The 144,179-nt window shown below is 46.7% G+C and overlaps 2 protein-coding genes across 2 annotated transcripts; one reads left to right on the forward strand and one right to left on the reverse strand.

Annotated features, from left to right (window-relative positions):
* Positions 1–28,233: 28,233 nt before the first annotated feature.
* HS2ST1 (heparan sulfate 2-O-sulfotransferase 1) lies at positions 28,234–86,978 on the reverse strand. The gene is made up of 7 exons (XM_078865546.1): positions 86,503–86,978; positions 43,864–44,114; positions 40,260–40,345; positions 38,974–39,112; positions 33,857–33,954; positions 31,850–32,007; positions 28,234–31,363 (listed from the first exon to the last, which is right to left on the reverse strand). Exons 1-7 carry the CDS (start codon positions 86,621–86,623, stop codon positions 31,137–31,139), a joined length of 1,080 nt encoding a protein of 359 aa, XP_078721672.1. The 5' UTR covers positions 86,624–86,978; the 3' UTR covers positions 28,234–31,136.
* A 2,099-nt stretch (positions 86,979–89,077) lies between these two features.
* On the forward strand, positions 89,078–103,616 carry SELENOF (selenoprotein F). Its single transcript, XM_078865547.1, has 5 exons — positions 89,078–89,184; positions 91,679–91,846; positions 96,676–96,739; positions 102,091–102,140; positions 102,728–103,616. Exons 1-5 carry the CDS (start codon positions 89,140–89,142, stop codon positions 102,857–102,859), a joined length of 459 nt encoding a protein of 152 aa, XP_078721673.1. The 5' UTR covers positions 89,078–89,139; the 3' UTR covers positions 102,860–103,616.
* Positions 103,617–144,179: the final 40,563 nt, after the last annotated feature.

Below are 144,179 nucleotides of genomic sequence, written 5' to 3' on the forward strand. Positions count from 1 at the left end.
AGACACGCGGGTACACAACAACAACAACCGCCACTCATCACTAAGTGGCGGTGATGTCACCACGACGCTTGTGCCAGGCTAGGTGCACGTTGAGGCCACGTGAAGTGTCGAACGTCCGCTGGCAGGAGGTCACGGGACAGACCCAGCGGGTTGCCACGGGTCGACTGACTGAGATGACTGAGATGACTGGCTGATGCACCACCTGTGCCCCCTACTGTTCCAACTTGCTGTGCTTTATTCACCCGGCGCTCCGCTCGTTGTTGTGAGGGTCGCTCAATGCAGTTATCACCAAATGATTTGTTTAAACAAAAAATAACAAACTTAGATGCAATGTTAGAACTAAAGTCGTAGGCCGCTGGGGTTTATTTATCTTGTGGCTGGGAAGGGTTTGACGTGCTCTCGTAGGCCATGTCACGCCATGAGTTAAACATTCCCCGGTTGTGCGAGACACCTTCACCCGGAGCGATATTCGGGTGACTAACAAAAACTCCCTGCTGTGTATATACTGTAATGTATGACTCCGTTAAGAAATTATAATTAAAGAATTTAACCTTATGTCGGGACCCCGGGGTCCCGAATAAACGGAAGTCAAAATCGAAATGAATTTATTTATTTTTGGCGACTCCATCCCACCGCGCACATAAACGCCGCGACCCGCCTGGCGCAGATCATTCTGTTGTCATGTCATGACCAAGCGCAGCAGCGAGGACGAATGCGCAGAATAAACAAAACTTTTAAACTTTGATGAGCGCATCGTGTAGAGCTCGTCGAGAGGAATAGATCGCCGTGTCGTTCGCAACGCAGTTCATGCGAGAGCCAGGGGCTTATGGGACCCCGGGGTCCCGCCATAAGGTTCAGTTATGGGTTGATTAATGCTCAGCGCGTCCTTCTCTCTCAGCGGGTCGTTGGTGCCAATGGAGCAGTGACTTTGGCCCGGTGGGAGGTAGGGCCTTCGATGCGTGTTGTAGAGGCTCACGGTTCGAATCCCCCGGGCCACCCTGGTTATCACTGCAGGTGTCTTAATCGAAAAAATGTTTTTAACACTCCGCCTGCTTCCCAGTGGGATTTTAAAATCCCGTGATGTCATTCAAAAAGAGGAGGCCGTTACGTGTGCTGGCGTCATAGTCCAAACTTGCCAAATATGATTCAAACATTTTACACGGAAAAAAATACTTAATTTGAATTCCACGTAGCAACATCGCCCTCCCCCCACCACCGCCTCTACTGCGAAACTTCTGCTGACTGTGCCTATGAAATATAGTGGCTTCATTCGTCGCAATGGGCCATGCACTGCAATAATGATAGCCCCTAATGTACCAAGAAGATCATTACGAGCAACATTCTCGTAGATCGTAGTATCTCTTCGTGCTACGATCCAACTCAAACGGAACTCCTCTCTATAAATAACCCACCACCCACTTTGATTATGAAAAGACACGAAAAGCTACGTAATATGATTAATCGATCAAGAACAACAGTGCAAAGGAATAGACAGTGAAGCACCATTATCTAATGATTGCATCTGCACCCGCACTCTGGCACTCACCACCATCTAAATGTAAATGTCTGCGGCATTTATTTTTTTCAAATATTTAGATTGAAAATATTTTCCGCTCAGTTTTATTCCGATTGCGCAATGAGCATCGTTTGGCTAGGCGAAGAATCCACGTGGAAATCTCGCAGAGCAGTGGAGCCTTTCCTGTTGGAGAATCAGAAGGGCGAGATGCTATGTGCCTCACCTGGTACGCAGGAGGTCGTGAGTTCGATCCCACATCCTGACGATGCCCGGACTGTCTCTTTGGAGTCTGCGTGTTCTCTCTCCGTGGTCGACGCGTGGATTTTTCTCCAGGTCCTCCGGTTTTGTTCTCCATATTTAGAGGAAGAAGCAGAAGAAACACACGCGTTTAGATTATTTGCTACTGATATAAATTCTCACGTCTGATGATGATGATGATATTAAGCCACTTTGATGAACTAGCATGTGTGGCCAGGTGGCCTCTGAGGAAATGGCTATAAGCTTAGTGGGCTTTACCCGGGTAAATAAAATGGTTTAGTTTAGTTTGGATAATGGGCTCACGGAAGCGGCTTATCGCAGGTTTCAATCTCGGCACCTGCCTGGATTTCAAGCCAGAGGGTGTCAGCGCTGCGAGCCTCAATGTTCTGACCTCCGAGCCACTGGGGCCACCTCTGTCCACACGACATTTCCTAAATCTGCAGAAATAAAAAAAAATCTATCACAAAAAAGCATCTACTACAATCTCTGATCCTGTCGTTACATTCCACGTGAACCACGTGCTGCTCAGTTTTCGTGAGGAAGGATAAGGTGCAGGCACTGCGGTGAGGGTGATTTTTGCGGTGATGACTTCAGCATCGCATTATCCCCAATATTGACCAGCGTGGTTGAAGTATCGTCAAACCCCGACTGTGATCGACGCTGTGTGGGGGGAGGTCTTTATCCAGCAGTGGATTGGCAAAGAGATTTGCATTCGTCTGCTTCTTCTTATTTATTCTTTAACTAAAACTAAACGAGGTGTTTCTTTTACCAGGTAAGGCCTACTGAGCTATATAGCTCGTTTTCAGAAGCGGCCTGGCCACAAATGATCGCTCAACGAAGTGGCTTATCACGTGGAAATGTATAGCAGCCAAATACTGGAAACGCATGATGATACATTTACGAGGGAAAAAAACGGAGGTCCCGGAGAAAAATTCCACGTGACCACGGGGAGAGAGACATGCAAACTCCAAATATACAGTTCGTCAGAGTCAGGATTGAATCCACGACCTCCTGTATACCAAGCGAGGTATTTAACATCTCGCCATCGTGGCGCCCCAAGTCGAATGTTACAGTCAGCTCTGTGAGTCCCATACGAGTGCCAGTGGATTCGCAGCGTGGATTCAGTTCTCCTGCTGTTGACTCGCATTGCGCTCATGGGCTCGTAGAATATACATATAATTGGGCAGCTTCGTGTCCTAAAACATCGCGTCTGTAATAACGACATCAGATGACAAGGAAGGCTACATCTCCTTCTGTGCTTTACCACGCGGCGCATTGCGATGTTCACAATGAACCCGGCTACCCTGAACCCAGCTACCACTCAATTGCAACCCACGGCTAACATCAATGGCATGTGATACGTAAACGTGAACCCGTGCTGGGTCCACCACCAACCCGCAGTGACCGGTACGGTGAAGTATGGGGAAAAGTAAAGCACGTGGCTATAACACGCCATAGGGGGTCATCGTCATAGGCTATCCCTCGCAATCGGGGGATGATTGTATGTTGTCCACGTCTCAGATCCGTGCAGTGAGGTAGAGATCACGACTGCTTGATAAACCACCTTCTTGGTTTTGGACCTGATGTCACGTTCCTCAAACACCCTTTTCCTCAGCCGACCAAATGCTGCACTTGCACATTTCAGGCGATTTTTGATTTCTTTGTCGACGTCAGCATTCTTCAAAAGAAGGCTTTCGTGGTGTGGGAAATGCTCAACACTTTCCAGAGTTTCACCGTGGATGTAAATTGTCGGAGCTGGGGGGCTGCTCATTGAGAACTGGTTGATGGAGGACCAGAGTCTTAAAAAATATTAAGCGTCAGTCCCATTTTCTCATATGCCTCGGCAAAAGTGTTGACGATTGCCTGAAGATCTGCATCTGAGTGGACACACGACAACATCGTCAGCACACTGGCGCTCAACAACTGCTTTCGGGATGGCCTTAGTGTTCGATCGAAGTTGGTTGAAGTTGAACAGCTTCACGATCCATCCGGTAGTTTAGCTACACTCGAAGCTTACCAGTAGTTAGCTGCAGCATCGCGGCAAGGGATATTGAGAAGAGTGTTGGGGCGATGACACATCCTTGTTTGACTCCAGCCTTAACTTTAAAGTGGTCTGAGATGGATCCATTACTAATAATGACTGATAATTGTTTTTTTACCCTTCTATCTGGCAACAAAACTGACACCTTTTTACAAGGAGTCATGTTTGCATAGACCACAATACCTGCAGTCATAATGCGCCTTTTGGCGTCATCTGTCCAACCCATGTGAGACTAGGCTCTAAGGAAAGCTGTCTCGGGTGTGGACCAATCAACTTCAAGGACAGTGCATACATTATCAGAGTTGTGTTTTTTTTTGCATTATGACTGCAGGTATTGTGGTCTATGCAAACATGACTCCTTGTAAAAAGGTGTCAGTTTTATTGCCAGATAGAAGGGTAAAAAAACAATTATCATATTTTTGCTGGCAAATGAGGTTCCAATGGTTATAATGACTGCTCGCATACCATCACGCAGCAGGCGAAAAATATTGACAAATATCCATTCTTTTGCAGGATGCTCCACAGTGCGTCTCGGTTGACAGAAGCAAAGGCTTTTGTGAGGTCAAAGAAGGCAATAGAGAGGTTTATGTTGTTCCTAATATGTTTCCTGCAGTTGTGCCTCAACCCACACGGGGATTCTGGGAGGAGTTCATCAGCAAGTGGCAGAAGATGGTTCAGGTGAGTTCTTGCAATTATCTTTCCAGCAGTGGACAGTACGGTGCCCCCCCCCCTGCAATTCCCACGATCGGCTTGATCTCCTTTCTTAAAGATTGTCACAATCATGGCATCCCTGAGGTCCTTTGGGGTTTCCTCGTATTTCCAATTCTTCAAGATGAGCGCTTGGAGCAGTGACGTGAGCTCCCCACCCCCCCCTTGTTTGAAGATTTCAGCAGAGATTCCATCTGCTCCAGATGCCGTATTGTTATTCACCTGCTTGATGGCTTTCCTCGCTTCATCAAGGGTCGGGGGGAGTCGAAGCTCATTTTCGATTGGGTGCTGTGGGATGGAGCGGAAAACCCTGTCATCGACGAACGAGTCTCTATTGAGAAGATTTTCAAATTCTCCTTCCAGCGAATGTTGACAGCTTCCCTCTCCTTGCTCATATCTCCTCCATTCGTAGGCCTCAGTGGGGTTGGTCCCTGAGTGCTTTGACCATAGGCGGTTCTGGTGGTACTGAAGAAGCCACGCAAATTATGGATGTCGGCAAAATGTTGGGTCTCTTTCGCCTTGTCTTACCACCTTCTGTGTTTCATATCGCAGGTCCTCCTCTGGACCGCTGATTTAGCTTGTAGGTAATTCAACTTATTTTGCTTGGAATTGGTGTCATTTTGCGAAGCACAAAAAAGCCTTGCATTTGTGATCGATCAATTCTTGGATCTTCTAATAATTTTCATCAAACCAGGTATCAATGATGGTGGGCTTAAGGACATCATAGGGGTGGCATTAAACATGCAGTGGATTAAAAAAAGGAATAATAATAAGTATTAGTATTATCAGATATGGAATCGTGGGGTGGTTGGGGATCTTTGGAAATTAAAACCATGATGGTGATAGTGTCAAGGTCACCGCAAGGCCGGGTACTTAGAGACACAGGGCTGTGCGAGTTAGGATACTGCCGGTCACACGTGCAGCTCCAGAGTGTTTTGCAAGCCGCTGATTAAAAATGACAAAGGCAGACGCTGACACCGAGAGAATTTGTCTAATTTTGCGGGAATTGCTTTCACAGCCGCCTGCCGCGTTTGCTTGCTGCGAATAAACACATTTATTGAATGTAGAATGCCCGCGCGTCGTCATTCGCTCCATTAAACCTGCGCCGTGCGTGCCGAGTTCGTCGCCTAAACGAGCAAATAAAAAAAACACAAAAAAATAACCAACCAACCAAACCAACCTCCCACCCCTCCACTATTACCTCCTAACCATCAGCGTGAACTGCCTCCATGTAACTATGGTGACCACATCTCCAATATGCGCAATGTGTAATCACCAGCAATAGACGCTGATCCGGTAAAATAAAGGACACCAATCATCCGCATTAACTCACAGTGTCAGAGTTAATTGTATTTTCTTATTTTGCATTTGTCAGCTCATGGGGAGGTTCACAAAGTGCGGCTTTGTGAAGATTGTCTGATTCGCCCACAGATAATCTAATACTGTATAATTCTAGATTTGAAGCTTTCGTGACTGCAAGGATTCATATTCTTAGGTGTTTTCGGTAAAGTCACGTAGGTAAAACATTAAAATTAATAAAAGTAAAATAAAATAAAACGTCGTGCTTTTTATTTTATTTTACTTTTATGAATTTTAATGTTTTACCTACGTGACTTTACCGAAAACACCTAAGAATATAATACTGTATATACAACCAAACTGTATTGCATTACTGCGCGTGCTTTTGCTGTCAGTCCATGAATAACTAATTGGCATATGCCATCAAAGGGCCTCTTTTCCCACGCACTTAATTAATTCTTTGCAATTATTTAACACAGGGTGAGTGCCCTTCCGAGACCAGAAGTCGCTTCACGAAGGGACATCTGGGCCACAACGAATACATGGGAACCGCGAAGTCTGCTACTGCCAAAAAAACATAATCAGACTCACAGATTGCAACAAAAAGCAAATTCCAGTCCGGACAAATTAAACACACACGGTTTAACATATCTTGACAGCAAACATTGAAATAGCAAGCCAGTTCTATCGCACCACGCATTAAAGTCTCAGCATAACCTTTAGATAGCCGCTTCTCTCCTGCGGGTGCAGCACTTTCATCGCAATGAATTTATTTGAGGAATAAAAATAAAAATCCATATTTATTATAGGTTCCTGGCTTAGTTCATTTTGGCCGTGGCACAACGGTTAGAGCACCGCCATGAGAACCCGGCCCTTTTGTCTTCAATCCCTGGTGACGGTGAACATCAGTGACGAGTGATATCTGAACCAGTCATGCGCAGCAGCGGAACGAGCGTGGGGGCAGGTGGTGCCTTGTTCCCCCACCTCGCCTCCCCTCCCCCGGTGGCCAAATCTACGAGTTGGGGCCCCCTTGACAACAACCGTGAGATGTGTTTTCAACAACGGCGTCAAAGAACAACAAAGTTATGTGATGGTGCGATTCGGCAAGAGGAGCCGCGATGTATAGCACCCAAGGTGCGACCGTGTGAGACAAATCAAATATTGGGGCCCCACTTGACCGATTGCCACTGGTCTTGCCCCTTAGCCATGCCTTGCCCAACCCGCACTGACCAGCGTGGTGAAGTATGGTGAAGCAAGGCCAAAGGCCCCCCCCACGGCCAACGCAGCGTGGAGAGTCCTTCATCCAGCAGTGGGACTCGACGAAGGGAGATGTGAAAGAGCTAATACTGGTAGGAACCTCCTGGTTACACCAGCCCACAGGGGATTATTGTGCCCGTCCGTCGTGCAGGGAGGGGCTAGGTGGGGAGGGAGGGGCTGGGTGGGGAGGGGAGGGTGGGGAGGGGCTGGGTGGGGAGGGTGGGGCTGGGTGGGAAGGGGAGGGTGGGGAGGGTGGGGCTGGGTGGGGAGGGTGGGGCTGGGTGGGAAGGGGAGGGTGGGGAGGGGCTGGGTGGGGAGGGTGGGGCTGGGTGGGAAGGGGAGGGTGGGGAGGGGCTGGGTGGGGAGGGTGAGGAGGGGCTGGGTGGGGAGGTTGGAGAGGGGCTGGGTGGAGGGTGGGAGGGGTGGGGCTGGGTGGGGAGGGGCTGGTCACCCCGTGGTGCCCTTATAAAACTCAACGTTTAACCTACTCACGCCGGCTTGTGCCCGCCTGCGGAATACACCACGCTGCCGTTGACCCTGGCCATTGACCGAGCAACCCAACGTTCCTACCAGCTCCCTCCGCAGGACTATGTTCGCCTGTGCACGGTGCAGTTGATAAACACATCAAAGAACAAAAACGCACGTCAACAAAGACTAAATTTTGACTTAAAACGTTCGTGACTGCAGGAATTCATATTATTTTGGTTCTTTCGGTAAAGTCACGTAGATAGAAGAAAAAATAATAATGAAAATAAAGTGAATAAAAATGTCACGACGTTTCGATCGCAACACGAGCGGTCGTCATCAGGCGGAGAGAAAATAAGGGGGGGGGGTAAGCCCCTAAATGCAACTTTTATAAAGATTTTAAATGGGCATAGCCCAAGTGTCAGAAGGAGTGGGGGGACAAGATTCGCGGAGCAGCATGAACGAACGAGCTTGTGCTGAGCGGCACAAGCACCGCACCGCGCCGCACCGCGCCCCCGGCTAGCCGACGATCATATCGAGTTCACCACTCCCCGCGCAGTGGCCCCTGCTGCTAACGCTGCCGCCGCTGACTGTCAGGCACACGCGGTGAAACTTTCCTCCCGTGCCAAATGCCACCGACACGAGACGCACGGTGCACGTGACGCAAGAGCCCCGTTGCATTACATAATCATCGGTCGAATTCATCGACCGTAATTGCCAAGGCCCATGGTGCAGTGGAAAACACCGCTGTGATCTACACTTTGCAAATGACATTTGTTACGCGTGACGGGGTGGCCGGGTGGTGGATTACAGATGACGTAACCATCCCTTCCATAACACTGGTCAACACACTTTTTTCTGGCATAAGGTATTCCAACGGGTTTAAGATAATTTTGGGGTGCTGATTCCAAATCTGGCATCAGTTACTGTCTATCACATCAGGTTTTTGAGATATCAAATATTGCATTTTCAATAAAAACTGCAGAAGAAAAATATTAAATAAATCTGGATATCTACATAAAATGATATTATAAACACACTATCCTAAAAATACAGCACCATGTTTTAACACTAAAGCAGTCACTAATTCGCAACAACTTGCAATCATAAGTGACAGAGTTAATTTCGGGTAAAATCAATGAAAATGGTGTATGCCGATAGCATAAAAATGAGATGTGATAGAGCAAATCTGAGATCAGATTTGGAATCAGCACCCTGAAATTAGTCTAAAACAGCTGCAAAAGTCCAGGCCAGAATTTTTTTTGTTGACCAGTGTTATAGATTAACACGTAGGCTTTCGTGACCAATATTATTCATGATAAAGGTTTTTGGGTTAGAGCCCGTAAGTATAAATGTGTCGTAACCCTCCACCACCCGACACAGCCAATTAGTGAGGGATTTGACACGTGAACAAAACGCCAATTAGTTACTACTCCAGCCCACTGGTGTGTTGGAGAGTAATTCCACAACATTTACTATTTGAGTGTTACGACGTTTCGCTGGTAATTACATCCAGCATCATCGGGCGATTTTCAAGAAGAGTCAAGCCATCCACCTGCTTCCGGTCTTAAATAGAGCAACACGACGTCATCACTGAACCCAATCATAATACATGGAGATGCTCAAATGTGGTGCTCTTCATTTGAACTTTCTTCACCACCGCCATTCTCTATCCACCGCTCAATGGAAGGGTCTCCCCTCCCCGCGTGCTGGCACCATCGTCGTCTCAAGCGCCAAAGCATCCGATTGCCCAGTTCCATGTCCACGCTTTACGATGTGGCGCGTGTTTACGAATGTAACGAGGCGAACGGGATGTCGATGGATGGCGACCTCTTGCCGTGGCTTACATTGCAAGTCAGCCCGCTGCTGCGTCTTCTTCTGTGTTGCTGTTGCTGTAAAACTAAAGCTATTTTTTTTATTGGACCAGGTATGGGCCACCGAGCTATGTAGCTATCTTTCAGAAGCGACCTCGCCACAAATGATAGCTCGAAGAAGTGGCTTATCATGTAGAAATGTATAGCAGCCAAATACTTGAAACGCACGTTGATTCTAAATGTGGTAGGGAAAACCCGGAGGACTCGGATAAAAAAAATTAACGCGACCACGGGGAGAGTGGACGTGCAAACTCCAAATATATCGACTGGAAATCTGTGAAAATGAGCATTATAGCTCATCGGATTCCTCCAGTAAAAAAATAATATTTTGATACAACAAGGCATCAGGGTCCGGGTCGAAATCCACGACCTCCTGCATACCAAGCGAGGTTTTTGACGTCGTTTGTGATTTCCCCACTCACTGTAACCGCTGGGAACATTAAAGAACTAAAATAGAGCATGACAGACACACGGCCGCGTCAAGAATCAAGAGGGCACGCGACCTCGCTTGCAGCGCACGCCAATTAGCGGGGTACAGCGAAAGAGAGGCACACGAGGAATCATCATCCCTGGCAGGGAAACGATACAAAAACAATACATTGAATCAACTTGAGCTCCAAAAAATAATAATAACAATCAAGACAAAAACCACTTCGCCCTCCCACTGGCTCATCAGAGCTATTACTGACGCGGGGGTTGATGCAGGAGAGGTCTTGACACCCGTGGCTCATAACCAGAGCATCATCAGTGTGACACTTCCATATTAATCTGCGAAACGAGCGTGCGAGCGTGCGGTGCCACTGACCCACATCCCTGCCCTAGCCACCTCGCTAAGCCCTCCCCAGTGCCCCCTCCCAGGCTGTGGGGGGGGAGGAAGAGCGAGGAGGAGAAGGGTAAGAGATGGGGGGGGGGTGCTGGCAGGAGGTGGAGGGGGCAGGACAGAAAGGAGACGCAGAGCGATGCATCGATTGGCGAGCGGTGGCCTTGTCACAGCCAAACCCGGTGCTAAATTAATAGCCCGTCACGGCGAGACTGGCAGCAGGCGTCTCTGCAGCACGCCGGTCGATTCATCCCGATCGCTCTGCTGCTACTGCACGCCCTGGGTTTAACCCTTCCCTCGCCAGCTCGTCGCTCTGTCTGCCCATTCATTCCCTGGGTTAATCCTTCCCTCGCCAGCTGGTCGCTCTATCTGCCCATTCATTCCCTGGTTTAACCCTTCCCTCGTCAGCTCCTCGCTCTGTCTGCCCATTCATTCCCTGGTTTAACCCTTCCCTCGACAGCTCGTCGCTCTATCTGCTCATTCATTCCCTGGTTTAACCCTTCCCTCGTCAGCTCGTCGCTCTATCTGCTCATTCATTCCCTGGTTTAACCCTTCCCTCGTCAGCTCCTCGCTCTATCTGCCCATTCATTCCCTGGTTTAATCCTTCCCTCGCCAGCTGGTCGCTCTATCTGCTCATTCATTCCCTGGTTTAACCCTTCCCTCGCCAGCTCCTCGCTCTATCTGCCCATTCATTCCCCTGGTTTAACCCTTCCCTCGTCAGCTCCTTGCTCTATCTGCTCATTCATTCCCTGGTTTAACCCTTCCCTCGCCAGCTCCTCGCTCTATCTGCTCATTCATTCCCTGGTTTAACCCTTCCCTCGCCAGCTCCTCGTTCTATCTGCTCATTCATTCCCTGGTTTGACCCTTCCCTCGTCAGCTGGTCGCTGTATCTGCCCATTCATTCCCTGGTTTAACCCTTCCCTCGCCAGCTCCTCGTTCTATCTGCTCATTCATTCCCTGGTTTAACCCTTCCCTCGTCAGCTCCTCGCTCTATCTGCTCATTCATTCCCTGGTTTAACCCTTCCCTCGTCAGCTGGTCGCTTTATCTGCCCATTCATTCCCTGGTTTAACCCTTCCCTCGCCAGCTCCTCGTTCTATCTGCTCATTCATTCCCTGGTTTAACCCTTCCCTCGTCAGCTCCTCGCTCTATCTGCTCATTCATTCCCTGGTTTGACCCTTCCCTCGTCAGCTGGTCGCTCTATCTGTCCATTCATTCCCTGGTTTAACCCTTCCCTCGCCAGCTCCTAGTTCTATCTGCTCATTCATTCCCTGGTTTGACCCTTCCCTCGTCAGCTGGTCGCTGTATCTGCCCATTCATTCCCTGGTTTAACCCTTCCCTCGCCAGCTCCTAGTTCTATCTGCTCATTCATTCCCTGGTTTGACCCTTCCCTCGTCAGCTGGTCGTTCTATCTGCTCATTCATTCCCTGGTTTAACCCTTCCCTCGCCAGCTCCTAGTTCTATCTGCTCATTCATTCCCTGGTTTGACCCTTCCCTCGTCAGCTGGTCGCTTTATCTGCCCATTCATTCCCTGGTTTAACCCTTCCCTCGCCAGCTCCTCGTTCTATCTGCTCATTCATTCCCTGGTTTGACCCTTCCATCGTCAGCTGGTCGCTCTATCTGCCCATTCATTCCCTGGTTTAACCCTTCCCTCGCCAGCTCCTAGTTCTATCTGCTCATTCATTCCCTGGTTTAACCCTTCCCTCGTCAGCTCGTCACTCTATCTGCCCATTCATTCCCTGGTTTAACCCTTCCCTCGCCAGCTCTTCGCTCTATCTGCCCATTCATTCCCTGGTTTAACCCTTCCCTCGCCAGCTCCTAGTTCTATCTGCTCATTCATTCCCTGGTTTAACCCTTCCCTCGTCAGCTCGTCACTCTATCTGCCCATTCATTCCCTGGTTTAACCCTTCCCTCGCCAGCTCTTCGCTCTATCTGCCCATTCATTCCCTGGTTTAACCCTTCCCTCGCCAGCTCTTCGCTCTATCTGCCCATTCATTCCCTGGTTTAACTCTTTCCTTGCCAGATCGCCCGCCGCTTTGCCTATAATTCACGCCAATATTTATTCATTCTCAGTAGGAGACAATGGTTCTATTCCAAGTCATCACATGAGGCCCGTTACCCTGCTGAGCGAGCAGTGGAGTGTTATTTGAAGAGAGAAGCATGACGCTATGAAAACGCAACGTAAATCACCTGATTGCTACAATTAAGAAGACACGCTCATTTCGATATTGACCTAAACGAGTGACGCTAGAAGGAGAAAACGGCATTGTTGTAATAACTTTTACCTCTCTCTGTTCTCTTAATGTACTGTGAAGAGGGCCATTGCCCGAAACGTCACCTATGACATGCTTGGTATTTATTGACGAATGTATGTAATTGTTAAACGCGGCTTAACTCCATGCATTTTTACATGGACATTTTCTTTGTTGTTTTGTTTGTGTCAAATGTTCATCTGATCTTGCAATTGCTGTTGGTATTTTTTTTTATTGCTGTGGCAACTGCCCACCTGTATTCCATTGCGTTGTTTTCGTCGGTTTTTGGTTTCGTGGTCCCAGCTGGGCTCTTCACTCTCAGTGGCTTCTCGCCTGGGTTTATAAATAAACGCGACTTTTTTCTCAAAGGTCTCGGGCTTAACCAAGCGATAGCGTTGTCCCGTAACCTTGCGACGGCCGTTCCCAGCCCCATTGATACCACATTTGTCAATAATCGCTCAATTTCCGTAAGAAAGCAGAGGCTGACACTCTCGTTCACCAATGTCTCTATTTATATACAGTATCGGGATTTGTAAATGTAGATAACATTCAAGGGTTCGGATGAGCCTTGACACACCGATACAGCGTGGCCATCTCGTAGGGGGTCTTTGAGTTGTGATTCATAGCGGGGAGCGTGCTTCGTTGGTGCCCCGCAGCGCCATCCAGCAGCGGGCAGGATTTTGAAAGATCGCTTCCCATCTGCCAACCACGGCAGCGGCAGACGGGCGGGCTTGCCGAGCGGGGCTGCAGTTTGTTAACAGTCCAACGATCGGCATTTGAGAATTGTAACCGAGGCAAGTTGCCCTTTTGCCGAAAAAGCTCCACACCGCTACCCCCTCTACTCCCCCACTCATTCATCACGGTCACAAGATCGACTGGATAAAACCGGCAAACACGGGGAAGAGTTCCATCATCCATTAGTTGTCCACCAACTCTACACCCAGAGCAACACACAAGAGATCCCATCTGACCTCTGCCTACCCACAGATTTCATTTGACGGGGGCGGGTTATGTATGTCATGCTCATGACAGTGCCATTATCAATCAACAAGAAGACTTAATGATAGGACTGCAAACTCCTACCATTTCATTCGCAGAATATAGAAGTTTACATATCATATCCGCGAAAAGTACGCATACGCAAACCAATCTTTATAAGGGTTTTTTCACCATCCTTAAACAATTAAATCTCGATGTCACGCACAACTGCGATTACGTTGGGGTCGTCCAAGGTTTCGCTCGCGTTGGAGGTCACAGTTGCCATTGTCGATTAATTCAACATCGATATTTTTATTTGTTTGCCGTCGTGTCGTCAGATGTCAAGTCAGAGCCATCGCCCCGGGGCCAATTTGATAAGACAGCGCCTGGTCGCAAAATGACAACACGCGAACATCCATCCATTGCCAAACACGCAGTGGCGTGGGGGTGACGCGCATCTGTCGAGGAGGGCTTGAGCCACTGGTGGCATTTCCACATTCCCACGACGAGTGCCAGTCTCCGCATTGCCAATGCTCATCAGCATCGGCCGTTGTCTACTCACTGCTGGCTGGAGGAAGGTCTGCCCCGCGCTGTCGCCAATCCGTCACGGTCCGGCGATGCCAATGCCCTGCCACTGTGCTTCTCAACCTGCGGAAACGATAAATAATAACATCCTCACCAAGGAAATGAACAGTTTGAAATCACTACGAGTAAGCACGTGGTGGTCCGCGAAATGTTTGGAGGTGTAAAAAAGGGGTCCGCACACTCGAAAGGATTGGGAACCGCCGCTCTATCATCAACACGCCTGTGCGTGAACACGGTGGCGAGAAGTTAACGGCTCTCGCCTGATATACAGGAGGTCGTGGGTTTGATCCTGACCCTCACGCCAGCTGCATATTTAGAGTTTGCATGTTCTTCCCGTGGTTCCGTGGATTATACTCCGGGTCCTCTGGTTTTTCCCTTCACATTGAGCTATCATTTGTGAAAGCCAGGTCGTTTCTCAAAAAGAGCTGTATAGGTAAGTGGGCCTCACCTGGTAAAATAAAAGTATATAGTTTTTAGTTGATCTCATTGCTCCATCTGTGTGTCGGTCGTTCCACAGTCGACACGTTCTGGCTCATCCACAACAATAAATATGCAATGCCGCATTTTATAATATCGGCTGTACAGAACATGCACAGGGGTATGAAGCACATTTGAAAAAAAAAAACTAATAACATTCAACATACTAAAAAAAACTATTTTAAATTCCCGCTCAGAGTAGCTCGATGAGAAATAAAAGATGGAAAACTGAAAATTTCTGAAGCTTTGCAATAACTCGGTGTTTCTTTTTTTTTTCAAAGAAGTTTGTGTTTTTATTGAAAATCCTCAGGATGCATTGACGAGGTCTCATATCTCCCTGCACCCGACACGCGCCGCATAATTAGCGCACGCGCAGCAGTCGTCACACATCTCGCCGCACGGGAAGCAAGGCGTGTCTCATTTGGCGAGTGTTTATCAAAGCGCTGTCACGTCTGATTGAGACCGATGGATTCTGCCGGGCAGCCAGCCTCTACGGCCGCTTAAAACTAAACGATAAACTATGTTTTTTTTATTTGACCATCTAGGGCCCTCTTTTTCAGAAGCGACCTGGCAATCACAAATGATAGCTCCACAAAGTTGTGTACCGTGTGTACATGCATAGCAGCCAAATACTCTGAATGCACGGTTCTAAATGTGGAGGGAAAAACCCAGAGGACCCGGAGGAAAAATCTGCACGATCACTGGGAGAGAGACACGCAAACTCCAAATAGACAGCAGGCGTCAGGGTCGGGAGATCGAACCCACGATCTCTTGTATACCTGGCGAGGTAGTTAACATCTCCTAGCCACCGTGACTTCGTCTGGCCTTGCGCACGCCGCTGAAGGCGTCCCAACTCCACCCTTAATAGCAGCAGCAGCTGCAGTTTCAGAGCGGGATTACTTGGATACACGGCGCAGGGTATGTTAAGTGGACGATCGCTGCATCAATCTTGAAAATGTAACAACATACCGCGTTGAGCAAATGCTGATTTATGGAGATGCGTGCGCCTGCCTGTGTCTGTGTGTGTGTCTGTCTGTGTGTGTGTGTCTGTGTGTGTGTCTGTGTGTGTGCTTCAGGCCACGCAGTGCATCTCGCTTTGTTAGCGCATTACTGTTTGGGAGATAGGTAGGGGGGGGGGGATGCAACGTGAAAGAGAATTCTATATCAGTAAAACGCACAGACACGCACCGTCCGTCACAACTCGATAGCAGAAACTCACCGCCCCCCGGCAGCGGTACACCCAGCGGACAGATTCAGAGGAGATGCGTCGTTTCGGAGGGTGCAAGTAATTTGGGGAAACTACATTATTGTCATTGCATACGAATTGAGTTCTGCATCGTATAATGTTCGTGGTGATTAACACTACAAATACATCAAGTGCGCTCCGTGGTTTGTGTTGGGGTTTTTTTTTCTTTCAAACTCGCATTCATGAAGACACTGCCTGATGCCAGAGCAAGCACTGCGTTGGGCGTTGTGCACCCGCTGCCGACGCAGTAGCACAAGTGTCAAACAAAGAATTCTAACCTTGTAAAAGCTTTCAGTTTTGTGTTTTAACAATTCAATACCTGTTTTGTTGCCAGAAAAAAGGCGAAACCCTATTCTCATATTATGGTGCTGGCAAAAGAGGTCTCATGATGAAAAATTATTCTAAATTGTACCACCTGCAAGGGCACCGTCTAAACATTTGAGACCGGGTTCAACTGCCCCCCCCCATCTCGCCCTTGACCCCACCTCCCCCCATCTCCCCCTGCTCCCCCCCCTCATCCCCCCCATCTCCCCCTGCTCCCCCTCCTCCCACCTCCTCCCACCTCCCCCCATCTCCCCCTGCTCCCCCCCCACCTCCCCCCATTTCCCCTGCTCCCCCTCCTCCAACTTCCCCCCATCTCCCTCTGCTCCCCCCTCCCACCTCCCCCCCCTCCCACCTCCCCCCTGGCATCCCTCCTGAAGTATGGAAGAACGGAGGCCCAGCACTGCACACCAAACTCCATGAATTCTTCGTCTGCTGCTGGGAGCAGGGTAAACTCCCTCAAAATCTCAAAGATGCAGTCATCATCACCCTGTACAAGAACAAAGGGGAGAAATCAGACTGTTCCAATTATCGTGGCATAACACTTCTGTCCGTCGCCGGCAAAATCCTCGCAAGAGTACTGCTGAATAGACTGGTACCCGCAATAGCTGAAGATCACCTCCCAGAGACCCAGTGTGGCTTTAGAGCCAACCGGGGAACCACAGACATGGTGTTTGTCCTGAGGCAGATTCAGGAAAGGTGCCGGGAGCAAAACAAAGCGCTGTACGTCACCTTTGTGGACCTGACAAAAGCGTTTGACACCGTGAGCAGGCAGGGACTTTGGAAAATCCTGGACAAGCTAGGCTGCCCACCGAAGTTCCTCACCATGATCGTCCAGCTTCATGAAGACCAGCTTGGACAAGTCAGACATAGCAACAATCTCTCGCAGCCCTTCCCTATTGCAAACGGCGTGAAACAGGGCTGTGTTCTTGTTCCCACGCTGTTCACCATTTTGTTCAGCATGATGCTCCAGCAGGTCACAGAGGACCTCGACGACGCTGATGGCATATACATCCGTTTTCGTCTCGACGGGAGCGTGTTCAACCTGAGGCGTTTGCAGGCCCACACAAAGACCATGGAGCAACTGATCAGGGAGCTGCTTTTTGCTGACGATGCCGCCCTCCTTGCTCACACAGAGGCAGCTATGCAGCGAATTACGTCCTGTTTCGCGAAAGCAGCTCAGATCTTCGGCCTTGAAGTCAGCCTGAGGAAGACTGACGTTCTTCATCAGTCCGCACCCCATGAGGAGCACCATCCACCAAGCATCTTCATTGAACAAACAGAACTGAAAGCTGTCCACCAGTTCAGCTACTTGGGGTGCGTGATCTCGTCTGACGCCAAGATCGACAACGAAGTCGACAACAGGCTGGCCAAGGCAAACAGTGCATTTGGCAGACTATACAAACGTGTCTGGAACAACAGAAACCTTAAAAGAGCCACAAAGGTCAACGTCTACAAAGCTGTTGTGCTGACCACTCTCCTGTATGGCGCTGAGTCCTGGGTCACGGTCACGTACCGTCGTCACCTGAGTCTCCTCGAGCGTTTCCATCAGCGCTGCCTCCGCACAATCTTCAACCTTCACTGGAGTGACTTCGTCGCCAACACTGAAGTCCTCAAGTCAGCGAAGGTCATCAGCATCGAGGCCATGGTCCTCAAGACACAGCTTCGTTGGGCAGGGCACATCGCCAGGATGGAGAACCACCGCTTACCTAAGATTGTGCTGTATGGGGAACTGTCCTCTGGCCATCGCGACATAGGGGCACCACGAAAGCGATATAAAGACTCCCTGAAGAAGTCCCTCACTGCTTGCTGCATCGATCACCGTCAGTGGGCAACACAAGCAGCTGATCGCAACTCCTGGTGGCACACAGTCCACCATGCCACCTCCTTCTTCGAAGATACCCGCAGGGCCCGTATGGAGGACAAAAGGAGAAGGAGGAAGAACCATGATCCCTCAGCACCCATCCCAGATGAGACCTATACTTGCAGCTGTTGTGGCAAGACCTGATTGTCCCGCATAAGCCTCTTCAGCCACCAGCGTGCCTGCAGAAGACGTGGATGTCCTTCCTAGATCTTCGTTCGCGAAGCCAAGCCATGATGGTGATGGACCTGTTTTGTTGCCAGAAAAAAGGCGAAACCCTATTCTCATATTATGGTGCTGGCAAAAGAGGTCTCATGATGAAAAATTATTCTAAATTGTACCACCTGCAAGGGCACCGTCTAAACATTTGAGACCGGGTTCAACTGCCCCCCCCCCATCTCGCCCTTGACCCCACCTCCCCCCATCTCCCCCTGCTCCCCCCCCCTCATCCCCCCATCTCCCCCTGCTCCCCCTCCTCCCACCTCCTCCCACCTCCCCCCATCTTCCCCTGCTCCCCCCCCCCCCACATCCCCCCATCTCCCCCTGCTCCCCCCCCCTCATCCCCCCATCTCCCCCTGCTCCCCTCCTCCCACCTCCTCCCACCTCCCCCCATCTCCCCCTGCTCCCCCACACCTCCCCCCATTTCCCCTGCTCCCCCTCCTCCAACCTCCCCCCATCTCCCCTGCTCCCCCTCCTCCAACTTCCCCCCATCTCCCTCTGCTCCCCCCTCCCACCTCCCCCCCCTCCCACCTCCCCCTGCTCCCCCCCCTCTCCCCACCTCCCCCTGCTCCCCCCCCTCTCCCCATCTCCCCCTGCTCCCCCCTCCCACCTCCCACGTGAGTGCGCATCTGCATTCCAACCTACGTCGCAATCAATATTTTAAACCCACGTTCATACGGAAGAAAATGCACGACCTTGGGCACGGGCATTCAGAATCGCTCGGCCTCTTCCTGGGTGGCGAGATGTTAACGACCTCGCCGAGTATAGAGGAGGTCGTGGGCTCTCAATCCCGAGCCTGGTGACGGCTGCTGAATAATTGGAATTTGCGCGTCTCTCTCTCCCCGCGGTCGCGTCGATTTTTCTCCGGGGGCTCCGGTTTCCCCCCTCCACATTTAGAATCAACATCACGCGTTTCGAGTATTTGGCTGCTTTACATGTTCACGCGATAAGCCACTTCGTTGAGTTATCATTTGTGGCCAGGTCGCTTCTCGAAAAAAAATGCTACATAGCTCAGTGAGCCTTACCTGGTAAAGTAAAAACTCTGTCTAGTTGACTAACCCTAAGCCAGGCGAGTAGTGGTTTGTAGATCGAGTGGGCAGGGAGACACTTGACCCAGGTTAGCGCTCTCCGTCAATCGCCCGTGATTGGGGTTGCTGCGACCCAGTAAACACGGAATGTTGGTTCAAAGCGTCAATCCGCAAGCCAACGTCGACGCAACCTCGCACGCTTACTGGGGATGTGGCGATACTGCTACGACGCAATCGTCCACATTGCAAATATGGTTCTCTATCATGACAAATAAAACATAACCTAGAGTTTTCCTTCTCCTGTGCGGGCGTGACAGACCGCTCAACGCCCTCCCCAGATGTCGGCGTATGCCGGCATGGCCTCAACGAGGCCTCTCCTGTTCTATTTCGAATGTGTATATAGCGCCCTTTCCAGATGCAGTCCGACGACGTTCAGTGAGGAAGGCCGTGGAATGGATGGAGGGACAGGGGCTGGCAATGGAGTTGATGTTGCAGAGGTAGGTAAGGCAGAATTAGGTGGAATGTGATGGTGAGTGAGGATGTCTGATGGGTGCAGCGTGGATGAGAGGGGAAACGTCCGGCCAGCAGCCTGGGCATCTTCCGCGCTCTGGTCGGAGTCAGGGTGTGTGGGCTGGAGTTCCGCCATGCGCGGCTGACCCGCCCCGTGCCAGCCTTCAAGGAGCAGTGGGCGATGGAGGAGGCCGTGTGCTCGGTGGCAGATGACGGGGAGCTCTGCATGCTGATATGAGCTACCCGTCGGAGGCCGTCGGACTGCGAGAAGGGCTGCGTGCAGAACGAGAGAGAGCGAGAGAGAGAGCGAGAGAGTGAGCGAGAGGTGGGGGTTTGCATAAAGCAAAGTTATATAAAAAAAAAATTACGAAATGATGAACGAAGCAAAGTGCCGAATACACCGAGCATCTTCTTGTTTCCACTGATCGTAAAACAAAGAGAGACAGTGGGGTATGGGGCACATGCGTTAAGTTGTGAAATTGGCATGGGTGAGGATAGGTGGAGGGGTGGTATGGGCAGAGAGGTCTGGCTGCCGGACAGTTGAGCCGATGGAGGAGCACAAATGTGCTCATAGAGAGCGAGACGTCGGAGCCGGGTCAGAAATTAGGGTCGTCGGAGGAAGATGACGGGGCGGGGGGCTAGAATTGTGTTTGCTCCCCCACCCCTCACCCCTCACTGCGCTACTGCTGTTGCTTCATCAAAGCCAGACAAGCCGTGGCGTTCGAACGGAAAAAAAAACTTGGCCACAACACCAGCATCCAGCGGGAAAGCCAGGAGCCACCCTCATTAGCCGTTTATTAATTGCACACCCAAGGCATCTATGAATTACACTGACCGTGGGTGATTACGGCGAAGTCATTAACTGGTTGAGTCAATAGCCCTTCATTAACCCACTCACTCCAGCCAGCCGCAGGCCACACAGGTACGGACTCAAAGCCGTTCAATGAACGGCAGCAAACTCGCGCACGTTTCGTGCTGCTCCCGTGTAAGAATGTGCACCTGACGACGAGGCACTAGTTTGAAATGAATTTGCCTTTGTGGAAAACATGTACAGAGTAAGCATTTCTTAAAGAGGTGATATTTGAACGAAAACACTCTCCCCCCCCCCCCCACCTTATATTTTTTTATTTGGAGATGCAGAATGATCGCCGGCTGATTTTCATGAAAGCAATATTTTTGGTTTGATGGCAGGTGGGTGTCGAGCAATGCGACGTTCAACGGCGGCCGCTGCCGATTTCTATTTGTGCTGCACACGCGGCGACACTGGCCTTGTTAAACGGAATTAATGACACTCATTAGGCAAATGCAAGAGAAGGCATGCGGAATTCACGCCAATTTTTCGTTGTTGTTGTTGTTGCTGCTGCATAGATTGTACATTAAGTTAACATAATAAGCCAGAGAGACGATGAAGTGAGAGGGGTATGGACTTATAATGAGAATGAATCCCGGCAGATAATCAGAAGCAAGCGCGATGCGAGAAAAAGCATCGGCAAAATGCAGCGTCAGAAGCAGATATTGCCTCGCTCGTGTGTCCTTTATTTTTAACCGTGACATTGTCGATCCATTCTTTCTTTTTTTAACCGCAACCTGGGAAACACATGTTGGCGGGTGTCTGCACGAGCAGATGACCACTGAGCAAAACGATATAACTGAAATGTTTCGTCGTTGAAGCATCAACAAAGTTCAGCGAGGGGGCGGTGCCTCGTTTGAATGCAGTCGACCAGTGTCCTTCACTAATTTTCAGAGGGGGCCCACTTTCGCCATCAGTGCGAGGGCCGCCACACATTTGAAACCATTGGGGGTTGGACGGCAGAACGACGATGCCGGGGCGCGTCAGAGGGCCTCACTGAAGGCCATCAGGGGCCGCCGGTCGCCCGCGGGCCTTGCTCATGAAGAACGCTGCAGTCGACGTCGTTCCAGTCATTTGCCGCCCATCATTGATAAGTTCACTGACACGTTCGTACATTCTGATGTCTCGTACTGGTAGGAACCTACTGGTTCCACAAGCCCACAGGGAATTATTGTGTCCGTCCGTCCGTCGTGCAGGGAAGGGGCTGGGTGGGGAGGGGCTGGGTGGGGAGGGGCTGGGTGTGGAGGGTGGGGCTGGGTGGGGGTGGGAGGGGTGGGGCTGGGTGGGGAGGGGCTGGTCACCCCGTGGTGCCCTTATAAAACTCAACGTTTAACCTACTCACGCCGGCTTGTGCCCGCCCTCACAGTCGGGCATATTTGCGGAATACACCACGCCGCCGTTGACCCTAGCCATTGACCGAGCAACCCAACGTTTCTACCAGCTCCCTCCGCAGGAATGTGTTTAAACTAAAACACTGTGAGCATTGAAAACACTCGTTTGGGGAGTTGCTGGTCCACCCCTGAGCGTTGCTATACTTACACACATACACCGGAACTGCAACCCACTCGAACGCCTCAATTTTTGTCTCACTGCCTTCTTGGTTTGCCCAATTCCTTGAGTTAGAACGTCTCCGGATTCACTTCGAAGGGTCAATGGATGTCGCTTGATAGACCCTACATCAACGGTCATCGAAAACATCACAAGGCAATTTACGACGTATTAGTAGGAGCATGAGTGTCTCACTTTGTGCGGGAAGTCAACCATGGGTGGCCTATGGATGGGCATGCTCCTGTAATCAGAAATGCGGAATTTACACAAATGGCTCAGGGCTGCAATGGATGAGATGAGGCAAGGCCGTAATGGCCGTATGAGCTGGAAATCTCTCTTTGAACATCGTGTATCGATTAAGAATCTTTCCTTAGTACCAACAAGGACCTGGACTTGCTCCTAATTCTGCATCGTGTCCTCGTCCCGCAACGTCGCTGGATGTGTCGTCGTAAGTCACTTTGACTACATTTCTTTGGTTGTGATGGGATACCTAAAAAAAAACTCTCCGGAAAGAATAATCTCTTAGTTGGCAACGCTGATTACCTTTCCACTCTGCTGGTTTCTGTGTACCGGTTTTTTTTTTATAAATGGGATTACCCTTGTGATCACGTGGTGCGTTGTGAGAGTCCATTCGACTCTCGATTATCCGCGCAAATGACGGGGAGGATGGCCGCGGATAATTCAAAATCGCGGATAATAAAACAAATATGTAACCCTTTCCCGCGGATCTCTATGCCACAAACCCCACTCATTTCGGTATTAATTACATTTAAGTTTCTGTGCCATCGCACAGTTTCGTCAATTAATACTCACAAAATAAATGATCGGACAAATCACTTTAAATGAAGCACGAACGACGATTTTCATTGTTACGCTTTCGATTTCCGATTGATGCCACGTGCTCAGTGACAATGACACTTTCCTGCTCCCACGCAGAAGACTCGGCCCACTAAGTGGATAGCAGCAGAGCCACGCCTTTCAACATCAATCAAACTCCGCCCACTGTTGTAAAGATATGCAACTCCTGAACTGTAGAGGCAATCACGTAGATTTCGGATTAACCGGAGCAACATATTTGTTCGGTTTAAGCGCGCGACTTGTAATAAACATTTTCAAGAATAATAATGCAAAACTATAAACCCAAACACAGGTATCCCAGCGACCTCGCGGGTGCTACAGGTGGCGTCTCTGCAATTGTAGAGTCACCCAACCGTGACTGGGCAACAGTCTGGTAGAATCCTGAAGGTCCTCCGGACACTTTTACCGTCGACCAGCGGCCCGCAACGAGCATATTGCCTTGATGATGTGGGCGCCGCTTTATGCGAGATGTTAACTCGCTCGCCTGGTATGAAGGAAGTCGTCGATTTGATCACGACCCTGACGACGCCTGCATATTTGGAGTTTGCGTGTCTCTCTCCCTGTGGTTGCATGGACTCTTTCTCTGGGTCTTGCGGTTTTTCCCTCCACATTTAGAATCGACATCACGCGCTTAGAGTATTTGGCTGCCTTAAGATAAACCACTTCGTTGAGCTATCATTTGGCCAGGTCGCGTCTGACAAAGCGCTATATAGCTCAGTGGGGCCTTACCTGGTAAAATGAAAAAATAAAATAGAGATACACAGTAGACCAGCACCCGAATGCCACTCACGCAAGAAGGCGAGTTCGAAAGCAGTTTGATGAAAAACCCTGAGAGTCGTCGGAGCGACCGACCGCGGTGAAGAACAGAGAGACCCTTGGCAATGTTGTTACCTCGAGCCGTGTGCATCAGGGCTGGCGGAACAACGCGGCTCAGTCCTAGGTCAGTCACATTAGCTTTGGGGAGCGATTTAAACCCAAAGAGACAGACTGGGGGGGGGGATAAGTGGCGAGGTAAGGGAGACGGAAACAAATAGAAGAGGGATGAAAATACAAAGTGAGCAGGGGGTGACGAGAGACAAATGAAAAGACAGAGATGGACTCAAGAGATGGAAAGAGACTGGATGGATAATTAGAAACGTGGACACGGGGGACAAAGAGATGCAGGCAGACAAGGCGAGGAGATGGGTACACGCACAGATTTACCCCTGAGCTGTACAGATACAGAATGAAATGCAGAACATGTTCCGACATCTTCTGAAAAGCGCATGGGGCACAAATTAGTTTAATCTCATGGGGACATATTTAACGAGCTGTGAGGGCCGTCACCGTGACCGCTGTTGTCAGTGATTGAATTACAAAAAAACGACCAACATTAGCACATTTTACAAGCGCAGATACATCATTGTTGCATTGTAGTGATGTTCTTTATTCAATCAAAGGCCTGCAGCATTATCTTTTAAGTTGGTTTAACACGGAGGCTTTCGCGATAAATATTATCCATAAGATGTTGGTGTTGGGGTAGATGGCGTAAATATAAATGTGTCGTTAAACCCACCACCATCCGGCCCAGGCTGCCGCCTGATGAGGCTGGTTGTAATTACGGGCGAAACGTCGTACTCGAATTGTAAATGTTGTGGGTTTACTCTCTAACGCACCGGTGTGCTGTACTAGTAACGAATTGGCATGTTTTGTTTACGTGACAAACCTCACTAATTGGCTGTGCCAGGTAGTGGCGGGTTTAATGACACATTTATATTTACGCAATCGAACCCCAAAAAACCCTCTATTATGGATATTTTAAGATAGTGCTCTTCATTGCAAGGCCCGCAGGCGACTGTGGCCCCTGGTGGCCTTTAGTGTGGCCCCTGACGTGTCGCATGCAACAACACACGATACGTGGAAACACCCCCCACCCACCCCCAACATCATCATCGTGCTGCTGTCAAACCCCAAAGATTTCAAAGGTGTGGCGACCCACACACCGATGATGTCTTAACGGCGAAAGTGGGTCCCCCTCTGAAAATGAGTGAAGAACACTTTTAAGAGAGCAACGTGGGTACTTATTTGTCTTTAACAGCCTGCTGATGTTGTAGCCTTCGCTGCTTTCACCTTGGCTTCCCATTGTCTCATTTGAGCCCAATGCTCGCTCCTGGCGGGTGTATGTATGTTGTGAACTTCTTTTGCACCGTACGTAGTCAGTGGTTCATGTACCAGCACGAAGGTCACTTGGACCACGCGTTCACCTGCTCACCGTCGCGCAGACAAACCCAGCTTCTGGTGGTGTCAAGATTCCCACCAGCCCACCCACCCACACCCCCCCTGTCGATTTAATTCCGATGCAAGGCCACGATTCGACTAATAAATTGGTTCTATTGTCAACATTGCGGAAAAGGTAGCAGACTCCATTAGCAACTACAGGGGCCACGCGAACCCCATCGTTGAGCGCACGTACATGAACCGAACATCAGGGATTATCGCACCCGATGCGCGTGTCGCGAGCTTGACGTTTGAATTGACAAAGTCACCACCGAGCGAGCTCTGTTTGAATCGGAACAAGAAAAAAATATTACTGGTAGTAACCTCCTGGTTACACCAGCCCACAGGGGATTATTGTGTCCGTCCGTCGTGCAGGGAGGGGCTGGGTGGGGATGGAGGGGCTGGGTAGGGGTGGGGCTTGGTGGGGAGGGGCTGGTCACCCCGTGGTGCCCTTATGCAACTCAACGTTTAACCTACTCACGCCGGCTTGTGCCCGCCCTCGCAGTCGGGCATATTTGCGGAATACACCACGCCGCCGTTGACTCTGGCCATTGACCGAGCAACCCAACGTTCCTACCAGCTCCCTCCGCAGCAGGAATGTGTTCCCAGCGCAAAAAGCCGTCACTGCGTTGCACCGATGCCGACCTCGGCGTGCCACGTGCCGGGCTGTAGCACCTCGTGAGGACAATCCGCTTGCTCGTGCTTCCAGCGACTCGATGGAAAGGATGCAGCGATGCCCAAAACCCTCTCGCGTTTTAATTTCGATTTAAAGCTTTCGTGACTGCAGGGATTCATCTTCTTTCAGACGGTGTCTCCCCGACAGACCTGGTCTTCACCTGAAGACGGCTGCTTGCGTTGTGGCCGAAACGTCGTGAGAATTATTTAATTATGTTTTATTATTATTATTTTATTATTTCCCTTCTACGTGACTTTACCGAAAGAACCAAGAAGACCCTCTCGATTTCTCAGCGATAGGTGATCGCGCTGCGCCGGTGGCTTCTCTTTACAGCACGGCCAGCAAGATGCCCTCCTGCTTTCAAAGTATATTCTCAGCTAGATTCCACTCGGGTTCCTGCTGCGTGAGAATTGAATGAAGAATTCGTTTAACCCACTGGGTTAGGACGAGTGTATAGAGCAGAGAGTTAACTGGCACGCCAAGATTAGCACAACCCATCAAGGATCTGCTTCAAGCATCGAGTTAACCACACACTCTTAGCTACGTATTTGCACAATTGGTAACAGGATTGGGGATTAATAGCACCTAATCAGCACTGACTCATTTGCACTGCATTACTACTGCATCTCATCAGAGTGCATGATGAGTAGTGTTATTATTCTAATACCGGTGTCACAAGGGACCATCAACCTCGCAGGGACGAACGAGTCGAGAGGCGAGGAGTCGGCTCCCAACTCAGCGCTAATATCATGACGGGCGTGGAGGAGACTGGCATTATATACTCGTAGGCTTTTTCGGTAAAGTCACGTAGGTAAAAAAAATTAATAGAAGTAATAATAGAAATAAAATAATAAATCACGTTTCAGAATTTTACTTATTTTATTTTTATAATTTTTTACCTACGTGACTTTACCGAAAAGCAGAAGAGTATGAATCCTTGCAGCCACGAAAGCTTCAAATCTAGGAGACTGGCATTCACTGGGAGTCGGCCACAGCCGGCAACATCGGGTACTCGTCACCACCATAACGCCTCGTAGCCGTATAAGCAGCGCGGTGGGTTTTAATTGTTAGCTGGGTCAGCTCTCCTGCAAATATTTCGGCATCCATCGCATCACATCTTGGGATGTCACTTGGTGGACTAATTGCTCTTGCTGGTGTGAGGAGCTAAACCTTTGCACAGTTCCATACAGATGCGCATCTGCGGCCGCCTGGAATGCTCTTGCCTTTCGATATGAGCAAGCCACTGGAGGTATGCGCTTCTACAGCTCGATTGACAACTCATTTGTTTCGAGCTGAATTTCGATTTAAAGCTTTCCTGACTGCAGGAATTCATCTTCTTGGTTCTTTCGGTAAAGTCACGTAGAAGGAAAAAATAATTAATAAAAATAAAACATGTGAGAAATGTATTTTATTATGTTTTATTTTTATTATTTCCCTTCTACGTGACTTTACCGAAAGAACCAAGATGTTCAGAGCTGCTTTTTGTGTTTAGTTTGTCCTTCCCCCGCACCTCAACATTAGCACGGTTGGCTGCGTAGTGCGAAACAAATTCAACATACATAGATAATATTCTTTACCTCTGTTTTGATAACTTTTTGTTGTTGTTTGTGCCTTTTGTTTGCATGCCATTTCTTGATTTGTTCATTCATGTTTTATTTTCTGGAGGGTTACATTTACTTAATATTGGCTATGGATAGGATTTAGCCCTTCATGTGTTTATGCATGTGCGTTGAACTGTTTAATTATTGCAACAGCGTTGCGAGATGCAATTAGCACGAATGACGCTACAGTATATACAACTGCAATCATTATGAAGTTATTATCACGTACACCCCTCGCTGTGGCTGCAGAGATACTCGTCACGTGCCACCAACTTCGGTAGACCAGCGAGCTGGAGAAGATTCAGTGAGAAACGGAGCCGTGTGTAGAGGGGTGCCTGGCATGTGTCACTCACGGAGGCGCTCACGGAGGAGCTCACCGAGGAGCTCCACGGAGGAGCTCCACGGAGGAGCTCACTGAGGAACTCACCGAGGAGCTTACGGAGGAGCTCCACGGAGGAGCTCACCGAGGAACTCACCGAGGAGCTTACGGAGGAGCTCCACGGAGCTCACTGAGGAGCTCCACGGAGGAGCTCACTGAGGAACTCACAGAGGAGCTTACGGAGAAGCTCCACGGAGGAGCTCACTGAGGAGCTCCACGGAGGAGCTCACTGAGGAGCTCCACGGAGGAGCTCACTGAGGAGCTCACTGAGGAACTCACTGAGCTTACGGAGGAGCTCGCGGTGGGGAGAAGGCGCCGAACGTGTTGGACGGAACAGGCGCCAACGACGGTAAAATATCACCACACTTCTTTATTTTATATACAAAACATGAAAAATAGAACATTTCATGTGATTTTACACCAAACCAACAACGGTAAACATCCAATAACTGTATTGTTATTATTTTGTTATTGTTAAACAGCGTGTTTCAAGATTAATTTAAATTTTTTTAAAATTCAATCACAATGGAAACCCACCACGACGAAGCAACTTTTAATGACGCGCACGTTTTGTTTATAATGTTACTCATCAGACATTGCATACCCACTGATGGATGAAGGCTTCCCCCCACAACCTATGCCATCCCTCCAGTCCTGTGACGCCACAATCCGTCTTGCTCCCGCACAAGAGCTCATCGACTCACTCCCATCTCCCCAGTGATCAACCTGTTCAGTGTTTTTTTTCCCCTCTCTCTCCCTTGGCTGTCATTCCATCACTAGTCTCGTTGGGCCATCATCCATTCTCGTGGCGTATTTCCCGAGCCCACGTATGCTCGCTTAAGTTAAAATCACATCTCCCAAATTTGCTCTTGCTATCTGATATATCTGCTTTTCTGTCTCTTGGTGCAATTCCCAATATCTCTTAATGATTTTCAGTCCGCAATATTTTCTTAGTTCTGATGCCTGCTCTAGCAGGTCGTATGAACCGATTGGCATGCGGCGGCCTTCATCCAGCAGGAGATAGACAAATGGCTGATGTTACTATTATTGTGTAAAATACGATTGAACATTTGCTTGAAAATTTGCAAAAATACAAACAGAATCAAATGAACGTTGACACAAAGATGAAACTGTTTTTAACATTGCGGGCCCATCATTAAAGTCTTAGATTAAATTAATGTTTTATACGTCGTAGTTATTGTAATTCACGTGGGATTTTGCTGGCCATCGATTCACGCTTATATAACACGGACAAATTAAATTACAGCAAAATGAAGCTTACCTGAATCGTAGAAAATATCAGATCTTTTGACATCAAAATAAAAACAAATCTCTTTTTTAAATTCAACTTTGTATATAGGCCAACAAATCGATGGCAGTTAGCGACCACCCGATTTCAGCCACTCTTCTGCGTTGACGAGGCATAGGATCGATCAAACGCCAGGAATTGTGCACTGGCACAGCGAGATTTGGCTGTGCGCCGGTCTCCGCTCGTGTCTGTGTGGCACGGCAAATGCACTTGCCAAATCGACCGCGTAAAGGTTAACAGTCCAGTTCTCGACCATTATGTTATTCCAGCGGCATCTGCAGGTAAGGACAACGTTAAGATGTGCAAACTATTGATAGCATCCATGAACCAGCAATGCAAGACACGCACACACTGTACCTCGGACCTAACTTAAAAACACGCAAGACTGAAAAGCATATATCACACGGAGCAGAAACTATTTGACACTAACAACTAGGGTACATTACAGCAAATAAGAAACGAAAGCGCAGTAGAATTGAAAGGAAGAAACCAGTGTTGCCCCATTTAGGCGTTGAAACCAATTTGAATGAAAACAAAATTCAAAAGCGCCCCCGTCGGCTTCTGGGGCAAAAAGCAGGAACACAAAACAAAGTCACATTTCTTTTAATCTCGCAAATAGTAAAAAAAAGGCTCACCCAATAGTTTTGCAACAGCTACATTATATATATACTCCTCGTTTTGTTGACATTTAATACAAAATTACGATGGGGGTTTTTTTGTTTGTTATAAATTCACGAATGTTTCAAAAAGGCAATTATTCTTATGCTGAAATCTGCAGACAGTGCAGTACGATGTAATAACTTTGGATGAAAAATGACGATCGCTAAATTCCGTTTTTATTCTCGATGACCTTCACATTTCTTCACCCACAACAAAAGCTGACCCGTAGAGAATGTTGTGGGTCAGGTGTTTTGCAAAAAAAACACACAAAAAAAGGAATAGCTTTGTTACTCTATTTCAGACCGTGAGATTCATAGATACAAAACATACACCACACACCATTTAAAACACTCTCATTTTCAAAACAGTGTTTTATCCAGTGAATTAATATTAATGGTATGATTTATATGCTCTTTTCATAAGAGTATTACCATACTCGCTAGATTTTTCATTAAGGAAATGTACACCACGCCAGCTGAGAATATATTTTGCGTGTGTGCGCGAGCGTCTCCCTGATAAAAAAAAAACATTAAATTATCACAGCACACACACGCACATAAACATAATTCAAACTGTCGTCATGTATCCAACGTTGAGACATTTATTTCCAAAACAATAATAATGCGTCGTCTAAGAGTTATTATGCACGAGTGGTCCCGGACAGAAAACAAAAAACAAAACAACCCTTTGCTGCTGCTGCTGCTGCTGCTGCGTGCACGTCCATTATTCAAAGAACAGTTTTTTTTTCCCTCAACCATTCAGCCGTCTGTTGCGTGCGGAGCAGAGCGCAGGCCCCGACTGCCCCCAATGCTCTCTCTACCATCGATCTTGACATTTGCACGCACGTCCCTGGAAAACGTTACAATCCTTGATTGGATTTTCCTCACAAGGGCGACGAAATGTCGCCTTTTAGGAGCCTTCGATTGTAGTGGTTGGGTAGCGGGCAGCCGAGTTGGCTACTGGTAGAGACAACAAAAGAAATACCCCCCACACAACTCAAAAGCAGGTGACCAAAAAAAATGAATGAAACCAAAGCTCTCACATTTTAAAACAATTATCCAGAAACGATGCTGTGACTAAGTCTTCCATCTTCCAGTCGCTCGCCAAAATCACCCCCCCCCCTTCTTCCTCCTCCTCCCTTCTTGTGCGGGACGCTTTGACCAGAGAGAACAGGGCTCCGTTGCGTCTTCTCTCGGAGACGCACGGTGCCGAGCCGAACATTTCCCGTCATGGCCACGCACGGGGGACGGCACCGGGATGGCCCTCCGTGACCCTCGCGGGCGCGGCTAGCTCTGCTTGGGGTAAATCTTCTCGTAAAAGTAGTTCTGGGCGAGGGGATAGAGCTCCCCGTCCTTCTCCCGCACAGTGTGCGCGCGGATGAAGCTGAACTGCTCCAGCGCAAACTCGTAAAACTCGTGCTCCAGCTTCCACACCTCCGACTGCTGCAGCGTGTGCACTGCGTCTGCCGACGGCGCCTTCTTTTCCGCCGTCTTGCGAAGATGCGACTTTGTTCCTGGTGCAGCGCAGTGGGGGTTGGGGGAAGGGAGGGGAATATCAGTTGGGCTATCATCCTTCGGCGACAAACTAGAAACCATAACGCTATGGCAAATTTAAAACTAAACTATCTTTTATTTGACCACGTAAGAGCCACTGAGCTGTATAGAGCTCTTCATAAATGATAGTTCAAAGAAGTGGCTGATCACGTGGAAATTGATAGCAGCCAAACACTCTAAACGCATGTTTGTAAATGTGGAGGGAAAAAACGGAGGACCTGGTGAAAAATCCACGCGACCACGGGGAGAGAGACACGCAAACTCCAAATATACAGCAGGCGTCAGGGTTGGGATCGAACCCACGACCTCCTGCATACCAGGCGAGGTAGTCAACATCTCGCCACCGTGGCGACATCTTAACTGCCCTCCGGTTGCGCTGTTTATGCGCGCGTCAATAAATAGTTTAGGAAAAAACAAGCGATTCACGGGAAATAAAAGAGCACTACCTTTCTTAAAAAGCTCTGTGGCTCCCTTGAAGAAGCGCGGCAGCACCGCCTCCAGGATGAGGATGAAGTCCTCCAGCTCTTCGGTGACCCCCACCAGGAGGTACTCGTTAACCAGGTTCAGCTTCGCCTGCTCCAGAGCCCAGCGGCTGCCCACCGTCCTGCGCATCCCAGACACACGCGCGCGCCGTACGTAGCCAAACGCGCTGACTGGAGGAGTGCGGTTGGTCGGCGAGGATGCGTCAGTGGCCGGGGCAATCGCATAACATTTTTTTGTCATCGTATAATTTTTTTTATTTCTGTGTTTACGAGTTCACGGTATTGAATGTGATGGCGCTGTGAGTGACAGATTTGTGTAGGAAAGGCGCCACGCTTTTAAGCGAAAATAAAAATTTACTTGATGTGCGAGGGCACGCGTCGCTACCGTTGATGCGCACTCGTTCGCATGATAAGAGGTAGGCGGGCATATAATGTTGAGTCCACTTGAGGGGTAATTTGTATTTATAACCGATGGTGTGAAAGGCCAGACATTTGTATTTGTTACGTGTATTAATAATTTGTATATTTACGTGTTATTTAATATTTGATTTGTATTTTAGTTTAGGTAATAAACATATTTGGAAATTGTAATTTAACATGCAGTTATAATTTTTGTCCCTTGGTTCGTTTCTCAATCCGCTTGTCCTGGTGAGGGTCGCGGCCGCAGCATGTCAAGTAGTTTTCCATTAGATGGTGTGAAATGCCAGAAATTTTAATCAGTGCCCTGCAAAAGCACCCATAAACTGTGGACGAAAACACTCATCCATTGTTCGAAAAGTCAAGCTGAACCTTGTCAGTGAACACCCAACGTAACGTATGCCCATAACTCAGCATTCCAAGAGGATGTATAATTGATGTGCATGATGAATCATTGATAGAGGGAGACTTGCAGACTGTATAAGGTTTTATGGGGGCATCTGAAGAATCCAGTGGTCATTTCCTTGGCTCAGTGTCCACTGCTCTCCGGTAGCGAGATGGGATTTTTAATTGACTGGAATTTCGGCGGCCTACAGCCACCTTAGTCGAGCTCCTGCAGAAGGCTTCTTGGCGCTTTCGCCCCCACTGATGTCCTTTTCTCCCCCTTCCCCCCCCCCAAATGTATGCAGATACTACTGGCTCTATTGCATATAGGGTATGTAGGCATATGCCTATAAAATACATTAAAAACATGGGTGGGGGATGGGTGGCGGTCGACAATTGTTGTAAACCTGTTGGGTCAATTTTTTACCCCCACATCTGGGGGAATGGGGGGGGGAGATCCACTTTCTATAACTTTTTTGATTTAGGCCTTCTGAAAGGCTCTCATAATTTAGTTGACGGACAAAACCGGACTTTTATAATAGATATCATTCCTAGACAGATGGGAGACTGGATTCAGCTCAGAAAAGCACAATGGGGAGGGGGGGGGGGGTTCTGCACTATGTACTTTGGCAACGACCCCAATTGCCTATTTGGGTGACTTGTATTAATTGCGAAAGCCGACTTGGGTGGCTCAGAGTGGCTTGGTGTTAAATCAACGACACGGGCACCGATGACACTATGGGTTTGAATTCCCAACAGTGAAATTTAAGCGAGTTGGATAGCTTCAGCCTAGGTACAAATAAATGGCCAAATATGTGTTGCGCAATCGTCTTTTTAATAAAATTTGGATTACCAAACTCTTATGGCTAGAATGTATCAATACACCAGATAACGGACAAACGATGAGGCATTGTTTACGGATCACTAAGGAGTGCCATCTAGTGTTGGGTTGAGCATGACCTATTGACATGACCCTCAAAAGTAGTTTTACAACTTCATCTTCTAGCGCCATTCCCGATAATGAGATGTTGCTGCTCTATTGACTTTAAGAAGGTAACATTTTTCCCATAGCGTTATACGCACAACCGAGCTTAAATTCGTGACAGTTGAGGTACCAGTGAGCGTGCAAGGGTGCGAGTACGAATACATTGTTTGTGAAGTGGGACGCACCAGCACTCGGCGCTGTGGCCACAGAAGAATGGGATCTGCAGCCAGAGCTTCTCGGGGGCGCAGTCGACGCCCTTCTCTTGCACGCACTCGTCGAACGTCTGTGGGAGCGGGCACGAAACACCGACCGCGAGATATTGTTTGTTTTTGTAATTTTCTGTATGTATGCTATAACTTATTTTGCAGTGTACGTAGCCAACCGTGTTAACCGGAGGTGCGGGGGAAGGACAACAAACTAAACACAAAGCATTTCTGAAGAAATTTGTTTTCAATTTAGAGTTAAAAGTTTATAGATCCAGTGGATTCCTAATATCGGAAGGAAGAACGTTCCAGACGGCCACAGAAGTCACATCTGAAAGTTGGCGATGCAGTGACCGCCTTTGTTCAATGGCTAGCCAAAAGCCGCTTTGAGGACGACTGGACTTTGCGCGATGAGTTATGCTCCTTGACAAGATCAGCGAGGCATTGTGGTTCATTTGCGGCATGAACTTTGTGTGTAATGAGTGCGAACTTATGACCCGCCCCGACTGGACATCTGTGAAAAAAGACGATGAATAAAAAATCTGATATCGCGAGCCAGGAACAAGCACCGCGAGAGACGCGTCGCGTCCGTGGGACAGCAGATGTGATGCTCCCACACCTGCAGCACCTCTCCCATCTCCTCCCCACACCACCGCCGCTACCCTCCAAGCGAAGTGCGCTCCCCACAGGCTCGCTCGTCGCTGATGACGAGCTCGTCGAGATGATTGCTCAAATTTGGGTCACTGTGTCACCTGGGGCTGGATGTCCGCAGCGTGAGAAATGTAAAGTCAACTAAGAAAAATCTGGCACTGCTTTCAATTCGGTCTGAAAAAGGGGGCACACGTTTTTACGCAAGTGCCGTTAAGGCGCCGCTGCCCTTAAAATAACATCGGGGTGTTTTTTAGCCCCTCCCTTTCTCAAGAGAATGCCCTTCGAGGGAAGGTTATACACGAGAACGTGTTATTTTATGCATTTGAAATCGACGAATCGTGGATGTGTGACGCACGTGCCAGGACTGGGGTCCACTGGGACAAAGCGTTGTAAGTGCTCCCACAGGGCTATTACATTTTCACCCATTAGGTTAATCCAGCTAATAATGGGACACATGTTGACCAAACAAGTAAACACATCATTATGTGTGCAAAGGCAGCCAGCCACCCTTGGGCACCGGGCCCCAGGAGCACAATAGTGAGGCAGCTTAGCAACATTATTTAAATGAGAAGACCAACAGGACAAAAGCACCACACAATTTAGTTTTCCGGTCTTAGGTTTTTAGCCATTGATTTTTTGTTGCTGATGAGACCCAACCAAACACTGCACGCTGGGGGCCCTTTCAGAAGAGTCATGTTGCAGTCTTTTGCATATTCCACACGGGGGGGCGGGAGCATGCAAAAATCCTGGTTCATAAATAGTACCAAAATAGTGGCATGAGCTAACATTTTTTTCATTTGATTTGTATTACATCGCTTTTTCTCTAATAATTTGCGCAATAAATCTGAAAGTTTTTTTTCTTCCCCCAAACGACAGAAATTACGAAAACAAATTAAAAACTTTCCAACTCTTTTTTTTAACACAACAACGTTCGTTAAAGTTCTTAATGAACTCCACGAGATGGGAGACGAGGTTTAAAACATCGGCACGGGAAAACGTCGCGTTAGCAAAGACGACGACGACGCGCGTACACAGAGATCACGTGCGGCTTGGCACCCTCATGCAAACAACCACCGTCACACTCCTCTCCCTTCGTCCCCCAATCTTCATTAAGAGGCTTCCACGAGGTCTCATTACTCCCGTGGGTTAAATTTCGACCCGCGGATCAACCGTTTTTAGACAGCAGCTGTCAAATAAAGCTTCCCAACGACCAATCGGAAGCGGGTTGCACGCCTCAGCAGTATAACGTCATCCTTTGCAATTCTCCCCCGATTGGTAATGTAGCCCAGTTACAGTCTCATCGTTACGTCACCAAGTTGAGCCTATTGACACCCGACATCGATGTTTAATCTGCTTAATGCCAGTATCCACTCACTTTGGTTTCTATAAGTCTCAGAAAATCGCTCGCAACATGTATTGGACAGTGTGTGTGTGATAAGCATTGACGTCTGAACTGTCCCATCAATGTGCCAGGGCCTGGAGATAATACGAAACATTGTAGACACTTTCTGAACGCTGCGAATGCATTCAGAAATCTGACAAGACTGCAAGGTGCCACTTAATTTTGGAGGAGACCTTTTTCTAAACTGTGGATAATTTCGATAATTGGTTTTTTACCCTTTTATCTGGCAACAAAACTGACACCTTTTTTACGAGGCGTCATGTTTGCATAGACCACAATACCTGCAGTCATAATGCAAACAAAAAACATAACTCTGATAATGTATGCACTGTCCTTGAAGTTGATTGGTCCACACCCGAGAAAGCTTTCTTTAGAGCCTAGTCTCACATAGGTTGGACCAGATGACGCACAAACAGATTCAAACAGAGCTTTTATCCTACAGCGATCACCACACTCAATAATGCTAATTAATTATTAAGTAATAGTGTTTACAATTGAATGTGAAATAGAGATGTGCAATGACAAAATGTAACCTTATGTGGGTATGTGGGTATACTTGGGCTGTTTTTATATATAGTATAAATTGATTATTTTTCATTTAATTTTATTTTTATTTTCTTGTTTTATTTAATTTAAATTTATGAATGATGCCCTGACTGGTGAGCATTTTAAATTTCGTTGTACTGGTGACAATGACAATAAACGATCTATCTATCTATCAATGCACCATCAGAGTATGAGAGCTCGGGGTAAGCATTTGCACCATTGGTACCTCATACACGCACGAGACCTCCATCGAAAGATGGATTATTTGTATCAATGGGCTCCTCGTAAAAAAAGGTGTCAGTTTTGTTGCCAGATAAAAGGGTAAAAAACCAATTATCATATTTTTTACTGGCAAATGAGGTACCAATGGTGTGGATAACTTCATCAATAAAAATAGAACCACATTTGTGCAAACCTTCATACAGGATAATTTGGCAGAGACAATCTGGAAAGAGGCTTGACAAGGCGGGAGAGATGCCAACGCTGTATGTCTGAACACTGCTCCAGACTAGCTGGACAGCTTGGACCCCTCTTGTGTATGCAATGAATCGATATAGTAATTTTACAGTTAGTTTGACAACCGATGACAATAGCACTACGCTAGTATCATATTGTGTCTTCCTATGGGACCGTCTTCCAGAACTATATCTCTTAACAGCAAGATTTTTTAAGTAGCGGGGTAAAGATTATGTAAACTACATTGTCTTGAAAACCGTTGAAGACACAGAGGTTATAAAATATGAAATTAAACCATTTTCTCAGACCTATAAATAATCTAGAAACCACAATGAAGCTGGCCTTGGCCTTGGCCTTGATGGGCCCTGGCAAGATACAAAATATAAAAACTGCATAAGAAGAAACAAACACATTGTGTGCTTTCATCAGGAATGTCCCCATATGATTTTGTTAAAGCCGCATGACTACAAATTGGACAAAGACGGGAATTGACCTGGAATGCAGCTCTGAGCTGATACCAGACAAAGTGTGCGAAATCTATTTTATTGTATTGTTCATGAATGCTCACTTGGGTGTTTTATTGCACTCACTTTTATTTTAATTCAGAAGTGAAATACACCTTTACATTCTCGTCTTTTGTGTTTGACGCACGAAACCTCCATCGAAAGATGGATTATTAGTATCAATGGGCTCTCGGTCGCTTATGAATGAAAGCAATTGGTGGATCGATTATCAGATGACCCACTCGATGCCAATCAATGACCTTGTTTTAGAAATGGTATGAGAGCCCAATTTAAACAAGCCCTCCCCCCCGCTCCTGGTTTAAAATACAAGAGGCACGATTCACATTTGGAAAATTCATTGCAGATACCAAACAAAATAAATCTATATAAAAAATAACAATGCCAATTCAATAATCACACTAGACAATAAAAAACAGCTTTTTGCGTTTAGTTTGTCCTTGCCCTGCACCTCCGATGAGCATGGTTGGCTACGTGCGGTGCGAAAGAAGTTCAACATACATGCATAAAAGAAACATAATTGCACAGGTAACAAAGCACTATCTAAAATTACATTTTAAAGAAACAACCAACAAATTGAAGCAGCCAATTGGGAAAATAGCAATTTGCAATCCTTCGCTAATCCATTGCTGGATTAAGTTATCTCCATTACGCCCCAGCAACTAGGGTTTGTTCGGCCAGATCACTTGCCAGTGACGTTAGCCGTGGTGAGGAATTGAACTCGGGTAACCAGGTTCACAGCAAAGTGCACGAAACATTGCACCACCACTCCGCCGGCCCCTTAATCGCCATCTCAACGAAACGACGATACCCTGTGCGAATGAGTTTGCTATAGTTGCCCCATTATTAAAGCGTTAAGTTCTCCACAGGAAAGGTTTCACACCTTTGCCTTCTCTGAGCCCCAGGCTTGTAATTAATAACATATTAATGCTATAAAAGAAGGGCTTTAATCGTGCCAAGAAACCAGAGCGTCTGTAAAAAAGCACATTTACGAGATGATAACGCTCACAGGTCTGCACAGACTATAAACTAAACGATTTTTTTCATTTTACCAGGTAAGGCCCACTGAACTGTATAGCTCTTTTTCAGAAGCGATCTGGCCACAAAAGTGATAGCTCAAGGAAGTGGCGTATCATGTGGAAATTTATAGCAGCCAATTATTCGAAAAGCATGTTTCTAAATGTGGAGGTAAAGACCGGAGGACCCGGAGAAAAAAAACATGCAAACTCCAAATATACAGCCGTAAGGGTCGGGATCAAACCCACGACCTCCTGTACAGCAGGCGAGGTAGTTAACATCTCGCCACCGTGGAATGTTTATCAGCTCGCCTTGATGACCCCACTTTGATGAACCCACTTTGGGTTTATCAAGGCAGGTTGATGAACCCACTTTGCTGTACTACCACCTCCCGCAATCACCGTTTTTTGAGGGGCTCGTCAAATCTACGCGGTCGACCAAACCCTTCACCCTCCAAGGTGCGCGTGGGCCACTCCCCACTGGCGCGTGAACCCAAGCCGGATTACCTTCTTGTCCCCTTGCTTGCGCCTCCGCAGGCTGGGCCGATAGTTGTCCCCGAAGCGCAGGAAGTAGTAGTAGGACACGAGGCGCTCGATGGGGTCGCGCACCACGTTTACGTAGATGGGCTTTCTGTAGGCGCCGAACCTGGGGGTGTGGGGAACGACACCACTCCGTTGACTCGCGGCCTTCACGATAACACGACGCCTGTCACGGTGGGGGGGGAGCTCCCGTACTGCAGCTCTGCACGGCCGAGTGGGCGGGGGAACTTGCTTCGTGGCATTTCTCGACTGGAAGAGGTCGCCTCGTCACATCCAGAAGCCTCGCTTTGTTTCTCTGCACCATTCTTGCCTGCGGTGGCAGTCGGTGCCGGGGCGGAACGACGATTAAGTTGACAATAATGAATATGGATCGATGCTCACACCAACAATCATTATGATACTCATCAGTCTCTATGTCTAGGCATCGCATGGTTTTGTTGGGAGACTACAAACATTCCTATCTTCCCAACTTCTGTCTTCATAAATCTCAGGTGCAGTCCTCTCTCTCTCTCTCTCTCCCAAGGCCTCCATGGCACCTCAGTCTCACCCCTTGCTAACTCTGTCTCTTCTTCCCTGCGTTCATAATTGAGAGGACCACCTGGGTAATCGAGTTTTCATCCATCTGCCACACGTGACTATACCCACTACAGTGCAACTCTCTTCCGTCCTATCGAGTGTTCACTCTCCGTGATGTTCCAAATGTTTGTTCCTCACGAGATGTAATCATTTTTTTCTCACCAGGCTTGTAAGAAACCAAATTTCAACTGCATACATTTCATTTTCCTCCTAAACCTCCTCCCATAGTCCCACAAAACTTGCGTGAAATATAGTAAGGTTTGTCACGTAAACAGAACATGCCAATTCGTTACTAGTACAGCACACCGGTGTGTTGGAGAGTAATTCCACAACATTAGCAATTTTAGCACAACGTTTCGCCAGCAATTACAACGGGCATCATCAGGCCGCAGCCAGATTTGTAGGATAAAATCCTCCTGTCGCGAAAGCCTACGTGTTAAACAGTTGTCAAGATATTCAAACACCAAAAATATACCTTTTGCAAGGCATGATGTCTGCATTAACCACACGTACTTGTGGCAAAACATGAAAACAAACCTGCTTTATTTCCGGATATGGTAAAACCTATTCTTATTTTCCCATAATTTTTTTAGACTAGCAAAAACACCCCACGGATATGACAGCAATATTACACTCAAGAGAAGCACGAGCGAGCTGATGGAGACACTCCGACTCACTTGCTGAAATCAACGAACGCCAAGTGTCCATGATAAAATCCCGGCTTCATCTCCTTCCACACCGTTACGTTCTTAACAAATCTCGCCTTAAAAAGAAAACAATGACAACAAGAAACACAAACAATCGGGGTCAAGAGTACTAAACAAATAAAAGGTAGCAGTCACCGGCTATATGAAACAGATTGTGCAACACTTTGTATTTATGTGCAGCTCCCTAGTTGGCTTGCGCATGCGTGTTCATGCATGCGTGCAAGTAATATCTTTCAGTGTGGGCATGTGCATCCGTGCGTGCATCTGTGTATCTTGTGTGCATACGTGTGTGCAAAGAGCACAGTGTTTAGTGCATTGCTCTGCGAACACGGCGACCCGAGTTTGATTCCTGCTCACGACCAATAATGGTGGCAAGTATCCTAACCGGTTCTGGGCCTCCCCTAGGTCGACTCGGACTCAAATGGACCAGTGGGTATAACATCACCACTGAAGAAACAAAAGCGGCCAGGCATGGAGTGGTGACTACACCACCCCCACTTTTGTGCCGTGCCAGCCTTAACCAGTGCTCGCTTATCGCGCTTGCTTCAAGAGCTCTGGTAAAGGCTGTATGGGGGACATTTGTCTTCATGTGCACGTGTGTATTATTGTGCATTGGATGCTGGATGCAATTACCAGCAAAACGTCGTACTCAAAAATTGTAAATGTTGTGGTTTCACGCTTCAACACACCGGTGGGCTAAAGCAGTGAACTATTTGTCTTTTGTCAACGTGACACTTTTTTTTTACTGATTGGCCGTGTCGGGTGGTGGAGGGTTACGACACATTTATAAATAACGCGATCTAAACCCAAAAACGTTGATTATGAATAGTATTAGTCGCGAAAGCCTACGTGTTAAATTGAGCTGTGCTACTTTGGTTCGGCAAGAACACTGCGCTAACGACACAGGTTCACCTCCTAGCCGTGTCCATCGCCAGCGCCACTTGACATCTGAACACGGGCTGGGCCTCCCCTAGGTACACTGAGGCCTAAAGGTGACTACTTGTTAAGAATGGGTTTACGAACATTACATTTTAGGATACAAAAGGTGGCTGTGCGCGTGTGTGCTGCTGCTGCTGCTGCCCACACCCTTCCCTGTGCGTGCTACTGGCGCTCGCAAAGAACACACGTTTATTATTGACGGTCAAACTAGGCTAAGCGAGGCATCGATGTCTCGTACGTGATTGCATATGCGAAGGAAACGTACGCAGCACGAAGTATCCTGCATTTCTCACAATCCTCCCTGCATCCCTATTTGAAATTACTATGCTGCACACGGTAGCGGAGCGCAGTTAAAGTTTCTGGTTCCGCTAGCGCGCGTCCCTGTGGTCCCGCGCACGAGAGAGGGAGCGCGCAGGTTCGGCCATCCTCTCTCGCACAACGCGTCCATCGCCTCGCTCTCCTCCTCCGCGCAGAAATCCTTTCTCCTGGCGCCAACGGCGAATTAAAACCCGCTCGAGCACGGCGGCGCCAATTTAACGAGCTTATGTTCGCGGATGTGGCCGTCGGCGTCGTGAGCATGACAGGGGAGGGGGGGGGAGGGGCCTCCGGGTGCGACAGGCAGTCGGCGAGGCACCACCCGAGAACAAGGAGGCTCGGCAATGCGTGCCGAGTTCCCCCTTTTACAAGGCGGCACATCCGCTCGGCTCATCACCATCCGTTTCGTTGGACGAGGAAGATGGCCAAAGGGAAGGTTGGAGAGTCTTTGGGTGACGTTGCTTCGGGTTTGGCTATGAACTCCGGACGTTGACAACAGGTGCGCGCTCTCACCGCACGTACGACTGCGATCGACGCTGAAGCGCGTTCGCGAGGTACGAGGGGGATGCTTCCCGTGTGGTCACATGCCGTTAGCTTTGACAAATTAGAGCAAATAATTCCTGTGCGTTACGACCAGTGCTACACGGTGGAATTAAACAAATTGGTAAAGAGAGCCCGAGAAAAAAAAAAAATACACAACCCATAATCCTTGTCCATGTTTCTAAAGTTACGGCAGAACATTTGGGTAATGACCATTGACAGTTTCCCCATCAAGCTGCCGTCGCTGGGGTTGTGGTCTCCATACACACGGTTAGCCGAAATTACGCCGGAGGTGGCCCATTAAGGGCCTCCATGGTCGTTTCAAGCAGGTGGCCGCCTTACAACAGCGGTGCTCAATCCTTGTTTTACTGTTTAACGGTATGTTTTTAATTGACTATTTGGCATCAACACCGGCTGAGTTTAAGCTAACAGCGTGATGCATGGCTTAACAAGCCATGCCACGAGCTTGTAGGAGCCAGGCACTCATCGTTTCTGAACTGAAGAATTTATTTTGGGGATTCCACTCCACCTCTACACCGCCAACCTTTGAATTGACAAAGTCCGTGCGAGCACATGCTGCTACCTGCTTTTAAGACGACTTGGGGCTGCGGTAGCAGAAGCCGTAATTCAGCGGGGGGGAAGGATGGATTTACAGCATTGGCATCGTGCTCATGACACGTCATCCCATCCTGACGGGGGACGGCGGCGAGACATCAATTGAAGCGTCGCTCGTGTCGCCGGCCTAAATGTGCAGTGCGCGACGCACCACGAATTTTGCGCACATCAACCCGGAGAGGTGACCTATCGCCAGTAAACAAATTATTTGGAGACACTGCATTGGCAGCGTTGCACAAAGCACAAGTAACAAAACGCACTCAACACTTTCGTCGATAACGCCGAGACCTTGACCGGAAAACATATCCAAAAGGTGATGTTTTGGGCGATGGTCCTTCTTATTAACATATTAGAAGCACATGAATAAGGGCTGTTACCCGAAACGTTACCTATTATATACTTTTACAATTAAGGCTGTGTCGTTGACGAATGACCACCGATGTTTTGAACAGCCTCAATAAAAGTGCAGCAGTCAAAAGCAACGCATTGCGTGGCAAGAAATTAGCGGGCACTTTAGCAGCGAGCACGATTATTCTATATTGTGCTTTTGTTTTTAGACCTCACTGCCAGATTTAAAGATTTCTATATTTTCTACGACAGCTGGTCTGTTGCTTACTGCATGCCATGAGAAATGTAATTACATTCTTTTGTTTACCATCTTGATAAGCGACAATTTATTTTAATAGAAATGCAAATACCTACTACGATAACACTCGACACAATACGTGAATTACAAATAAATGAAAGAATTTAATTAACGCGATTATGAAAACTATTTATTTTCGAGCTCACAAAACCCTAGGTTTAACGTATCCCGGCAGGGAAGGAACCATTCACCCATGTCACTAGGGGGTGTGGGACTGTCACTAGGGGTGTAACAATACTCCCCCCCCTCCTGCCGATTTAATCATCGTGGTTCATGATCACGTTTCAATTCGCGCAATCAATTCTATTTCACCACACTGCAGCAGACCGTTGTGCCTCTATCTAGCGGCTGCGGCGGGGGGGGGCGGGCGACGTTGAACGACATTAACATGCGACACCCTCCAACAGAAAAACATCGATCGCTAACGCCCACAATTGTTCGTTCGATGTATCGCCCGAGCTTGAGGGAATCGACGCGTCGTCACGCGCCTGGCAAGAGTGCTTTGCGGTAGACGCCCACCTGGTCCTGCAGCGACATGACGGGGTTGTTGCGGCTCGTGTTGATGTGCAGCACGTGGTACTTGTTGCGGGCGCACAAGTCGTACGCGATGTTGGTGAACGAGGTGCTGCCCGTCTTGGGCACGCGGTTGTAGAGCACGATGAGGTCGTCTGGGCCCCCCGTTCCCCAGGGGCCACCCTCGGCGCGCGTTGCCAGCTCCTGTGTGTGCCTCTGCTCTATGGCTCGCACCTGGTGCAGCGCCACGGCCCGCTCTGCATCAACAGCACAGAGAACACAAATATTTCCCCCCGCCCGTGGATAGCCTTAACAGACGGTTGGTAAAAGTGCTGTTAGCGAGCAGCACCTTTGTGAAGGGCCGACAAGGCACGCAACGGGGGTGGGGTGGCCAGCACCATGCTCGGCCGACTTTGTTTACACATCGCACCACGTACTCATTTGAGGCCCAGTCGACCTAGGGGAGGCCCAGGTAATTGTCACGGGCCGTTGACAGCTTCATCTTGGCCATGGTCGCTCTGCTGGCTGCTACTCCGCCGTGGGTCTAGAGCACTTCCAATCCTCCCTTCTCCTGACATGCTTTGTCAGAGCCCACTTGCTTTTCTGTGCGGTCAAAATCTTTAACCTGCGTATCTTCTCCAACCATGCGTTCCTGTTCCCATCTCGCAATGTAATTCCAAGCACGTGCATCTCCAAGAGCACACCCGCGCGGACACACAAATATCGCCTGCAAAACCATGAAACACGATTGAGGCAAGTGCTCTTAAGCGAGCACCTATCTCGTGTCAGATTGGCACGTGGCGGCGTGGTGCGGCCAGCATCACACGTCCCGCCGCGTTTGTGTCCCCCAGTGCTGATGTTTACACAGCGGTCCAAGCACACCTTTAAGGCCGAGTGAACCTAGGGGAAGACTCCCTTAACCCATGGCTGACAATCGAACCGAGCGAGATGGGTTCCAAAAGCACGTGTATAACCTAGCGATTTAAGGAGGTTACGTGACGGCAACCCGGATCTGTGAGATGCATTAACAAGGTCAACTAAACTACATTTTTTTTTATTTTACCAGGTAAGGCCCACGGAGCTATATAGCTATTTTCAGAAGCGACTTTGCCACAAATGATAGCCAGCGAAGTGACTTATCACGTGGAAATTTACAGCAGCCAAATACACTAAACGCATGTTTCTAAATGTGGAAGGAAAAACCGGAGGATCCGGAGAAAAATATCCACGTGGCCACGGGGAGAACATGCAAACTCCAAATATACAGGCGTCAGGGTCGGGATTGAACTCACGCCCTCCTGTATACCAGGCGAGGTAGTTAACATCTCGTCGCCATGAGATACAGACCAATCAGACAATAACAATGGCAACTCAACAAAACGATCCAGCCAAGCACAACTGTGCACTTCACCTTACCGGCACACACTCCAGATACACGCCGCCCAGGCATTAGAGAAGGTGGGAACCCTTTTTGCGGGGAATGTGGACGAATGTGGAGCGTGCCGGGTGGCCAACCATGAAAACTGGGTTTAACGCAGCTGCTAAAACCCTGTTTATTTATACAATGGCCACCGACACGGTCAGACTGTACACAAGTGAATTAAAGACAGAGCTAAGCCAGAGGCGAGAAAAAGGATCTTAACCTGCAGGAAGCTCTTACTGGGTCACCGCGGTCGAGAGCACCGCGTTCCTAAAATCGGCCGTTTTGAGCCCCCCCCCACCCCCACAAATTAGGCCTGCAGTGTTTTGGTAAACATGTGAGGTGGAGGAGGGGGGGGGGGAGCTCCACACCGCGGCCTTGCAGATTCATGCCAGCGGCACGACATCCTTTGCTAGCCCAGGACACCTGACGACGTGGCCCTGGTGGAATACGGATTACGTCGCTCGACTCTGCCGCGCCCCTTGATCTCGTACACGCCTCTTGGATGCATTGCAACACGCCATGTAGCCACCCTCTGTTTGGAAGCCGCCGCCTCCACCTCCCACCCCCCCCCCATTTTATTTCTCTCTACAACACAAACAGCTGCTCCGCCTTACTCCACGTTGGCAGACAGAGAAGAGACAGAAGATCAACGACCAACGAACCGGGTCGAGCCAATGAAGCCTTGCTTCTGCCGGGGAGCAGAAAGGTGGTGGGGCAAAAACTCCTACAACGCTTAATCTCCCGGTTGATATGGAACTCGGAAAGAACCTTCAAGACAAACAAGGGGGGGGGGGGGGGGGCAAGTCCGCGACACTGACCTTCCCGTTAGATATGACGGTAAATGGAGGGTCCACCACAAGGGCTCGTAGTTTGCCAAACCCTCCTTCGCGGTGAGGTGATCGCCAACCGAGACAGCGTTTGGAGAGTTGACAGCCTCTCGGGAGCACGTCGCACCCAGGGTACAAAAGAGAGAACTACAATGGAGCGTTCAGCACCAGGCGTAAAAGGGAGCTACACCCCCCCCCCCTGGACCTTATTGGTGGCCTCTCCTGCCTCATGGCACTGACAATTCTTAACAGCACTCTGAGGATCCCACTGCGTGCCACTCGACTTCCTCGTGGGGGAAGGCCGAGATAGCCGCCACTCTGACCATCAGGGCCGTCAACGAAAGTCTCTCATCGAACGCCTCCACTAAGAATTGCACAATCTGCGCAAACGCCGCAATGCGCCAGGTTCACACCCGTCACGTGGTACCATCCTCGACGTTTCTTCCAGTGGGAAGCATACGCTTGCCAAGTAGACTGCCTAACTGGACTTCAGAACAGACACACACACACAAGGCGATGATGATGAAGAAGCAAGAAAGGTTGTACGCAGTTTCTTGCATGCCCGACGCTCGAAGTGTGAAAATAGTATTACATTTTTAACTTTTATCTGGATATCTAAAACTAGTTGCAGCTTGCCTCGTGATGCAGAAAAAAGATGGGAGGCTTACGATTATGGTCTCGGGAAGCAAGGTGGTAGGGGCGGGCACTCCGTGCCCTCCAAAAACTCTGCCTGCACTACATTCCGGGGGCCTAACGGGATTGTGAACTTGTGGAGACTAATTCCCCAGTGGACGATGGGCATGGATGTAAAAAAAATATTCGTCACTTTTTTGGTCGTGAGCGGGAATCAGACGGTTGTTGGGTTCTTAGCGCCGTGCGCTAACCACGACACTACCGCTCCCCTTTCACACGAACTCGCGTATACACGCGCGTATACACGCGCGTATACACGCGCGTATACACGCGCGCATACACGCGCACGTATACATCCACGCGCGCACGCACGTATACATCCACGCACGGATGCAATTAACATGAGGCCAATGTGTGTGCGCAAAACAGCAGTAGATTTTGATTTCATCGATTAAAATAGATGTTATCGTTTACCACAGCCAGCTTTTTTTAACAAAGGCAAATCCATCGAGGCTTCTTTCCTGGCCTGCCTAAACACCCCGATTCAGGAAAATGTAAGCGTAACATTTAAAATAATATTTTGCATGCGTATTACATTTGCATAAGCCTGATAAGACGGCAATCATACAATGACATGGGTACGCATTCACCGGATGGAGAAATCGCCATACATATATTGAAAATGCATGCATGCACGTATGCATGTATACAGCACATGCATATTTTTATGCGCACCTGTATATATATATGGAGCAATGATATGCAGACAGAAACACATTTGGAGATTATAGAATTTTAAATTGTATTGCTCATATGACCTTATCACCCGGAAAGCACCAGATCTTATTGGACCTCTGACACGAAGCAATGGATTGACCAAGGGTTTGTTTGTACGTGTAAATACAAAATATGTAAGTGTGTAATCACGTGTATATCATTCCCATGCTATGTGTGTGTATAAATGAGCATTAATGTAGTGGTTAGTGCACTGAGCATCAGAACCCAGTGACCCAGTTCAATGTCAGCTCACAGCCAACACCAATGACAAATGTCTGAAACGATCCTGGGCCCCCACCCCCCCCCCAGGTCGACTCAGCCTTAAACGAGTACCTGGTGCGGTAAGCATCAACACTGGGGAGACAAAGACGGAGGGGCGTTGTGCTGGCCACACCTCCCTCCCCACCTCCCTCGTATGCTGTACTGGCTTTAATTAGGTGCTTGCTAACAGCACTTGCCTCAACAGCCTGTTAGAAGCTGTACGAGGCGCCGGTGTCACGGCCGTTGATTGACACGGCACCTCGCTCCGCTTGCAGCTAAAATCCCTTCCCCACTGTGGAGCCACCGAGCACCGTCGTCCCGCACAGTCGATTTCCCCGACGCCGTTCGTAAAAAATGCCGATCTCTGCTCCGCCGCCGCGCCGCGCCGAGGGCGTCGCTGCTACCACTCACGAAAGACCCGAATCAGAATCTTTATTCAGACTGGAGGAGGAATCCGATGAGCTATAAAGGTCGTTTTCACAGATGTCCAGTAGCGGGGGGGGGGGCAGGTCAGAAGGTTACAACAGCAAACAAAAACACGATAGGAGTGTAAAGTCTAGGAAAGGTAAGACAATTACCAAAATAATGAAACTGAACAATTTTTATTTTACCAGTTCAAGCCCATGGAGCTATGAGCTTCTTTTCAGAAGCGACCTGGCCACAAATGATATCTCAACTAAGTGGCTTACCGTGTGGAAATTTACAGCAGCCAAACAATAATCTAAACACTCCGAAAGGAGGAGCTATTTCCACGGCGTGTGAACAACCACCCGCAGCGCAAGACACTCCTCAGTCGACAACGCATTTGACGCGAGCCTCTCCTCTCCACGTGCTTCCTTACGGGTTCAATTCCTGGCATATGGCAGGCAGAGGTGGGGGCGGCAAGTGTCGCGCCGGGGGGTTAAATCGACCGAGGCGAAGAGAAAGTTCGCAACAGCATGTGGACGGGAGAGCAGAGCCGCCAAATGCGAGGGCTTCAGCGGTCCAAGGAAAGAGAGCACATGCGCTCCATGTACGTAGACGCCAGACGATCGTGTGGCAATCACACACTTAGATTTTGCATATTATACACACACTCACGTAAATATGTATGCAAGGTAATTGATATATGCATGTTTTATGGGTTCTCTTTGCTCGTTTTAGCGATGCAGTATTATTTTTAAATGACCCAACTTCTGTAATTTGTTTCACAGCAATTATATTTAGTCGCTTTATGCTCAATGCATTTTTTGCTTGTAAACAGCATCGCAGATTCATAATGTAACGAGTTCATTTATGCACGCAAACATTTTTGAGAGGTAGCGCTGTTGAGAATCGCTAATCGCAACTGAAGGCGACGAGGTAATGAGGGCAGCAGCATTACTGTATACTCACGCTCGCACGCAGTATAAACAGCACGCCATTTATACGAGAATCTCCGCTTGAAACGTGCACGTCGACAAAGAACCGAGCGCAGGAACCAAACGCGAGCGAGCAGAAATAAAAAAATGAAAATCACGTCGATTTACAGCAGCCGCTCGCTACGCGAGCTGGTGTCGATCGCAGAGCGGGGTTCGTTGCGCGGACGGGAGGAGAGGGCGCAAAGCCGAACGTGCGGGCCACGTGCGGTCGCACCCACAACGCACTGGCGCAACCGCGTAAATAAGACCAAGTGACCTGTGGGCGTTGTTTTTCCTTTTTTTTATTGCTGCCAAAAGCTACTTGACGGATCCTCCAAACTAAAAAAAAAATGTGGCACTCAGATTTCGATTTTGTTTACGGTGCTTGTTGAGGGCAACCTGGGCCAGTCAGCTCGCCCTATTTTGTTGTTGTTGTTGCAGAAAACCCCATTCTGCACATCCTCTGTTGAGTGCGATCACATCGTGGTGGGTTTGCACGTCCATGAAATAAGACACCACTATATACAACTCTCTCGTCCTTTTTGATCCTAATTACCATCCAACCGTGCTTATCAGCATCGTTCCACGAGGTGAAAACATTGACATTTGGAACCTTCACCGCTCGTCGAAGATACTTCATACTTATGGGAGCCACCGTGGCGAGAGGTTAACTTCCTCGCCTGGTATGCAGGAGCTCATGGGTTCGATCCTGACCCTGACGCCTGCATATATGGGGTTTGCATATTCTCCCTGTGGTTGCGTGGATTTTTTTGTCTGGGTCCTCCGGTTTGTGCCTTCACACTTAGCAACACGCGTTTATAGAGAGTGTTTGGCTGCTAAAAATATCCACATGATAGGCCACTTCGTTAAGCTATCATTTGTGGCAAAGTCGCTTCTGAAAAAGAGCTATATGGCTCAGTGGGCCTTACCTGGTTAAAAAATAAATGATGAGTTTCTTAATTATTACTTCTGAAGTCCCTTCAATCACAATTCAATAAGGATGTATTGTCTACAGTGGCATCAAAAGGGAACCAAATCTGAAGACGCTGCATAGAAAAGTAGGCATATTTATTTTTAATATAGAGATGAGTCACAGTCAGAGGAACAAGTCAAATTGCAAGTTATATAACTTACAGTATAAAGCGTTTGAATTTTTGCGTGTGAAGTTATTAACAGGCAGTTGCAACCCATATTCCAACACCGGCATACATATATACCACATGCTGGCGCAGTGCTCTGGTAAAGGTGTTAGTGCCCAATGAACCACCTGGATACTTGTTGACAAATTGACGTTTGCGGTGGTGCCACGAACGGTACGGGGGGTGCGTGACGCCTGGGGTCACACACGTCGTCCGTATCCCGCAACGGCCTCGCGGCGATTCAGCGCAGTTTGCGACCGGAGGCCCGCTCTTAATATCCGGCGAGCTCCTCGCACACCGTTTCGATTCCTCACACAAGGCTGCACGAGCCAGTAAATCAGCGTGCATATTCCATATTGCTGCCTCCTGCCTGGCTTAACCCACCCAGCTATGAAATTACGTCGTAACTTTTATTTTAATTTCCCTCCGCCTCTGCTTTTCCCTCCTATTTACGTCGCAGCGGCGGTCGAAAACAATCGGAATGGACACGTTAAACGACTGCGGTTTTAGGTCAGAGTTTTCACCAAAAAACGGCTACGGCGCAGGCATACAGCGGACAGGTCTCACACCCGTTCACTGCGCAGGGAAGCCTGCCGTGTAGGTTCAAACAGCCGTGCCGCTGCGGGGGAAAAAAAGACAAAAGGGCAGAGCAACGGAGAAGCTGCGATTTAGCTCCGGCCGTTCGTAAACGATGGCTCGTGCAGAAAACGGTTAATAAGAATGCAGCAACCACGGTCGGCCGTTACTCACTCCTACATCAGCGTAATATGATGGGGGTTATTATGTACAGACAGGCCATATGGCTCGCTTTGTGATGGAGTGCTCACAATCCCCTGCACCAGCGGGGAGGCGGGCGGGCGGGGAGGGAGGTGAGTGGGTGGGTGGGGGAGGAGAGCTCCCAGCCCAAAATTTGACTGAAAATTACAGTCAAGGAATAAAAAAAATGGCAGGAAATTATTTGCATCAGTATTTACCACCTAGTCTTTGACACTGCAAATTGGAGGAAAAGCACTTGTTTGCAGGTGTTATTGGTCAGTTTATTCTCAGTGTGTTTTTTATTAGCATTACAAAAAGCAAATTAAACGGCTACAGCTGCTGAGTGTGGACAATTACATTAATTTAAGTATTTTACTGGTCGAGCCTTGAGAAAAGATGGTCTGTAAAACATGGATACTATTTAATGTTTGTTTCACATGCCTGTTTTGTTGAATTTAAACCAGCTAAACTGGGACTAAGCTATCAATCTACATTTGAAGCTAAATTTGGGTAATCTCTGAATGGCAAAAGACTGACAATTACGCCTTTACACGACAATCAATTTGACATATCAAGGGGCCACACCTGACCAATAGCTCAGCCTTTCTTGGTCTAATCACACACTCGCTATTTAAATATTTTCTGTGATTAAATTAGGATTTCAAGTGTAATGCGTTTGTGGTCTTAACCAAGTCACCAATAACTGCACAACAAAATATGTAAATTTCGATTTAAAGCTTTCGTGACTGCAGGAATTCATCTTCTTGGTTCTCTTGGTTCTATTTTATTATTTCCATTCTACGTGACTTTACCGAAAGAACAAATATTATTATTTTATTATTTCCATTCTACGTGACTTTACCGAAAGAACCAAGAAGAAAAATATATAAAATTTGGTTTTCCAGTTAATGTGGCCCAACTTTTAGCTCTAGAGAATTCCCCACGCGAGAAACATCTTCCACGTGATGAACATTTCTCTTTAGCAAGGCAGGTGGCACCTCGGTGGCGAGATGTTATCTCCCTCGCCTGGGTGGTCGTGGATTCAATCCCACACCTTCATATCTGGAGTTAGCATCTTCTCTCTCCCCGTGGCTGCGTGTAATTTTCTCCTGATCCTCCGGTTTTGCCCTCCACATTTAGAAACATGCGTTTATGTTATAATTCTCACATAGGATAAGCCACTTCGATGAGCTACCATGTTTGGACAGGTTGCCTCGAAAAAAAAGTGCAGTGGCCTTGACCTGGTAAACAAATAGTTTAGTTCAGTTTTAGGTGGGAAAGTGCAGCAGACCGAACACGTGGATAAACAAAGGTCACTTGAAGGCATTTCAGAAGAAGTTCTAAGAGTTCCTCTTCAGCAGGTCACTCCAACGTATGGGTGGTTTGCAATGCACCGTGAGGCTTCTGGATGGACACATTGCCTCATAACATGATGCCAATAGCCCATTTGTAACGAAAACTGGCTCAAATTTCAAGAAAGATAACAAATATTAAAATGCATTGTTTGTACAGTTTTAAAAATCCAAAAACTCCAATACATTTCTCTGATTTTTCTCACGTAAAACACATTCACAGCAAATATATTTCACCAACAAAAAGAAACTCGTTAAAGATTGCTTAATCGTCTCTGCCAGTTATCGCTCTAAATCGCACATTTATGGGGGAACCTGGCAGCGTGAAAGTGTTCCCTCTTAAACAACATGGCCTAAATTTGCATCAAAATTATGTTTTCTTCGCGTTGCCATACAAACAACGCGGCAGGGATTTAAACAAACATTACGGGTAATTATTAATAATGTAGTGCGTTGTCACAGAACCACCCCCCCTACGATGAGCGCAGCACGTCACGTTGCGTGTGGGAGTGATCAGAGGGACCCAACTCTTTATTGCAAATCTTGGAGTTGCTCATCCGCTATGTAAACTATTTGAAGCTGTGTGTGCAGCCTCAGGCTCGTGCCAAATTGTCCCCCACAATGCACGTGGAGGGCTTCTCAGCAAACGTGCACAATTAACAGCAGGACGGTGGGCTACATTGCACTGGCGAGCGTTGCTTAGCTTGAAACCGATGTTTAGTAACCTCGCTGCTGCATAAAACGAACAGGTCACAAATCCAACTCTTGATGAGCCGGTGCTCAACACACACAGGCGGTGTGCGCTCGAACATTGCAAGATTGCTGCCGTCACCTTGCCATGCAAACAATCAGGGGCTTCCCAGTGTGCTTTTGCTGTCTAAAACTATATTTTTCTGCGTGCACAGAAAAATATATTTTTCCAGCAAAACGGTTCACTAATTACGTAGCTATAGACAGTGCTTGCATTTATTGATCAGGGAGGATGAGGATGATGATGTTGATGAAAGGATCATTGGACCCGACTGTCTGGGCGTCCCCACTGATGGTAGGCTGACGTTCTACGAAAACAATGAAGTGAGACATCTCTGAAACATTCTCAACAAGTAACACGTTGATTGAAATGAACATTTAACGGTGTCGCAGTGAACGTGCGTTCTTGCAGACACACTTTATGCGGGGAGCATAAATTTATTCCATTAAGTTTTGAGCTGCGCAAATAAAAGATGAATATGGCCGTAAAACTTCCACTATCGGCAAAAAAAAAACCTGCCCGTTCTTTATAGCAAGTAAATTTCGGATAAGCCACTTCAGAGGGAGAATATGTAGGAATAAAGTTAAAAGGAAGCCTCCAATGGAGAATATTATTGCATGAACAGCGAGTAGATGAGACCAAAAAATGGAAAAGTGTAATTTATAAAATGACCACATTATTCCCTCCCAGCCTTATGGGCCCTCATAGCACGGTATGTGGACACATGAATATTTAACTCATTACACTGTTCAGGATTTGCCAGTATATATAAGCTCACTCTTCTGATATGAAGCAATAATGTTGGGGTGCAATTAATTTGTAAAATCTAGGGCACAATTCAATTGAAATTGATGTTTTTTTCAATGGCTTATCTGGGTGCTTAGGGAGTTGATTACAAGCAGATGATTTGGATGGTTGGTGCTAGGCAGGGCAAGGGCATTTCTCTAATCTACTGAGCCAAACCAGAGCTCTTGTAATCTGATAACAATCAGAGAGGCTACACACAAGATACCACCTGATCCACCTGCTCCAATCGCACTAGATGAACATTTCACGGGTGTAAAATATGATGGACTAAAGATAGTGATGAAAATACGTTTTTTTAAAAATACAGCTTCATGGGAAGATTGTTATGTAACAGTTGAAACTCAAAAATGTTACGTAATAAAAACGATTAAACTATTTTATTTCACAAGGCAAGGACCACTGAACTATATAGCTCTGTTTCAGAAGCAACCTGGCCACAAATGATATCTCAATGAAGTGGCTTATCACGTGGAAATGTAAAGCAGCCAACTACTCTAAAAGCATGCTTCTAAATGTGGAGGAAAAAAATGGAGGACCTGGAGAAAACTCCGCGTGACTACAAGGAGAACACGCAAACTCCAAATATACAGGAATCGTCAGGGTCGGGATCGAACTCACCAACTCCTCCTGTAAACCAGGCAAGGCAGTTAACATCTCGCCACCATGGCACATGACGCTGGACAAAAGAATGGGCGAGTGCGAGTAACTTGGAAAGTTAAATGAGCTGACCATGGGGCGGATGCCTAACTAGGTCGGGCAACAAGAAACACGGCGGCCCAGCACCTCGAATGACGAAGTTTGAAGAGAAGGCGGCCAGATTTTGCACCGAACACTCGCCATCCTCCTCTTCCGTCATCGTCGTCTGGAGTGACGCGGCCAAATGGGTAAACAGATGGGAGGCCAGATTGGAGTGAGCACAGCAATAATATCGTGGGCTTGGCACGGTCGCGTCCAACACACTCAACCGGTTAGCTTGGGCCAGCGCCAATAAAGGTGCCCATAAATTTAACCTTAAACACGATCGAGCGCCGTTGTTTTCCAACAGACGAGAGAGCGTGCGTGCACATGAGAAGAAACGACCATGCCCCCCCCACACCCGTTCAATGGTCTTGCCGGAACAAACATTCTTTAGCAATTATTACTCATCTGTAGGTGAGCCAAATCCCCAAATGGGATTGAATTATTCATAAGACCGTCTTAATTTGACCAACGGCTTTACGCGTTTCATGTGGTCAATTAGGGAAATTGCTATTGATCGCTGATTAAATATTAATTGGCGTTGTGTTTAATTGTGGAATTTACGTTTCTGCACGTGTATAATTTTCAATAAGATGTAAAAAAAAGCGTTTTCATTTCAGTCTGCATACGCATCAGAAATTAACCTGTTCACGCCTCTCGCAGTGACTCAACGTCAATAGGGATTCATTAATTCCTCAATCATTCATTTATCAAACCGCATCTGACACAACGGTTATGGGCACGCGCTACAAATCACGCGCACGTTCACCTTACACATTAAACAGGGAACTCGGTAATGTCAAATGATTCTATTTAAAATCCCACACACACACACTCAGGGGGAAAGCTTTGCTAAGAAATGTACACTTAGCACTGTATGACCATCATCATCCTCATTCATAGTTTCTGAATCAATACTGGAGCACTGCTATGCAGCCATTATGGTAAAATTTGTATCTGGCTAATAGCAGGAGACAAACAATGCTTGCCAACTAAGTACATTTATAAACCCACAACTCTTATAACCCAGGTTATCATGAGTGTGCTTAGCTACGGCACACTCTTAGGAAAGATAAACTATAAAATGTTCAAAAATGTACTTTGCGATGTTGCTGCTGCAATAGCAGGGGTGCACAACAAGCAAGAATTAAAAAAAATTAACCCGTAAAAACAAAGTTTTTCACTATAAATCCTTTATATGCATGGTGGCTAGAGTCCTCTCGTCCTCTAGCTTGAGATGGCTGCCACCTATGGGTCAGATGATTGTCTGCCACCATTAAGCAATTGGTAATTAAATATCTTTTTTTTTTCCTAAAAAGTGTAAAATTTTGGAAAAAAATTTTCACGAAAATTAATTGTCACGCACAACGAGTCTGTGTGCAAAATATCAGCTCGATTGGATCACGGGAAGTGGGTTAAAAAACGACCGAAAGATTTGCACGGTTGTAAGCGCGCAAGCAAGCGAACTTAATATAAAGGACTTAAAAACTGTATACATTTGGCAATGAAACTGCCTTGAAAGAAAAAATATAAATGAATAAAGGCCATTGCCTGAAACGCCGCCAATTGCACACGTTTGCTTTTTAGGGCCCCAGTGTTACTGACGAACGTGTCGAGGTTTTTTTTTATGTTTGTTCCATTCTCTCCCTTTCTAATTATGACTAAATATTTGTCACCTCGATAATGCAATTTCTCCTCTCTGAAATATTTGGCGTATTCTATAAAGATGATATACCAGCCCTGCCGGTTAAAATTCAAATGCCACGTGTCCTTCTCACACGCATGCCAATGCTATTGCAAACAACGGATCGGCACGCAGGCAAGATCTGAGCGACAAACAAATCTGCAGGGTGGCATGGTCCTCGTTGCGATTTCTTGGGCTGTATGTTCAATCCATAGCCTTCATGGCAATCTGAAACGCCATCAGATAATACACCAATCATAATAATAAGATGCACATGACGTACATGCTTTGGACTTACAGCCTGATGCAAAGCGCTTGAGCACAGACATCTTTGGTCTTGTTAATTATAATTTTACTCCCCTCTGTTGTTGACGAGCCACATTTCTAGAAGCCACTTTAATGAGAATTATTTTCCGATGAGATGAAACGCGAGGTTAAGAGATGTGATCACGTCCGACGTGGCTCTCACGATAACTGCTGTGTTCCTGGTGGGGGGGGGCGGCGATCGCAAACACCTCGATTATCTATTTTGCAGGCGATCGTTAAAATGCGTATTAGCATAAAGCCACCATTCACAGAGCAAGGCAGAAGAGCACGCAGGAGGACCATGCAGAGGTTCCACCCAGCGCTAGGTCACAGAAGACAGCACTAACAAAGCACGCGGTAATTTCACCCCTTCCGCCCAGCGATTTGGCGCGTTGTCGAGAAGAGGGGTAAAGATTTGCTGCAAGTACCCATTTGCCAACATGCGGTTCACCGTTATTTGTCATTTAGTTTTGACCGTCTCGTTCGCATTGTTTCATATTGCTTTGTCTTGTTTAGCACAGGTGTGTTAGCACCGCTAAGAAGATATAGTGTGACGTTGGCATATTGCTCACGTAATTTGGACACACCGTAAATAATCAATTCACCAACGGTGAAATGGATGCTTCTTGACCAAACGAATTGATTTCAATGGATCCGTTTGGTCGATGCACGCGCGTAACAAAACGCCGGTGTTGCTTGGGCAGATGTCGGGATCGAACCGCCGACTCGGCTCAACCTGGCTGAGTGACGCGGGCAATGACCCACGAAGAAAGAAGCGCGCCGAACGGTGCTTTAAGAAAGTTTATATTGCACGTCTTTGAGAGACGGCGCAGCTATGGCAGGAAAACCTGGCCGTTGCCCAAGCCCTATAAAATATAGCGAGTTTTTAAACAAGAGAAAAGTTACACCTGCACAGGAAGTGTATTAAACGTCTATACGGCCCGTAAGAGGGGCATTCGCTCTGCACCCACTCTCAATAAATACCAAACGCGTCGGAATGCGAGAGATTGTTAAACCCGTGCCCAGCCAAGTGTGGATTCAGCTGAGGATGGTGGCAACGCACGTCTGTTGTCCAGGAACATGGGGGCAGGGGTGGGGGTCAGAATGGGTGGATGAGTGCCACGTGTGGTGTGAAACTCAAAAAAACCTCGCTGGGCTGCAAGGTGGATGGAGGAGAGGATGCGGAAGTAAATGAGTTTGGGAATTCATCCGTGCGCACTTTTCAGTGTTGCCATCTCATACGTGTGGACTAGCGCTCTCTTTCGGCAATCAAGATATCGGTTGAGATTATTTAGATGATTTTGCTGCTATGAATTTGCACGTGATAAGCCACTTCGTTGAGCTATCATCTGTGGCCAGGTCACTTTTGAAAAAGCTAATAGCCAAGTAGGCTTCACCTGGTAAGATAAAAAAAATTGTTTAGTTTTATTTGTGTAAATATTTTTTATTTTTTTTACCTTTCCTATACTTTGCACGCCTATCGTGTTTTTGTATTGTTTGTTGTGACTTGGCCTGACTGGACATCCGTGAAAAAGAGCGTTATAGCCGATCTGATTCCTCCAGTGTAAATATAAAAAATATATATCTTTTATATTTTGATCTATTATCTTTAAAAAAAGACTCGGGAGAGGTAATGGCCAAGAAGCCCCACAGACCCTCATGCAAAGAGTATTGAGACTCAATGAGGCTTTACTGGGCAAAGTGTGTATATATTGTACAGTAGTAATAATGATGATTTGTATGCAGTAGCTTACAGTCGGACAACGTATGCGTCTACATAATTTAACAGCCAAGTACATTGCCTGCCACTATTTGCACGAAGTTGTTATCACTTCATTATCGCACAGCATATAAACTTCTGTGATGCAGATGGGTTTTCGTACAAAATATCGAGGAACGTTGGGTAAAAGTGACACTCAAAACTGTCAACCTAAATTTACTCTTAAAATACTTTAATTGGGAACAAGCTTTATTTTCACTTAATAATTTGCAACCTCGATACATACAAAAAGTAAAAACATGCAACATACTTCCAGCCGTAATTGGATTTCTAAGCAATGCAATTAACACTCTAGATTAAAGAGATTAAAAAAACCTCATTAATATTACGTAAAAAAACGTGAAATCTACATATGAATATTACATAAAAAATAGAAATCGACATAAAAGCAACATTACTCGACTTGAAAAAATTATACCTAGATCAGACCAATCTGTCAGTCTATTGTCCTAAGAAACTGGGATTTTTTTTGCAAAGAACAGACGATTTACCACAGATGTAGCCACAAGACGGCAGTACAGAAGAGACATTCATAAACCCGTCTGTGCAGACCGATCGAGGAGTTGTATTCCCTCACAATGCATACCGCTGGTTTCCAAGGCACCGATTTTCTCCCACCACGCAATCACAATAAGCACGCCGCCGATTTACTCGTGAAGTTAAAATCGGCCAAAAATCAAAATGCGGGGAACCCTCCTGAGAAAAACCACGAGAGGCTTTCCTGGAAAAAAAGATGGGACGCGAGTCAGGCACGGTCCCAAAGTCTCATAGCGACAGCACGGGGGGGGGGGGGCGTGTGGCCACTGCAAAACGCACGACGGCGTCGCAGATGGCAGTCACAACACACAGAATTCCAAGGGAATGAGCGTCTGCGGTTAGTGCGCCAAGCAAGCGATGCCTCTTGAGGGGGGGGCGTGGGGGTGGTATCCCCCACACAAGTGTGCACCTGCTCTCAGATCCACACCAGCAGCTGCACGTTTCAAATGGCAAACGGGAGATCAGTGAATCGCTTGCTAGGATGCCACTTACTAACAGCCTAACAAGCACAACAGAGTGCTAAAAATACACAGTAGGCACCTCGAAGGTGGCAGGAAAAAAAACCCTTGGGCGAAACTCTTTAATCCCGAAGCGTTTGTTTTTTCGGCGTGCCCGTGTGTAATGAATACTCTTGTTTATCCAGGATAGTCCCACTGAATGTTTTTTTTTTCTCAGAAGGGTGCTTTTCATTAAAACGTTTGGCCATTGAGCATTGGAGGTAATGAAATTGTATGGTTAATCCGGGTGGAGCATTCGGTTTGCGGCGTGTGTGTGTGTGTGTGTTCACTTTAATATTAACACCACTAAATTAATCCAGAAAATCCTCGACAAGTCAAGACAATTTCTTTAAGAGGGCCCTGCATTAAAATGTTTGGGCCATTGAGTAATGGGTGCAATAAATATCTTCCAAACCGTTCTGAGCAATTACGTTTTGTTGATGGTGAGATTGATAGTGGTTACTGAAAGCTAAAACTATTTTACAAAATGACTACTAACATTGGTGAAGATGTAGCTATTTTTTTTCTCGAAATCAAATTGTCTCTTTTTCAATGCCATCAGGCAAACGAGGGCAAACGCTATTGTTTACAAGAAACGGATTTAACTTATGATTTTGCCTGCAAATAAAAATAATTTGCTAATTTCTCAATTGGCATTAATCACAGTAAAATCGCCACCCCCAACACCACCTCTGCAAACACTCGGCAGGATCCTCCTGAAAAAGAGTCTTGAGACTCAGTGGCACCTCCCTGTGTTTTAACAAGCGCAATAGACAGAAAAATACGAAGGGGCGTTTCGGAGATGTCAATTCATTCTGCTGGTATGCGTTACGTAAGCGCACGTTCTGTTCTATGCACGCGTGAGGGTCATCGCTCCATCCGTACCAGATCCGCGCACATCTGCCCGAGTAATTATTAGCTTGACGGCGATCACCTACGCGTAACCTGCAACACTCAAAAACGCGCAAGCACTTCATTACGGCGTAGGTGTAATGTCAGCAGAAGGGGCCAGTGTTATTTTACAAGCCACCTTCGCAAATACCTCTAAAGTATTGCAACAATGCTGCCCCCCCCCCCGCCACCGCCTTCACTCCCACGCACAATACAGAATGTATTTATTTTGCGGCACGAGGCAGATTATCCAAGGAGCGTCCATTCACAATAACCACACTGCTGGCCAAAAGGTGTTTGCCGAGATTGTCCCCTCGGTATCAAATAATAGAGTGACCGTGTGTGCGTTTCGATTCGATTCGTGGCCACGCGCAACAACAATCGGTGCCATGTCACCCAACCAGTCGTGGGCCTATCCATTCGGTCGACTTAAATGAATACATTGATTCCTGCACTCACGACACATGCGCCATCGAATCGTGCGCGCGAAATTTTCTATTATTGTCAATTCGTATGCATGTCGCATGTAGTCCGTGCCACCCACAGCCCCACGGGGATTCTCCTGTGCACCACAATTCGAAGAGAAAAAACAAATTCTCGAATCACATGTTGATGGCAAATCAGGGCAATTAACAGAATTTCTAGGTGGGAAAATGAGGCACAATGACTCTTATGTTGGTAAAACATTCTCACTGGGGAAACAAAGGTGGTCAGGTGTTCTTGGTGGAGGTAACACTAGTGTGCCATGCAGTCTTAACAGACGCTTGCCTCTGGATCCTACGAGGCTAACAACGGTGGAGGCACTGAAGCACTGATGCGGTCTCTTGACAATTTTGTATGCCGTTGTAAAAAGAAAAATCCCTCACCATTACAGTTAATCAGCAGACGTGCGCAGGATGCACATTGCAAAGCATTACGATTATTGGCCTTTCTGGGGATCATCCACCTGCAAGTGCTTTTGATTAGGGTAAACTCGATATCCGCTGTAATTGACATGCAGCAAGAGGCACCCCTGAAGTGCAGCCGGCGGGTTTTTTTCTTGTGTTACGTGCGCGCGATTTTTTTTTCTCCCTCACCCTCTGCTGCATGAAAAATTAAGAGGTGCGTTAATCTCAACTCCCGCGGCTTATGACGGAACGGTCGACATATACTGCAGAGCAACAATGAAGAAAAACACGCGAGACATCGCGGCGGAACAACACTAAAACAAACGCTGCAGGACACGCTGCACCGTTCAGTCACGAGGCATGGAAAGGGAGCTGGTCTGCTGTCGACGTTACGGCTCGCGTACAAGGACCGGCGATCAAAACACAGCGGTGCCGAGCATTCGACTCCAAATCAAGGGCAACCATAAAAACAAGTTGTTGCCTTGCCATGAAAATGTAAACCGGAGTGGAATGTAGAAACTAAGGAATCGCATGTGATGGGCTAAAGCAAAGCCATTTTAATCTCCTCCAGTCCACCTGGCCATCACAGAAGATTAAGCTAAACGTCCTTTGAGAGAACGGCAGGAGGGGGGTGAATCTGCCTGCAAAGTGAAGACTGTGTGCCGGGCTGACCTTTACAGGTGTTGGCAAGTGCATGTAAGAAGGATGACATTAAGCTGACTTAACAGGAGGTCTAAGCACATTCCATTAGCCTCAAAGGTGATTAGCTTTGGCCCCGCGTGCTATTCATGCCGAGCGCAACTCAGCATATTTTATTTGTCAACAACATCGATTAGCCCCCCCTCCCCACCCATCCTGTTGCAACCATTATGCACTGACGACTCTCGATAAATCCTCGCACGGCTTTGAGGCCACGACCACAAAACCACAGTGATCACACCAAGGACCACACAAGGCAGCTATTGAGGGCAAGTCCACCTCTGGAGACGAGGCACAAGGGTTCAGCTGTGTACGGCATGCGACCAGCAGCTATTGCGGCATTGGCCCCCTGCGCACATGCCACTTGGACTCTGCGCTATAAAAAAAACCACACACACGGATGTGACAATGACCTCCAGCTCGAGTGCTTCGGCGACGCAGCTGGGGAATAAATAATAAATAAATGAGTACATTCGAGATGTCAAATCATATTAAGTCAGCATGAAATTCAGGACATTCGCCAAAATACGAAACAAAGTACACGCTGCTCTACGGGGAGACAGCGGAGAGTAGCCGCATAGTGCAAGGTCGGTTCGGATGCTGGCAATAAGACTTTTGCATAAGCACCGACAGGGCATGGTCATCGCTGAAATACATATATATTTTTGTTTGGCTCATCTGAAACGAGCCTCCTGAGGTCTTGAGGAATTTAATGCAACCCGCAGCTAATTCGCTTTAAGAGCTGTAAACTCAAATTTCTTTTAAATCACAAGTTGAATTTCGATTTAAAGCTTTCGTGACTGCAGGGATTCATCTTCTTGGTTCTTTCGGTAAAGTCACGTAGAAGGGAAATAATAAAATAATAAAAATAAAACATAATAAAATAATTTATATTAAATCACGTAGAAGGGAAATAATAAAATAATTAGAATAAAGCTTAATAAAATAATATAAAAAAAATTATTATGGGTTGATTTTTATTATTATTCTACGTGATGCAATATCATTTATTTAATGATGTTTTATTTTATTATTTTATTATTTCCCTTCTACGTGACTTTACCGAAAGAACCAAGAAGATGAATCACAAGTTGGTTCATTTCTCTGGAGTGGTGGAGCAGTGAAAGGTCCTGCTGCGTCCGCTTGGCAAGTGACATTCGACTCGGACGAACTAACGGCCACCAAGAACCCGAGGTCAAAAGGTCAAAGGGTCACCATGGCCAGTTCTCGTTAATGTCACCACACATTACAATTGCTGTCTGATGGAACTGGTGTGGTAGTTAGTGGCTGGTAGATCAATGCGCAGTAGATATAACTTGCGCAGTGTTTGTGGTGCCATTGGTCTGCTGGAGGCTAATAATAATGATTTGCCTTGGGCAAAGCTACGATTACCCAGGGTCCCACTACTCTGTTCTGTTTTATGTTGAACTTCCTTGGCACCGTACGTAGCCAACCGTGATAATTATAATCGGAGGTGCGGGGGAAGGACAAAGTTAACAGAAAAACAAGTTCTAAAGAAATTAGTTTTCAATCTAGATTTCAAAATGCATAGCACCAGTGGCTTCCTAACATCGGGAGGAGCATTCCAGACTAACGTAAAAGTGCATCTGAAAGTGCGCGATGCAGTGACCATCTTTGTTCAATGGTTATCCAAAAGCCGGTGCGAAGTTGACCGGAGTTCGCATTATGGTTTATGCTCCTTGACGTGATCGGCAACGTATTGTGGTTCATTTATGGCAAGCAAGTGTTGTACTAAATTAGCAAGGAAGACGGAACAACTGCATGGTCACTTTATTCGTGCTGTCAGATAACTTTTTACAAAACGCACATTTAATAAGGTGGTAACAATTCACCAATTAGAATGTTAACGGATTTGGTACATACGATGCAACCCAAAAAAACCCAAATATGTCCAGACTGTGTGGACCAGGCTGTTTGACACGAGTTTGAAGCTTCATTAAATTAGATTTTTTTTAGTTTTAATCATCATTTTGTCACTACATCTCAGTGCTCCAGTGATGCCGATGCACTGAATTTGTATTTAACCCTTTGGGAATGCCGTTGTAAGAGACTTCACTCAAACGCTTGACAGTAGTTTAAAAGTACATTTCTTCATTAATGAAGCTTAAGATACCTGGTGCACGCCTGTAATCCAGTACTGCGGAGGCGGGGGTTGATGGATCGCACAAATGCTGTGATCCACCAAAACTACCCTTTGGGTGTTGGCTTGCTGCCTGGCTGATGTCACACTTGCACCTTTGGTTCCTCACTCCTCCAAGTCGTTTTCGAGATTGAGCGCCTTCGAAGTTTAAATCATAATTATTACAAGACACGCAAGCTAGCAAAGCGCTTGCTTTACTTGTTTACGCATGCATCACGCTTTGGGGAAATAAATGTAAATGTTACGAAGCAATGAAAAACACGATCACGCAATAATTCTTCACCGAGCCTCACCCCCTAACTCCAAAAGAATGCATTTCCGACGATCGAGAAACGACACGTAAAATTTCGCGCACGCGTCGGATTCCTTCGCAGTTCAGCGTCGAGATGGAATCTCGAGTGCCGCTGGATATTTGTGCGCTCGGCATCGCAGCCAGGGCCCTGCAGCCCCGGGGTTGACTGCGGCAAAAGAGCGAAACTGAATAGGAGCACGACCATTCTGCTTCCACGCCCGGCCCTGCAGTTTCCAATAACTTGATCGCCTCGCTGACGATCCCGCACGCCCTTGGCGTATGTGTACATCCACTGAAAAACGGCCCAAATTCACTTAACCCATTTTGCTGAGCCGCTAATATAGCGGTTCTGTGAAAACACTCCTCGCCAAATTTTAACAACATATGAATAAAAAAGCAACAGTTTACAAGCAGTTCCTGCGCTTTTCCCGTGCTAAACGATTCTAAATACTGTACATACTGCCCACTATAACCGTTGCTGTGGATTGCAGATTAAAACATCTGATTCATCAAGATTACCTCCACCACCACCACACCATTGACATCATCATCTCCACCGTGAAGCCGACTGACCGGGAGAATTATTATCTAGTCCATGCACCGCATTCAGGATTGAAACATTTCCAAGTATAACAATAAGGCAGAGAAAGTTATTTTTTTTTATTAAGACATGTTACGCAGCTGTTGGGAGTTCACCAAATCCCTTCCCAGAATTCTGGAAGAATCATCAGCATAAAGGTTAATGCTTGCCCGGTCTCCCACAGAGCAGCCTAATGGAATGCAGAGATGCAGGCAAACCGAACACAAGCTTTTGGCCATGCGCCATGAACGCCATTCAGTTTGCCTGTGCGAGCGTGATGGCCGTGTTTGCAAACCTCAACTCTGTGCCTGTCAGTGCAGTCAACCACCCCTACCCAGTGCTCCCCCGCCGCTCCCACCAATCCCCTCTTCGCCGCAGCTAAGCAGACAGAACTGTATTATAAAGTGCTAACGGGCGCCCCCAGGACTTTGCGACACTGAAATCAACGCTCACGAAAGCCACAACGGAAACAAATGAATCGCTACGAGACCCTGCGACGATGGGTTCCATTTAAATATTAAGGATTGAAGCATTTAAATATTAAGGGTGCAAATGGACCAATTTCACCACTGGTATACGATGAGTCTTCGAAATGGCCCCCATCGTTTTTTTTAGGGGCACGTTGGCGAACCGTTTGTTTTGTGCCAACTCAAATTGCTTGTGTGTAAAAGTGCGGGGGGGGGGGGTCACCGGGTGGCCGTGCGACTGGGCTGACTCTTCAATGGGTTGGGGGGGCATTGACAACCGTGGTCATTGGCCCGCAGGTTGGGGGAGGGAGACGCACAACGGACCGCATTTTTCGTCAACTCATCGCCTCCTCCCCCCCCCACCTCTCCTGGCTGCCAATTTCTGACACCGCTTTTGTGTAACAGTTGTCGTACCACTTAGCGACGTGTCAAGCTTGGCTTTTTTCAACACGGAGCGCGATAAGTGTCCGATTAGAATTGGCTATCCGGGCAACAAGAGACGCTTTTTTTTACAATTAGAAGCGCACAATATCTCAACCTATTAAACTACTTAATTAGCACGCCTCATTGTTGCCATAAATCACCACTATTATCAGCAACAGGCCAAGTGTTGTCACGTGAGAATTTTGCCCCAAGCCACTGCCAAGCTATAAAGCAAACACAGTTTGAATGCTCGCAGAATACAAGAGCCTCCAGTGGTATGGTGACTAATATTTGTGCATTGTTTTGGAGGTGTGAGCACTCTGCACACAAAAGCGCACTAAGTTGGTTGGAGATTATTTTATGCACGGAATACAAACGGGTATGGGGTGGGGGTAAAAAAAAAACAAGATTTAAACCTCCGCCAACAACAAGCCTTAGCGGCTGCGTAAATCATACAAGGGGGCGACGTAAAACACATTTGCAGGATATTGATTGGTGAGCGGAGCAAGCCTCGTGGTAACACATAATGAATACAAGGGAAGCACATTAAGTGGTCCCCCTTCACTCCCGTGCCACAACCCGCCGACAAAACAGGTATTAACGCCACACGTTGGCAGCGTATGAACCGGATTGACAGAGCCAACGTGCAACCCGGTGGCCTCGATGGTTTCGTCATACGTCAACGTTCGCCACAGTTCAGACCCCGCTTCAACGCAGGTCGTCATGCCTTAGGCCAGGGGTGCGGAACCTTTATTTCTGCAAAGGGCCATTTGGACATTTATAACATCATTCGCGGGCCATACAAAATTATCAACTTAAAAATTAGCCTGTTATATTTGGTCAAACATTTAATTAACTCACCTCTAATGCGATGGCTGGAACTGCTTCTCTTTGGCGAGGCGTGCGATGTTAGCTGGTATTGATGATGTTGCTACTCGCAACTGCTTTTCCAGGTTTGCTCCTAGATTTATTGAATTTCGAGTCCCACCTGCGGTTGCCTTGGCAGGGCCAGACCAAATGATTTTGCGGGCCTCATACGGCCTGCGGGCCGGACGTTCCCCACCCCTACCTTAGGCTCAAAAGAATTGCAGGAGCATCTATCTTCATTTTAATGGTGAACAGCCCGTTGAAATAAAGTGCCGGAGGAAAAGGCTGTTTTAAACAAATAAAAAAACTGAATTATTTCTTAATTTACTAGGTAAGGGCCACTGAGCTATATAGCTATTTTTAAGAAGCGACCTGGCCATAAATGTTATCTCAACGAAGTGGCTTATCACGCGGAAATGTATTGCAGCCAAATACTCTAAATGCATGTTTTCCCCAAATGTTTATCCAAAAAAGCAACGAATAACCACGAAGTAGAAGTGAAAAATATAAATCACAGAAATAAAGGTACTGCAGAACTACTTAAACAAGCTGTGCGATTGCAATTAAATTCCGTTACAAAATGTATATCATTAGTACATAAATTTCACCAAAAACATCCAAATGGTTTCTCACGAAAACAATAGGAAACGAGGAAACAATGACCTCACGTTTACAGCCCCCAGCAGGTGCTGGAAACGTCACCTTTATACGATGTGCGTCGATTCAATCCACGAAACAATCGCTGTTGTACGCTGTGCAGCGGGTACACACGTGACCTCAGCCCCGGTAGGGTGAAGGGCAGAATCGACCCCGATTGGGATTTTAACTTGCAGCCTTGCGATTTCGAATCGCGTGTTCTCTATGTCTGGTCGACCATTGCCCGTCAGTATGGAGCGCCATAGTAATGGGCAAGCGAGCGGCTCTGATGCATCTTGACAAGTGAAACGTTCCCGGGTTTGTGCACAAATAAAAACATCTCCCCGTGTATAGCCTTAACAGACTGTCGGGGCAAGCGCTGTTTGGGAGCACCTATGAAGGCCGACACAGCGCACGAGGGGGTTGGGTGGCCAGCACCACCCCCGGCCGCCTTTGTCTCCCGAGTGGCGATGTTCACACATTGCATCAGGTACTCATTTGAGGCCGAGTCGACCTAGGAGAGGCCCAGAACCAGTTCAGATAATCGTCACTGGCGATGGCCGTGAGCGGGAATCTAACTCTGTTCGTCAGGTTTGTAGCATGGCGCGCGAAACCGCTACAACTACTGCTCCCCACGGGTTTGTGTATGCGCACGCGTGCACGCGCACACACACACGTCCACTCAAGCGCGCAGCACTGACAGATGCGTTTCCAGCCACGTGCAGTCGCTCAAACCGGACAACCGTCTCAATGTCAAGGTTATCTGCGATGCGGCGTCAACTCGAATTCCTCTGCGTAACTCGTTATGCGCCAGGTGCGACTTGCAGAAATCGGTACGTGTTCACCCAAGCGCTCTGCTTTCCGTCAATCAGAACGGATCCTGTCAGAAATACGACTGCTGTATTTATTACATCGAGTGCCTTGCAGCGCATTGTGGGGATGCAGTAGTCGCGATAGCAAGCACGTAGGCAGTGGCTGGTGAAAGACCGTGGACTCACTCGTTCCCAGAAGAGAATGGGAAAATAAAAACACAAAGAGTGCACGAGGCAATCTCATCACTCACATTTATATTGGCTACTGGTGCTCACAATAATAATGATGATGGCAAGAGCCACTTTGATTTGCAAAGAGGGTTTTAAAACTCAGTTTAAGGGTCACTTTTTTGGCAGCACCAACACCCTTGTTGTGACATTATAATTGAAGATTGAAAGCGTGCGTTTAAACACCGCGTCGGTCCTGTCATCCTGGGCGGCAATGACACAGTGTTTTGCTACCGCGCACTGGATTTATTTTGACTTGGGCTGGCATGCTCCAACCCATCTCTTATTCATATTTAATGGGCGCCGCTGTGAAAAAGTCAGGCGTAGAGACTTCCCGGTGAGAGAAATCAATGTGGGCAAACGGGAAGCGGAGCCCCGGGGGTAGTCGCGATATTTTGAATGCAGCGCCGGACGGCTCCGGCGATGCCTCCCCCCAGCATGGCGAGGCGGCGAAAACGATAGCTGGGCTTCCCGACGGCAGGGGATTTGTCACAGCCCATCGCCAAAGTCATGACCTGCGCCGGGGCCATTCGATGGTGAGACTCGCGATGGTTTTGTTATCAAGTCACCGGTGTTGTATTTGTGTCTCACCAACGCCAACGATTTCTCACGTCGCAGTGTCGCGTTTCACGTGCGCGGTTTGCGGAGAACACGCGTCCACGACCTTCACCCCCGCGGCTCGTCCGGCAGTTTCGGGCGCGATGCAACGGGGCAACTTTAGGAGGGAAGAAGTTGCGCAGTTTCTCTCTGGTAACTCAAGTGCCCCCTGGGTGTAAGAGACACTCGGCAAAGCTGCAGATTAGAGATGATGGTAATGAGGCGCTATTCTTGGCAGACCCTGACATCATGCAGTTCAAAAAAACTCTCTTCTTTTCGAGAAACCAAGCATGTTACAATAGGTGACAATGCATGGGTAAGATGGTATTGCTGTGGCTCTGTTATTAACATGTAAACATGTTTTTCGTTGTTAAATAGATATGGATTTTAATAGGTTTGAACTCCCGTTTGAGAACTGTTTGGATACTCATTTAATGGATAGTCACCATGAACTCTAAATGGCCAATCATAAATGGTCGCTACTTATTAAAGGCCAAGACAAATAGGTGCTGATGTGTAATTAATATATTGTTGTTGACACGACAATGTAGACTGTGGATCGTTTTACAATTGTTTGTATGCCACATACCAACGAGTCATAATTATAACTGCAATGACCTTTTTCAAAAACGACATCTTCAAGACTACTGACGTCATCCACTCTGGCAAATTAAGACCACTAATTATGTAAACGTACACTTACGCAAATGATTAATGTAATTCGGCAGAAAGGAACTGTTAATTAAAAAAAAATCTTTATCAAAATAACACCCTTCCATGGCCAAAGGAATAAAAAAAAACTCCGTGGCATACTGTTGGAGCCATCAAACCAGTTCATCACGGGCACGCCCTCTGATGCTCTAAATGCCACAAGCATAATTACCATCCATTCATCACACTCCCCTTTGAAATGTCTCTTAAGGAAAATGCAAAGTGCATCATTTAACAATACCGCGAGCAGTCGCACTGCCCAAGCTCAGCGCTTGGAAAGCTTAATTTGACGGGACAATAGTAGTACTGACGATCGCACACGCACACACACAAATTGCGAGCGTCACTGCGTTTGATTGCAAAGGGGGGGGGCGGTACTGTTCATCGTAGAGACAATCGAGGCCCAGGTGAAACGTTCACATAGCGGAGCCAAAGCGGTGAGTAACTTGCAGATAGATGCACGGCATGTAAATGGTTAAGCCTTGCTCCGAGATATTTATCTGGACATCTTTTTATGCACGGTGCAATTTACAAAGCTGCGTGTGAAGTATGGAATCATCTTAAGTAATAATGTGGCCCGCTTTGTAATCAAATGTCAAACATCTTTAATTATTTTTTTTTTACTGCTAGACTCCTTATAATTTATTTAGATTTACACGAAAATAACGTGATGGGTGTACTCGTGGATTTCACGATTTTTTGGTTCTTGTATTATAGATATAATTATGTTACTATTTAGATTTAATAAAAGATGGACAATATTAAAAGTGTTTAGCATGAACCAAAATCGCTATAAAGAAGATAGCTTTCATTTTTTAAAATGTACCAGTTCATTGCCCAGATTAATATGCATCTATACTATAAATCTATTATAATTTCTGTTTTGAAAATACATTTCACAAACAAACACCAAAACAGCTGATTGTATTAAGCCTATCACCACACATTACATGCAAACAACTGAAAAAGGACAAACGGTGATTACGCCTTCAATCACGGCCCCCATTACACTGCACACAACGTGGAAATGAGCAGAATTGTTATTTCGGAAAACTACACGGCGTAACAACACCACAAAAAATTAACCCATAAAAACAAAGTTTTTCACTATAAATCCTTTATATGCGTGGCATCGGTTTTATTTATTATTCATTTCAGTTTTTCTTGAGTAAGAGTTTCATTTTTATCACATTGGTATTTTAAATTAAACATGACATTTTTTTTTTTCCTAAAAAGTGGAAAATTTTGGGAAAAATTTTTCACGAAAATAAATTGTCACGCACAACGAGTCTGTGTGCAAAATGTCAGCTCGATTGGATCACGGGAAGTGGGTTAAAAAACGACCGAAAGATTTGCACGGTCGTAAGCACGCAAGCAAGTGAACTTAATAAAATTAACCCGTAAAAACAAAGTTTTTCACTATAAATCCTTTATATGCGTGGCGGCTAGAGTCCTCTCGTCCTCTGGCTTGAGATGGCTGCTACCTATGGGTCAGATGATTGCCTGCCACCATTAAGCAATTGGTAATTAAATATAATTTATTTTTCCTAAAAAGTGTAAAATTTTGGAAACATTTTATCACGAAAATTAATTGTCACGCACAACGAGTCTGTGTGCAAAATGTCAGCTCGATTGGATCACGGGAAGTGGGTTAAAAAACGACCAAAATATTTGCACGGTCGTAAGCGCGCAAGCAAGCAAGCTTCAGGATGAGTTTGAACGGGCAGGCATCAGCGGGCTTGCATGCACGCGCTCCAGGGTCACAGGTCAATCGCCTGTAACTCAACTCGGGGGCTCGTAATGGCCCACCAAAGTCGCGTGGTTTGTAATCATTATGTAATATTATCACGGGGCGGAATGGTCGGACGGAAGCAGCCATGCGCTGGTCGCAAAAACAGGCGACGAGGTGATGGTGAATTGATGGGCGGACTGCGATTCTCTACGGTTGCACCCAAGATGTGCTGGTGATGATGGCCTTGACTGAGGAACACGTGACCAGCAATGTTTTTTTTTTCGAGGTTGTTTATTTTTTTAAGTAATCCAAAACATCATTTACACCGTATGTATAAATAAATTCACATGGGGGAAGCCATCAATGCAGGCGCTCCTTTTAGTGTTTATTTTCTAAAGATTAATCCTGACGGCTAAATTAGCCGAGACCATATTACATCCGCTTGCAGTATAAACAAGCACCTTCATCTCTTCCGTTGGGCAGATTTTTTTTTATTAACACGTGCAAACCATTAACAGCAAACATGCATGTTTTAACCTTTTTCACATGATTTCAGCGAATAATGCTAAAAGTAACATGAATTAAAGAATCCTCTGTATTTCATAAACTACAATTCAATTTTCGTAGCCTAAAAAATAAAAAGCAACACCATTCACTGCTGCATAAAAAAGCCTCATCCACACCATGCTGGATGCAGACCAGTGCAGCTTGGTGAAGAGGACAAACCAGCACCAGTTCAGATATCACTCACCACCGATGTTAGCAGTGGCTGGGAGTCCAACACAAGTTTCTGGGTTCATAGTTCATTGAGAGAACAGCTGCGTGACCCCATAGGGAGCAGCCACAGAGTGGGATAAAAATATTTTTCACAAATATAGTTGTAGATAGTTGACAAATGTCTTTCTTGACTTCGGCCATGACACACAGAAACAATGGCCTACTCTTGAAAATGACATCACAGGGTCTTTAATCTTCACACACACGCAGAGCAAGCAGACATTACTTACAAGTGTCGCACTGATCAGTGCCAATTGTCTAAGTGGAAAATGCGTTAACCTCTTGGTTACCCGGCTATAGAAAAAAAAAAATCACTGCTATAATACCAATACTTTTTTTTATTCGTATCATCACGCACCACTTAGCGTGCACATCTTTGCTGGAAGAGGTGTCTCCCATCAGATGCGTGCGCTAATTAGCTCCTAATATGAACTGCCGCTTGTGGGCCAGGACAGCGGAGATCCACAGAGACGCCGCCGCCTCTGTCTGTCGTATATATTCAGCCGGCGCTCCAAGTAAACACAACATTTCCCTTTAAAAAAGAACAAATGGAATTGGTAAATGATTCCATTTACCACCCCCCCATCCCACAAACCAAGAATGACTGGTCACCCCTTGAAGACAATTAGTCATTTCAAGTTTTTGACATGGGTTATATTAAGTAGATATGTAATAGTTCACGTGCCCTTGCCCCAGCGCTTCAATGAAATGTCACGCTGCGAGGTCGTGAATCAATCCAAGAAAAATGTACGTTCAATCTTGTTTTTACTGTTATCATTTACATTGTTTCTCGTGTGTGTCGTTGTTTGCACAGTTTTATGTGACCATGAAACCAAAGTGAACATCAGTGTACAATCGACATGAATCTTACACACGGTACCACTGCGTGTATTATAAGCGTATGCGGTGCCTTTAAACAAACGATTCAATGCATCGTGACCTCAGGCAGAAGAATGAGAGGCTCGCAATTGGAAAGTTGCGAGTTCAAATCGTGGTTGGAAGTTGACTCAGCCCATTATATCTCTGGGGCTGATAAAATCAGACGCACGTTGTGGTAGTCTTCTGTGTGTATTTTTCACCACTGGCTTAGGGGCTGTACATAGATGATTACTGCATTGCATCCATGCTCATGAGAGAAATACATCGTTTGGACTTTTTGGGATAGATTCAAAAGAACTAGCAAGCACGTTCAGTTGGATGGGACCAAGCACCAGCAAAAGGCAAATGTCTTTCAATTGTTCAGGCTTACCATGCTATTAATGTGAAATGCAGTCCAGTACATATGTACACGGGCAAAAAGTTCACACTTAGGAATATTTAGTTACGTTTGCAACTTTAAGTTGTGTAAATATTTGAGGCCGTTGACTTGTAACCTCATTTCCTTGACCTAAAGCTTTCGTGACTGCAGGAAATCATATTCTTGGGTCTTTCGGTAAAGTCACGGAGACAGGTTCAAAGAAAATAATCTGTTACCTTGCCTCTCGCCTGAAGCAGCAGGACCGCTGGTGTGTTGAGATGCTATACGATTACATCGATGGTAGTCATTATTCATAGAAATGCCAAGTTGGCTCAATCACAGGGCCCCCAGTTGATGCAAACGTACAGGGTTTTCTCACTGCAAACAGGTTGGGTGTGTTACCGCTGTAGCCTCACAGCAGCCGCAAGTGCCAAATAACAAAACACTTGCCCTTTAAAGTGACACTAATGCATTCACAGCGCACACGCTCCCAATGTGCTTCAGTAAAGCACTATGGGATTGCCGAGCGAGTAACAAAGGCCAAATATTAATGAAAGGCAGGGCAGATTTCTTTTACATGGCAATAAAAGTGCACACCGGCCCCGTTACCGGGCATCCCAATCACTCCGGTCAGACACTGCTATCCATAATGCAATGGGGCCTCGCAACAATGCCATGGAGCACACTTATTCAATTCCACACGGAGCCATCTCCACAAACCACACAATCGCTCCTACACCGAATCAGGCAAAATGCAATAAACGCACTGCCGATTTAATAAACTCGTGGCACCGCGCGGGGAAATTCCATGCGATCGGGCTTTCGCTTGCGCAAGCGTGGCCTCTGTTGCTGATTCTCGCGGGGGGGGGGGGCACGTGCCAACTTGCGCAGAAGCAAAGCAGATGTTGAGTCGAGCTGGCGGCCAGCTCGCGGAATCTCACCGCAACCCACGCCATCCCCACCGCCAACCCGCGGTATCCCTGTTTTAATCCTCGACATCCCAAAGCATGCCGAGGTGGCACGCGGTTGGTAAGCAACTCTCTAATCCGATGCTGACACCTCGGCGTCATCCTCCTACGTAAAAGGTCAATCGTGGCCGAGGCAATGGTTGTTCTTTTGCTCTCCCCCCAAACCACCCACCCCGCCAACTCCTAAGTCCTCCCAACCTTTTACAGCCACGCTCAATTGGTTCGGACAGTCCAAACGATGAAGAATATTGGGGCATGACTGACTGGCCCCTCGCCCAACCGCCCCGCACCCTTGCCTAGCAGAAGCACAGTGGATAATTAATAAATAAAAACGGGCTGTGGAGCAAAAGCTGAAAGTAAATCAAAACCTAAGGGGTGAGTACACGGGACACAAATTAATTTTGGCACGACTTTTACCGTCGTAAAAAAAAAACCCAAAACGCATCCATTGTGATTCACGTGATTTATTAAACACGCGTTTTAGTTCGCAGCAGTACTGAAGGGTTATATAATGCTCACTGCCTTAACTGTTGATGTGGCGCGTGGCGTGCGCATGTGTGCGTGCGCACATCCCAGGCGTGGTCGCCTGTGTTTTAAATCACACAGGGGACGCGACTCGAGTATGCAGCTGCCCCTTAAAAGGCCGGCATGTCAACGACAAATGGGTTACCAAACCCTTCGCCGGACGTTTACTTTTCTAGTTTTTTTTTGTGCGGCCACTTGCCCCGCTTGCTTTGTTTCGATGGACGCAGATTCGCAAAGCAACAAAGCAGGACGGAAGGGGTTAGTCGTGCATGACTAATTATAAATATCAAGCGAGCGACTGAACAATGTCAAACAAAGCAGAACTCTGCTGAAGTGACTCAGAAATTTGAAGCCGCTACATAGATTTGCCCAAATGCTGATTGCAAACATTTTCTTGTATTTGTTACGTAGTGAAGCAGACCCTGGCCTGTTTGCTTATTATTTTATTATCTGACAAATGGCTTTCCATAAAATGCAATGGCTTCTTCTGTATTTACTTTAGTGCTGCTGCTCACTCTCGTTTATAATGCACACTCCTCTGCATGCGTGATGTACGGAGAGCGTAAAATCACAAGTGCTCATTCACTAAACAAAACATTGTTTACTTCCGATTACGTTCCAATGCATGATAAACAAACAAGCGCGCTGCACTATCGTCAGCTAAAAACACGGCAAAAGGATCTTTATTCATATAAAAATAAACAAAAGTCACCATTTTATTTCGATGAAATGTTTTATTATCGAGTTCCCGAAGAGTTATTTTCTACCGAGCTTGGCAAACACACATGCGCGTTCTGAAGCCTACTCGTATTCATCAGACGTGAACGCTGGGGCTTGTGTGCAAATGCGGGTTGTGTTTGAACGATTTGCCTCACTGGTACTAAACACAAATAAATAAATGGTCTGTGAAAATGCAGTGAGCACCCCCCCCCCGCATTCCCTCCACTCGCCCTCTCTCAGCAATAACGTTAATGCGTTTCCTCTGGTTGTCAACAAAACAAAGCCATCACGAATGCACTTGGCAATTTAGTCCAAAGTAAATATGCATTAAAATTTCACAATCACACCTGCGGTATCACCGCGAATTACCACACGCTTTTCGCTCGTACTCTTCGAGGAATAATTAACCTGTTGTTCCACCACGGTGAAAATAGCAAAGAAGGTTATTTTATTCAGATAACATGCCAACCCCAAACGACGAAACAAAATTTTACATTCATTAGTTTATTACCAACAGATCCCAGATTTCGGCGCAATTTGGCCGTCGGGGGAAAATTTCAAAGTCTTTTTTTTACGAATTACAAACAATGTTATTGCAGAAGCAGCACTATATATTATATAATCTGCAAGTGCTCTGAGTGCCGCAAAGGAGTATCTCTTCCTGGAGATGTCTCCCAACGGGCAAGGATTTTAACAATATTATTTTTAAACCTGGTCATGGGCAACACACTGCTTGCAGGCAGCCCATAAACAATGATTTATTTTAACTACGGCGGTTATGTTAGAAATGGTAGCCTGACCGACAACTTTCAACATGCACGTAATGCGCAATGATATTCGCTGGAGGTGCGTTATCGTCCACTCTTGACTGCTCGATCAATACCTCCAATTTGTTTAGTGAAAAATAGTGCTCATATAAGTACTGGCAATGCTTTTGTATTCTTCTCAATTATTTTTTAACAAATGTGTCGAATGGACCACAGTTCTCAGCCGTAATGTTCCAACGATTAAGTTTACAGAAAGGCTCGCAACCTTCTTGTCAGGCGTAATGTTCTCGACATCTCCCTGCACAAACTTCCACTCTGCTGCTAAATTACATGTTCGATATGGCTACAAACAGACAAGGACCTAATGAATGACAACAAACCAAATGAATGAAACAACTATGCTGGTTGGCCTAAATGCGATGGTCGAGGGAGAGCATCGCTCATCCTGGGCATCATACTGCAACCCCAACTGGCTCGTAGTTTTATTTCCATTGTTTACAGCGAGCTGGCAAGGCCACAAAGCACCGATACGCTGCCTACCACCACAGCGGTAAAAACAGTGCAGCAGTTAAAACTGCACCGCACATCAAAAGACAAGAGCTTTTGAAAATCTATTTTTTTTTGCAATGGCAATGAGATGCCAAGACCGCAGGCAATAACTAGTTTCCCTTAGCTCGGCTGTCCTTCGATGCCTCTAGATATATATGCGTGTGCACACACACACACTATGGTGGGCAAGAGAGTCGAGTCTCATCATAGTTTTACTTTTCAGCCTGACAGAAGAGATATCTGCAGTGCCAAAAATAGTTGTGCCGAGGGGCATGTGGGCAGGGATTTTTGGCGAATCTTAAACAAGTTTGTAGGACGACTGGCAGAGTACTGAATTTTTACTTTAGACATGCACATTTTTTTCTATTGTGCGTTGTGCTCTTATAAGGCCATTGTTACATCCACAGAGCTCCTTATGAAACTTCTATTATAGATTCTGGGCAGTCACCAGACACTACTTTTCAAGTTCTTCTTAGAACAGCTGGAACGTTGGGTCATGTTTGTATGTACAAATTTTGAACTTCTTTCGAGCCCATGGGAGCATTCCAAAACGTTTACATTTTTATCAGCTGAAGCTGCAATGAATACCAAAGTATAATTAATAAAAGTGAGACGGGGGAAAGAGATTCTGCATAATGCGTCTGGTAAGTCACGTCACGTGGCGCGTCAGAGTTCAAGCTCCTGGTTCGACGGAGAAGGTATTCAGCCAGTTGCACGTTCACAACCACGGTCACGTTGGGTTTCTACACAAATCCGATGAGCCTGAAAAAAGAAAGGCAGTAAAAACATACTAATTGCTTGTTCCACCGCATATAATTCTTATAATGTAGTCCCAACACTGGATCATAATAATGGCTTACTCTTTCCATCAGTGTCAGGGAATCTTTTATTAAAAGCACATAGACCTGTTTGCTTGCAAAGGTCCCCTCCGTGACAAATTATTTTAGAGCAGAGGTTGAACTCAAACCAATGAACTCCGGACCCAGAGGTCACAGTGCTGCTCATTAGGCCCCACCGTCGTAAAGTCTCTGGAGCTCTTGTATTGTTTACAGCCCGCGCAAAGCACACGAGACAAAATCAGACATCTTGGCAGAGGAGACTGCCAAGAAAAGTTATTTCAACTGAAAAGATTTTACTTTATGCTATTAAACTGTTTACAAGGCATTTCAACAGCAATAATTCAATTTGCTGGTTTTCTATTCAGCCACTACCCACCCACCACCCCCCTTCCCCAGCTACTGGTCCCATCCAATTTCCCCCCCACCCACTCACACCATCTCGCACGAGAGATGCACCGAGCCTAAAGTTCACCGATAGCCGGCAAATAATCCTGCAACTTCTCAGACCCCTGGCGCCTTATCATCAGATTACACACGTTAAATATGATCGTTTCAATCGATCAAATGACTGCACGAAGCTTGGACAGAGCAACAACTTGTTATCTGGATAAATCAGCATTCAAAGTGAATGACAATGAGTAAAGGGATAGCAGTGCTTTGAAGGGGAGGTGTGGGCAAAACTAAGAACAATATCTCGATAGTGGTGGCTGGCAAACCTGTGCTTTTAAAGGTCGGCCCAAATACATGCAGTGAGCTGACACCACAAGTTTGAGAGATGGAATCCGAGCCACTCTACCAGAGCATTGCCATTATTTCCTACTGTGCCGTGCATTCGTAACCCCATGAGTGAGGCTCCGGTATGTGAAAGCAATATTTAAAATGCCGTGCCATGAAAATCCGTGCCCGTAAATGTATTCACGTGCGTGCTTGTGTGGCAAGCACCAGGGGATTAACGACATGCACCTCTACGTAGGTAATACACTTAAAGACCAAAATGCCCATGTCAGGCTGTTTCTGCCTGATAAATAGTGAGTGAAGCCCAATTGTTAATTTCTTTGAATAATGCAGCTGTATCTTTTACCATTGCCAATTCACCAAGTATGAAAAGTGGTGTCTTCATTTACTAAAAAAAAACCTTATGGTAAAATCTGAACAGGATAAATCCGGGTCAATTACTGTAATTGTGTGCCCACAAACTGTACACCCGGTGCCCAAGCCTTTACGAGAAAGATGCACCCAAAGGCAGTGAACGTGGCCATCACAAAGGCCATCTTCACACTGGAGTTAGGACGGCTTGAGTAATGCTTTGACGAATGCTTTATGCTGTTAAGCAGCCTCTATACACACTCGAACCACATTTATATCGATATAAAAACAGCCCACTCCGCTGCTTTGTAGACTACCTCCTGGGCGGACCTATAAATCGTTCCGAGGTGGCCACGCCGGCATAAGCCGCGCAAGCCGGCAATCTCACTTGCAACGTTAAGCTGCGGCCCGGCTCCAAAAATTTCGGGTCACACGGCTGGTGCAAGACGCCAAGACGCCGAGTTCCACTCTTTCCTGCGCCAGAAAAGCAGCGCGCGGGAGCAACAACCTCAGATCGAGACGAAACGACCTAAACGGGTGTTTTCCCGGCGGACAAGCGTGCCGGCTCACGAAAACTCCACGGCAACAAACCCCTCGGTTGAGCCGCGTTGAGCCCTCTGCGGTGCAACTTTAGCCCGCGGCGTGCCGAAAGCACGCCGGTGGGAGTCCGTGTACAGTATGGACGGAGCGTGCCCGAGCGCGCATGTGCGTGTGCACGCACTAAATCGTCGCAATTAAAGCGGCACCGCCATGGAGTGCGACCCAAACAGCAGTGGCTGCGATTGAGGCCAAAGGGTCCTCAGAAAACGGCGAGCAGGGAGTTTGCTGCCAACAATGGTGGGGCTTGTGCTCAGGAGTGTGCGGTTTTGGCCAGGGGAGAGTTTTACTGCTGCGGTGCACGCATGTGAAACAATTACAAACGGCGCGCAAATACTTAGGAAAAACATTTAATTAGCACTGCTGTATTGGGTGTACACTTTATATGCACACACGTGGCAGAAAGGTATACTTTTCCACACAACGGAATTCCTTGTTAATTTACATATTCAACTATTTCCTATAATTATACTCATTTTACAAGAGGCATGACGTTCACATGGAATTTTATCTCAATTCATAATAGTTCTTTACACATTCTAGATTGTCCTACTCGACGATACTACAAATGAAAGTGCCATTTACCCACAGCAATTCATTTAAATACTCATTCTTTCGTGGGAATAATTAAAATGTAAGCGCCACTCCATTGCCGCTTAAGCAAATTGCAACTGCACACAAGCCCAAACTCATAAACTTTAGGTTACATTCACATTTCTCGCATTGTTAAAACATCTGTGAAGAGACCTGAACAGACGAATGAAAAGTGATTACCTTATTATTTATTGAAATGTATCATCGTCTGAAATATTTGTGTTGGCCAGACACAATGGGGGAAATAAAAACGAGTTTTTTTTGGCCTGTTGAAGGCAGCGTTTAATCTTTTTGTAATTTAAATAATTAAAAAAAACACATTTCCACAGCAGAAGTACTGAATAGAGCACGAATATATGTTTTATGTAAGACCATCCCCACCTTCAGACTCCCCCGTTTTATCCGACAGCGGGAAAATCTACTCACACGCGGCACCACAAATTTTCACTAGAGGGTGCTCATAAAATTACTAATGCGACACAGACCACATTATTTTGAGGCTCCCACCAAGTTTAAAAATAAACACGCGTAACTTATGAACTTGCTATTCTCCGCATACAGTTTTTGGCTAGCCAACTACTTCACGGCTTGTGTCTTCCCCATGTATGTGTGTATGTTGAACTTCTTTCGCACCGTGCATAACCAACCGTGCTAATCGGAGGTGCAGGGGAAAGACAACAAACTAAACACAAAAAGCAGTTATAAAGAAATTATTTTACAATCTAGATTTTAAAGTGCATAATTCCAGTGGCTTCCTATTATCAGAAGGGCATTCCAAACGGCCGCAGAAGGCCATCTGAAAATACGCCATGCTTGCGTGCAAACGCCTTCCTACAAAATAGAGCCACATTTCTGCAACGTCAACTGCGCAAATAGAGTTGAAGCGCCGACATTTCTTCGGCCCCGAGAAGATCTCTTGCATGGGACAGCAGCACCAACCGCGCACGAGCGACACCGTGAAAGCACCAGCAGACGCTTGCAGATGCACACGCTCTGAAGCGACGTGCGATGTATCTGCAGTGTGGTTAGTGCACACGGAGGATGCGATGCGACTGCATGTGCACAATCTCAGTTGTCAACAGCAATGCGGGGGGGAGAATGCAATTCAAAATTGCAATCCGCCCATCAAGGGAACAGGACCAAGGCCCCGCAATAAACTCCGTGTGTCCATTCACGAGACAATAGATGCTCTGTGTAGGCTGTTCTCACAGAGGCAGGCAGTAAACGCTCGAATCATTCCCACGTACCGTTGTCTAAATGCGTTTAGTTGCACCTCAGCGTGTGCACAATCAAAGACCCGAAGCTCATTCGGATCTTAGTCAAAGTACAGGGCCACCTTGCTACTGGATGTTTGCACACACAGTGAATGGGCACAGTGCAACGCTTGCAGGCGTGAAGTCCTTTGTCGTTGTTATGGATATGCTCTGGCAGATGTTACCTCGGCGCCCCTGGTCTACAAACACTGCCACGTATTTACACATCAGGCAAGTCTCATGGCACTGCGGTCGAGTCTGACAATTCTCCACCGATGGCTACCGCCAACGCATTGCGCACAAACTCGGCGAATGTTGTTTTGGATTTTCCAGCGCGATGAAGAAAGGGGGTTCTGGTTTGTTTACCTAGAAAATCTCGGCAAAAAAAAGAAACACTGTGCAAAGCAGCAGCCGTGGCTTAGGCCTGGGTACACACATAGGTGAAAATCTGCACCATTGACCCCTTAAGCTTCCTCTGCTGACACTTCTCGACTGACCCCCGAACCAACTCGAGGCCGTTTCGCTGTCAAAGACTCGAGGCCTATGGAGATGAATCTGGGCCCTCGACGTGACGACTGCAATGCATAGAGGTGATAAAAAACCTCAGGGCTGCCATCGCGGAAGAGGAGCACGGACCCCCGGTGCTCCTGTGTGAACAGGTTTCTGTTGGATAAACCTTAAAGGGAAGCCACATTTTGCTTTGTAAACGTTTGACAAAAGCAGGCGTCTTAGAAAGCCTTGATAACACTTAACTTTTATGTTTCCCCAAGATACTCCCATTTCCGCCTAACAAACGCGAAAAAAAAAAACCCATTCAGCTTCAGCTACGTTTAATCGTCGTTTTAAAGGCCACCATTTGGAGACCTGTTGCACTAAGTAATGTGCGCATAATTGTACTTTATTTTTGGGGGGAAAACCTGACGTATATCATTTACCCGAAACTTTTCACGGATAATTCTTAAGCGCATCCCCGTCCGCTGCGGAGTTTCACTTGGAACGGCTCGGGCTGAAAATGCCAGGGCCGGCCACAGTTTCGGCACCGCAGCTTTATCAAACGCCGAGCCGAGCCCGCGTGCTTGCCATTTAAAAACGTGCAGCTGTTGGCACGGCTCAGAGTGAGCAGGTGCGCATTGGTGAAGGGAGCCCCCCCCCTTCCGCCCCACCACATCCTCACCACCATCAGCCAACTTGCCACCAGCCCCCCCCCCCCCAGGATACGGAACTCACTTAAAGTGCGAAAAGCAAACACGTTCCTTTCCTTTGCTGTACGACACAAGGGGGTGGGTGGGGGGTGTGTGCCAGCCATGATTGCCCGCCTGTCCGCTGCATCTTACTAAAATAATGATGCTGGCAAAATCGAGGCATCTACATATGAAAGGAAAGAACTCACGAGGGGCCACGTGTTAGAGGGGAGCTCTGGATTTGAATTTTTTTGTTCGCAAAACGCAATTTACCTTCAAAAAAGAAAATGTCAAATGGAGAAACATCTCCGGCGAGTCATATGTTACACCAACAGCAACACGCATAACAGAAGCGGCTTTATTCTCAGAGACTGGTATTGAAAAATTGAACAGTCGTATGCCTCTCAAGCCAGTGAGTACACACACACACTCCTTTTCAAGAGTAGTCTTACTGACACTTTTTAGGCTTCCGTCTTACGGTAACTTTGCTTTTTGTTGTTCTATGGTCCCCGCTGCAGTTGAAATCAGTGTGGGCCACCTCTGCCACAACTTCAAAGTGTTCAGAGAAGACAACAATAGGCTTAGTTGCCTTTGGTTATCGTGAAACCCTGTGATAGCCAACACTTGCATCGCCGATACAGCCATTAAGCTTATTTTAAAGTGATTAATTTGTGAATTCGTGCCCCAACCAAGCGAAAACAATGGTAGGCGATAAAAATATATCACAAACAACCAGGGAGATCCGGAAAAGGGACTGAGAGATGACCCCCAACATTATTCACTTAGGGCAACTGGACGTTGATAATGATGCCGAACAAGACCTTGCACGAATCACAAAGCCGTAGAAAAATATTTGAATTCTGGTGAATAAACCCCACTTTCTTTCTCCCTGCTGGTGCTACAAATAATGGGACCACTGTACTGCGTTCTGCTGACTCTCACTGGGGGTAAATGATAATGACAGTAGCACATGATGGTTCAAAAGAAGTCCTCCTTTGTGCAAGATAGGACACTAGCACATCTGTCCTTGATTTCCAGCTGCTCTGCACTATGGAGGGGGGGGGGGGCAAAGTCTTCACTTATTCTGGGTTAGAGGCTGCAGCACTGAACACTTGTGCAGTTCAAAGAAAGTATTAAGGGGCAGTTGCAAAGTGTGGCACCGTGACGCTGTCAAAACGGAACAAGAAGGACGTCTTAATTGGCTGCAATTGCAAACAGAAACGTGGCGTGTGCCGTCTCATCTTCTCTTTGGTTTCATCTTGTCTAAGTGCCTTAGCTTGGCTCCAGGAGCCGAGGGACCTAAAACCCACGCTACGAGGCTTCGATGAGAAAGAAATCTTGAAAAGAAAAACCTGGGGCAATATAGACCAAAAAAACAATACTGGAGGCCACTTAGGATGGCAAACGCTGCTTTCATTATTTGCTGTAACTTCTGCTTTGGGATGATTTTGAAAATAGGTCAAACGTAATCATTTGAAATCAGTGGCAGCAATGAGAATTGAAGGCAATGTTTTAATCAACACAGCTCTTTTTCAATACACATCAGTGCCATATAAAATCACCAGCAAGTGGTATTTTTAAGACTTAACAATCTAAATTATTTGTCTCTATCACTCACAAAATCCTACATTCAACACAAGCACAGCTGTTACTAAAACATTTGTTATATAACAAAATAAGACACGAGATAAAATACAGTGCAAATAATAAGTAGCTCATATGGCCTATAGGGGATTACTTAAAAACCTCAAGTTGGCTTATCCTGCTTGTGTCTCATTAAGAGGCTCAGGTGGGTTATAGTTTTGGGCTAAGGTCAAGGTTCAGACTTTTGTTGAGCTTGGTTATGGTTCGTTTCAGTGCACACATGAGATAACACAGTGTCCTTAAAGAAAGCAAAAGTTATTTGCGCGTCCTATATTTAACCATTTGGGGTGGTTACTTGTATTGCAAGGAATGGCTGTAAATACTGTTGTATACGTGTCACCACAACTTGCACCATCCTCTGTTGTCATTTTTCAATTTTGTGATTTTAACTTTTTTTTTATTTTACCAGGTAAGGCCAACCGAGTTTTTATAGCTCTTTTTTTCAGAAGCCACCTGGCCACAAATGATAACCCAACGAAGTGGCTCATTGTGTGGAAATGTAAACCAACCAAATCATCTAAACGCACGTTCTTTCTAAATGTGGAGGGGTAAAAAACCGGAGGACCCGGAGAAAAATCCACGCGACCACGGTGGAGAGAGAAAGACACACAAACTCCACATTTCTAAGCCGTCAGGATCGGGATCAAACCCACGACCTCCTCCAGTGGGAGGTAGCCAACATCTCGCCACCGTGGTCTCAGCAATCCAGCGACACAGAAATTGCTAGCCACCACCAGAATACAACGACGACGACGCCCAACCACACAGCAGATGCCGCGCTGAGGTGATCCCACGTCGTCAATAGTGAAATTTGAGGGTTTAGATAATTACTCTTAAACAGATGCAGTGAGAATCAAACCGGCGAGAGCATGCACACACTGAGAATGCCATCGGAATACTGTGTACGGCGTACGAACTGTGTATGTTGTACACACACAGTCACAGGCAGAAGCAGCAACAACAACAATGACCGGCGTTCGACACTAAGTGGCGGTGACATCACCACTGAGCTTGTGCCAGGCTAGGTGCACCTCGAGGCCACCGTGAAGTAGCAAAGGGCTCGATGCTGGCACGTTACGAGACGGACCCAGGTGCACACACACAATGTACACACTCACAACAGACAATACAATTCTAAAGCACCTTATATATATAGACAGTACACATACAATGCATACCTACAGCACAATGCATACACGCTACAGTTTATGTTACAGTGTACAAACACTGGACCGTGTGTATATTCTCCCAGCTGTGTACATGTAGTACACACACATGGTGCACATTGTACACACAAGCACTTTAAAACACACAACACTCTCAGCCCAGTGTGTACACAGTAGACTTTCACTGCATTGTATACACAGTACACATGCTGGCAATGCATTCACAGCATATTTACAACGCCTCCACTCGCACAATGTACACTGACAGCACAATGTATATATTATATACAGAGCACAGACATAGATCACACGGGACATGCATACATACTAAGACACACACATGTGGTGTATACACAATCACTGCACAATTGTGTATATGCGCACACACGATATACACACACAAGTACAGTACATCTACAATACACACAATGCATTGTTTCACACAGTTGCAGTATACACACTCACGTAGCGTGCAGCGTATACACACAAATCAATTGTTTAGTGTACAGCCAGTGTACACGCACTCACATGACGGTGTATAAACACTGCACGCACACAAAGTGCAGTACACACAACGCATTAGAGAGCTCTAACGAACATATAGTGTCGTGTACACACACACAATGTAGTGCTGCAGCAGTGTACACAGACACTGGAGTGCTCTCCAACACACAATGGACACACTCTAGTGTTCTAACGTACATAGAGTGTCGTGTACACACACAATGTAGTGCCATAACACAGTGCAGTGTGCACATTTGTCGTGCTGTAGCAGTGTACACACAGGCACAGTAGTGCTCTCTAACACACAATGGACACACACTCGTGCTCTTGCATACAGTGCAGTGTACACACTGCACGGCGCACACACAAAGCGCAGTGTGCACATACAGTGCAGTATAAACACACACAACACACCGTAGTTCCGTCATACAGTACAGGATACAACACATACCGTAGTGAAATCGCTCTCACAGACACACGCATCACAAGCATCGTGTCAGGCGGCGTAGAGAGGGGGGGGACACACGAGGACACACACGGGGACACACACACAGGGACACACACACATGGTGACACACACACAGGGACACACACACGGGGACACGTACCCAGCTTGCCCTTGGACTCTTCCAGGCGCTGGATCTGGTTCTCGAGGTACACCATGGCGAGCACCAAGCCGAGCGCCGCAAGGAACTGCAGCTTGGACGGCATGCTTCGCGCTAAGCCCATCAACTCCGCCTTGTCATGCCCGCGTGCGAGCACGTACCAACACGGGAGCGGGACACACACACGGAGAGGAGGAAGGAAGACGAAGAAGACGGCCGGAGCGGGTGGCGCGTGTGCGCCGCTCAGGGCAAACTCACGCGGGCCGAGCGCACAACGCCGCGTTGTGTTGCTCACGCCACACACACACACGACACGAGCGAGCGTGTCGTGCTCTGTCTCTGTGTGTGTCTGTGTGCAGGCAAGGAGGGAGGAACACGTGCTTGTGGGTGCTGTGTGGGTGCCGTGCGTGATCTGCGTGTTGTGTGTTGCGCGCGAGCGCGAGCACGTGTACTACACCCTGGGTCCCGCGCGCGCGCACCCCCCCTCTCTACCCCCTCCCCCCTCCCTTTACCCCCCCCCTCCCTTTACCCCCCCCTCTCCCCACTCCCTCTACCCCCTCCCTCACGCTCTAACCCTCCCCCTCGCCCTCCCTCTCTCCTCCCACCCGCTTTCCCTCCCCCCCTCGCCCTCCCTCTCGCTCTCTCCACCCTCCCCCGCCCTCCCTCGCCCTCCCTCTCGCTACCCCCTCCCGCCCTCTCTCTCTACCCCTCCCTCTCTCTCTACCCCTCCCCCTCTCGCCCTCCCTCTCCCCCCACCCCTCTCGCGCCTTCCCAGCCGCACGGCGGCACGCGCCGCTTTCACGGGGGGGATGGGCAGGGAGGAGGAGGGGCTAACGGGGGGAGGGGGCGACAGGGGTCAGTGAGAGGGGCGGGGTTTGGGTTGGGAGAAGGATCGTTGAGAGGGGGGAGGTGGCTGAGTGGGGGCGGGGTGAGAGTGGAGAGGAGGGGGGTCGAGAGTAAAAAGGTGGGGAGGGGCGGGGTTTGTGGGGGGGGTTAGGTGAGAGAGAGGCAGAGATGGCTGTGGTTGGGTGGGGGGGAGTTAATAGAGGGGGGGTCGGGATTGGGTGATTTTGGGGAATGGGGGCGGGGCAAGAGGGAGAAGGGCGGGGCAAGGGGGCGGTGCGAACTAGCTTGGTTGGTGAAAGGGGCGTGGTTACGTATTTCAATCAATTAAACGTAACAGTGAAACATGTTTACATATTTCGATTTAAAGCTTTCGTGACTGCAGGGATTCATCTTCTTGGTTCTTTCGGTAAAGTCACGTAGAATGGAAATAATAAAATAATAAAAATAAAACATAACAAAAGGTTTATTTTTATTATGTTATTATTTCCATAACAAAAGAATGTTTTATTTTTATTATTTTATTATTTCCATTCTACGTGACTTTACCGAAAGAACCAAGAAGATGTTTACATATTTTTTTCCTCGTATATGTACAAAAAATTATGTAAGCGAGCGTACTCGTCGCCGCCTGTCAAAATTTATTTTGTTTCGATCGTAAAAAAAAACACAACTCGTAAACGCGTGATTAATAATAATAATGACAATCGCTGGAGTTATACGGCACTAACTCCGAGTCGAACGTGGGGGAGGAACGGAGCGAGTGGCAGCATCTGTCTGCGAAAGAATCTTCCGGAAGATCCAGAGGCTGACGTTGCCATTGTAGAGTATCACTTTCTGTGGACGCCAAATAAAACAATCGGTAGACAACTTCCAGAATATAAAACTTCCGGAAGACGTTGACACTCATCGGCTGATGCTGACTAAATCAAATAAAGCAACGTTTTGGCTTTAACTTCATCGTTTTGTGTTGCGTGATTAAAATCCTGGTTGAGTCTTCCCAAAGATACCGAGTTTCGCTCACGAAACTGTTCAGAGGCTAGATTTGAAGCTAGATTTGAAGCTTTCGTTTCACGTAGGTGAAAATAAATCATACAAATAATAGAAATAATTATTTTATTTCTATTATTATTTCTATTAATGAATAATAATTATTTTATTTCTATTATTTTTATTTTCACCTACGTGACTTTACCGAAAAAAACCTAAGAGTATGTTCAGAGGCTGTCTACTACTGACGCCAGTAGAACCCATTCTGTTAATTTGCCAGTCATTGCCTTTTACCAGCATTATTGTCTAATTCACACACACACAAATACTTGTTCTAATGTGTTAATCTCATCCTCCCAATGATGCAATTTTTTTTATACGAGACATTACGTCAGGCATTAGACTCTGGGACCGCTTTGGACACCTACGTTGAAAATTCTCACGTCGCGACGTGATTGGCCGAGCTCTTGGCGAGCTGACCAATTGGAGAGGCCGTCCTCGCGCGTGCGCAGTTGGGGAGTGAGAAGCCGGCTTGGGGGGGGGGGCTTCGCAGCGCGGGGAGAGAGGGAAGGGAGAGGGGAGAGAGGGGGGGAGAGGGGGGGGAGGAGTTGGGAAAGAGGGTGGGGGATAGGGAGGGGGAGAGCTAAGAGAGAGGGCTGAGGGAGAGAGGGTGGGAGGGAGAGAGGGTGGGGGAGAGCTAAGAGAGAGAGGGGGGGAGGGAGCTAAGAGAGAGAGGGTGGGGGAGAGCTAAGAGAGAGAGGGTGGGGGAGAGCTAAGAGAGAGAGGGTGAGAGGGAGAGCGGCAGAAATGGCGGCGCTGCGGCCTGGGCTCCTGCTGCTGCTGCTCAAGGCGGTGAGCAACCAAAGGGGGTGGACACGAGGCCGCCGTGACACCACGGACACACACAGCCGCCCTTTCTCTCGCAATGCGTCGCTAGCGATGCAACAACAACACACGCCATGCGCTTAACTCAAGGCGACGTTTCGGGCAACGTGCCCTTCTGCGTGGTAGAAGATATCGTCTCTCGCGATAGAGGCAGAGATGTAAACCACTCCTGTTACGGAGGATGTGTTGCTTTGAGGATGATATGGTAGAAAGAGATCACCGCTATCTTTCTCTGGCATGGGGTAGGGCTATGGAGCGAGGTGTTCTTGTAATAACAAAGGGAAGTGGAAGGCGAGCGCCAGAAAACAAACGCGGTTTATTAAACCCCCTTCGTTTTGTCTGTCGTGGGATATCCAACACGAGCCGGTTTGGAAGTAATCGTCAATTCGGCTTTAAATGTAGTCGTGATTTACACGAGCAAAGGCCGCTGATTCACCCAAGTTTAAACTAAGATAAACTTAAGTTTAAAGTTCAAACTAAATTTGGAAGTTCATTCAATCCGCACTGACCAGCGCGGTGAAGTTACCCCCCCCCACACCCCCACGACTCGCGCTAGGTGGCCGAGGCCTTCATCCAGCAGTGGATTGACAAGCGTGTCAACACACGTGTTACAGACGTGCGTTTCGAGTTTTCTTCATTCACCATCGACTGGCGAGATGGACCGAAGCCACACGCAACACGCCGGTAGCTGTAACAGGTTGACATCATTAAGCCGTGATCGAACCACTGCTGGACAAAAACGCATTCAAACAAAAATCCAAGTGTGTAGCGAGCTACTCAAGAGAGAGAGGGGAGTTGTTTATCTCAACATTTGTGTGCTCATGTGTGTATATAAGTTTAAGAGAGACACGCACGCAGTTGTGTGAAGGCGGACGCAGCACAGCTGATGGTGACGTGGGGGAGGAGAGGGCCCCGCGTGTGCCTCTGCCATTGGTCGCGGCCGCCACAGGAACTTGGACTTTTGAGTTTGATAATTCACATGAAGACCGCAACAAGGCACGAATAAGCTGCTTATATTGATGTTTGTTGAGCCTGGTGTATGTTTATTTTGTAGCGATGCTAATGGATTTTTTAAAACTAAACTACACTTTTATAAGGGCAACTGAACTTTGTATAACTCTTTTTTGCTGAAGCGACTTGGCCACGAATGATAGCTCAACGACGTGGCGTATCACGTGGACATTTATAGCAGGCAAATACTCAAAACGCATGTTTATAAGTGTGGAAGGAAAAAGCGGAGGACGCGGAGATAAATACACGTGACCACGGGGAGAGAGACATGCAAGGTCCAAATATACAGCAGGCGTCATCGTCCGGATCGAACCCACTAACTCCTATATACCAGGCGAGGTAGTTAACATCTCATCATACTTGGAAGCGGGGTCCGAATGACAGTGTCGGACAATGAGCCTGAACCAGAAGTTCAGAGTTCAAGTCCTAGAGCTTCGTGTCTCTCAGAAAGTCCATAGTATCCTTGTCACAGACAGAGCCAGCACTGCTGAGGTTTACAGTTCAGCTCCTGGGTAGAATGTCAGGTGGTTCATAATGACCCTACCAGAGCAATGGAACAGCTGAGAGCAAGAGTTAAAGACCTGGGGCTGTGTGTGTTTCATGAGTTAATATGAAGGTCTTGTTAGAGCAGGAAACCAGCATCACAGATGTTGGGATGGGATAAGGTCCTGAGGTGAAGAGTCTCAGGGGAGGGGAGTGAGGGGTTCATTAAAGGCCCTGTTAGAGCACTGGTCTGGTACCTCTGAGATCTTGGTTTCAAGCCTTAGGGCTGACTGTTGAACCAGCACGGCTGAGATCATGATTTTGAATCTTTGCATCCACAGCTGATTAAACCAGCTTCTCGGTTTTACTGGGTGGATAATCTCAACTCGTCTCGTATATAATTGTGCGTTATTCATCATGTAACGCATTGGAAATTAATGTGGAATGAAAAAGGAGCCTTTTGTAAATGGATACGTTTACTGTATGAGCACAAGTTTCCTCGACTGATTTTGCACAGGCATTGAATTACCCTTAAAATTGTTCCTTGATTGTTGTTGCTTGCATATTGGTGTGTACAAAATTGTAGAAAATTACCAACAGCGATGTCAGTAAGAATTTGTTTTGTCCAGTAGAGCTGCAGCCTGCAGGTTAACGCAATTTGGCACATCTGATCCATGCTAAAATTGAATTAATGCTCGAATTGGATTAATGCAAGGGCTTGGGTGTGTTTCTCAAATGGAAGCTGCTTCACACATTTTGATGGCATTTGTTGACATTGGTTTAACATATCTTGTCAAAATGCTTCGTAAACCATAAACAAGAAGGGTTTGAGACAAATATGTGCCATGCCCATTCACACCACAAGCAGTGACTTAACTGGCACCAACGTCAAATTTCCACATACGCCCTGTTCCACGTTTGCAGCGTTCAACCGCAACATGTGTTGTGTGTGTGTGTGTGAATTCAGATATCGGTGTATGCCACAGAGTTCACGTCGGAAGCCTGCAGAGACCTGGGCTTCTCCAGTAACCTGCTATGCAGCTCGTGCGACTTGCTGTCCCAGTTTGGGCTGGACCAACTGGACCCTGGCTGCAAGCGCTGCTGTCAGATGGAGGTGGAAGAGTCTGCTCTGAAGGTCTGCTATCGCACCCCCCTTATGGGGCCATCCATTTAGTACGTACGCATGGAGGGGGGAAGGGGGGGGTTAACCCAAATGCGTACGCTTGCGTATGGGGTCTACTGACAATGTACGTACGCAACAACGGCAGCGGTGGTTAACGGGGATAGTTTTCCTGGCAGCTGGTTGGCTGGTGGGAGCCGGAGGGAATGACGTAATGCACAACAACCACTGACGCGCGTTCATCAACTGGCTATGACGAGCCCCAGGTGCTCCGGGTTTTGCACTACGCGTTTCAGAGCCTATGCAAGTCGCTATCTGGTCGATTTTACGCAGTTTTCAGTTTTTTCTGTACTCAAACCCCTGGTTGCTAATTATGCACAATTCCTCTTGTACATTATACTGCCTATGTGATGAGCCTATTGCATTGTGCAATACTTGATTTAAACAATATTGGGCTAATTTTAACTAACCCTTACACCACAGTACTTTTCTTAAATAATTAGTATGCTGTTTAATTCGAGAATGTACAAACTGCACAAATACCTTAAAATGTGTTAGATTATTATTTCCATGTTAATTATTAATTATGAAAAAAAGCATTAACAGTATACAGGCAAATTATGGCAGTCTGTAAACCAGCTTAATGGCATATTAAGCTAGCTATGAAAATTTATCTTCACTTTGGCTGTATAGTTTTTTTAATATTTCTTAATTATGTTTGTGCTCATTAGTCAGTGTCAACACATTACAGTAAAACTATTCTGAAGCTCCATATTATGGCATATCTTGTCAACTGTGCCAATGGGTAGAATCAAATTATCATGTGGCTTTCCCCAGCCTTGCCTGGTTGGTCCATCTGATAGTGTTAATGATGGTAGCCTCTGTAAAGCCGTTCATACGTTTCCCAAGTGAACCACGCTGACAATAAGGCATGTCAGCATTATGAAATTGGCTTGTTATACGAAGATTGTTGCTACCAAATTCCTACATCGAGTGTTGTAGGAATTTGCAGAGCCGTGCAGGCACAACTTACAAAATACTCAACATCTTTGTCATTGACATAATGAAAAAATATATAGTGGCTACTCTTTGGTTCTTTCGGTGAAGTCACGTAGAAAGGAAATCAATTAAATAATAAAATACGACGATTCGATTGCAACACGAGCAATCGTCATCTGGTATAACTCAATTTGAGAGAGAGACAAAACACAGACACGGAGACACACAGACACGAGCAGAGAGAGACAACACAGAGACACAGAGACACACACAACATGTGTCTATGTTGATTTGATGATGATTGATTGTGTTGCAATCGAAACGTCGTATTTTAGTATTTAATTTATTTTCTTTCTACGTGACTTTACCGAAAGAACCAAAGAGTAATTTCTGCAGTCACGAAAGCTTCAAATCAAGTTTAATATATAGTTGGCTGATGTTTTGGGGAAATGGCTCTCATTCAGATCAAAGATGCAGAAGGGCAAGCATTTCTATATATTGATAAAAATTCAGAAACTTTGAATTGACCATATGAGCATATTCACTTTCCCAGTTTTCTCAATTCCACAGTTTTCTCAAAAAGCCCACAGTCTAAAGGCTGAAGTCCAGCTATAGGCCGATGTTTATGCCCCCTCCCTGCTCTCAAAAAGGTCCATTTCCCGAAATATCATTGTGCTATATATACGTAAATATATTTGTAAATATATTTATTTAACATTTAAAACCGTGCGAGTAGATTCCTGTTCACTCTTTGAATGAATAAACAGCAAATCAGTAATGTGGTGCTTTAATGAGCTAAGTCAACTCTTCCTTTCTCGTATGAGTGTAGCATATCCGATTATTTCAGTTCTGTCCTGCAGCAGGTTTTAACCTCGTGATATGAAAGAAATTTCATTTTTCGTGTTGTAAATAATAAAACATCCAATATTAACTTTATCACCAGTTCATTGCAGTCCAAAGCTCAGCTTGTGGCATTAATGGAACTGCAGAGCAGTGAGACTTGTAATATTGATTGAGTGTCAGGTTGAGGTGCACCTGAGCTTACAGAATGGAACTTTCTGCACCATCAAGTGGGATTTTTTCATCACATTGGAAATGTGGAAGAATTAACAGACCATTGCATAATTCAATGACTTAATTAATCATCATGTTTATGGCTGGGAGAAAAAAAAACTGCCGTTTAGAAATTACATTGATTGCCTTGAGAGCTGACGTGTCACTTTGCATATGTGTCTATGCAAGGTCATTGATGTAATTTTTGCATAATATGCCAACGATCAAAATGCAGCCATCCTTTTTGGATCCAGACACTAAAACAAGACTAAAAGCATAAAAAACGAATCCGTAACAGCGTAGTAATGTTACATTTATTGAATATTTTTCATTTGATTTAGGTAATACTGCAATTAGTCACCACGTATCACAACATGATACGTTTTTGGCAACGAGACCCACGTACACACACACACACCATTACTTACTCTATATACTAAATCTGTGTTAGATGAATATAAACTGCTTGTACCTGCAATGCCTCTTGCACTCCTCGCAGCAATCCTGATGAAAAATTTCATGGATGGTCAAGGATCACACTCTAGTATACAATTGATTTTTATGTCAAAAGGTTAACGGTCAGGTCAGAATGCGTCCAAAGCCTTTTAATCCTGTGTGCGTACACCCACAGCAAAATCTCTTTTGAGCTCAGCATTCTGAAATTGTCAGGGACATTTAAGTGACTTGGACTGCTATTTGCATGAAATGTTTAAAGGTTAATATAGTGAAGCACCCAGCACTTGGTCAGGGGAGAAGTCACTTTGAGCATCAGTGCTGCATGCTAATTTGGTAAGTACAATGTTTAATATAAATTAATTATAGCAGGCTATTGCCCATCTTCACGTCGCAAAAGAGAGGTAAAATGTTAATGTGCGAATGATAATACGGTAATATGCAAGAAAGCCATCGAAAATCACACTTGCCACATTCGCTCACAAGTGCAGCCACTCGTGCCACAGGTTTATTTATTTTAGCCTCTTTTTTATCGCCACTGATGCACATTCAAAATTATACTTGGCAATAAAATAACCTGAAATTGTATTGCTCGTTCTTTTGGCATAAAGTCGAAGTGGGAAAAAATGTTGCTTCTAGAACATTCAGTCACGTGAAGGCTGGTGACATTGAATTTACTTTTAAGTGGTTTCAGAGATATTTTTGCTACTGATGGCAGGGTTAAGGGGACCACACTTCTTGAATGGCCTGCACCATTAACAATCTCGGCAAAAAAAATGCTCTCTTAAAGTCAATGCTGTATTCCCATTTGGACAAAAGAGGGATAACACCTTCACAGACTAATGTTCCCAGCTACTCTAACGGGTTGTTTGCTTTGATAATGCTATTAATCAGGCATGTACCAGCCGGCAAAGTAGCCTATATGAGAGCGGTGGGGTTTCTTTAACCCAATGAATGCAATGCCTCTTCTAAAAAAAATTTAATCTCAAGGTTGTTCTTCCAGCAGCTGCACTTAAAACTGTAAGAACTGAATGGACTGATTGAATATAATGATTCTTATTAAATAAACTACACATAGTGTTTATTGTTGCAATAACCTTATATTCACACTTACTAAAACTATATTAAACAAAAAATGTCATTGCCAAAAGCATTTTCCTGCTTAATCCTTTCAAGTTCTGATGATGTACGTGAATCAAAATGAAACCGGAATAAAAACTAAAATAAAATAACCTCGAGTACTGAGGCTCCCCACAATGCCATGCGGGAGGGCGAGTGGCACAGTTTGGCACCAACTATCATAGAATGTGGTCGTGTCGCTATAGTTCTCTGCGGTGAGCACAATGTCTTCTTGGTTCTTTCGGTAAAGTCACGTATCATGATACGCTCCAAGCCTGGTGGTGTTCATTCAGACGCTGTCTTTCCGACAGACCTGTTCTCACCTGAGGACGGCTGCTCGTGTTGTGGCCGAAACGTCGTGAGAATTATTTTATTATGTTTTATTTGTATTATTTTATTATTTCCATTCTACGTGACTTTACCGAAAGAACCAAGAAGATGAATCCCTGCAGTCACGAAAGCTTTAAATCGAAAGAGAACAATGTCTTTACGAACAACGGCGCTATGCCTCTAAATAAATTGAACGCTGAGGCTCTTGCGCCTTCCGAGATTCGGAGGTCAACGGGACCCACCCTGCAACTTGCAGACGTCTCAGAATGGGAAAGGGTTAAATGCCTTTACTCTGCGTTGGTACTTGAATTTCGAACTTTAATCGTTAATTATTTTCAAGGCAGATGTATTTTTATAAATCCTTTATATTAAGTTCACTTACTTGCTTGCTTGCGTGCTTACGACCGTGCAAATCTTTCCGTCGTTTTTTAACCCACTTCCCGTGATCCAATCGAGCTGACATTTTGCACACAGACTTGTTGTGCGTGACAACTTATTTTCGTGAAATTTTTTTTCCAAAATTTTCCACTTTTTAGGAAAAAAAAAATGTCATTTAATTTCAAATACCAATGTGATAAAAATGAAACTTTTACTCAAGAAAAACAGAAATGAATAATAAAATAAAACCGATGCCACGCATATAAAGGATTTATAGTGAAAAACTTTGTTTTTACGGGTTAATTTTTTAACAATGGTATGAGTTGAAAATGAGCGTCGCTCCTTCATAACCACCCCTCGACAGGTGAGCAGTAATTTTGCCCCATACTGGTGTGCAGCACTTCATTTATTTCACCGTCAGAAGTTTGAACAAAAGCCTGGAGAAATATAATATGTAAATGAGTTGTCTAATTCAATCATTAACATCGTGTTTTGCTTTGAATGTGGAACAGCTTTATCCTGGAGCAGTTCTTGAAGTGTGTGGATGAAAACTGGGCCGGTTCCCACAAGTCCAGGGTGAGTCGTTGACTTTGTTAGTTTAATGTAAGCAGGAGCTTTCATGTTATGGAAAAAAAATTAGAATTGTTGCATTGGAGGAATTCTTTTTTTTTGTGCAACAAAAGTCTTCTGTGAATGTGCAATCGTATTTTCAATTGCACAATACCGAAATGTTTCTATTTGATGCTCCTGTTTTGCATTTATCGTGCACATCATACATTCCAGCCAGTTCTGCACGTGCGGTTTCTGTGGAATAATAAATGTAATAACGGGACCGTTGCCTCAGTGTTTCGTGGGCTCTTGCAGACCTGACATGGGCAGTTGGTCAAGGCCGTTGTATCATCTTGCATTGTTCAGCTCCCAACTGTTAGTCTGGATTGTCATGATAGACGTGCATTGGACTCTTAAGCTCTGCCCCTGCCATTCTTTGTTCTCTTAGGATTGGCTCTGACCTGCATGCAAAAGGAATGTTTCAGGGGTTGAAACGAAAAAATTGGTTGAGATAAAAAAAAGGAACGAGCTCAAATAATCAATCCTATGCAGTTGAGAATCTCTATCTTAGGCAACTTCATTTCTGGAATGATAATCATTTACAGTGATGTATCCATTGGCTGCTGGATTGAGCCCTTTCCATGCCGTGTTAGGTCATGGGGGTAGTTCGACCATACTTTGCTACGCTGGTCAGTGCACGTTGTTGAACGGGGAGCCCAGGGACAATTCAGATATTGCCCGCCACTGATGTTCGCCATGACTCGGGTCGCCTGGTTAATATCGTAGTGAGCTGACCACTGTACCGCTGTGCTTGCCCCAAAATGCATTATCTGGGGGTAGAAACTAATTAGAATATCTGGGAGTTAAATATCCCTTCCAGCACGACACTAAGCAATTAAGAGTGCTGTACTGATGAGCATGATCGGTCCATCATGATTATTTGCAGTTCAGTGGAGCTGACTGGCCACATGCATTCCCACATTGATCCCAGGAGTCACATGCATCGGTAGCTTCTCTGCAGGGCCAATAAAAACCCGCGATAGCGCTCGTTTTGTACCATAAACACGATTCTTCAATTCGTACTTTCTTGTTTTTTTATTTGACAAGAGGCCCGGTAAAAGGCTCGAACCGTAATAAGGAGGTTGGGGGGGGGTACAGAAATGTTGTGGACCCAAAGCACTAAGTCGGTGTTCCCTGGGGTCTGGGGGAGGAGATAAGATTGGACTCACTGCCCCGCTCACGTAGGGACTTCAGTTTCATTTATTTGGTATAGCCCTGTGAGCCATTCGGCTCTTGAATCGGGTGCAACCGCAACAAACAAAATAACAAAAACATGAAGAAGAAAAATCTTAAAGTGACTATGCGCAAACAGAAAAAAAAGCACCGTACACCAACGCTGTGCAAAAATCCCAGTGGGAACGTAGGGTTTTTATATGGGGGAAGGCAAGGGAAGAGGAACAAAGTCAAGGGAAAAAGGGGTGGATGGGGTTAAATTCATACCTTTTATATGCCGAGTAACAAAGTATTCTAAAAGAAAAATCCTAACATTAAACAGTAGTCATCACGTGTTGATAAATATTTTTGGTTTGGCCAAATTGTCAAGTTTAATTGTAACAAATAGAAAATACACCTTTGTTGTATTCGATTTGAAGCCAAGTTGTGAACACTATTTGCTTACAACACATAGGTGCAATTTTTCTAACAAATGCAATTTGTTTTCTTGGTGAACATCACAGCATACATCATACGCAGTACGTGTAGAGTGAAATACATATATTTCCCACGTTTTTTTTCCATTTCTGATGAGGATGTTAAATGTGAATGAAAATAGGCAAATGAAGGTACCATTAAAATTCCATTTCCGACAGTGCAGCCCTGTCTCGCTTTCTTTGCAATCGAGATGCGTATTCTTCATCAATATGAAATATTTGAACTTAAAGGATTGCTTTTGAGTTCTTTGAAAAAAATTCGTAATATACATTCTTCCGTGATGCAACACAAAGCGAACAACATTCCCATCTCTGTATGTACTCGCCCTGTAAAGAGATGACGAGAAACAATCTCCCTTCGACTGTTTTATTATCACTCCCTGCATTTGTGTTACACGGCACATTAACCCATACAAAACGGACCAAGTTCTACAGGCTAGCCACTGCTAAATTATTAACGCGTGCAAACTGTAAGATAACCCAAGGATTTTGTTTGGTTATGCTGTAGATTGATCAATATTGTAACTCTCTCATCGCTTTTGGGGAAGATGTGGTGGGGGATTTTCGGAGAGAAGTCAATGGATGCAAGAATGTTAAGCCGGAAGTCTCGTGTGAGAAAGAACTCCGCCAAGCACGCTCATGGAGAGAGGAGCTATTGTACGGCTGTGGCCACAGCAACATTAACGACCCACTGTGACTCATGGCTCGAACCGCCTCCTTCCTCATTCACAGAAGGAATTCACTTGTAAATTGCCGTACCCCCACCACGACTGTTGTGAAAAGATTTTCAATTTAAAAATTACCGTCCGTCCTGCTTGTTTCACACAGACAGAATCAGAATATTTATTCTGGAGGAATCCGATGAGCTATACAGCGCTCTAGATTTGAAGCTTTCGTGACTGCAAGGATTCATACTCTTTGGTTTTATCGGTAGAGTCACGTAGGTAAAAAATAAAATAAATGAAAATTAATTAAATCACGACGTTTCGGGCGCAACACAAGCGTCCGTCATGCTTGTGATGCGCCCGAAACGTCGTGATTTAATTTAGTTGTTTTAATTTTTTTTTTACCTACGTGACTTTACCGAAAAAACCAAAGAGTATAGTACTATACAGCGCTCTTTCACAGATGTCGAGTCACATCGCAACATTCTCTATATCGGCTTCTGTGAGTTGTTTGATGCTAAATCTGCTTTACGGCAGAGTCCAACAACTTAACTCAAAAATTGTTTATATTTTAATAGCTTGGTAATCGAGTGTAGAAAAATGAATGCATCTGCAATGCAAGGTAGCCCTAAAAACATTACCACATTTCAGGTGTTAACTTTCACATTGCTCTCTTATTCCGAATGTAATTCGTTTTTATCTCTTCATATTTGGCATCTGAAAATGTAAACACAACTTTTCTCCCTTCAAATAAAGTAATCATTCGTCTGTATTTTGTAACGCATTAAAATATAATTCTCGTTGACTTTGTAATGTATTGAAATTGATTTGCTGGCAAGTATTTTTGCAAGATTTCGAATAGGATGGCTTGATCAGCCTTTTTGATAAAAAAAATACTATCAAACAATTGGCAAGAAAATGTCCATTCGCTCCACGATTGTTGAATTCTGGATGGTATACCTCTAAGGTGTCCCAGGCACTGGGCACTGCAGTATATGGGAAATCTGCCGCGATAAGTAAACCTGATGGATCAACTACACCTGTGTTCATTTAATTTCTTGTAAGCTATAAAGGTTAATGTTACACAGTGCTGTACTATCTGCTTTTTTAAAAACAAGAGATTGGTTAACAGACATCTTCAGAATTTGCCCCCAAACATATTCAACGAAATGACAAAAAAACATTATAACATAAACGGACAAAGTAATTAGCAAGCTTGAATGTTTCTATTAAATGCAAGTCCAAATTCCAAACACCTAACATCAACGACATTTAAAAGTGTCAATGTTGTTTTGTCGTGGAATATATTTAATACTTTGCCGCTGACGTTAATGCTGGAAGACAATGCAGAGAGTCGTTGCTCAAGAGACGGTGCGCTGTCGGCCGTGATTAAGACCGCTCGCCCTCCTGGCTCTATCTTTGCCCGCTTGGTGCTGGGGGTTTTAATCTGTCTGCGTCCTCTAAACTTGTGCCATGCATCATCACAATTTTGTCCGTCCCTGCGCGCGTGATGAATGGGACGGTGGTGTGATTGAGTGTGGGTGACGTCACTTCGTGCGGAGCCGCGCTCCACAGGGGTCATGCGGTAGAAGGGAAGAGATACGCTTACTTAAATGCACCCATTTGGGCTTTTTTTTCGTATAAAAACTTTGCCACGTGGCAAGCTAATTTATATTTCTTTAGAACTGCTTTTTTTGTTTAGTTTGTTCTTCCCCCACACCTCTGATTATCACATTTGGCTGCGTACGGTGCGAAAGAAGTTCAACATACATATTGTTAATTGGTTTTTTACCCTTCTATCTGGAAACAAAACTGACACATTTTTACAAGGATTCATGTTTGCATAGACCACAATACCTGCAGTCATAATGCAAACAAAAAAAACAGAACTCTGATAATGTGCACTGTCCTTGAAGTTGATTGGTCCACACCCGATACAGCTTTCCTTAGAGCCTAGTCTCACATGCGTCATCTGGTCCAACCCATGTGAGACTAGACTCTAAGGAAAGCTGTCTCTGGTGTGGACCAATCAACTTCAAGGACAGTGCACATTATCAGAGTTATGTTTTTTTTTGTTTACATTATGACTGCAGGTATTGTGGTCTATGCAAACATGACTCCTTGTAAAAAGGTGTCAGTTTTGTTGCCAGATAGAAGGGTAAAAAACCAATTATCATATTTTTACTGGCAAATGAGGTTCCAATGGTGATACATATTGTTGTGAGCCTATAACTTTCCAAAGTTGTGTGAAGGCCTCCCTCTTCATATTCTTCCATTTCTTTCCTTCGTTGCACCTGTCCAGTCATGGCCTCGGAACTCTTAGATTTTGTCTCGCTGCTGCCATCTCTTCCGCTGTCTTCCTCCGCTTACTTTTTGCCTTTTCTCCACAATGGTGCTCATTTTGAGCATCTCTCTTCGGTTGTTCTCAGGACATGTCCATTGTCGAGATACAGCTGTGAAGCCAATTAAAAAAATACACATGAACATACATGTTAAACGTCGCTTCTGTCTACCAAATGTAGTTCAGCATAGTTGTTTGAATTGTGTTACTCCTTAAAGTGCAAAAGCCGTAATAGCTTATGCTCTTTGGGTAAAGTCACGTAGGTATAAAATAAAATAGATCGCGACGTTTTGGGCGCAACACAAGTGTCCGTCGTCAGGTGGGAAAGCATGGCTTGCTGCTGAGGCAGACTGTTTTAAAAGGTGCATACATTTTGTGACATTGTTGTTAGTCTATAACTTTCTAAAACTGTGTGAAGGCCTCCCTCATATGCTTCCATCTCTAATAGCTTGCTTTTTTTTAACAGTTTCAAATCCCTCGGTTTTTCTAATATTTACTTTACCAGCTCAGACAGCTGCCTTTTTTTATGGAAGTTAAAGTGTTCTCATTAAGGCATTGCTTAAAATAGATAAATAAAAGGTGACAATAATTTTAAAAAGTTTTGTATAAATGCCCCTCGTTAAAAAGTGAAAATGTTAACTTTGTGTGTGTGTTTATTGGCAGCATTTGTGCGGAGCAACAAGCCCAGCACGTTTAAAGGTCTAACGATCAAGGTGAGACTCCAAGGTCTAACGCATCTGTAATTTAATTTGCAGAAGCTTATTATTGAAATGTTACGCGTGCTTAAAGACTACAGACCGATACATTCTTGCTCAATCAACAGTTAGGCCTGTGCCGTGTTCATATGAAGATCTTCAGTTGTTAAATGTGTCACCACAGTCAACGTCTATTATGATTGATTTGGCCAATAATGCTTGCACATGCGACAAAAATGTTATCCACATGTGCTTACGTGTCTGTGTGTCCGAGCACGTGTTGGGTAGTGCTCGTGTAGTGGTTATCACACTGCGCGATGAACCCAACGACCCGAGTTCGGTTGCTGCTCGCAGCCAATCTCAGTTTGCCAAAATCTCAACCGGTCCTGGGCCCCCCCCCCCCCTAGGTCAACTCGGCTTTAAAATGACTACCTGGTGTGGTGTGTAAGCATCACCATGGAGGGGGGAGGGGGAGGGGAGAAAAAGATGATTGGCACAATGAGAGCCACACGACCACTTTGTGTTGACCTTCATAGGTGGTCGTTAACAGCACTTCCCCGAATAGTCTGCTAAGCCTCTACGGCGGATCTTTGTCTTTGGTGCAGTACGTGCGCGGCTCGGACCCCGTGCTGAAGCTGCTGGACGAGAGTGGGAACGTGGCCGAAGAGTTGAGCATCACCAAGTGGAACACGGACAGCGTGGAGGAGTTTTTGTCTGAAAAACTGGAGCGCTTGTAACACCGCTGTGCATCGAAACACATCCATCTCCCCTCGTGTCTTAGCCCAACACCACGCGTGACCTTTATCCATAGCGTGATTCACCGTGTCCCTTACAGTGACATACTGCGACCGGGACCGACACTAATATGCCCTTAGCGTGACTGAGAACATACGCTTGACCTTTGCCTGTAACCGAAACATGACCTTCATTCTCAAGCTTAACCATCGCCAAGCTTTCTTTGCCTGTTAACCACCCCCTTACATTTCGTTATTTAAGCCACAGCACGTTTTGGTAGTCATTCGTGCAATTTACAATGTGTAGATTTCACTTTGATAACTGTTGAATCATTATTTTGTGTTCCAATCCCATGCTCCATGCTAAGCATTTGAAAGCAATTACTGTATTTGAGGAACTTATTTTGTAGTTTATGGTTTAAAAAAATCTCATTCCATAACTGGTATCTCATTTTTTGTTGTTGAAATAGAGGGGTAAAATAGATGTGTTTATTGGGAGTTGTTTTTTTATTGCAAAATATACCAAAAAGTGAAAAATGATGATGGTACGTGGATGGTGATGTGGTTGGCAGGTTGATGGCATCGCCGCCACTGGGGATGTCACTGCGTGGGTGGCCTTGTATGAAGGCTGTGCATTAAAACCTGCCATGGTTTGTACAGCCTGAGAGTTGTGGTCACCCAAGCCTGACCTGGTAGTCACATCGCTACGCCCCGGCTCTCTCACACACACTTCTATCAAAAAATAAAATTTGCAATTGAGTTTTGTGTTGAGTTTTAAGTGTTTATTTTCGAATTTTATTGTTTGTAGTTAGCAGCCTCCACAAGCAGTATGTTAGAGTGACATATCTTGCATTTAGACATCCTGTTATTTACTCACAAATGTGCTTTTAGACAAATTTCAGGACCAAAAAAGTGTTTGGTCAGAAAAGGTTTTTTTATACATAACATGATCACTGCCTATTTCAGCAAAGGCATGAAAAACATTTAATAACGTGCAATATGTTGAAAGTTGCATTGATCTCATACCCTTTAAAACATCAAAACTATCAACATTTTGGAGGACTGGATGAACATCTATATTGTCCCATTTTTGATGTATCACCTTCATGTTTTAATCATTGCGAATGGTCACGAGCACTCGTACAACTTGCTCTTGATGTGTCCTAAAACCTAACTGCGGTGCCATTCTGTGAGTACTGCAAATGCAGAGGACTGATCTCTTGTCGTTGGTGGCAAATGCAGGCAACAGATGCACCAGTAGCTTCCCCCAACAACCCAAATGCACTCACAGTGGGAATACATTTCAAAGAGATATTTTTTTCCTCCAGTGCTAAAGGCACTGCTGACACTCTGAGATTGCCTATGCCCTTTTCGCCATGAAAATACTTTTAAAACCATTTTAAGCCAGGAAACTTGTAGATGGCGATAACGGCTGTTGTCTGCCTTGGCAGTAATGGTGTATGGACGATGGTGGTGAATGTCAAACAGGATTTGTATATTTAAGTTTCATTGGTTGATCATTATGGACATTTATATGCCATTGTGTGTTTTGGTGTAATGTAATTGGTAGCTGAAAATGGATGTTGTCCAAAAAAATTACATACCCAAAGAACATCACCCATCACATTAAATGTCATTAACTTGAGTATTAACAGTGCTCTTGGTAACAAGCTTTCAACCCGTCCTCGGATACGACCTTAAGTCCATTTCAGACTCCTAACTTAGCCAAATATGCAGTAGATGACTGCTTGCTCTAAATTGATCCAGAAGATTGGCTGTACATTGCATTCTAGAAGACATCAAGACTGATACGAGCAGAAGTCTCGGTAGGTAATGCATTTTTGCTTTGGTACAGACGCATCCATGCGCACGTGCGGTTCTGCATGTGCCATAAAGCGGAGGGCAAATGTGAACGGGCTCAATATTGAAGGTGGTTGCAGTGCAAAAGGGAGCCCATTACTGCCACACAGCTCATGCGAATAGAGCGACCCTTTTGGCTCCAATCCTTTTACATTATTCTGTAATCAATGCCACCGCATGACTTCACTTCAGCGGGGTTCTGTCAATGGATAGTGCCCAAAGCCCACAGGCTTATAAGACTTATTTTTTTGGATGTCGTGTTTGGAATTGCAATGCATGGTTGCTGGAGTCCATACATCGTTAACGTGTCCATTGTATCAATTTGAATTCACTTTAAATGTGTTACTTAAGTTGAGCAAACGGTGAATGGTTGTAAATTTGGTTTAACACGTATAGGCTTTTGCGACCAATATCCGTAATAGATGTTGTTGGGTTAGATCGCGTAAATATGACTGTGTCGTTAAACCCGCCACCACCCGACACAGCCAATTGGTAAGGTTTGTCACGTAAACAAAACATGCAAATTCGTTACGAGTGTTGTTCTAGAATTGTCGATGTGGGCTTACTTTCCAACATGCCGGTGTGCTGAACTGGGAACGAATTGGCAACATTTTGTTTAGCTGACGCCTTGCTAATTGGCTGTGTCGGGTGGTGGCGGGTTTAACGACACATTTATATATCTACGCGATCTAACCCAACAACCTATATTATGGTCGTAAATTTATATTACCGATAAAATAGGTTTCAATGGTTGTAAATAATGTAGCTGATTTAAAAGTAAAAATTAAATGTGATTACAGCAGTCTGTGTCAGAGCTCATGCCACTAGCTCATATCGGAAGAATCATGAGTAGTGGTTGTAATAACAGTCCTCTAATTCACGAGACACTGTAAATATTTACGGTGGTATAAACAGAGTTTTAAACATACGTAACCAAGGGGGTTAACGTGCTCACCACTGGCAGCTTGCTGGAGTTCAGCGGTTCAAATCGTACCACTGTGAGACGTTACCAAAGTGCAGGCTGCTCTAAAAGGTCAACATTAAAGACCCTCGATTTAAAGCTTTCGTGACTGCAGGGATTCATCTTCTTGGTTCTTTCGGTAAAGTCACGTAGAAGGGAAATAATAAAATAATAAAAATAAAACTACAATAATTCTCACGACGTTTCGGCCACAACGCAAGCAGCCGTCCTCAGGTGAAGAACAGGTCTGTCGGAAAGACAGCGTCTCATTCAGACGCTGTCTTTCCTCAGGTGTCTCATTCAGACGCTGTCTTTCCGACAGACCTGTTCTGAATGAGACGCTGTCTTTCCGACAGACCTGTTCTTCACCTGAGGACGGCTGCTTGCGTTGTGGCCGAAACGTCGTGAGAATTATTTTATTATGTTTTATTTGTATTATTTCCCTTCTACGTGACTTTACCGAAAGAACCAAGAAGGTTAAAGACCCTGTAATATGATTGTCAACAGTGGGATTCTGGATGACACCGCCATGACCCAAATATGATTTGTGGAGAATCGTTCCCGCCTAATTACAATAACATTCCTATCGCGCAGTCCCACGTGTGCTCACCAGGCTGTTCTTCCCAGAGAGAAAGAGACTCCCTCACCTGACTCGCGAATCAATTTATTTAATTAGGGGGGACAGCCGTATGGAGATGAGTCGCTAATTTACAAGGGGGTTGGATGTGCAGGGCAAGAGGTTCGTAAACTCGACGTTCGTTCCTTTAACCCCAATTTCTCTTCCAATGTTTCCTGACGCACACCAGAAACAATTTATAGCAGGCTGTGTATGCAATCAAAAGGAGGGGGGGGGGGGGATTTGAGAAGGAGTGGAATTATAAGGTTTCATTTTGTAAGACTATAAAACAAGAACACGTTCTGTGTTTGTGTGTGTGCTTTTAAATCCTTTATATTAAGTTCACTTGCTTGCTTGCTTGCACGTTTACGACCGTGCAAATCTTTAGGTCGTTTTTTTAACCCACTTCCCGTGATCCAATCGAGCTGACATTTTGCTCACAGACTCGTTGTGCGTGACAATTAATTTTCGTGAAAATTTTTTTCCAAAATTTTACACTTTTTAGGAATTTTTTTAAAATATTTAATTACCAATTGCTTAATGGTGGCAGGCAATCATCTGACCCATAGGTGGCAGCCATCTCAAGCCAGAGGACGAGAGGACTCTAGCCGCCACGCATATAAAGGATTTATAGTGAAAAACTTTGTTTTTACGGGTTAATTGTTTTTAAATCCTTTATATTAAGTTCGCTTGCTTGTGTAATGCGGGTGTAAACGACCTTCCGGATGTGACGTCATGGGGGGAGGAGTTACGTCACGTGGGGGAGAGGGTTCGGGTCTAAAAGGGGAGAAACCGGAAGAGGAAGGGGGGTTGTTGGAGACTGGGCTAGAGTAAGGCCACGCAGGGCGAAGGCTGGGGAGAGTGGCGAGATCGCCACACACACAGAGTACGGATAGGGCACCGTCGGCCAGCGGTGACCGACCCCGGAGAAGCGGGGAGCAGCGGTAAGGCTGCAGCGAGGGCAGCTGGGAGGCTGCATGAAGAGAACAGCAGCGGGACTGCTTCGGAGAAGAGAGAGCAGCGGTGGGGCTGCAACGAGGGCAGCTGGAGAAGCTGCACGAGGAGATTAGCAGTGAGGCTGCTACGGAAAAGGGGAAGAGCCGTGTGGGAAAAGTATACGAACCCGAATAAAGGACACCAAACCAGATACCGAGGTCGAGTCCTTTATTACACTGGTGTCTGAAGTGTAACGGCATGGCAAAACAACTAAGAAAAAATAATATTCCGTCGCCAGTATCTGCTTCATCGTCCGACGACGACGACCTTCCTCCAACGGGGAACCTGACTACGATGGAGGAGGAGATCCGTGCTGGAACGAGCGCGGAGCCGGGGGTCCAAGATGTCGCCGCGTCGGCGGACCCGTCTGCACCAAATGCCGCGGATCTACGATGGGGACAGATGGCGGAGAAGCTTGAAACACTGAAAAACGTACTGGCGCAGTTGTGTGAGCTCGTCACGCCGAGGACGGCGTCGGGGAGAGCCGATGGTGGTCCGCAGGTCGCCGCTCTGCCTTCGCTGTCGACGCCATCGGCCACGCGGCACGAAGACGCCATCTTGGGCGTGGCAGGCGAAGGAAGGCGGGAAGCCGCCATTTTGTGCTCTCCGCGGCGAGAGGCCGCCATCTTGACCACGCCACGATGCGACGCCATGTTGAACATGCCACCAGATGAGTCATCGGCTGAAGACGGCGCGCCAAGGAGTCGCAGTCGGCATCTTACAACTGTTAAAGAATTCTCCATCGGGGGCGATTGGAGTGCTTTCGCCTGCAGATTCTTGGCGGCGGTACGCTCTGCAAGGTGGACCGACACTGAGGCATTGGAAGTTCTGCCGACTCTTCTCGATGACGAGTCGGTCAGATTATTTCGCTCTATAAAGGCCGCGAAGAAGAAAACATTGAGAGGAGTGTTCGACGAAATGGCGGATGCTTACGAGCCACCAGATGATGCTCATCGCTGGTTCGTTCAACGACAGCGAGCACCCGAGGAGTCGCCGGTGGCATATAGGGGTGCGGTACTGGAGCTGGCTATGGCCGCTTACCCGGAGACGGAGCCTGACCTGCTGGAACCTCTCATCTTGGGTAAGATGCTCGAGCTGTCCCGGGATCTGGGCATTCCTATGCCGGTGTGTGGCCATGAAAAGCTGACATCCCGGGCTGCAGCTAAGTGTCTGGATGCCCAGTTTAACCTGCGCCGGTGGAAACAAGTCACGGCGTGGACGGGGGGGCCCATCGTCGCTGGAGGAGCCGCGGGTTGGGATCCCACAAAGGCGGTGTATGTGCCTGACGAGAGGGGCCCGCAGGAGCTGTCAGCCGCCTCTGCTCCGTGGCCGGTCCGCAGGGGGCCGGGGCCGCGGGCTGCGCCGCCGACGCGGCCGCGTCGGGACGGGGTGCCCGCGGCGCGGCGCAACGACGTCGACTGCTTCCGCTGCGGGCGTAAGGGCCATTACGCCAGGGACTGCTGGGCCCGCGTCCCAGGTCCGCCCCAGCAGGAGGCCTCGACAGCGGACGCACCACGGAACGATCCTCCAGCACAGGCAAGTCGGTGCGCACCAGACTCCCGGCAAGGCTTGACACCTCACTCATCACCGTTGTCATGCGATCCGGGTGTTGTTAATAACGGGAGGCCATTGACTGGTCCATGTCGCTCGGTAACGCAGTGGCGTAAGTTGGCTCGGCGGGTTGTTGCGGCCGCTACCGGTTCGTCCACTGTACCTGGGTCAATACAAGGGGTGGACGTATGTATTTTGGTTGATTCCGGAGCGTCCGCGACCATTATATCGCATGTAATATTCCATCTGTTGAACATCCCACCAGCGGCCGTGAGTCCGGCTTACGCTTCCTGCGTCGCTGCAAACGGGGGTAGCATGGGCATTGTGGGCCAGGTGGACGCTAAAATATCTATCGGGGGAGTGTCGGCCTCGGGAATCGTGTTAATTTCGAGGTCCCTTGCGGTCCCTTGTTTGTTGGGTACGGATTTTCTGGCCAAGATGCCCATTCTAATTAGAATTAATGATAACTGCATTGAATTACCGGAGGGGCGTAAAATTACATTTCTGCCGTCGCCCTGGGGGCGACCTGCTCCTGTCGCCCAGGTGCAGGCGCTGTCCGAAGTATCTGTTGATATTCCACCAGGCTCACAGATGCTCATTCCCTTGCGATATCGGAAGCCTGTGCCTGGTCGTCAAGGAGCTATTGGGGTTTTGTTGTCGCCGTCCGCCACCATCACGGGCGGATCGGCGCTCGTTGGGGCGCAAACTATTGTCCGGCCAGACCAGCAGCCATTTTTGCAAGTGCTTAACGCAAGTACCGAAAGTGTGTGTGTACCGGCTGGTACAGTTGTGGCACATGCCACTACTGCATTCACGGCTCATGATCATCTGGCCGGCCAGGTTATGGTTGGTGGTGTTTCAGGGCCTGAGGCTGCAGATGATCGCTGGATCACCGAATTGTGTGGGGAGAATTCTGCCCTTTCCGGGGAACAACGTTGTGCGATTCGTAAATTATTATTGAGTTATTCTGATGTGTTTAGCTCCGACGATTTGGACTTGGGACGCACCTCGTTGCTTTACCATCATATTGACACAGGGGACGCTGCCCCTATTCGGTTGAACTCGCATCGGATGAGTCCGGCTGAGCGAGAGCACGTTCGTGGGGCAGTGGATGACATGTTGGCTGCGGACATAATATCTCCATCTAACAGCCCGTGGGGCGCGCCTGTTGTTTTGGTTAAGAAAAAGGACGGCAAATTGCGATTTTGTGTAGATTTCCGCAAATTAAATAAAGTGTCGGTGGCAGATGCGTACCCCCTGCCGCGTATGGACGACTCTCTCGATGCCTTGTCGTGGGCTAAGTTCTTTTCAACGCTGGATCTCTCTTCGGGCTTCTGGCAGCTTCCCCTTGACGAGTCCTCGCGGGAGAAGACTGCTTTCCGTACGCCGCAGGGGTTATTCCAATTTAACTGTCTTCCGATGGGGTTGAATGCGGCCCCTGCCACTTTTCAAAGGTTGATGGAGTTGGTATTAACGGGGTTGCAGTGGGAGACATGTCTGATATATTTAGACGATATTATAGTTTTCAGCCGCACATTTGACGAGCATTTACTGCGATTGGAGGCTGTGTTCACCAGGATGCGTTCCGCTAATTTGAAATTTAAGCCTAAGAAATGTCACCTACTGCAACACTCCGTGCGTTACTTGGGGCACATCGTTAGTGCGGACGGGGTGGCCACGGATCCGGAAAAAAGAGCGTGCGTCCGTGACTGGCCAACCCCGGCCACGGTGGGGGATGTGCGTCGGTTTTTGGGGTTTGCCTCATATTATCGGAGGTTTGTTCCGAATTTTGCGACGATCGCGAGGCCCTTGCACCTCCTTACGGGTAAAGGTCACAAATTTGCTTGGGGACCGCCAGAAGAGGCGGCATTTCTGGGCCTGCGCGATCTATTGGCTACGGCGCCGACGTTGGATTATCCAGATTTTGACCATCCTTTCATTCTGGATATGGACGCGAGCGACACGGGCATTGGGGCGGTGTTGTCTCAGTCCAAAGGTGGTGTGGAACGCGTGGTGGCGTACGGTAGTCGGGTTTTGTCTCCCGCGGAAACCCGCTACTGCGTCACTCGCAGGGAACTGTTGGCTATTGTTTTTTTTCTCTGCCAATTTCGACCGTATCTGTACGGTCGTTTGTTTATCGTACGCACGGATCATGCGGCCTTGCAGTATGCTCTTAAGATGGACCAGCCATCCGGCCAGCTGGCGCGGTGGTTGGACACGCTGCAAGAATTTTCCTTCCAAATTTACCATCGGAAGGGGGTGCATCACGCCAATGCGGACGCGCTTTCCAGGCTGCCACAGCGATCCCCTTGTGCATGCGCGTCTGGGACGCATAGATGTGGGCCGATTCAGCACCCCCCTCAGCCTGTCGCGCTGGCGGTCGAAGTGCCTGAAGCTCCGAATGAGCCGGGGCCGGCTGATGGGGGACCGCTGATGGGATTTTGCATCTCCCGAGGTCTGTGTGGATTCGGGAACAAATGTTGGACAATTCATTGGTGACTTTACGTAAGCGGCCTGTGAAGGAGGGTGGGGGACCGGGTACGGGGGGTGTGCCGGAAACCGCTCTCCGTGATGGTCTGCTGATGTGGAGGGAAGGGATACAGAAACGCTGGCGTCTGGTTGTACCGGCATCTTTGCGGTACGAATTGATTAGGACTCTGCATTGCGACACGCTTTTACACCTGGGGGTGCAGAAGACCCTATTGACGCTGCAGCGAGATTACTATTGGCACGGCATGACGACAGACGTCGTCAGTCACGTTCGCGCGTGTCCCGATTGTGCCCGCCGGGAGCCACCTAAACATCCATATGTGCCGCCGATACAGTCTATTCAGGTGTCTCGAGTTAATGAATTGGTGGCGTTAGATATTTTGGGACCCTTTCCACCATCCGCTAAGGGAAATAAATATTTGCTAGTTGGCGTGGAGTACCTCTCCCGCTGGCCGATGGCCTGGCCCTTGCCCGACCAGTCAGCGGCGTCCATTACAGACGCCTTTCTATTTGGGTACGTTATGGACAAGGGGGCGCCGGAGAGGCTCCTCACGGATCAGGGCCGAAATTTTTCTTCTAAATTGTTGGGTGAAGTGTGTGCGGCTCTCGGAACTAAGAAAATACGGACTTCTCCCTACCACCCACAAACGGATGGTATGGTTGAACGGCTACATCGGACCTTGTCCGCCATGTTGTGTCACACGGTGAGTGAAAAACAATCAGATTGGGATTTGCATATCCCTGGCGTACTTTCGGCGTACCGGATGACGCCGCATGCGGCTACAGGATATTCGCCGTTTTTTCTTATGTATGGTCGTGAAAACGTGCCGCCGATTAATGTGCAGTTGGGAACTGGAGTGAGGGGACCTGTTAAGCCTCTTCCTGATTATATTCAGGACACCGTTCGCCGTGTTACTGTGGCGCGGGAAGGGGCCCGCATGGCTACGGCCAAAGCCCAGGCCCGGAACGAGCGGTATGCTCGACGCTCTAAGGGGGAGTGCCCCTGGAAAGTGGGGGACCTGGCCTGGCTCCATTGCCCACAAGTGCGGCCAGGTACCTCTCCTAAATTACATAAACCTTGGCAAGGGCCGGTTCGCCTCATCGAGGTTCCCAACCCACAGTCGGCGCGTGTTCGGGTTGGATCCCGGCGTTGGTTCGTTCACACATCTTGCTTGAAACCATACGTGGCCCCTCGACCTGATGCGTCATCTCCTGATGTTGCCTTGCTGGGGTCTGTTGCTGCCGACTCGCCCTTGCCTGTGCCTGTTGACCTTGCAAGAGCGCCTGTCGTGCCTTTTACAGACAAGCCGGCCGTGACGCCGCAGAACAGAGGAGGCTCTGCTCGGGGTGTGCCTACTACGGCTGCGAAAACTCTGAGACCCGCAGCCCTTCCGACCCTGCCACAGACGCGATCGCGGGACACCTCTGACGCTGGGCCTTCGGGAATACGGGACCGGGACGTTGGCGGGCCTCCAATAGCGACAGATGAACTTTGTCCTGTCGCTCCTAAAACCCTGTCACGTTCCCGCTCGGCGGGTGGGCCGCCGACCGTCCGGGACGGGCCGGCGAACCGCACCCGCTCAAAATCCCTCACATTTCGTTGAATGTTGTGTTGTGTTCTTGGTTTTACTGTTATATTATTGTATGCTTCGTGTCCTTTAACGTGTTCGGTCGTGTTCACTCGCATTACTTGTTGGAGTTGTTGTTCAGCCGAGGTCGGCTGGATTTTCTCTACGGGGGAGGGTGGTGTAATGCGGGTGTAAACGACCTTCCGGATGTGACGTCATGGGGGGAGGAGTTACGTCACGTGGGGGAGAGGGTTCGGGTCTAAAAGGGGAGAAACCGGAAGAGGAAGGGGGGTTGTTGGAGACTGGGCTAGAGTAAGGCCACGCAGGGCGAAGGCTGGGGAGAGTGGCGAGACCGCCACACACACAGAGTACGGATAGGGCACCGTCGGCCAGCGGTGACCGACCCCGGAGAAGCGGGGAGCAGCGGTAAGGCTGCAGCGAGGGCAGCTGGGAGGCTGCATGAAGAGAACAGCAGCGGGACTGCTTCGGAGAAGAGAGAGCAGCGGTGGGGCTGCAACGAGGGCAGCTGGAGAAGCTGCACGAGGAGATTAGCAGTGAGGCTGCTACGGAAAAGGGGAAGAGCCGTGTGGGAAAAGTATACGAACCCGAATAAAGGACACCAAACCAGATACCGAGGTCGAGTCCTTTATTACACTTGCTTAGGACCGTGCAAATCTTTCGGTCGTTTTTTAACCCACTTCCCGTGATCCAATCGAGCTGACATTTTGCACACAGACTCGTTGTGCGTGACAATGCATTTTCGTGAAAACATTTTTTCCAAAATTTTACACTGTTTAGGGAATTTTTTAAAAATATTTAATTACCAATTGCTTAATGCTGCCAGACAATCATCTGACCCATAGGTGGCAGCCATCTCAAGCCAGAGGACGAGAGGACTCTAGCCGCCCCGATGCCACGCATATAAAGGATTTATAGTGAAAAACTTTGTTTTTACGGGTTAATTTTTAAAGGCTGTATTGTTCACATTTATTCACGCAGGCTTATTTGTGCGTCCGGTCTTCAAGTGAGCTTTTACGGCAGCCATGAATACGATGGCACAAACAGGACAACGGCAGTTTAACACACAGGCTTTCGCGACCAATATCATCCATAATATCGAGGTTTTTTTGGGGGGGGGGTTAGATCGCGTAAATATAAATGTGTCGTTAAACCCGCCACCACCCGACGCAGCAGCGTGTTCCGAAAGCACAATCCGCCTCGCGTGGAGCACCGCGCATCGTCCACACCTCCGATTTAGCTTGGTTGGCTACGTACGGTGCGAAAGAAGTTCAACATAGTACGTCCAGCCCGGCTAGTGTGCCAACGGAGCCCTTGCAATACGTTGCACGAGTTCCCCAGCAATTGCACAGTGCAACCAAATGTATTTGCTCTCCGATGTTGTTTATCCCGGTTTGTACCGCGGGTTGCTTTGGCACGATGCCTGATGTTTCGCCCTTACTGCCGGGAGCTGCTTCATAATTCAAAAATAACGCCGAAGCTTAGAGGAATTCAATCTCCCAACACGTGGAGCGAAGAAATTACGTGGAACAACACGCGCGGGTACAATCCGACAAAAAAAAAAACACGTGCGATAACTGTACAACAACAACAACAATCGCATCAACAACAGCAACAACAACCACCACCACCAAAAACCCCACGCAGTATATGTAAATACATTTATTCTCCTCGACTGTATGGAATTGGTAACGCTTTGGTTTTCTCCTCCCGCAGAATCTCGCTGATCGGGTTTGTCACACGCCGGCGATTCGTGCATCGACCGGCGACGCGCTTTCCTCTACCGCACTCCTCCGTCCTCATCTCTTTCACTCGCTCAGTGACATGTTCAAGAGAGACGCGCACATGGCTCGTCCGCTCAACAGCGCACGCAAAAAAATAATTCACAGATTTTTTTTTTTGCGAGCCCCAAACAAAGTGACGGCGGCGTCGCCAGCGTCTGTTCTACAAATGTTGCACAGTCCTCTCGGGAAAGCTTCTCCCCCCCCCCCCGTTAGTTCCAGGATTATTGTATCCGGCGTTTGTGGACGCAATGCCCCTTGACATCGAGATGTCGAAGCCGATGTTTTGATCTCTTGAAGTGCGGTGCACATGATGAAAGGGGGGAAAAAAAAATCTAAATTAGGTCAAGTCAATTAAACTTTAAGCGATTCAATACTCGTCGGTGTCAGTTTCAATTTACGATTGCATTTTAAAAATATATATCTATACGGATCAGAAGATGATGTATTTAGCTTGTGCTTACGTGTGATAGTTAAGACATTCTACTGAAATACGATACATTTAAAATGGATTTCGATTTAAAGCTTTCGTGACTGCAGGGATTCATCTTCTTGGTTCTTTCGGTAAAGTCACGTAGAAGGGAAGTAATAAAATAATAAAAATAAAACATAATATAACAATTCTCACGACGTTTCGGCCACAACGCAAGCAGCCGTCTATTATTTTATTATTATTTTATTACTTCCCTTCTACGTGACTTTACCGAAAGAACCAAGAAGATTTAAAATGGAGTAACGCTTCCCGTCGTCAGTATTTTAACGCAAACATAGCCCATCCAGATTTTTTTAAAGGCAGATTAGTTTTTTTTTTATGTGAGAGATGCTACCGTGGTGTAACGGTTCGCACACTGGAATTGCAAAACCGGAGGTCGCAGGTTCGATTCGACCTCCTGTCCACTCAGTGATATATATATATAAATAAGTACACCAAGTGGAGACGATCAGCAGATCGCGTGCGCTGGGGTGAAGTGTGGGTTACTCCCACCTTTCGCAAGACATCTCGCCAGCCCGAAAGAGTAGGCCAAATACACCCTCTACGGAGGGGCTCTCTTTAACTGAGGCCCTTACAGCCGGCAGTGTCGCTAACAAGCAATTGTATGGCTGCACCGTTTACCTCAATACAAACTCGTGCCATAAAACATATTTGAAACGTATATCATAATCATAACGGACTTCCCTTTCATTTAACAATTTTAACACAAATACAAGCCATCCATATTATGTGGTTCTTTCGGTAAAGTAGCGTAAATAGAAAAATAATAATAAAGTGAATAAAAAAATAAGAAAAATAAATACATCAAATAATAAAAGGTAGATTTTTTTTTTCAAAAACGTGGATTCAAGCGACACTGAAGCGACGCTGGTTCACTCGGGGTCACGGTGTCGTTCTCCGCGCTCCTAAGGAGGTCACGCTCCTGCATGCACAGCGTTGGGTGCGCCACAATTCCCTTTCAGGAGATTATTCCGCTCTTTGCCTTGTGGGAGAAATTGCCGCTCTCAAGCGCGACGACGGCAACGGGTGTGCCCGCACGTTTGGGGAACAAGACATAATTCCCCGCAGCTTTATAGAAGCTTAGCAGGTATTATAAAATTCCTTTTGAAAGGGTTCGCAGTTAATAATGAATACATAGATTGCATTTTGGCAAAAAAAAAAAAATACTTAGAATACAGTCGTTGCTCATGGCGATTTTAAAGCATCCAAATTGGCAAATTATGTTTGTGGCTTAAATGCTGTCGACAATATTTGGATGGAATTCGCAAATTGGCTCCAATGTGTTAAACTCCCTTAAGGAATCTCGTGTAGTGGAACAGCTATAAAGTGACCTATAAAACCCCAAGGCGACTGATTATAATTATTATTACCGCGAGGATAAGAGGCATTATTGCTGCCAGTTCAAGGTTATGCTGATGCGAAAGATTCATGGATCTCGTTTTGTCCTCTCTCTTCCGGCCTGCTCAAGGCCGCCTGAAGCTTTGTTGTAAGCTGCACTTTTGCGCTAAAACTACACATGATTTATTCTGCCTTTTCCCGGTTATTACCGGTGCAGTGAGTGAAAAGCCGCCGCGTCCGCGCATTAAATGCACGCCGTGTTTTCAAATGAAAAGGATGACTACAGTGTGAGAACACTGGCCCAGCGCACGCTAAGAATAAAGCTGTACAGTACTTTATTGTTTGTCTCCATAAATCATTTTACGTAAGAAAAAAAGACGTTTAAAAAAACACGCACATTCCCCATGAGCCGTCGAATATTTCGTGCAATCCTTAAATACCAATTCACAACATTACCACAGTTTTAATAAGTGATAACAAAAAAGTGACATTACTGACTCTGTACTTGTAAGCATGATGATTTGCATGAATGGTTTTTCGATTAAAAAAATATATTTTTTTCTCGTTAGCCACGCGCTCGTTATCCTAATTATCAGCGTTGTAGATGCAATTTCATAGGCACGCTATTCATTTCCAAAGTGACTCTGGGTACGCGCAAGGACACGCGTTCCGACAAGGTAACTTGCGTAAATCGATAGGAACGCTGCGTAATCAAGCGGTGGTTACGATAGGCAGAGGGGTTGTTTGTGCTCAAGGCGCCGAAGTTGATTGTGCAAACCACCACTGGGGATGATCAATACAAAGACATAGAACCCCCCCCCCCGCCTTAACAGAATGTTGGGTGCAAGTGCTGGTCACGAGCAGCTCATGTGAAGGAAGGCACGGCACACGAGGGTAGTGGGTGGCGCAGCACCAATCAAAGATCCCCCGTGTAGCCTTAACAGACTGTAGGGCAAGTGCTGTTAGCGAGCACCTATGAAGGCCGGAACGGTACACGAAGGGGTGGGTGGCCAGCACCACGCCCGACCGCCTTTGTCTCCCTAGTGGCAATGTTTACACACCGCACCAGGTACTCATTTGAGGCTGAGTCGACCTAGGGGAGGCCCAGGACCGGTTCAGATAATCGTCACTGGTGTTGGCCGTGAGCGGGAATACGAACCCGTGTCGCCGGGTTCATAGCGCAGCGCTAACCGCTACACTATCGCTCTCCCCCACACACGTGGGCAAGGTTCTGCCGAGTTGTAGTACGAGAGAAACTAATGCCACCTTTATAATGAACCGAGACTTGAAATTCAGTTTCAGAAGAATACAAAATTCGTTTTCAGACCACTTTTATAAATTGAACAAGTGTTGCGTTTGTACATTCAGTCATACCACCGGGATATCTCATGAGTTCTGCGAGGTTTGGGCGGATGTTGGATTCTGCAGCACTGTGTGGATGATACAATCGAACAGGGTTCCATACATCACCGACGCCATTTTTCGTTGTTGGGTTCCAACTATATCCTGTGACATTGTTGATGATATGAAACGTCAAATCATTTGTCATTCCTCGGAAAGTCATCCCTCGGTGTACAGTACACTTCAAGTACTGTCAAGCACCATGTTAGTAACTGCTATTAAGTGCTAACCAGGGGTTTTCCACCTGTCCTGATTTTCCCAGGATCGTTATTCCTTTGAGGTGGCTGTCCTGTAAAATGTGTAAGCCTTCGTGCAAGATAAAATCCCACGTTTTTTTTGTCAGCTGCATAATAAGACAATCCATGTAAATGTACTTCTCCCTTCGTCTGTTATCATGAGATATTACAATTTTCCACGTTAAGAGGTGGCAATCCTATGTGGTGCACACAGCAGGGCATTTCAATATCAGATCAGATAGCTTGGTTTTACCATTGCCTGCGATGGTGCCACAAACTCCTTCTGCTATGCTTATGCAGTGGCTGTGTCCTGGGTCTCCTGTAGTTATTTTTTTTTAAAGCCACCGTATGTCTGGATTGCCCAAGGCTGATGAAACGGCTTTGTACGTAACTGGGTCATAACACAGCTTTTCGTCTCATTTCCACACTCTACCTCAGTTTTATATTCAAGTTTAACTTGAAACAATGACCAACACGGCAGTAAGCATGATTATATATACATGTGTGGTTAAGTGACAATGCTTTTTATAAGATGTATGAAGGTACATTTGGATGAAGCCCACTCCACACTCTGCTTGCTGCTCGTAAGGGTTGTTTGACCATAACTTGGCTACGCCGGTTGATTCCGGGCCACGGCTGAACATCATTGGCGAGTGATATCTGAACCGGTCCTGGGCCCGACTCTCTTCACCAACTCGCACTGACCAGTGTGGTGAAGTATGGCTACCCCCCCCCCCTCCACAAAGTGTGGTCAAGTATGGCTAACACCCCCCCCCCTCCACACAGTGTGGTCAAGTATGGCTAACACCCCCCCCCCACCCCTCCACACAGTGTGGTGAGACCATCCCTCAGTGGTTTGCAAAGGGCTATAGATTATAGATCGGTACAAACAAATGTCACAGTCGCTTTTCAAAATTGAGGCTTTCTTCGCTTGCGGTCAATCTGCAGGCTTCGCAATCTGCAAAGAGAGCGACAAGGCAGTTCCAGCTTTGAATTTATCACGCTTTTAACTGGCGATAGAAAACAGTTGTTGAATTCAATGTGGCGGCATTATGCCTTCTGCAGATACACGTATTGGGTTGTATACACAGCGATATATATATAGACGCACACGCATGCTATCTCGGCTTGATTTACTGTGATATAAACAATGCTATAAACAACAGGCGCTGGTTCCATGACTGCTGCCAACATTTGTACAAAAGCGGATCCAGCACAGACTATTTTAACGTTTTGAGATATCGTCAGCAGCCATGGTCCATCCACTGCTGGATGAAGGCCTCCCCCCACACCATCACCATCGCTCGCGGTCCGGTGATGGCCACAATCCATCGTGCTCCTGCACATGAATTGATCTCATCGACCTATCGCCACGCTGGTCATCCTCTCGATGGGAGACCAAACGGTGAGGAATTGCCAGCCTATCAGCCTCATATCTTGTGCACATTAATTCTTCATTAATCCTTCCAAAAAAGGCCACGCGTCCTTTCCACTTAAACAATCGTGCACACAAGATGCCATCCGTGTCATGGCCAGAAACGCTGACATTTTAGCCCCACGTGAAACAGATTTGTGACGAGACCAATTCAAGAATCGCCCTGCTACAGAAACTTGTAGGAACGAACCTGGGGTGCCTCAGCTGATGCGCTGCGAACCGCCGCCCTCTCACCGATGATCTGCTCAGTGGCAGGTCACTGTGCTGCATGGGGCACGAACTTTTGGTTAGCCACTGAACAAAGACGGTCACTGCATTGCACACTTTCAGATGTGCTTCTGCGGCCGTCTGGAACGCTCTTCCGCCCAACATTAGGAAGCCACTGGAGCAACGCACTTGTAAATCTAGATTGAAAACTAATTTCTTTAGAACTGCTTTTTTGTGTTTAGCTTGTTGTCCTCCCCCCACACCTCCGATTAGCACGGTTGTCGACGTACGGTGCGAAAGAAGTTCAACACACATACGTACAAAACTGCTAGATGCACAATTTACGGAATGTGCATCACAAAAAAACCTGCCACCGATCCCCCGGCTGCCTGTTTTGGCGAACATTCTGCCACCAAATATCCACGAGGACATTCTTAAATCACCCGCAATCCTCCACACCGGAGGTAGAGTGCATGCTGTGTAACGTTGCCGTAACGAGCACGGTTACAGGTTTTCACGGTGCGGGTTGGGTGCTCTTGCCAAGAGGATAGGGCGGGTAATGCTGACAGTTCTCACAGTGATGATGGGACTCCTCAGTAAGTTGAAACCAATAGCAGAGTTTGCCAACTAACGCACAATGCTGGTAGGTTGATGGACTGAACGTGTTCTGTGTGTGGTAACGTATCGGCTTGTTTGTTACGTTATTACTCGGCATCTATCAGGAAATTGCAAACTATGTTGAACAAAACCTGGATTTTGTATTTCTGGCTCATTAAAATAAAATAAAAACTCTCCACGTGCATTAAAAACCAGAAAAGGAAACAATTAGTAGGCAACGTTTCAGGCAATTGCCCTGTTCTTCATGGCACGTCTTCTTTTAAGGCCACAGTGTTATTGAGGAACGTGTTAAGCTGATTTGTTGTTGTTGTTGTTATTGCTATTTGTGGTTGTGCACTACTGCCAATGCAGCATCATTACCAGACAATGTGTTTAACGATTCATACCAGTTTGTTTGGCTCTTAGTTTGTGTGAACATGGATGTTGTGTGCGCACGCATTGGAAACGTCTTGCTGCTGTAGCAGCGCGCAAAGCAAGGACACCCGCATTATTATTTAACTTGGGGGGGGGGCTCAGTGAATTTTACCGTGCCGGGCGTCGGATGGCAGAGGAGAGAGAGAAACAGGGCATGGGTGCCCATTCGTTAATCAGGATCGTTTCAGGATGATACAACCTCCACACAAACAACACGCGTAAATCCACCCACGAACAACACAAGCGCCGCTGCTCTATATCAACACAGATACGTTTGCGTTCAATCTAATTTAATTTCCACGGTGTAGCCTAATTAAGAATTATGTTTTTTGGGACGGGGAGGGGTTGAAATTACATTTTGGTAATATTTCGCCGTAATTAATATTCCACGGATGGAGTACACGTCGCCACAAACGTATATTAACTATCTACCGCATATTGCTGCATATACTTGCTAGAAAAAAACACTCGCTTTGCCACAAACTGTACGCAGATTTTTTTTTATTAACACTTATCACCGATTTACAAACTCGCCGCGGCAGGTCTTGTAATTCCAGGGATTTATCTCGAGCAGTTTGTCTGCAGTGGGCAAGTAGCCTCAGAGTCTTATCGCAGAATAAACGGGGGCGGTGTGTTGCAAGAGACAACTTGATCATGATTTCGGCTTACCCAGGGACCAGCCCAGAGTCTCGGGCGGGCTTTTCGTGCGGGGGAGCAGAGACAATGCTCTCCTGGAGAAAGTGCAGTCAAGTGATCCTCTTTCATCTCCGAGAAACTCCCACCACACTGAATTAAACACTCAGTAATCACCGATCGCTCGAGGGCACATTTTGACACCAGCATTGTTTCAGAACCGGAATCAGTTTTCATACTGGAGGAATCCGATGAGCTATGAAGCTCCTTTTCACAAATTAGTGTGCGTGGCACCTCTGGCAAAGGTGAAGCTGTTTGAAACGAGGGTCCCTCACCCTCCCGGCGTTCCTTTTATTCTTTGTAGCCAGTGATTGCACAGCTCTGCCGGTGGTTACGATCATTTATAATACGTTGTTCAAATGATGCCGCTTGGTCAGGGCAGGAAACGTGATTTCAGTGGGAGGTCTTCATCCAGCGCGGTGCTGATTGATGCCGCGTTCGCAGCCAGGGGTGTAATCACAATAGTAATTTTCGTGCTATTCTGTGCCTTGCGGATTGATACTTCTTGCTCAGTGATGTTGATCGCAGAGTCGAGCTGAGTTTATTAGCGGAGTCACGAGGCAGATACAGGTCGGCGTGCCTCATTGGAAGGTCGCCAACGCGATGGGATGCGTCAATGCCACGCACACGCTGCGTGGCGCCTCCTTGCCTCCACATTTATTCCAGAAGCAAAATTGGCAACTCGCGTCGCTCCTTCGACGCAGGAAAGGCTTAGCGACTGTAACCCGCTACTGCGGTGTCTTCTTAACACCGGAGGAACGCTTCACGAGGTGGATGACTCCGGTACTCTGTGACGATGGTATACCAGAGGTCGCAACCGGGTACCCCCCGATACCCGTACCCTACCCGATACCCGGCTACCCGTACCCGGCCGGGTACGGGTAGGCCGTGAGTCACTGGTGAGTAACCGTTTGTCACTCATTTCGGGTAGGGTACGGGTAAGGAATCAAAACCCGTTTGCGACCTCTGTGGTATACCCTGAGCAATGCAGACTGGTGCGGCGTGATGCCCAACTGACATGCAAACGGAGTTGGTGAGCTCTGCTCAGCGCTTAGTGCACTGTTGCTGGGGTCGGTAAGACTGAATCAGTCCATGCAGTGGTTTGAAAAGAATGCATACGATCTGCACCTAATACAGGTCTTTAAAGCAGCTCAACGTGTCCGTGGGTCTCTGAGCGTGTCTGTGGGTCTCTCTGTTCGTCCAGGGGGGTCTATCTGTGAGTCAAATAAAATAAAACATGCATCCTTGATTCCTTCCGGAACGCAGCCAGGTTAAAATGTTCACTTCCATCACGGCGTTCTGGGGCGTTCCAGCCCATTTACACCACTGCCGTACATTCAGATATCATATTTTTGGTGAATGCCAAACAGCAGTGGTGGAACGTGGTTGGCGTGGGTCCTGGTGTAAGGCATTAATGGGCCTTGCCTTGTACACAATTCTTACCTCTTCGTAGCCAGGCTCATGTGGGCCCCGGTGCAGTTGCACCGCCTGCGCACTCAACAGCCACGTCACTGCCAAATAGCAACATCAGTCACGTAATGTATTGCACACCAGTCATGCAACGATACACGCATTCGTCGATTTAAGATTGAGTCTCATATTCACGATGTTAGGCATCAAATCTTGCATGTCAGAGTTGATTACCTGTACTGTATTTCCCGTTCGCGTGCTGAATGTAACGGGTTCACGGGACCACCAGTGGCGACTACAAATCACCAACATGTTGAAGAAATACATTGAATCGTTTCTTGTATCAAATCGTGACACACAAATCGTGACAATTTAAAAAAAAAATAGTGAATCGTTACAAGCCTACTGTACTGATACGTCGGGAGAATGTCTAAATAACCGTGGGTCCATCTGTCAATACGCAATTTAAAGAACAAAATCTCATTCTAGGAACGTGTCAGTTTGTTGGTGGTGACCGTGCCTCCCTGGGTTACTCGCAGGGTAACCCCTTTCAAACCCCTTGTCTTCGGGATCATGAAAAATGCACGTCAATAAAGCAGTGGGAACTCGATGGGAAGGTGACTTTAAGTGGGTTGAATGCCATGAGCTTTTCGAATGTTAAGATGTTTGGTGACACGGTGGCGAGATGTTAACTACCTCGCCTGGTATACATGAAGTCGTGGGTTATATCCCGACCTTGACGCCTGCTGTATATTTGGGGTTTGCGTGTTCTCTCTCCCCGTGGTCGCGTGGATTTTTCTCCGGGATTTTCCCTCCACATTTAGAATCAACGTGCGTTTCGCGTATTTGGCTACTATACATTTCCACATGATCAGCCACTTCGTCGAGGTATCATTTGTGGCCAGGTCGTTTCCGAAAAAAAGCTATATGGCTCAGTGGGACTTACCTGGTAAAATCATAATAAAAAAACGTTTCAAGTAGATTAAATCGATTTGAAGAAGCGGGTGGTTCGGAGACTGGTTGAAATGCAGTCAGGCGAGCTGGTCTGGGGACGCGTGTTAAGACAACTTAGCGTGACTCTCCTCCTCCACCATCGTACGACGAAACGATTTAATACTGGTAGGAACCACCTGGTTCCACCAGCCCACAGGGGATTATTGTGTCCGTCCGTCCGTCCGTCGTGCATTCAAAAATGGGAGGGGTGGGGCTGGGTGGAGAGGGGAGGGTGGGGATGGGGCAGGGTGGGGAGGGTGGGGCTGGGTGGGGAGGGGAGGATGGGGAGGGGCTGGGTGGGGAAGGCTGGTCACCCCGTGGTGCCCTTATAAAACTCAACGTTTAACCTACTCACGCCGGCTTGTGCCCGCCCTCACAGTCGGCCATATTTTGCGGAATACACCACGCCGCCGTTGACCCTGGCCATTGACCGAGCAACCCAACGTTCCTACCAGCTCCCTCCGCAGGACAATGCGTTTTCCGTCATCGCACTTCTAAATGACACGCGGCATTAGCGATGAACGCGTCTCAAATTCAGAGCTGCTGCGCGTATCTCCGTTGAACATTTCGAATGATGTACGATATAACGATTGTTATCAATGATCAAATATCTTGTACATATATACAGTTTAAAGCTTTCGTGACTGCAGGGATTCATCTTCTTGGTTCTTTCAGTAAAGTCACGTAGAAGGGAAGTAATAAAATAATAAAAATAAAACATAATTAAATTAAAATTATTATGTTTTATTTTTATTATTGTATTACTTCCCTTCTACGTGACTTTACCGAAAGAACCAAGAAGACATATATACAATGCTAATATTTAGCATTCAACGTACTCTGTTCAGTTTAACAAAATGTCCTCAGTGCCATCCGTGTTTCAGCTTTTTGCTGAATATGGCGTGTTATAAATCTTAGATTTATTGATCGATTCTATGAAATTGATTGTCAAATGTCTTGCTATTATACTATAGATGTTTGTTGAGTATAATAGCCCTTGACATTTTTTGATACGCCCTTTTTTGCCCTGGCGTAGGCTTCAAAGGGCGTTCGTATAAGTTTCAGCGCAATGGTTATTAGAATTCGTAGCGTGTACACATTTGCATCCTCCGAATGAACAGCACTCATAATTGCGCAACAATTATTTTCCAACCAAATTAAATTGAATTCCACTCCCATTAAAACTCCTAACCACTTGTAATGGCTACTTAAATTCCCTTACAATGTAAATGACTCATCGTGTTGCTTACGATGAATTGGTCTTGGGAATAAAATCTTCAATGCCCGATAATTTATTGCGTGAAATTACCTCTTTAAAAATTAGCAAATGTTCCTCATAACTATAACCCAAAGCAGTTTATAATAACAAATGAAGTCGTTATGAAAACAAATAACACATTTAACTCAAATGCCCTCTTGCTTCTGTCTTTGAATCTACGGGGATAGCGGTGATTCTCATTTCCTTCTCCAGGGCTATTTGGTGATTCAGATGTAGATTTAGAATGTCTCCACAGCCAATTTTGTTTATGTACACTTTCTTTACCGGCGCGAATGTAAAATAACGAGCTCACACATTCTTCCCACCACCCCACCTCAACATAAACACACACCCATTACCTTTAAAATACCCAATGTACACTTTTGGACTGTATTTCTTTTGATGCATTTATTTCCCAAATATCTTTTAAACGTACAATTTGTCATACCAGCAACCCCGTAAACATGGAACCTCGGTCGGGTGCCAACGTCGGTTCCAACCACGTGCACTTTTACTGTCACGTTGCTCAAAGTCTGCCATTGTCTTCAAAACAGAAATGAACAATTACATTTGCTCACGTTTTTCGCCACGGGTTTTTTTTATCGTTGGCTTTGTTTCCAGATTTTTTTTTCTCAAGCACACTATGCATTATAAATATGTTGTGTTTATTTTTACGTTTGTTTGCCGTGGACAGCCTCACGGAGACTCGTGCCTCGTTTCCAAGAGGCTCCTGGTACGGCCATTGTCCTGGTATTGAACTGATATGTCTTTAAAGCAGTGGCCCACGACCTCGGGTAATTTGAAATAAAAAAAAATCCGCAATTGATATTCTGCGGATGTACTTTGCAATTTTTAATATTTCCTGTGAACTCGTGATGTTCAACTTGCTAACCGGCACAGCCTGCGACGGATGACATGAGCAGAGCCCACTGCCAATTGTACAATAGACCTGTCGCCAAAAAGACCAATGCGTGTTCGGGCGTAATTTGAGCGTGTTTGGATCTGAGAGTACAAAATGTACAATTGTTATATTGTCAGAGTCCATTACCGGGTAAAGTACATTTCCAGAAGACACCTGCACTCAAGGAGAAACTGAAGTTGTGGCGGTAAGTTGTAGGGTGAATGGATGGATTATCTCTGCTCTGAAACCGGCTGGAAATAGTCACTGGTGGAAGAGTGCTCTAAGTGAAGAATGCAAAGTGTGGTCTTGTTTATAGCTGAAAGGAAAACTATTTATCAAAGAAAAACAACCCCTCTAATATTATTTAATTTTCATCTCGATATTCATCATCATCCTTAGCCATAATCAATCCACTGCCGAACGAAGGTGATAGCAACCTCTCATGGTCCTGCAATCCAACGATCAACCTGCACGAGCTGATTTCATTGTTCCACCTCCACAGTGGACGTCCTTCCGGGTTGTGTGACATCCTCTTGGCTGTCATTCTGTCGTGAGGCCAGACCAACGGCCACTGTCCCATCCTGCCTGATCCCACCTTTTTTTGCAGTCTATACGATCTCAACATTGCATGCAATAAACATTTAAGACTCTACATCATTAGACCTCCTTTGCCAGTACCAAAATATAATAATAGGATTTTTTTCCTCTTTTTTTTCTGACAACAAAACTGAAACCGTTTTACAAGGATTCATGTCTGCATTAACCACAACTTGCAGTCAAAATGATAGTGCATTGCTTGTGAGCTATACGCCTTTTGGCGTCCACCAATTGGGTCGAGGCTAAAAAAAAAGCCGTCCCTTTGTGTGGACCAATCAGTTTCAGGACAATGCATATATTATCATAGTGTGTTTTTTGTTTGAATTTTGACTGCAAGTATTGTGGTTAATGCAGACATGAATCCTTGTAAGAAGGTTTCAGTTTTGTTGCCAGAAAAAACGGGGGAAAACACTATTATTATATTTAAAACTCTCGTATGCAGCAACAACAACAACAACTGTATTCAATTAATATTTTTTTTAAACTGCAAAATGTAATAACGAGTAGCCTTAACGTTATGAATATTTGCTGCAGTGTAACGTTATGAAGCCGTAAGCTAACTTTTACCGCAATTTTAATCGCACTGACACCGTATTGTGTTCCTGTCCTTCCCAAAAGGCTATTTTGGTAGTCATGAAACATCGGTGCTGCCAATGCTCGTGGATTGCATTGCGCTAATTAATTCATGCAAGGTGTTGGGTGTATCAGAGGACCGTCACTGAACTGACACACGCTAATCTGATCATCTGGATTCATCAGGAAGGGTTCTAATTTCTGCACGAATGTAACATATTAAAAATAAAACACACACTCGCGGTCGTTTCGTGCAAGCGTTTGGTAAAGTGTCAATCAATGGTAAGCCGGTGGACATTCCACGATAATCCGGAAAGTGTCTACGCTGTTGATCTCACAAAACAATTTCTGTGCTGCCATCATCCTGGCCACCTGCCTTTGTGACTTTAACAAATCTGCAGAATCCACCAAACCTCGCCTCCACAAGCTTGAGCTTAGCGGCACAGGGGTAGTGGTGCCAATGGCGGTGCCAAGACCGGTTCAGATCTCACCGCTCTATCGCTCGCCACCGATGTCAGCCGTGACTGCGATTTGAACTTGAGCTGGCCAGGTACGCAGCACAGCGTGCTAACCACTGCGCCACCGCTCCACCCCCTCCCCGTACTGCGAGCCAGGCATGTCACCGCGGAGCGCATTGCCATTCGTAAGACGATGTTCACATCTTCTGTGTGTGTGCGACATCTCTCCTTCACCCCCCCCTCCTCCCCCTGACCTAATAGCACGGCACGGCGGAAAGCCAAATGCATCAATCCAGCAGCATCCTTAGCGGTTTTCCAAACTGCACTGTGGAGGCATTCGAACAAAGAGCCGCATGACACTCACGGGGCGTAAACACAGCCATCGCAGAAGTCTGATGTTTCACAATCACAGTGTTTTTGTGTCTTGCTCCTGGGATGAGTTTCTCCATCTCCACGGTCCGTCATTACTTTAAGCACCCGACGTCGCCTGTGTTCCTTGCCGCGAAACAGCCCACGAGTGCCCTGGGCCCGTAATAAAGAAAAATGAAAGCTTTTTTCTGAGAAAAAAAAACTCTAACCGTCGTGGGTGGAAATTTGCGCGCTCGTTCAACAATGCCCGAACACGCGCGCGTGTGTGCGCGCGTGCGTGTGTGCGCGTTTCCATAGCAAACTCGGCAGGTGCATCCCTTCGACAAAATAAAAATGGCAATGCCCTCGTGTCGGTCTAATCAAAATGACAACAAAAACAACAACTAACCGTTACCTTCTTCTTGGTTCTTTCGGTAAAGTCACGTAAAAGGGAAATAATATTTTTATTATTTTATTATTTCACTTCTACGTGACTTTACCGAAAGAACCAAGAAGATGAATCCCTGCAGTCACGAAAGCTTTAAATCGAAATTTAACCGTTACCTTATTTATTCTGGAAAGCATCGATGGGCACCACAGGGCTCCTTTTTAGGAGGGTCCTTTATTGGGAGCTTAGGCCAGTTTCTTGACTTGCATTTTGAATGAACCTGGATGAGGTCACTCTCAGATCGCCTTCTTTCGTTTGGATATTAATTTAGTGGCAACTCTATGTCGATGTCGAGGTTGTAAATCCAAATGCTGGTTGTCTAAATGTCAGATAATTCGTAAAATGTTTTTTGCACGAGTGGGATTTGCACAATAAGCCTAATTGTGGATGAAGGCTGCCCCATGGCTAATCAGTTATGCTGGTCAGTGCAGCTTGGTGATGGCGGGTCTGGGGCAGTGCCGGATAAAGCTAGTGCGGGGCCTGTAGCATATGTTATAAAGGGGCCCTAAATAAAAATAAACATTAAAACACATATTTTTTACTTGCATAGTAAAGTAATTGTATTTTTTTTTATTTGCTGTACAGCCAGATAATACGACAAATCGCTAACCTTAAACACCCAGTCGTTCATAAAAATGTATGGCAGTATAGTACTATAGTAATAGAGCAAGTGCAGAATCACTGAACCGGAATCGATAGCTTGATAGCATTTAGCGCGGGGCCCTTGAAAGTGCGGGGCCCGTAGCTACTACATATGTAGCAGCTACTTGTGCTACATATATGCGGCACAAGTAGCTACTAAATTTCGATTTAAAGCTTTCGTGACTGCAGGGATTCATCTTCTTGGTCCTTTCGGTAAAGTCACGTAGAATGGAAATAATAAAATAATAAAATAAAACATAATAAAATAATTCTCACGACGTTTCGGCCACAACGCAAGCAGCCGTCCTCAGGTGTCTTCTCGACAGACCTGTTCTCCACCTGAGGACGGCTGCTTGCGTTGTGGCCGAAACGTCGTGAGAATTGTTTTATTATGTTTTATTTTTATTATTTTATTATTTCCATTCTACGTGACTTTACCGAAAGAACCAAGAAGAAGTAGCTACTACATATGTAGCTACTTTTGCTACGAGGATAATCCGGCACTGGTCTAGGGCACGGGCCGGCAACCTGTGGCTCCGTGACCGTTATTTATTGAGGACCCCCACCGTTGTTTCATATTCACATTGCATCGCGGCTCTTGAAATATTGAGTTTCTTACTGAATTCCAATAACATGGCTCTTCTTGTTATGTTGGTTCTTTCGGTAAAGTCACGTAGAAGGGAAATAATGAAATAATAAAAATATTAAACAATTAAAAAAACGCCACTTCTTTCAAAATTTCTTGCTGTGGATTTCACACCTGATGACGATTGCTTGTGTTGCAGTCGAAACGTCGTGAGAATTTTTATTGTTTTATATTTTTATTGTTTTATTATTTCCCTTCTCCGTGACTTTACCGAAAGAACCAAGAATATGAATCCCTGCAGTCACGAAATCTTTAAATAAAAACATGGCTCTTCTTATTATGTTGAAGTGAGGTTTATTTTGTTTGACCAGGTGAGAAATCAAGAGACCAGAGTGACCTGCGTCACCAACATGGCAAAAGCGAAACAAATAAAAATCAAAGCACTGTACAGCAACAAAAAGCGAATGGAAATCGGTGGGATGGCGACTCCTGGAAACCCTTTCACTGCATACCGATTTTCAAATCAAGAATTGCGTGAAATATTCCTTCAAAATTTTTATAAAGCGGAAAATGAATAATGCTGTGAAAATATAAAAAAAAAACATTGGGCGCCTATCGCTTAAATCGGTAGGGTTGGCAAGTACTGAATGCAAGTCTGCATAAATGCATGCCTAATGTAATATATCGAAAGTATAGGAAACTCAGAAGTGTACTGCTGCACTGTGCGGGTATGTGGGAAGTTTTAATATCCCGTACACCAAACATCTCTGACTGGCACTATTACCCCACCTCGCATCCACACAGTGCGGTAGTGAAAGCACACACTTACAAAGCCTCACGTTGTATTTATTATTATATATAGAATACGACATAAGTGAAACACGACACGCATGTGCATGCATACACAATGCACAATCCATAAAATACAGCGTTCTCCCCGTGTAGCCTGAACAGACTGTTGGGGCAAGTGCTGTTAGCGAGCACCTATGAAGGCCGGCACGGCACACGAGGGGGTGGGTGGCCAGCACCACGTTCGGCCGCCTTTGTCTCCCCAGTGGCGATGTTTACACACCGCATCAGGTACTCATTTGAGGCCGAGTCGACCTAGGGGGAGGCCCAGGACCGGTTCAGATGATCGTCACCGGTGTTGGTTCTGAGCGGGAATCGAATTCGGGTCGCAGGTTCGTAGCGCAGCGCGCTAACCGCTACACCACCGCTCCCATCACACACACACGTTACTTGATACAATGCAATATACATACAAATGTGCATACAATGCACTATACAGTACATATGTAGTAATTACTCAGGAGGCTTGACGACGGGATCGGAGGCACACTTATTTATTAACACAACTTGTATACAGTTAGCGAGTATACACAGGACCTAAGGGGTAACGTCCCCTTACTCGGCTAACAGGGAGACACAACATCTAAGCCCCGCTAACCTAAGCCCAAGTCCTCCACTAGGGAGCTAGGGGAGGCTACCTGTCCCAGCCCTGGTCAAGCTGGGATCCGACCCCCTGAGTTCCCAGACCTGCTCGTCAGTCTGGGCTCTCGGGGCCACGCCACCGGCTTGCCCTGGTCGGCCCTTATAAGGACAGCGAGCCAGGGGAGCTCCGGGGCCTATTCTAGCTGGTCTTCCGTCTTCGCTGGTTAAAGCTGATACCTCGACCTCGAGCCCTCCGGCTCACCCCCTCTTATAGTCCGCAGCCCCCCCGGGAGGGGCCCGTGGGGGATGCAGGTGCGGACGTCGGTGTGGCCACCTCCTATGTGTACGGCCCTAACCACGCCCCTTGTGTTTGTTTGCCATCCGCTCCCATACACAATTACACCTCTACACATATATACACACAAATTGGCATGTAATGATCTATACCTACGCGTACAAATAGTTGTACATATCGAAAACACACACATTTGTATACAATTCGCAGCAGCAAACAGATAATACACACAAACTGGCACATGGAGAGAAAAAAAACCAAGGCAATGTTCTACAAAAAAATACTGCAATTTGGAGGGGGGTTGGTGGTGGAGGAGGAGGAGGCGGGCGAGTTGGGGTGGAGGAGGGAGTGGGTGGAGGTGGGGGAGGAGGAGGGAGTGGATGGGGGTTGATGGGGTGGGTGGTTGTGGTGGAAACTCAGTGGTGGTGGGGGTGGTGGAGGGGGTGGGTAGATAAAAGCGAGGATGATCATCGAAGTGAGAGTTCGTTGACGAGCGCGGCATTGGCATGCGGGGGCTGTTGGCTGTGGGCGGGTGGAGGGAGACGGCAGAGTGGAGACGAGCAGAGACTGCAGAGCGAGGCGTGGGGGGGGACTCAAAGCCTCCCCGACTGCTGCTGCTGCTGCGGCCACGGCGTTTAGCCCAGGGCGAGCTCGACATTGCGAGTAGCACGCATGTTCACCCAGGGGTAAGCGTCGAAATGAGTCTCGAAACTGTTTGCCAGGAGCGTCCTGCTAAGTCGTCACAGGAAGGGATCGGGGGCGACGATTGTTACGCGTTTCTCAATTTGTGTAGTTTGGGAGTCATTGTTCTAAAATCTGGAAAAAAAAAGAAATTCGGACCATTGACGCTGGCACACAATGTACCACCCCTTCTTCGAATGATATCACCGGATTGTTGTTGTTTCACACGCCCACAGACGGAGCATATTTAATGGTTCGTACAACCCCGCAATATCTTCTTGGTTCTCTCGGTAAAGTCACGTAGAATGGAAATAATAAAATAAAAAACATTATAAATATTTTATTATATTATAATATTATTTTATTATGTTAAATTTTTTTATTATTTTATTATTTCCATTCTACGTGACTTTACCGAAAGAACCAAGAAGATGAATCCCTGCAGTCACGAAAGCTTTAAATCGAAATTTAACCCCGAAATAATAACCAGGGTGGCCTGCCAGATAATAACCGCGAATCGCTGGGTCCGTGTCACCTGGGTTGGGACCCACGTCTCACCCACTCGGGGCTGGCAGTCGTACGGCAGCTTGCCAGCACCGATGGTTGCCGAGTAGTTCCTTAAACGGTGCCTGCCAAAACTCTCTGTACCTAAAATTATTAAATAGAGGTTTCAGCATTTTCTTAACCTATACTCTTTGGTTCTTTCGGTAAAGTCACGTAGGTATAAAATGAAATAGATCACGACGTTTCGATCGCAACACAAGCGGTCGTCCTCAGGCGGCTTCAAAGCTTTAAATGAAGTTTGCTTAACCTTCGATCTAAAGCTTTTAGTGACTGCAGGGATTCATCTTCTTGGTTCTTTCGGTAAAGTCACGTAGAAGGGAAATAATAAAACTAAAAATAAAACATAATACGTCGTGAGAATTATTTTATAATGTTTAATTTTTATTATTTTATTATTTCCCTTCTACGTGACTTTACAGAAAGAACCAAGAAGATTTGCTTAACCTGTCATTCAAATCCGGCGATTTACATTAATGACACGGATATTAATACAATCATGTTCTACCAGGAGCTTTAAGCCGTGCTTCTAAAGATTCTGCACGCACGAGCACATTGAGTAAACAAGTCGCGTGTGTTTAAAAAAAAAAGCAATCCTATTAACAAAAATATTGATCGTCCACCACCCTCCTCTTTCAGCAAACATTATTTACTTCTGACTTGAAATGAGCTGGAAAAAATACCCATTATAGTACGGTATTTAGCAAACAACAAAAATGGTTTATAACAGGCATCAATCCCATGTGTTTTATTACTTCGAAGCGTTTTAAATGTGCCACGTTATGATCATTGTTACAGCGATAACAATAATGACGATGATGATGCATTCCAGCATCATCATTGCAGTATTATTACGGCTTCCTATAGAATTGCAACACACATTAACAAATAATCACATGGTGTTAACATGCGGCGGAAAAATAAAAAAAATAAACGCTTAAACATTCACAACAATGCAACGCACATGCACCGATTTCGGCACCACCTCCACGACTGACAATTGCGAAAATGCCAGCAAGGGGTCATCACCCAGCGCTTCGTGTCAGCGGGGCCGAGGCAAGGGGGTGGTAGCCTGCGTCTTGCTGGTGGAGGGAGACGGCCGGCAAAATCGACCTGACCGATTCGCAGACACCTTTCCTGTCCGTCTCGCGGCGAATGGGCTATTCATTTAGCATCAGGTTCCCTTCGATGTGGGGGGAGAGGGGGTGGGGGGCAGCGTTGTGCGAGATTGATCCGTCGCCTCGTTGGGGTTCCCCCCCCCCCCCCTTAGTGTCGGCTCGAGGGGCCTTGGCTCTCTCGCCCGCACATCTCCGCGGCGAACAGCGCCATGCTGACGGGGATGGCGGTGGCGGCGGCTCAACCAGGCAGGGGTTTGCGTCCCAGATGGGAGGGAAGGCCTGACGTTTTTTTTTTTAAGGCCATCGCATCTGAATAAGATGGTTGTTGTTGCCACGTTATGGCCCATCGAATTCCTCCAGTATGCATTTAATATTCAAGATTCTGAAACTCATAGTTAAACGGATTGTTATTTACAGTTTATTTTAGGAAAATAATTATAACACAAATGCCCTTGATAATAACCCAGAAAAGCATCCACTGAGACTCAAGACCTACCTTTCGGGAGAGTCATGCACTGGCATGTTTGGCTAATTCTATTATTGAGTGTTTGGCTTGTGGGAGTAAATCAAAGTGCCCAGAGAGAACTCACCCATACGAGGGGATAACAACCCACAGCTCCAACGAGGATAGATTCAGGAATCCCATGCAATTCTGCAATCTCCTGGCCACATCGCAGCCCGTTCCTACCACCACCTGGTATTCCTAGGCGGCCTTCCATCTCGAGTACTAATCAAACTGAACTCTGCTTAGCTTCTAAGATGCGATTAAATCAGGTGCTTGTAAATTTGGTTTGTTATATGGTAAATGTTTGATGGTATACCATTCTTCACCACAGAAAAAAGAAAGTGAATGGTTCTGTTGGAAACAAAATATATAAATCGGAAAACATGCGAAGAGTCACACTTGTTCCAACTATCATTGTCTCTAGCAATAATACTCCCAGCCATTCTCAATCCACGGCTGAATGATTGCCAGTTTATGCCAACTTGCACTACTTTACAGCCAAGTGTAGATACAAATCCATCATGATTTAACCTATTAACACATCTAAAACATTTGGTAAAAAACAAAACTCCTCAGCATTGATTAATATTTGCATTGCATTGTTTTTATAATTCATTGTGTTAAACGGCCTTAGTTTGGCTCGTTGAGATTTTACATTTTTTAAAAATAATGTTACGTGCATGCTGTTCTGTCGAATTAAAAATGTAGCTTAATTTCTTATTTTGGCAACACGTGAAAGTTAGTGAGAGCAACGCCAGATTTCTGTGCGGATATAAAAAAAAGACATGTTTTGTACTGCAAATATCACAAGGATCATTTAAATATCACGTTGGTAATTTCAATTTTCTTTCACCCCCGAACCATAAATATGTGTTTTCTTGCCTAATCATAGCCCTCGAAGCGTGACATTTATAAAGAGCAGTAATTGGCAAACAACAATTTGTCAGGAAAATAATTAAGAAACACCAAATTACAAATAATTAGGCCATAAAAGTGGGGCACACATTTCACATTAATGTCCTTTTCCATCTTCGGGAAAATTAATTTCAGCCAATTAGTTTCTGGAAAAAAAAATCACAAATGCACCCTAAAAGTCAATAGACGGAAATAAACGTTCGTCACCATGGTTATCAGCGTCATTATTATCATCGTCAACACGGCCATTAGAAACCCACTATACTTAGTGTGCGCAGAGGTCACGTGGCACGGGAAGTGTTTCTCATGAACAGAGCTGGCGCTACCGTCGTCAACACGCGCAGCCACAGACAAGCCCCTCGGGTTTTGGGAAGTCAGCAGGTTGCAAAGAGACAATTGTTCACGTTCTCACGAGAACAGATGCATATGTATGCCATTCGGGATACTGGCCCTGGTGTTTCGGTTAGCGCACTGGGTTTGCGGATCTTGAAGTGGCCGGTTAGATCTCTTAGATCTCCAGCTCAAACAACGGTGCGGATGGGATCTCCGCCACGGATCTCCACCACGGATCTCCACCACGGATCTCCACCACGGATCTCCACCACGGATCTCCACCACGAATCTCCGCCACGGTTCTCCGCCACGGAACTCCGCCACGGATCTCCACCACGGATCTCCACCACGAATCTCCGCCACGGATCTCCACCACGGATCTCCACCACGGATCTCCACCACGGATCTCCGCCACGGTTCGTCGATCAGCAGGTCGCGGTGGGGGTGGTGGGGTAAAGTGTGGGCACTCTGACCTCTTCACAAGAAGTCTGGCCGGCTTGGAAGAGTAGGCCAAATATCCCCTGGAGTGGCTACCTAAAACTCCGTCTACGGGAGGCCCTTCCGTGTGCAGTGACGTCGTCGAGAAATTGCAGGGCTGCACCTTCACCGACTTAAGCCATTTATTTATTTTAAAAAGCACACCAAGTATGAATACTCTTTGTTTGTTTGTGAAGGTGGAACCTGTCTCGCGAGGCTTTCCAAATTGCTTTGTAATGAATGTCTCATGGGTGGGAAGGAACCGTACTCCCCAGAGAATTCCTCTCCCTCTATTTGACAAGAATAACATCGAAAAGGTCAGATAAATGGGTCAGAACCCCATTTTGTGAACTGACATCTCCCAATTACTTTTCAGCCCGGTGGGTTTGTGAGGTTTCACAAATCCATATTATTCACAAATCCTTGCCTCCAAAAGTGTCGGGTTACACTTTTGAAGTTGGGACTGTCCTACTAAGCGCATGGTTCACGGTGGCTACCGGCTGGATAGCAGGTGCACAGTGACCCCTTATCCGCAAGTGCTATCATTCAATACTTTTGCCACCCTATTTATACACGCGCTGAAAAAAAAACTCTACTTAAAACGTGTTTGATTAAAATGAACTACCTGACCATAATTATTTTAAATCTATGCAACCACTGGCTTACTGACTCAGTACACCGATCCGACAATGCGCCGCTGTGTATTTAAAGCCACCGTCGTCAGGATCAACACTCGTTATGTCACCTTTTGAAAGGGAGAGGAAAAAAAATACGCATTAAAAAAATAGCACGATTTTCCTGCAAGACATTGTGGGTGTCTCATAGCCGCGTCTGAAAACGTTTGGGAGGTGTCCAGACGCCCTTGAGACCCACATTGTCTGCGTCCTTGATGATGCGCTGTGCCCACGCACTCTGCACAAGAGCGAATCGGTGTGTGCAGGCGTAGCTGCTAAATAAACCAACCAACCCACTATGAGTTACAGAGTCTGTTAATCGACGCAACGCAGGCCAATAAGCAAGCCGCTCAATGGAGCCACACTCGTGAAACCTACTGGCAAAACACGGAGACAGGCACACGGAGAGAGATTAGCACTCGCACAATATTTGAATTGTAATATTCACTGACGGGTGAGCAGTGACGGCAGTAGCACGCTTGCGAGTTAATCGACAAAAAAAACGGTGGCGAGATGTTATCTCCCTCGCCTGTATGCGAGAGACCGTGTGTTCGATCCCGACACTACCGTGCCCGTTGTATCTTTGGCGTCTTGTGTGTTCTCTTCCCGTGGGGCCATGTGGGATTTTTTTTCTCCAGGTTCTCCGGGTTTGCCCTGTTCCACATTTAGAAACATGCTCTGAGATTATTTGGCTGCCCACCTGTGATGATCATATGAGTCACTTTGATGAGCCATTACGTGTGGTCAGCTCGCCTCTGAAAAAAAGGTCATAGTTCAGCAGGCCTTTACCTGTTAAATATATTAGTTTAGTTCTCATTTTTATATTAAGCTATGAAGCCAGTGACCTAAGGTTTGATTAACAGCCATGGCAAACATCAGTGACTCGTGCTGTCCAAACCGATACTGGCCGTGGTGTTTCGGTGAAGTATGGTCAAACAACCACCATGATGACACACATTTTGGTGCGGTGACATTTATCAAGCAGTGGATTGACAACAATATATATTTTACTAGCGGTATGTACTGATGCGTAAGAGACATTGGGCGAATTAGTTCCGTGAAAAATGCATGCTTATATATTAAAAAAAATGTTAATGCGATAAGTGGAGTCAGTAATTATTTAAGAATGGCCATTTCATATATTGATGCCACCAACCGCCACATGCGCAAAGTCTCCGTGAAAAGGGGAACACTTCACTGCCGCGTTAGATCGCGTTCAATTTCCTCGAGCGCTTCCTTAAGAGGGGGCAGTGATTGATTCCGCTTCAGTCCGAAGCCTTATTATCAAACTCGGGCAAAGCATTCATCGTGCTGTGTCCATCAACCTGAAAACAACCACCGCCGCGTCTCTTTTTGTTTCCTTGAAGATAAACAAACCTGGATAAATGTGTTTTATTGATGCAGGGCATACAATTTGTCAATCACGGGCCACGTTCAACGACAAAGCCCACGGAGAACATGAAATGCCACATATTTTAGCAGGTTTTTTTTTTCTTTCAGATCTGATTCCTAAATTGTTGCTGTTTATAAGGTAGAGGTTTTTTGTGGTTAGATCGCGTAAATATATAAATGTGTCATTAAACCCGCAACCAACCGACACAGCCAACTAGTAAGGGTTGTCACGTAAACAGAACGTGCCAATTCGTCACTAGTACAGCACTAACCGGTGTGTTGGAGAGCCAAGCCACAACATTTACAATCTGAGTACGATGTTTCGCCAGTAATTAGAACTAGCTTTATCAGGCGACAGCCAGATTTGTGGAGAAGTCTTACTGTTTCGTTCCTTATATAGAGGCGTAGATGTGGTAACCACACTTCTGAGCTCTTGTGCCTACACGTTGGGGAAATAAATGCTTTTTCGACAAACAAGACTGATGCCACTTAAAGATGAATTTTCAAACAGTTACAAAAGAAAACAGTAACTCGTGTATGATTAAATGCATTGCTTTAGCACTAAATACAAATTTTCACCGTGTGACATTTTTTAATGAGTGCATATTCATTGCAGAATACTTTTACTCATGACAAATTATAGCCGTAACTGGAAGCCAAAACTTCGTGACAAATCTGACAAAAACTACATTTAAATTTAGACCATCTTCATTTATTAAGGGCGACAAAGAGAGGCCCTTTAACAAGCCAACCCCGAATTACTGCCATAAACTCAGTGGCATATTTCAAAACCAACCGTGTGAAAAGACAGAAAATTCAGATCCTTTTTTTTAATTGGGTACTGTCAGCTTATAAAATATAAACATTTGATCATCATGATATTTTACAATAGATTGGTTTTTCCCTGATGGGTACATCATGGACGAAATCTCACAATTCTTTGGGTAACGAGACAGCACACGATGAATGTCCCCCCCGCCCCTGCAAACTATATTGGGAAATCGCTCACGTCCGTATTGCAACAGACAGCGCACTGTGGGGTTAACAATGCAGAGCTGGAGTAGAACTGCTAACCCCGGCAGCTCTGCTGCATCAGTGGAATGGACCCGTTATGCAATAGGCTACGCTGACACCTACGTCGAATTATTAAACTCATATATATACCTGTCACCACTAACAAGAGATTTAAGGAAAACAATTACAAATGTGCCCTGACCTAATTTCCTAACAACCCTTGGTTTGAAGGCACTGCAGGGGTGACGCGTTAATGTGTGAATTCATTGCCGCATTGGCTTAACTCGAGCCTCGGGGAGTATTTGCTGAAAACCAGCCGAAGTGAAACTGGGTAAAAAAAAAAAAGATATTCTGAAGATCTAAACGAATCCCGGCCAGAGACTAAAACAACGGTGAGCTTTGCGGATAAATCTCGCGCTAGACAAATAAGCTGATTTTCTTTTCGTTTCTCATCTAAAGCCCTGCGTGAAGCAAGGCGTTAGACGCTTCCGTAAGTGAAAATGCATTTGCGAACCGTAACAAGTTCGGTCATCCACACAGAAATCTGCCTCCTTTAAATAATGTACAACAAAGAAAAACACATTGACTGGCGAAGGTCAACTTTTTGCTGTTGTTGCAATAATCCCAAATCTTTACACACGTCACTGTCATTTTTGAGTGCGGCCAATCAACGGCCGGCAAGCCACACGGACGGCGCGTGGCTAGGGCCTCATCCAGCAGTGGATTGACACGATGCGCTGCAGCAGAAACGGCCAACGCCGTGGCAACAACAACAACACAAGAGCGCAGACAATAAACCAAATGCCGTGCCACCCAAGAGCAACCCTCCCTCGCAGTAACAACCTCGCGTTTCCAGGATTTTTCTGTTGCGTGTAGTCACTTTGACATGTTTCTGGTTCACGTTTTTGTTTTGTTTTGTTGCACCCGAGTCAAGAGCCGCATGGCTCACAGGGTTATACCTAATAAATGAAAACTGAAAAAATGAATTAAGATGTCGACGCGCGTGCCGGTTGCGTTGCGAGACGAACGCCCCCATCCAACGCGTTTTACTTTGATAGCGCGGCGTTGAGCCCAGGTGATAGCGCGGCCCTCTCTGCGACTGCGTCGCTCCTGGCTCATCACACAAACCGACGGGACTACCGTATTAAAGCCAAGGCAAAGATCCCCCGTATAGCCTTAACAGACTCTTGGGGCAAGTGCTGTTAGCGAGCACCTATGAAGGCCGGAACGGTACGCGAGGGGGTAGGTGGCCAGCACCACGCCCGACCGCCTTTGTCTCCCCAGTGGCGATGTTTACGCACGACACCAGGTACTCATTTGAGACTGAGTCGACCTTGGGGAGGCCCAGAACCGGTTCAGATAATCGTCACTGGGTGTTGGCCGTGAGCGGGAATTGAACTGGGGTCGCCGGGTTCGTAGCGCAGCGTAGTGCTACCCGCTACACTACCGCTCACACGCACCCATAACATCATAAATGGGAAAGTAGTCAGTGTGCTTGTTCAATGCAGCACATATACAAGTACAAATATGTGCCCAGACATTTGTCTAAGCACAAAGAACAACAAATGTAAGCCGACCTTCAAATGCTGATGTCTCAAAATACAATAACAAATATTAACGCTGTAGGGTGCGATTTACTATAAATAGGGATGGACAATAGACTGGAGTATGCAGAGCTCTCCTCCATGCACATAATTAATTAAGGCCGAGGACTAAATATTGGGAATGGTTCCGAGGAGGATTGTCAGTGCTGTTTGGTAATAAGGGTTTATGAGCACAGTAAATCCAGTGTTTATGTGGCCTGACACTGGGACTCCCACGATGGTGATTTGGGGAGGGAAAATATTACTCCAGCGTAAGCAACTGCGTTCATGTGCACGTGCGTACACACAACAAAGATAACAAAGATCCCCCGTATAGCCTTAACAGACTGTAGGGGCAAGTGCTGTTAGCGAGCACCTATGAAGGCCAGAACGGTACACGGGGGGGGTGGGTGGCCAGCACCACGCCCGACCGCTTTTGTCTCCCCAGTGGCGATGTTTACACACCGCACCAGGTACTCATTTCAGGCTGAGTCAACCTAGGGGAGGCCCAGGACCGGTTCAGATAATCGTCACTGCTGTTGGCCGTGAGCGGGAATCGAACCTGGGTCGCCAGGTTCATAGCGCGGCGCGCTAACCGCTACGCTACCGCTCCCCACACACACACACACACGTACACACACGCACGCGTACACACACACACACGCGTACACAACATCAACCGCCATTCGCCACTAAGTAGCGGTGACCTCACCACGAACGCTTGTGCCAGGCTATGTGCACGTTGAGGCCACGTGAAGTGTCGAACGCCCACTGGCAGGAGGTCACGGGGCAGACCCAGGTCACACGGGTCGACTGACTGAGATGACTGGCTGATGCACCACCTGTGCCCCCCCTACTGTGCCAACTTGCTGTGCTTTAGCCACCCGGCGCTCCGCTCGTTGTTGTGAGCGTCGCTCCTCCCCTTCCGTTGTTGTTGGAGGGCGACTGCCTTCACGAGCCTTCTCCACAGAGGCCGATCTTGACACCGCTGGTACCAGTCATCGGCAAGTCCACTCAGCTCCACATCCTCCTGTACCACATCACTCCATCTCTTCTCTAGCCTGTGCCCGTTTAGCCCTCTTGATCTGGTAATTACAAGCCCATGGGCTGCACAAAAATCGAGTAACCTCCTATTTTTGTTATTGAGCTGATCTGGCCCATGTCTTCCAATCACTCCAGACCAGGTGCTAGCATCATGACCAACTCGGGTATTAAAGTCACTTAACAAGATGACTCTATCCCGAGGGGCCACTTTAGCCAGCACCTGTGAGAGGAGGTCATAGAAGGCATCTGACTAATCGGCCTTGCCTGCATCCCTCCACGGATGTTCGTCTTCGGTGGGGGCATGAGTAACCACGACCACCACTCCTCGCCTCTGGTTAATGGGAAGACGAGCCCAAAGTAGTCTGGAGCTTACAGCTTCCCACACCTCACCGTCATGCTCCCATGCCCCCTTCATTCTTTTGTTCAGAAGAAGAGCCACTCCCTGTTGTTTGGCAGCCTCTTGCCCCGAGTAGAGGACTGTCCACCCCTCATGGTGACAGGAGCCAGAGCCGGTGCACCGGACCTCCTGAATACCACAGAGATCCAGGCGGTACCGGTCCAGCTCCCAACAGAGGAGTGGCAGCCTCTCCTTCGCAGTGAGCGTTCAAACATTCAACGTGCCCATTCGAAGTGGCTTTTTGTTGTTTCTGGAGGAACCCCGAGGGTAAGGATTCAGTCTCCTGGCTCCGCCAAATGGGTTTTGACCAGGAAACGTCATACACGCCTGTCCCCCCGGGGCATCCGGCACAAAATTAATACGTTTTTTACATCGTAGTTTAGTGGTAGTTAATTGAAGGTGGATGGGTTACCAGCCCCTCGCACCCGTCCAGAGCCCCTATTTGGCCGCTGAGGTGGTTACAAACGCCATGAACGGAAAGGCCAATCTAAATTGGCCCTCCCCCCATGGCACTGCCCACCACAGCGTTGCCGTCTGGCACCACGAGGAGGTAGGGTTTTTTTTTTGCCGTACACATACGTACACACACACACACGTACACACACACTCACGCGCGTACACACAAATCCACAGATTCCTAATTTAGCCGCACAGACTGATGGGGCAAGTGCTGTTAGCGAGGACCTAAGAATGCTGGCACAGCACACGGGGGGACGGTGGGGGGCTGCCTTTGTCTCCCCAGCGTCGATATGGACACGCTTTTCCACTTACTCAATTACGGCTGAGTTGACCTAGAAGTTACCAAAGCCAGGTTCTCATACTAAATGGCAAGTATTTTTCAGATAACTCCTGGGTGATTGGAATTGTGTGCAAACAACCTTAATTTCAAAACGCTTGCACTCACACACATTGCCCACTCAGTCCCATTTTAACCTTGGGGACAACTCCTGTTAGCGAGCACCTATTGTGCGTACGCACACAAAAGCCAAAGATCTCCTGTATAGCCACAGAGATGTTTCGGGGCAAAAGTTGTAAGCAAGCACCTGTTAATGTCGTAATGGCACGCAACGTGGTGGTGCGGTCAGTAGCAACATCTTTAAGGCGAGGGCAGATACAAAAATCATTCACGATTGATATTACCCTTGGCTGTGAATTGAAGCCATATTGCTGGGTTTGCAGCACGGGTTTCCCACGAATAAAAAGACAAAGATCCACCGTATAGCCTTTACAACAGACTTTTAAAGAAGCGTTGTTCGCGAACAACTATGCAGGCTGGCACGCATACGAGGGGGTGGGTGGCCGGCACCACGCCCGGCCACATTTGTCTCCCTAGTGGCGATGTTTACACATCGCCCCAGACGCACATTTGAGGCTGAGTAGACCTAGGTGACGCCCAGGACCGGTTCAAATAATCGTTATTGGTGGTGGCCGTGAGCGGGAATCGAATTCGGGTCGCGAGGTTCGTAGCGCATTGGGCTAACCGCTACACTACCGCTCCCAACGTACCCACACACACACACCACGTGGGTCTCCATCTACTCATGTTCAAATTTGGACATGAGTGGATGGAGCAGTCCCCATTCAATTAAGAGAGTCCTTGGAAAGATTTCCCATCTCGATGTTTCTACCACGTGGTTCTGTCGCGAAAAGGCGAGGGCATCCCTTTGTTTTTTTTTTCAAATACAAAAAAACCACACACACACACGCAGACATTTGTTTAAACACGTGGTGGGCAGCATTAACAGGGTAGTAGCTATTATCAGAATGGTCTCACAGTCTAAACTGCCTCATGTATTCAAGAGGCCACTGCCAGCTGTGACCGATAATGGTAAATTAAAGTGAGTTGTTGGGGAAGTTATCCGAGTTGACCGCGGCGTTAGCCGCACGCGGTGTGAAATATAATAAAAACAATTGGGAACGGGTCACTGTGGTTCTTAATGAGGTGGCTGGCATCGCACGGTCTTGGCGTGAATTCACGGAACGCGTTGCTTCTCAACACTCGTGCATCTGGTG

This window comes from Lampetra fluviatilis, chromosome 20 (genome assembly GCF_964198595.1).
Source record: "Lampetra fluviatilis chromosome 20, kcLamFluv1.1, whole genome shotgun sequence".
Classification (NCBI taxonomy): Eukaryota; Metazoa; Chordata; class Hyperoartia; order Petromyzontiformes; family Petromyzontidae; genus Lampetra; species Lampetra fluviatilis.

What these genes read in the sequence shown, in the direction of transcription:
- HS2ST1 (XM_078865546.1), bottom strand. Translation starts at nt 86,623, where the DNA reads ATGGGCTTAGCGCGAAGCATGCCGTCCAAGCTGCAGTTCCTTGCGGCG. An exon ending in TCATGTCGCTGCAGGACCAG is followed by an intron (nt 40,346 to 43,863) that starts GTGGGCGTCTAC and finishes TTTCTTTTTAAG; the next exon opens with GCGAGATTTGTTAAGAACGT. An exon ending in GCAAGCAAGGGGACAAGAAG is followed by an intron (nt 33,955 to 38,973) that starts GTAATCCGGCTT and finishes CCGCTCCCACAG; the next exon opens with ACGTTCGACGAGTGCGTGCA.